Below are 115,564 nucleotides of genomic sequence, written 5' to 3' on the forward strand. Positions count from 1 at the left end.
CAGTCAGCTGTCAGTGATGTTATTAGAAAGTGGAAGAGTTTAGGAACAGCAGCAACTCAACCAAGAGGCAGAAGACCACAGAGAGGGGTCACTGACCGCTAAAGGCTCATTTATGCTCTATGGATACAGTCGGACCTTTCTGTCTAAACTCTGTTTGTGGGGCAGCGTGGAGCAATGCAGCCGACAGTTTAACCCAGAGTAGCAAAACAAAACAAAGAAGAAACGTTGGAAAAAAGAACTTAATCGAGTTTTTGGAGGAAATATAAACTAATGAGTGGTTAGAAAATATAAACATATCAATGATGTTAGCTCACCTGAGCACAAAGACAGAGAGCTACAAGAGCACACTGAAATATTTATTATATTGATACAAATGACGAAGATACTAGACACCCCGTACTCATTGATCTGGGGTGTCAAACTCAATCACAGCAGGGGCCGGATTCTAAATTTGGGTCAAACCTGAGGGCCTAAGAGGGTCAATATTTAACCACTGAGTGTCAACCTAAATGATTTTGAGATTAAAAGGTCAACATGATCAGTTAAAAACTCAAAATCTGAGCTAAAACTTGAAACTTTTAAGTTTTAAAGGTAAAAACATGGCATTTAAAGTCAAAATAATGTTTTTAAATGGCAAAATATGAGATAGAATGAGCTAAAAAAATGAGCTAAAAGTCAAAGTTAGGATTTGAAATGGTCTGCAAAAATGAGAAAAAAATCAAAATCATATTTAACAATCAAAATGTGAGATAAAAGATTTTTAAATCGTAAGTTTAAAATGTCAAAATAGGAAATTAAATTTTAAATTCATGAGTTTTAAAAGTCCAAATGTGAAATAAAGATAAAAATCACGAGTTTTAAAGGTAAAAAAAAAAACGAGATAAGAGTCAAAATTAGGAGTTGAAAAAAGTCAAAACATGAGATAAAAATCAAAATCATGACTTTAAAAGGTCAAACTAGGATTTAAAGCAGAATGATGAATCTAAGAGGTAAAAATCTAAGATTAAAAGTCAAAGTTATGAGATGTAAAAGTTAAAATATGAAATAAAAAGCCAAAACCATAATTTTTAGTCATAACTGTGAGATGCAAAATTGAAAATATAGAGAAAACACAAATTTCTTCCTTACTTTTTATCGACTTATTTTTACTGTTTCCTTTTTCTCATTTTTATGACTCAACAAAGATGTTATAAATCATCATGGTTAAGTTTACGTTTTTATACTGGAGGAAATCTGCAGACCTCATACTGGTGGACCAGTTATGATAAAAATATGAAATGATCTGGTGGGCCGGCTATGACTGTATCACGGGCCGGATTTGGCCCCCGGGCCTTGAGTTTGACACCCCTGCCATGGAGTGTTTGTGCAGGAGAGAACCTCCTTAAATAAATCTGAGTTTAATCTAAAGCCTCTTCCTCACATTGGCACATTAGACATGAACATCAGAGACAGAAAAGCTGAACTCTTGTTGATTTTTCCAGGAGATAAATCATTTTATTTCATACAAGTTAAATATAACGTTTCATGTTCACAATATGAAATAAAACAAGATCTCACTTTAGGAAACAGCAGCAGAGTGATGGTCGTTTCTAGTGCCTTTGGGGGAAATAAGAATTAAATTAAAAAAACAGCTATCAAAACTCCAAAGAAAGTCGACTGTTTCCCAGAAAGCACCATGACGTCTGTATAAATTAAAGAAGAAGCAGAATAAATCCTGATTAAACAGCGTGGATGTTTGCAGGGATTAATCGTCCGTCAGTAAAGGGAGTTTGAATTGGCGTCCATGACTTCTCTAAGGCACAGCATGAGGAAGCGTTCTTACTGAAGTGTTTGTACCCTGAAGCGTCCGCGTCGGCACTGTCGTGGTTGAAAGGTGGGGAGGTTTCAGTTTAGTATCATCAGGATGTTTGACTTTGCAGGGCGGGGAACCGTCGCCACCACGCGCTGTACAAAGTGCCGAAGAGATTAAATACAACAAAACAGGCTGGCATCAGCTGTACAACTGAAGACTCTTTCATTTAAATAAACCAGTGTGCTCGAGAAGAAGAGGCATGAAAGAGAAGAAAGTCTGGATCACAGAAACCAGCCCATGAAGTGGAGGTGTAGCGGTACGCTCAGAACAACCACAGAAATTACTTTAGAACCTTTCATTTAACTCTGTTTGGTGCATTCAGTCTTTTTATTCATGATGACCGAAGAGATGAAAAAGACAAAGGTTTGGTGCAAAATCAGGCAGTAGATGACAGGTGAAATTATACTTTTAGATCCCCAACAGCTTTAAAAGTGCTTTTATATTACAAGATAAGAGTGCAGGGGAAGAATAGGACAGTTAAAATTGCAGGACAACTTCTGCACATGTCCAAATTGCACAAAAACATTGCAATGAGATGCTGCCAGAGTTTTCTTCTATACTATAAAGGTTGGTAACCACTGACGTAGAGCTTACAGTTTTGGAGATTTTGTCGCATGTTTACATTAAAAAAAAAAAAAAAAAACACAGAAAACAGAGATACTAATTTAAGCTGTAAATTTTCAGTGATGTTTACAAACCGGTGTAACTGCAGTAGAGGAGAATAACATTGGAAACACGTTTGAGCAATTCAGATCCTGGAGGAGCAATTAGAAATGCTAATCCTTTGACAGCTCTACTAAAAAGTAAATCCATTCGAAGCATTTTTATGACAGAATGAGGGAGAAAAGCCGTTAAAAAGGCTGAGTACAAGACTCTTCTAGACCAGTGGTTCTCAACCATGGGGTCAGAACCCACATAGGGGTCACGAGACACTGAGAGGGGGTCTCCAGTTGCCCTAAAAAAATGGAAGAATATTTTTTTGTTGCCAATTTACAGCAACTTTGTCAAATTTGTACTTTTTTCATCATTTTTTACCATAAATTTTAACACATTTTTACCATTTGACACCTTTTTTGTCAGTTTTAAACTCTTTCCACAATTTTTTGATGCCTTTTTTTGTCACTTCTAAACCAATTCTTGCCACTCAGGCTTAATGTTGCCACTGTTGGCCCATTACTGCTACTATTAACCCTTTAAACCACTTTTTGCACCCAGTTTTTCCCATTTTAACTCCATTTCACCACATGATATGCCGATTTTTGCTAGTTTAACCAATATCTGCCTATTTTTTTCTTTCTCAGTTAACCTTTTGTGCCAGTTTTTATTAATTTCCACCCTTTTTAGCCAATTTAAAACCATTTTAGCCATATTTTAACTCCTTTTGACCACTGTTTATGGCCACTTTTGCCACTTCTTACCCATTACTGCTACTATTAAAATCCAATTTCACCACCTTTTCCACCATTTTTTGCTATTATGAACCCATTTTTAAACCATTTTAATCCATTTTTTAACAAAAGGGATTTACATTTTGAGGCTTTTTACAACACAAATTATTATAAAAAAGATTTTTTTCATTGAGAAGAGTGGTTTTTCAGGTTAAAAATGAAATATGAATATCCCAGCTTAACTTTACAATGGACCGTGGATTTGCTGACCTCCATGGGCCCCCAGTATGGCTGGGCCCCAGAAAGCTCTCCCATTTAACCCCCTTAATGGACAGCCTTGTCTCCACATGACTATTCTGAATTGTGCATGGCTGTGTTCAGCCACCTTCAGGTACAGTGGGGGTCTCCGGTCTCTGGCACCTTTATTTTGTGGGTCACGGGCTGAAAAGGTTGAAAACCACTGCTCTAGACGAAGTCTTTGTGATCTGGATCACCTCTTCTCCAGGTGAATCAGCTCATCTTTCTAAGACGTGTAGGAATCGTAGCCTCCATTCACACTGATCTCTAACCACTGTTCTTCACTTCCTGACCCCCATCGGACTTTCTGGCGTCACTGGGGTCACATGACTTCAAACAGCCTATTGAGAAGGAAGCAGCTTCTCAGTGCAGGAGCTACGGTTACGTTTGGTGATTGGAAACAGGAAATGAAACAATATTTGGAGTCTAAGGCTTGGATTTTTTATTGCTGTGGTATCCAACAGGTTTTTTTGGAATCGTTTAGTTTAACCTGACACAGACCTGGTTTTAAAAAACTTGAATTTGCCAGATTTTTATTTTACAACAAGCATTCCAGGACTTCTTCGGGGCTTTTTGTGATTTAAACAAGATCTTCCTGGACTAGTCAGTTAAATTTGGCTTACATTAAGACATTTAGAAAAGAAATCAGAGAGATGCACTTGTTAGGATTAAGTTTTTTGCAGCGTTCTGCACCGTTACACCTCCACATATATAAATCCATTCAAAAGAGTCGTGTTTAAAGTCGCACAACGAGCTGAACAGTGGTCAACACCTTCGAAACAAAGATTAAAAAAAGACTGGAAGAGAACCGAGAATTGCACACGCCTCTAGCCCGGATTCTTAGAGTACGTCCTAAACGTCGAGGAGCCGGGTCACAGCAGGAGGGTGTGCTCTGTTCCCCCAAAGCTACAGTCGGGGGTCTACGCCAAGGCCGGGGAGAGAGAGGAGGGCGGTCCAGGAGGCAGAGAGCTGCTGTGGAGATGTTCCACTGGAGCAGATCTCCCAGCAGCACAGTCTGTGAACTTGCCTCCCGTTCCCGGGGAGCGCCGTCCTCCAGTCCCAGACCAGAGTTCCTCCTCCCTCCTGAGGACCTCACAGGAAAAGTCTCTGCAGTCTGTAGAAGTCAGTGCCATCGTTTGTGAGATCCCCAAACCTGCCGCCCTCCTCTTCCTCTTATTTCCTCCAATCATCAGAGTCTTTAGGCCCATCAGCGTGGCGAGGAGGAGGAGGCTGGGTCATACCTCGTGGAAGCAGTCGGGAGGCGGACTCTTCTCCACACCTCTCCATCTCTCCAACATCTTTATGAGCTCAGAGACGACACACACGGACGAGGTGAGGGACACCAGGAACAGCAGGTCTGAAGGAGCAACAGACATAGGGTTAGCATCAGTCCTTTATTTTATACAACCACAGTTCCAAAAAAGTTGGGACACTGTTGTGTTAAAAAACCAGAGGAAAATGATTGTCAAACCTCATAAACTCATATTTATTCACAATAAAACATAAACAACATGTCAGACGTTAAACTGAGACATTTTAACATTTCAGGAAAATATTAGCTCATTTGATGGCAGCAACACACCTCAAAAAATCAGAGACAGGGCCATGTTTACCATTGTGTAGCATCCCCTCTTCTAACAACAGTCTGTAAACATCTGGGAAGTGAGAAGACCAGCTGATGGGAGTGGACTGTTGTCCCATTCTTTTCTGATGTGGGATTCTAGCTGCTCAACAGTCCTGGGTCTTCTTTGCTGGATTTTTCCTTTCCTGGTTCCTGACCTGATGAGGTCTGGACTGCAGGCGGACCAGTTCAGGACCCGGACTCTCCTCCCGTGAAGCCATGCTGTTGTGATGGATGTGGTATGTGGTTTAGCATGGTCTTGTTGAAATAGTCAAGGCCTTCCCTGACAGAGACGTTGTCTGGATGGGAGCATATGTTGCTCTAAAACAGTGACACTCAACCTGTGGCTCTTCTATGTTTTCATTTAAATATTATTCCCCCAGGAAACTTTAAAAAAGGGAAACTTTTTTGCCCCTTTTCACCACTTTTTGCCACTTTTCATCCATTTAAGCTTCCTTTTGCAATTAAGAACCACTTTTTCCCTATTTTTTTTATTTTGCCACTTTTTTTGTAACTTTTTAACCTTTTTTTTTTACCACTTTTATCTCATTTTTGCCCCTTTTTTTTTTTTTTAACAGTTTTTTTTCTCCCAATTTTCACCCACTTAATTTACCTTTTGTGATTACATACCACTTATTTCCTAGTTTTTGCCACTTCTTTTTGCCACTTTTATCCCATTTTTGCCCTTGTTCACCATTTTAGCTACCTTTTGCTAGTAATAACACTTATTTCCGATTTTTTTGCCCATTTGTGCCACTCCTGACTGCTTTTTGCCATTTTAGTCACATTTCACTCATTTTCTTGTCACTTCTCACCCATTTTTGCTACTTTCTGACCCTTTTCCTCCCCATTTTCACCCATTTTTGTTGCTTTTTGACCATTGTTGCCACCTTTAACTTATTTCTATTGCTACTTCAAGCTGTTTTTCCCACTTTTCACCTCTTAGATTGGGCTCTTGCAAAGGTATTTTTCAACAATTTGGCTCTTTGGTTGAGCAGAGTTGAGTAATGTTGCTCTAAAAGCTCTCTCTACTTTCCAGCATTGATAGTTCCTTTCCAGATGTTAGAGCTGCCCACGCCATAGGCACTAATGCAACCCCATACCATCAGAGATGCAGGCTTTAGACCTGAGCCAGGAGAACAAGCTGGATGCTCCCTCTCCTCTTTAGTCCACAGGACACGGCGTCTGTGCTTTCCTCTGACCACAGAACAGTTTTCCATGTTTCCTCAGTCCATGTTAAATGAGCTTTGGTCCAGAGAAGACGGCGGTGTTTCTGGATCCTGTTCACATATGGCTTCTTCTCTCCATGATCCAGTTTAACTGTCATTGGTGGATGGCACGGCCAACTGTGTGGACAGACAATGATTTCTGGAATGTCCCTGAGCCCATGCAGTGATTTCACTACAGAATCATGCCTGTTTTTAATGCAGTGGCCCCTGAGGGCCGCTTCAGCCTTGGCTCTAGCTCACAGAGATTTCTCCAGATTCTCTGAATCTGTTGATGATAATATGGACTGTAGATGAAGGGAGATTCAAAGCTTTCTTACAGACATAGTTTTTCTCAGATTGGTGAACCTCTGCCCATCTTTACTTCTGAGAGACTCTGCCTCTCTAAAATGCTCCTTTTATACCCAGTCATGTTACTGACCTGTTGACTATTAGCCTCATTAGTTTAAAAATGCCCCTTCAGCTGCTTTTCATTAGTACCACTCACTTTTCAAGCCTTTTGTTGCCCCGTCCCGACTATTTTAAGATATGTTGCTGCCATCAAATTCAAAATGAGTTAATATTTTACCCATATAGATAAAATGTCTCAGTTCCAACATCTGATATGTTATGTTCTATTGTGAATAAAATATGGGTTTATGAGATTTGACGATCATGACTTTTGTTTTTATTTACATTTATTTACAGTGTCCCAACTTTTTTGGAAGTGGTTGTAACATTTTAGGGTCTTCATGACTAAGTTTATGATTTTAAACCAAAGCCTTTATTTTCAACCTTGAGCCCTGATTCTCTATAACTAATGTGTGGAATGCAAACAAGCATTGGAGACAAAAATCCTCTCAATTATTTATAAGTGTTTGAGCAGAAACGAAGGATGCACTGTAATGCATCAAAGCCCCATTCCTCCACCCTTTCTGTTGTTCATGTAGTCTCCCTTTTTTGTTGTCCTTGTAAAAAAAAGGGGGACTGACACCTTGAGTGCCCTACAGGAAGATTTTCTGTCATTTTTCTCCCTCGTGGAGCTTTTTTAACAACATGCAGATAGCACTGCATTAATAATATCCATATCCTTAATGAAAGGTTATATAAGACAACACACTTCTGTTTCTCCACCTTCAAAACAAAAGCAGTAAATATCTGGAGGACGTGCAGCTTACAGTGCAGAAAATCAAACTTGTGATTGATGCAGTCAGGATGCTGCACATGTGAGGGATGTTAAGAGACGCTGAAGTTTAAGAGTTGTTTCTCTAGATTGCTTTAGCCAGCAGGAATACAACAAGACTGCACTGCTGCAAGACAAATCCTTGGGGTTGAATGCAGAGAAATCCCTGATCCCTGCACTAAAGGTTGTCCAAGGCGTCCCATGTTGTTGAAATAGAAGCTAAAGGTTATATTCATTTATTTGCTGTCAATTCACTGTCTTACCAAAGATGCTGAGGCTCTCCGTCTGGAAGATGCTCTGCAGCGGAGGGAAGTAGATGACGAGGAGCTGACCCATGATGGAGGCCAGGACGGCGAAACAGAAGGTCCTGTTACTGCACAGACCCATCTCGTGGACCATACGAGTCTGACAGAGACAAAAATAACCAGAGAGTCACAAAGGAGTGACCTTTCTCTGCTCCAGTACATTTATTAAACAGCTCTATAGCTCTACATATAAAGACTGTAACTACGGCTACCTGTGACCGCGAGCTCAGAGCGTTGAACATGTCGAAGAAGACAAAGCAAGTGAAGGTCATGGTCGTGTCTCGAGGAGTGATCACGTTGTCCTGCAACTGGAAACATATAGAAAACAGCTGTTAAATCACCCTAATCAAACTCAATTTACAAACTAAATATAGAAAGAAATCGAAGCAGCAGCTGACCACTAACTCCTGTCTTCAAGCTTTTATACAGTCTGGTGTTTCTGAAGAAAATAAAGCTTCTTCTCCTGCAGCAGTTCTGAACATTTCCATCCTTGTAGTCACTCAGATATCAAATATGTCACCCGGAAAAGGTGGTGAAGTCGTCACCATCAGGAGTAAAATAAAGACCCACCTCTCTCCAGAAGACGAACAGCGTCCCACAGACGATGATGAACGCCGACACCAGGACTTTGACAATCAGACTGCGAGTGATGATGCTGTCCCTCACGTTCCGAGGAGGTTTCCTGATCACGTCTCTGTCCACGGGCTCCACACCCAAACTAATGATAAACAGTTAACATCACACAGGAGGAACTTCCAACACAGCCAGATGTCATATGTCTCTGATTTCACGTCTCAGTCGGAGTTAAAATGATTAAACTACCCATTTAGAAATACAGTATTTGAAAACTACAATCAGAAGGTACGCCACAGTCCCATGATGCCCCTGTACCTCTGAGCCGGAGGCCCGTCCATGATGATGTTGATCCACAGGATCTGCATGGCGTTCAGTGGGTTGGGGAAGTTCATCAACGTCGCCAAGGAGATTAACGTTAGAGCTGCGATGCTCCTGCAGACCAGCAGGGGGAGAGAGAGTCAGGACGGTAAAACAACAAACAAAACAAATAAGAGTATCTAAGAGGTCAACACAACTTCAGGTCTGATACTCTTTTAATCGTCCATGCAGGGGGGCGACCCTGGTAGCTGCTGACTGAGTATGAGTCTGTGATAAATAATACTTATGATACTAGGAACTTAAATTATCAAAAGTTGCAGGTAAACTGGCTTTATTGGCAATGTTTGCTCATCCTAACATGCACTTTATCCCTTGCCTTCAGTGCTTAGGAATTACACGTCAAGTCTAAAAACAGGGAAAAGTAACATTAATTTTAATAAAAAATATGTATCAGCTCTTTTTAGACATTTAGCTACTAAATACAGTTCAGTTATGTATGTTTTAGTTGCAAAGAGTCCAGGATGCTAAATAAATAAGGAATATTTGGGCAATTTTCAACAGTAAACTCTTTCATGCACCGATTTTATTGTTGTTTTAATGGACCAATAAAATAACAGAAATATGACTAGTTTAATACACATGGTTTCATAAAGAATCAAAGTACTGAGCATTTTTACAACCTTGATACAAAGACAGGGTACAAAAAGCTGCAAAAATGGGTTAGAAGTGCCAAAAACAGGGGCAACACAGTGGCAATAAAGAGTGAAAAACAGCATATATGGGCAAAAAAAGTGGGCAATAAAAGGTTAAAAACAACATAAATGGGCAAAAAGTGGCATTAAAGGGTTAAAAACAACATAAATGGGCAAAAAGTGGCATTAAAGGGTTAAAAACAACATAAATGGGCAAAACAGTGTCAATAAAGGGTGAAAACCAGCATAATTGGGCAAAAAGTGGCAATATAGGGTTAAAAATAACATATATGGGCATATAAAGTAACAACAAAAGGTTAAAAACAACATTGTTGGGCAAAAATGGCAATAAAAGGTTAAAAACAACATAAATGGGGAAAAAATGGACAAAAATGGGTTATAAACAGCATAAATGGGCAAAAAAGTGGCAAAAATGGGTTAAAAACAACAAAAATGGGCAAAAAAAGTGTCAGTAAATGGTTATAAACAACATAAATGAGCAAAAAAGTGTCAATAAGAGGTTAAAAAAACAAATGGGCAAAAAAAGTGTCAGTAAAGGGTTGAAAACAACAAAAATGGGCAAAAAGTGGCAAAAATGGGTGTTAATTAGCAAAATTGTGACCAAAAACAGGGGCATTAAAGGGGTTAAAAACAACATAAATGTACAAAAAAGTGGAGATTAAGGGTGAAAAACAGTATAATTGGGCACAGTGTGGCAATATAGGGTTAAAAACATATTCGGGCAAAAATGGGTATAAATTGGCAATAAAGGGCTACAACATCACAAATGGGCAAAAGAAGTGTCAAAATAGGTGTAAACAACCTTGATGCAAAGACGGGGTACATAATTTTATAAAAACAAAAGGGTTTTTAGTGAAACAAAACCTTAAAATAATTTATGAATGCAACATTTATTTCTAAGCTCTACCTCAGTCTTTCATATTTATATTTAACTCAGCATGTAAAGCAGATAAACTGGCCAGATTCCATGTCTGTCATTAGGCAGATCTATCTTGCAAGGCTCCAGTCTGAACGATCGTTCCCAGTCTGAGAATGACTCGACTAATCAACGGCATATCAGGAGAACGAGGCGTTAGCTACGGGTGGCGTTTAGTTCTACTGAAGGCCGGTTGTGATTGCTGCTGCCAGTGTAGCGTTTAGCTCAGTCGTAGCTGTAGAAGAGCGGCAGTTTGATCAGAACTGGAACACATTTCTCTGTGAAAACGAGCAAAGAGCCACACTGAGAGCTCCTACTGGCAGAGAAGATGTTTTGTACTCTTCCTGACGGGCCTCAGCTTGAGTTTGATCCACCAACAAACTCCATGTTCATAACCTATAACAGCACCGGCCTTTCCAGCTCAGACTTCACCCTCAGCTGTGCATGTCTGCCTCATTCTGTCTTGTCGCTCTGATTGGCCCGTACTGAATGTGACTGACAGAACATTCATCCAATCACATGCCCAGTGGTTTCTGGAAAGTCCTGCCCTTCCCAAACACTGTGCATGGAAGGTTTCCAGTGGAATGTTAAACATATGTATGTAATGGATAAATGAAACAGTCTATCTGGCGTGTCAGGCTAGTAAATAAGTCCACCTCTGACTTACGTGCTCAGCTGGAAGCGAACAAAGTTTTTGATGTTGTTGTAGATTCCTTTTCCTTCCTCGATAGCCGACCTGAAAACACAGAAAACACCGTACAGACTGCAGAATGTAAAGAGTATATTTATTATCATATCGTTAGTTTCTGATGTTTCTGTTCCTACATGATGGTCTGGAAGTCGTCGTCCACCAGGATCATGTCGGCCGCCTCTTTGCAGACGTCAGTGCCAGTCTGGCCCATCGCCACACCGATGTCCGCCGCCTTCAGAGCCACAGCATCGTTCACTCCGTCACCTGTCATCGCCACCACGGCGCCGATGTTCTGGAGGGACTGCAGAAAGAATTCATGTTTACACACAAAAGGTTGTGAAAATTCCTCTACATTCTTGATAAAATGAATCTGAGATTTTTACATGATTAATAGAACAGTACCAATGCTTAAAAAAAAACCTAATTCTACTGAATATATTCTACTGCAGTTAAAGGCTGACAGCCTCAATGCTGTCCAGAAAACTCAAAATAATACGTTATTTTCATGGCGCTCACCTTGACGATCTTAAGTTTGTGTCGAGGACTGGCTCGATAAAAGACGGAGATCTGCAGAGACAGAAAAGACGTATAAGCAAAGAAAGCACGGCTTTAATACTAAAGATCAAACATATATGCACAGATGGAAGTGTCTGCAATTTAAGAAGTGGTGCTATGATACTAGAATTATAAACTTTGATATGACTGCTAAAAATCGAACGCTTTAATTCCACAGCAGCAATCTCAGAAGTCCAAGGCGCCAGAGCAGGGGAAAGGCTTTTAAAATCTTATTAAAGGTCATTTACAGACTTAATGCCACAGCAAAGACCTCCAGATTTCTGCACAGAAAAGCAGCACGATTAAAATTCCAAAGTTTACTCTGTTTGCAGTGGTGCCAACCAGACAAATACTGAACAATAACTAAACAATAAAGAAAGTAGTGTCTGACATCAGGATACCAGGAAATAAAGTACATAAAACTGAGACTACTTTAATGGAAAATAATTACATGACCGTGAAAAGAGGCAAAAAAATGTTCAAAAGTGGTAAAAATGGGTAAAACTGGCAAAATCATGTGGAAAACATGGATAAAATGTCTAAAAATGACTGAAAAGCTGCAAAAAAGGGTCAAAAGTGGCAAAAACAAGTCACAAAAAGGGCCATAAGGATGAAAAACAACATACATGGACAAAAGTGGCATAAAATGTGTGTAAGTTAGCAAAACAGTGACAAAAATGTAAAAAAAGAGATAATTGGGTGAAAAAGTGGCAAAAATCTGTGTAAATTGGTGATCCAGTGGCGAAAAAAGGTCAATAAAGGGAGAAAAAACTGCATAAGTGGGCAAAAAAGTGGAAAAAAATCAACGTAAAGTGGCAAAAAGTTTAAATACAAGGCAAAAAAACTAAATAATTAGGTGGATAAATGGCAAAAATCGTTGTAAATTGGCAAAACAGTGGCAAAAATGTGTCAATAATGGACCAAAATTTGCATAAATGGTTAAAAAAAAGTGGAAAAAATGGGTGAAAAGTGGCAAAACAGTGGGCATTCTCCTGGTGTTTCAGGGGCCCAGCCCATTCTGTGGGTGGCCCTGCTGTTAGGACATGTAATTTAAATATTTGGTACATTACCCGTCAACATGATCTCAGTATTTCTTTTAAACACAGCACTGACAGAGTGAGGAGGTCATTCAGAGATCATATCTGCTGTATGTGAGAGAATCAGAAACTAGAGACGGCTGCAGATTCTATTTTTAGCCTCAGATTTTTTCTTTCCATGCTTTTTGAAAACATGAAAGGATGTCTGAATAAATCTTTATTCCCTCTCAGTGAGATCTGATGAGTGTTTGTGTGTTCCTCACCCGTGGGACCATGAGTGAGAGCTGCTGCAGGTCCAGATGATCCACCTCATCTCCCGACAAACACTGACAGCCTTTAGAGTACAGACCCAGACGGCTGGCTGCAAACACAATATCACAACCAGGAATAAAAGGGTTAAAATCATCTTTTTAGCTGTGTTTATTATCATTTCTGATAAGTTTAGATCCTAATTTCCAAACATCATGACTCAGATCATCCTAATTATTCCCGCCTTCTTGATTCTGTTTAAGACTTTCCTCCTGACCTATAGACACGGCGGTCTCCTGAGAATCTCCAGTGATCATCTTGATGGCAACCCCGGAGTTGATGAGCGTTCCCACGGCCTCTTTGACCCCGGATCTAGGCGGGTCGATGATGCCGACCAGACCGAGGAAGGTCAGATTCCCCATCTCAGAACCCGACGCGAATGCAAGAACTATCGACGGAGACACAGAGACACAGGGAGGAAGAGAGAGGGGGGTCTTAAACCCTGGGGCAGAACTGAATCTGAAGTTTTCTGACTGAAACCGTGTTCACCTCTGAGGCCTGCACTGCCCATGTAGCTGATCTGCTGCTGGTAGAGCTCCCTCTGCTGGTTGTTCAGCGACAGAGCGCTTCCTCTGCTGCTGTAGGAGCTGCAGAAACGAATCACCTGCTCATATGCTCCCTTCATGAAGTAAACTCCGGGTTTATCCTACGAGGAGGAGGAGGAGGAGGAGGAGGAGGAGGAGGAGGAGGAAGGGAAAGTGTAAGATATTCAAATGAAAATAATCAAAGCAAACAGACAGAATAGAGGCCTAACCAGAAACCGTCAAACTAATTTTCACCAGTAAGAAAATATGGGAAGATTAAAAGCTTAACATTGATGGTAAATGATTCTGACATTTAAAAAAGTTAAAATTACAAGTCTTAAGGCTCTAAACCTGAGATAAAGGTCAAGTTCACCTGTTCAAAAGGCACAAACACAAAATTTAAAGTCAAATTAATGTTTTTAAAAGGCTAATATATGAGAAAAAAAGTCAAAATCATGAGTTTTAACCTTCTACAACCCTGCATGCACGTATGAGGAGTTACATTCTGGCTTTCCTATAGCACACTAATAATTTCTACTGTTAGAATTTCAGAGATAATTATCTGGTATGTCCTTTAAAGTTTTAGTAATTCCTCTGATATACTGGGAGAATATGCAATCATATTTTCATGAATGTTTTTGGGAATATATCTTGGAGTTTTTCGAATGTTTCCATGGAAATTTTGGGATAGGTTTGTATAGTTTAAAGACTTTTACTGGTCAGTTGTTTTGGGCAACTTGCTGTGAAATTTTTTAGTATTTGCATAAAAAAACTTGGAAATCTTTGGGATGTTTGGGAGGAAATTTTCAGGCATTTTCCTGAAAATTTGGGAAATGTATCTGACATTTTGAGAATTTTATTTGAATTTTTAAGAGAGAATTTGCTTCAAAATTTAAGGTATTCTCATGATAAATTGAGAAAAAAATAAGGTAATCTCATGGCAAATTGAGAAAAAAAATTAAGGTAATCTCATGGCAAATTGAGAAAAAAAATTAAGGTATTCTCATGTCAAATTGGGAAATTTGTTTTATTATTTAGGGATTCTGATGGGAATTGGAAGGCAGGGTGCCCTTTGGCATTTCTAGACTTTTAGGGAATTTGTAAGCATGTTTGGGAGAATATTCCCTCAGTGTCACGGAATCCTGGGGAATATATTTGCATGTTTTGGAGCGTTTGTGTTGAGATGCTGGGGAATTTTAAAAACATTTTTTCAGGAATTTAAATTGAATTTTAGGGGAATTTTTTAAAATCAAAGTTTAGACTTTATGATAAAGTTTCACTGAAACATATGAGGGAAATGTAAAAACTTTAAGGGAAACTTTAAAATATGTTTAAGAATTTTAAACAGAAATTACAGGTAGTTTCTTTTAGATTTAAGGGAATGTGTGTTGATACTGGACATCATTTTTGGTCTAAATTATTTCCTGTTCAAAGAAAAGGCTGAAATTTTAAACTTATCAGATACAAATTATCCCAAATAAGTGTGAGAAACTAAAAATGCATTCAAAAAAGGCTTGAAGGTTAAAGTTTTAAAATGTGAGATAAACTTTAAAATTGTAAATCTTAAAGGTCAAAATACGGCCTAAAGAGTCAAAGTTAGGGTTGAAAAGTCAAAACATGAGGTAAAATTTTAAATTATGAGCAAAAAAAAGATAAAAATATGACATAAAATTTAAAAATGTGAATCTAAAAAGGTAAAAAAATGGGACAGAAAGTCAAAATTAGTTGTTGAAAAGAACTAAATGTGAAATAAAATTTAAACTCACAAGTCTAAGTCGTAATTGTGAGATGCAAAATTGAAAATATGAAATAAAAAAAACAAATTAATTTTTGTTTTTAAACTGGAGGAAATCTGCACACCTCATACTGTTGGACCACTTATAATAAAAAAGATATGAGCATGTGACCCTGAGAACATGCAGACCTGTAGGCAGGAACCCTAAACCTGTCTGACCCTGAGAACATGCAGACCTGTAGGCAGGAACCCTAAACCTGTCTGACCCTGAGAACATGCAGACCTGTAGACAGGAAGCCTGATCTTGTCTAACCCTGAGAACATGCAGACCTGTGGGCTGGAACCCTGATCCTGTCTGACCCTGAGAACATGCAGACCTGTAGGCAGGAACCCTAAACCTGTCTGACCCTGAGAACATGCAGACCTGTAGGCAGGAACCCTAAACCTGTCTGACCCTGAGAACATGCAGACCTGTAGGCAGGAACCCTAAACCTGTCTGACCCTGAGAACATGCAGACCTGTAGACAGGAAGCCTGATCTTGTCTAACCCTGAGAACATGCAGACCTGTGGGCTGGAACCCTGATCCTGTCTGACCCTGAGAACATGCAGACCTGTGGGCTGGAACCCTGATCCTGTCTGACCCTGAGAACATGCAGACCTGTGGGCTGGAACCCTGATCCTGTCTGACCCTGAGAACATGCAGACCTGTAGGCAGGAACCCTGATCCTGTCTGACCCTGAGAACATGCAGACCTGTAGGCTGGAACCCTGATCCAGACCTGTAGCGTGCGGTGGACACAGCGAACAGCCATCCATTTCTGCTCTGAGGTGAACGGATGCTCCTCCACACGGACGTACTCCTGCTTCAGGCCCTCCAGACCCACCTGAGGAAAAAACACACATACACCTGAGCGTTATTTACCTGTAGACCCTGCCTCACTTCACTGAGACCCACTGAACTTCCACTTAAACCTCAGTTAACCAGTTTGGTTTAAGCACCGGAGGCACAGAGGAGACGTCTCGTCCCCTGGGCAGGTTGCTTTATCCACATCAATGGAATTATGAAATTAAAAATCAAACACCAGTGAGCTTTTATGTGTGCGCTGATAAGCTGAGTAACTCATCTCCCCAGTTACACCAGTAAAGAGTGGGCGGAGGACGAACGATCTGAAGAAGGAGGAATGTGTGCTCCAGCCGTCTGCACGTTCATCTTTTCATCAGTCTGAGATGATGCAACGCCGTGGACACGGATCGCGCCGACATCACAGAAACACACAAACGCTCCGAACGCACAGACTGAGAGGAGTTTCTACATGAAAGATCTCAGATATGTTTGATCTTTAATATAAAAGTAAATAATAATGGTGTGTTTACAGTGTTTCTGTGTCTCTGAGGAGACAAATAAAGGCTCACACTGAGCATGCAGGGCTGGTTTCTGATCATGAACAAGTTTACAAAAAAACAGCGAACACAAGGGGCATTTTCAAAAACATGGCAGCTCTAAAGCCTTTGGATGGAGACACATGCTGTTTTCTTCTACTAGACTCATGATGGCGGCCATTCTCTCTCTGTTTTGGATCCTCTGAGCATGTCTTAAAGCTCACATATTTGACCCCTTTAACCTGTTAAGCCTGAGCCTCTTTAATTAGGCTAACGTTTTTCCCTTGTTTTAGTCACAAACAGCAGCTCACAGGATAACAAACACCTTTCATCCTCCGTTCGAAAAGGAGAGTGCCAAATACACGGACAAGTGTGTGCCGGGGTTAATCACACAGCTGATTTAACCTCTCTGATTATAAAATTATAATGCCAAACTATCATCCACTGAATAACTTACCTCTGATTCTATTTCATGTCACCAAGAAGTCAAAGTGTGATCTTGATCGCTGACGTTTGAACGGAGCATCGTTTATTAATCCTGAGGCGTTTTCACCTCCAGCTCTCATCAGATGGTTAAAAGTGCTCTTGTCAGAGTAAAAAAAAAAACGTTTAACTGAACATTTAACCCTGCTCTGGACACATGAGAGCTTGTTTGGTGCATCAGGCATCCAGGATTATGCTGAGAAAAGGTACAGTTCGTGGTGCATAAAGGTAAACTCTCCGCTATGAACTGCTTTTTCTCTCTCTCCTCACTGGGCTCTGTGTAGTTAATGTAGCTGATTCCAGGCCAGGAAAAATAATTCTGGTGTCAGATCAGATATCGTATAAATCTGTTACTATTTTACAGCCTATAAAACAACACTTATGTATATTGGGTCATCAGCGGTGGATGCTTCGTGTGATGATGTCGGCGCGTGACGTATCCGTGCTCCGGCCTGGATGCGTTGAGCAGTGTGAGTGCGGGCCAAAGGGAGGGACAGGGGAGGGGGTCAAATGGGCTTCAGCACGGTTAGAATACGGCACGGTACAGATGGCCTAGTGTGAGCACACCCTAAGACCCCTCTGTTTCAGCCCTGCTCAGAACGAGCTGTTTCTGTGTCTGTGGCTTTAAATGTTAATGAGCAGTCTGACTCTGCCCCTGACCACGCCCCTCTCAGGAAATGGATGTGGCTCTCCTGATTCTCCTCTGGACTTTCGTCCAAGTGGGGAGGGCCAACTGAGCATGGGGGCGGGGCTAACTCCCCACATGACATCATGAGGGGAAAATCTGAGAACGGCTTGTGTAAGCACACATTTTCTGACAGGTGGAGAGGGGGGGGGGGGGGGGGGGTTTCTGGTACTTGGGGGGGATTGTGGACAGGCCAGGGGGACATATATTTGATATAAAAGCCTCAAAAAGTGATTTTTGCCTAATATTTGACCTTTAACGTGACTGTCAGAGGAGTGTGGAAACAGAAGGGATGTATAGAAAGCCTTCTAAGCCTTCTTCAAGGTTATATCAACCATCTCGCAGCTCTCCTAGAACTCATTTTTGAGTATCAAATCTTAATTTTCACTATGGCTAGGTCTTACTAGTAAAACAAAGAGTGTCACTAGTAGTACTAGTAAGGCTACTAGTAGTACTAGTAGACATAAAAATATACACTAGTACTTCTAGTGGACTCACCCTAATATTACTACTAATAAGGCTTAAAATAAATACCAATATGGAAAGCTATTTGAGCAGATATTTGATACCAGTGTTTAGCTCTACTAGCACTCCACTTCTGACCAAGAACAGAGGGATAAATGAGCAGAATTTAACAGAAGGTCAACACTGTATTATAAATTCTTCTTTTAAATTGATGTTTTGTAATAAACAATAATTTAAAATAAGTAACCTTTGCAAACTAGACCCTTCCACAATATATTCTGATATTTATAGATGTTGGATTTTAGATTTGTGCAAGCTGAGCATCAAGATTAAAACAAACAAACAAAAAACCTCCTGAACTATGTCACTTTGTCTCCTTTGTGTGAGATGAATCTAGAATGTGTACGTTTCACTTTTTTAGTTAAATGTAGTAAAAAAAAAACGAACCTTTTCATGATGTTCTTATTTACTGAGACGCGCCTGTATATAAGACTTCAGAGATGTGTTTTTACCTTCATGGCGAGGGCGATGAGCGCCCCCTCTGTCGGCCGCCCCAGCAGAGCGTGATTCCTGATGACCGAGTCGTTACACACACAGCCGACCTGAAGACACACACACATGGATTCAACAGGTGAAATCTCTTCTCTTGCATCACCAGGGAACTTTTCTCTGAGTGACAGACTTCCATTAGGTACCAGACAGCGGTTATAATTTTATTCTGACAGATTAAATATTTTCTTCTTCCCTAAACCCGTCATTCACAGTCTCACCTCCACAATCTTGCTGATTGACTGACAGGAGAATCCGTGGATGATTTCTCCGTCCAGTAGAACCTCTCCAGCGCCGTTATAGCCAACCCCCGTCACCTGCAAAACAGCATCATGTTTTACCAACTCCTGAACCCTTCACCATCCTCTGAGTAGGTTTAATGGTTAGCATTAAAGCGCCGACGGGGCCCGGTGTTACCAGGTCACATTAACGAGTCATTAAAGAGTCATCGCGTTAAAATCAGAACACGTCTCCTGCTCCTCCATCACCTGACCCATTTCTCCTGATGGCTGCTGGGAATTCACCATGAAGGAAGTGGGTCGGCGTGTTCTCTGTGGGCTGAAGCGTCCTCGACAGCCCGCCACGTTACATCAGGTTAATCAAATTCATCAGCTGGGAGTTTATTTTAACGGTTTTACAGTAATCTATGTTTTAAATTTTAAATAAATGCAAAAACTTTCATCAAAGATGATTCAAAAATGAATCCAAAGTTTTCAACCATTTGGTCTTTTCGTTTTTTCTTCCTCCATCTTTCTTTGATTATCTTCATTCTGTTTGCCCTTTTTCTGTTTTTTAAATCTATTATTATCATTTATCTTATTTTCATCGTTAATTCTTTGTTATTATTTTCATTTATTTATCTTTTCTCTTTTCTTTTAGCTATGCAGCTTCCCACTTCTTTCTTTTACTTTTGTGTTTGTTTTAACTCATCTATTTAGTGCGTTCTCTTATTTCATTATCCTTATTACTGTACTGTTATTATCATTATTATCATTATGAAATCCATTACCCCTTCTTTTTTTTAATCATTACTTCATCTTCAATACTATTTATTATTGCTACTATTGTTACCATTTTTGCTATCTTTGTTTTATATCTGAGTTGCCTATGAAAAAAACACAAATTTACTGTCACAATTGAATTGCCAAAATTCAAATAAAAAGAATGCTGAAAAAAAAAATTATAATTTCAAAAGTTAGCCCAAATTTAATGAAAACTTTCATAAATTCTGTAAAAACATTATCAAATAATTTCTTACATTTTTTTGTAAACTAACATATTTTTTCAAACATTTTATTGTAGGTTTTTTTCATTACAAAATCTTTAAAAGTCTTGATTCAGGACATCACTTTTTAAACTAACAGAAGATTTAAAAATATATATATTTTGCATTTGTTGAAAAACTTTTATAATGCCCCCCTTTTAAAAATTTCATAAATACATAAATTAAAAGCTCATCTTAAATAAAGTTTTGTCAAATTAGGTTATCCTGAAGGCAAATTCTTAAAATTGGATACAATTTCACCAAAAAACAACATTTTATAATACCAGGAGGACTACAGAAGTTCTAAGCATCAAACGTCGGAAATGTCTTGTTATTTAATACTTAAAATGTCTTGTTATTTAAGAATAAAAATGTCTTGTTATTCAAGACTAAAAAAAACTCTTGTTATTTAAGAATAAAAATTCTTGGCGCGCCGGTAGTCGAGTGGTTAAGGCGCACGCCATATACGCAGGCGACCCGGGTTTGAATCCGGCCCGTGGCACTATTTCCTGCATGTCTCTCCCGGCTCTCCTCCCTGTTTCCGACTCTATCCACTGTCCTATCTAATAAAGGCAAAAAAGGCCAAAAATAAATCTTTAAAAAAAAAAAAAAAAAAAAGAATAAAAATTCTTGTTATTCAAGACAAAAAAAAACTCTTGTTATTTAAGAATAAAAATTCTTGTTATTCAAGACTAAAAAAAACTCGTGTTATTTAAGACTAAAAATTTCTTGTCATTTAAGACTAAATTTTTTTTTTATTTAAGACAAAAAATGTTCTCGTTATATAAGACTAAAACTGTCTTGTTATTTAAGAATAAAAAAATTCTTGTTATTCAAGACTAAAAATTTTCTTGTTATTTAAGACTGAAAAAACCCTAACCCTAACCCCTGAAAAAATCCTGTTATTTAATACTAAAAATGTCTTGTTATTTAATACTAAAAATTTCTTGTCATTTAAGACTAAAATTTTTTTGTTATTTAAGACTAAAAATTATTGTTATTTAAGAACAAAAAAATATTGTTATTAAAGACAAAAATGTTCTTGTTATTTAAGACTAAAATCTCTTGTTTTTTAAGAATTTAAAAAAATATTATTATTTAAGACAAAAAAATGTCTTGTTATTAAAGACTAAAAAATTCTTGTTATTTAGGACTAAAAATTAATTGCTATCTAGGACTAAAATTACAGTTAAAGTTGCTGGCAAACTCTTGCACGCTGTTTAAATTGCACAAAAAAGTTTTGATTTCTCTAATATTCAGCCGTTGTGCAGAACTTCAGTTAGATGCACCTGTCACCTGTCCTTGGAAGAAGGTGTGGTTTTTTAAAGCTTCTGTGCTTATTCATACAGTTAACCATTATGATAACGGTGATTATTTTGTTTTTAAATATGGAAATGTAAAGTGGGAAGTAACAAACATTTCAAAACGATCGAATGGCACAAAATCTCAGTCTTGTCTGTCCCATTTTTCTGAAGTTCAAACTTAGACTGCTTCTCCAGTCTCAATGCGTGTCTCTCCTATAATGAGCAAGTGATGATGATGAAGAACAGGGTGGGGGGGGTGCAGACCTCAGCGTGGAGTCCGTCTGACGTGAACAGCTGAGTGACGGTCATCTCGTTCTTGGTCAGAGTTCCCGTCTTGTCTGAACAGATCACGTTACAGCAGCCTGACGGAGGAGACGACACAGACAAAACTGAGAACAGCTACAAAAACAAAAGTGATCAAAACACACTCGTCTGTTGGTTCAGGCTTAGGGATGTTTGGTTTGTCTGTTGGCTCACTCTGCAGTTTATCTAAGGAATATTTACTTCTACGTCCATCAGAGAAAGAAAAACAAGTACTAATAAAAAAAGGACAACCCTTTACAAGATGTTGCTTTTATGCACGCTTGCAGAGAAATGTTGTCTTTAAAAACAAGAAATAAAACCTTAGCTGCTGATTAAATAAGTTACAGAAAAGTGAAGTTACTTATAAGAATATTATTTCTATTAATCAGAATCTTGTTAGTAAACTGATTAAACTCTTGAGATCAGCACATTTGGATATTTCTGCTCATGTGAGAAGAGAAAGTAAAAAGACTGAACAGCTAACTGGAGCTCTAATGATCTCTATCAGTAACAAATAAAGCTTCAGTAGTAGTCAAATTAATATCACTTCATTACTTCTCATCCCTTTTAGGAGGTGCAAACTAATTGTTTGCATAATCCTGCTTGTCTATTTGTTTTTGGGTTTATTTCTCTTTTTAACAGTAAAAGAAATCAGAGTCTGATCAGTGTCATACCCAGAGTTTCTACGATGGGAAGCTTCTTGACGATGGCTCTTTTCTGGACCATCCTCATCACACCCAGCGCCAACGTTACCGTCACCACAATGGGTAAACCCTCAGGGATGGCGGCCACCGCCAAGCTGAAAGAAAGGGATCAATAATCAATACAACTGTCCACATATCAGGGTGAGACTGGGGAGGTCATGATACCTGAATTTAAACTTGTATACAGTAAATAATTGAAGCAAGATCACAGGGTATCAGTACTTGTTCCCCAGGTTTAAGCTAGCCATATCAGTACCTACAGAGGTCTATAGAATCTATAGATAAATCTACACATCTTTAGTTTTAACGCTGTTATAATAGTGATATTTATATTGATATTTATGCTGATGATCCTTACTATTGTGGCGTTATTCTGATTTTTTGGAACAAAGCAGGAGAAAATGGGTAGTGGAATGCCGCCCATGAAGGTGTGAGTGTTTTTTTTATTTTAAATTAATTTTAAAAACTTTAAACAAAGATGTATCAAAATTTAATACAAAGTTTTCAACCATTTGGTCTTTTTTTTGTTTGTTTTTTTTTTTTACTTTCTTTGACAATTTTAAAATATTTTCTCCACATTTTCCATGCATTCATCAAAATATTTGTAACATTTTCTTTTCTCCTCCTTTCTCTCCTTTTTTCTCTCTCTTTGCTCTTTTTTTTTGTAATTTATTATTATCAAAGCTATTATTAGGGCCCGAACACCGACCAAGGGTCAGCGAGGACCCTATTGGATTTCGTTTGTCAGAAGAATTCAGGCAATTCGAGGCCTGTTTTCAGGGCCTCAATATATGTAAAAAGTTTTTGTTTTTTTTTTTTCAAAAATTGTCCCCCGTGAGAAAAAAACCATCCGTTGGTGGAAGGGTATAAGTCCATCGCACAGTTTTTTCTAGGGGGCGCCAAAAGTGAGATAGGGCCGTGGATAATACCTACGTGCACGAAAATCACACACATATGTATCATGATGATACATAAATGACTTTTACCTCTACTTACTTTTTAAAAACTTCGTCTTAGCCTTCAAAATTCTCTAGCAAGACAACAGTGTCACAATGAACTCACCTACATACAAAAAAAATCATCATGGCGTATTTGAGAAGGTTTTCATTTTGAAATCTGACATCATATTGCCTTGTTACTGCACCAGATATATTGAGGGGTGTCCAACTATCACTCTTAGGTGGAATGAGTCTGTGGTAACAGGGGTTTTCGTAATTTTTTTCAATTGAAAGTTGAGCAGTTCTTTTCTTAATTATTTCATTTCAAAGTTGGGCAGTTGCACAATAAATATAAGGACATAAGAATTGACAGAAAAACCCAAACATTTTCACAAACTTAAGTGTGAATGAATGTTCTTTATTAAGAATAATATAAATACTCTGAAGTTCACATTCCCTAACCTAAGATAGGGGATAAACAACCCTATAACCTTTTATGAATAAAGCTAAAAAGTGTTATTTTTGCATGTCCAACTCTGTCTTAAACTTCCTGTTTAAGGTTTTAAAGTGTCTCTAGCAGCCCTGTATACCTGCCACATCTGAAGAAAATACAGTATGACTTCTGTGTGATGGGTCAAAGCGTGCTCATAGCCAAAGGTCAGCTCGCTCTGATCTGATAACAGAAATGACCTGCAGGCTAACAGAAAGATTCAATCATTTACCAACCTGACAAACACACAGAGGGAGGATGCAGCTCTGAGAGTCTAAATGAGGACAGAAGCTAAATATTTTACCTAACACCGATGGTGAACATGTCGAGGATCCTCTTCCCCTGCAGCCAGCCCACCAACATGATGACCCCTGAAACATTAAAAAACATGGAATCAGGCTGGAACAGCGGAGATAAAGTCGGATTTTATTACAGCGATGAGTGGAAAAGGAACTGACCGATGATGCCGAAGGAGTACAGAGAGAGCTGCTTCCCCAGCAGGTCCATGCTCTTCTGTAACGGCGTCTTAGGAGCCTGGACAACAAACAAACACACACACGGTTTTAAAATGATCTGACTATTTAATAAATGTGCTGAAATCTGGAGAAACTTTTCTCTGACTGACGGAGAAAAACAAAACAACACACAGAGATGAAATATTCATCAGTCACACAGAAACAAACTCTTCTGAATAAGTGACTCATGTGTGATGAAGACTAATCATCAGTCAATCACAGAGCTGACACACAGAGACAGACATTAGTCATGCTCACACTCACAGCTGCGGGCAATTTAGAGTCACAATTGGCCTAATGAGCATGATTTTGGACAGCGGGAGTGCCTGGAGAGCTTGCATGCATGAACATGCCAAATCCTGTCTGACCAGGAACCTTTTGATGTGAGGCGGCAGAGCTAACCACTGCACCACTGTGCAGCCCATAAAGTCAAACAGCGGGAAAATCTGTCTTTAAAGGGGACATAATATGCAAAAAATCCCTTTTTCAGGCTTTTTGAACAAAAATATGTGCCCCTGGCCTCTCCCCTTAACTACCAGAAAAATCTATTCCCTTCCCCCCTCTCTTTCTCCACCTTTCAGAAATTGTGTGCTGCAACAAGCCGTTCTCAGATTTTCCCCTCATGATGTCATGTGGGGAGTTAGCCTCGCCCCCAGCTTCAGTTGGCCCTCACCGCTTGGGATGGGAGATTGATGGTTCAAATCCCAGTCAAGTCCTTGACTTTAGATAAAAATTTGTAACATTGTAAAATCAGGGGTGCCACATCCATTTCCTGAGAGGGGCGGAGTCAGGGGCGGAGTCAGACAGATCAGTAACATTTAAAGCCACAGACACAGTTCATACTGAGCAGGGCTGAAACAGAGGGGTTTTCAGACATGCAAAAATCCAAATCCAATGCCAGCCTGTATTTATATACTAAAAAAAAAACAGATTTTTTCACCAAAGAAGATAAAAATTGCAAAGCAAAACTCCACTTTGAGAAGATTTCACACTGGAAGAATTCCTTATCCATGAATCTGAGACTACACGTGCTGGCCGAGGTATTTGACTTTAGTAATCTGAGGACTGTAAATCTTCATGAGCGCGCAGCGGGTCGGACTCCTTCAGCCTCCATTGGGGACAGTGGTTCACTTGTTTAATCTGCAGCAGCGATACTACCCTCTGCTTCCCATCTTTTGTTCCCGTTTGTGTTTAAAGAGGAGAAAGACCGCAGAGCACAACGGCTGACTGAGTCAAACATCAAGAAAGTCTTTTGTGTGTTGGTTCAACACCAGACAGACGGAGAATTATTTGAATAAAAGGATCAATCTCTGCCTGTAATCATCTCTGCTTTCATCCTCCCTCTGCTCTGACAGGCAGACTTTCTGTTTGAAGCCTTAAAACTGGTTAGAAACCATTTCTGTGTGAGAAATATGATCTCAAAGAAAATATGAAGTGTCAAAATATGGCAGAAGGAAAGCAAGGTGATCAGATAAGACTAATGTGAAAAAATACAGTAAAGAAAAAGAAGGAAATATTCTACTGGCTTCTAACTAAATGATTAGAGATTCTCTTTATTTACTGTTTACAGCAGTGTTACTCAACCCCGCTCAACCAAAGAGACAAATTGTTAAAAAATACCTTTGCAAGAGCCACAATCCAAGTGGTCAAAAAAGGCGAAAATGGGTTAAAGTGGCAATAAAATAAGTTAAAGTGGTGAAATGGTCAAAAAGCAGCAAAGTTGGCAAAAATGGGGAGAAAAAGTGGCAAAAACAAGAAAAAGTAGCTTTCGATGGCAAAAAGTAACCAAATGGGCAAGAAGCGGCAAAACATTGCAAAAAGGCAAAAACTGATGAAAATAACAAAAAGCAAAATAAACAAGGCAAAAACTGATAACAAAAATGGCAAAAATTGTGAAAAAATGAGTTACAGGTGGCAAAATTGGTCAAAAATGGTAAAAATGTGGCAAAAAATAAGTGAAAAGGGACTACAATGGTCAAAAACTGGCAAAGAAGTGGCAAAAATTGGTAAAAATGGGCAAAAATGTGGAAAAAAGTGGCAAAATTGACTGAAAAATGACATACAGGTGGCAAAAATGGTAAAAAAAAAAACAAAACAAAAAAAAAAAAACACTGTAAAAATGTGGCAAAAAATGAGTCCAAAGAGACTAAAATGGACAAAAGTGGCAAAAATTGAAAAAAAAAAAAAAGTAGTATTCAATGGAAAAGGCAGCTTAAATGGGTAAGAAGGGGAAAAACTTGGTAAAAAGTGGAAAAAATGGGTGAAAGTTGGCAAAAATGGGGAGAAAGAGTTGCAAAAATTGATTAAAAATAGGTCACGGGTGGAAAAATGGTCAGAAACAGTCAAATGTGGCAAAAAATGAGTAACTACAATGGGGAAAAGTGGCATTCAAAGGCAAAAGGCAGGTTAAATAAGTAAGACGGGGCAAAAAGTGGAAAAAAAATTGCAAATGGCAAAAAGCAGGGCAAAAAAGAAAAATGGTGAAAAGGGGCAAAAGAAGTGGCAAAGTTGGGCTTAAAAAGCTGTAAAAATACATCAAAGATGGTGAAAAGGGGGGAAAATTGCAAATAAGGGCAATGGAAATATAAAAACAAAAATAAAGGTTGACAATTTAAGCCAACTGTAAAAGAGTGGGAAACAAACTGATTAATGTGACCTGCAATGAATAAGTTCTGAGGTTAAAGTTGACCTTTTTTTAAGGTTTTCTGGGGAAAAATATTTCAAATAAAGACATAAAAGAGCCACAAATCATCACACAAGAGCCACTGGTTTAGAGGAAATTTACGATAACAAACCTCTTCTGCTTGCATCATCTTGAACACCTCCCCAAACTCAGAGTTCTCTCCAGTCCCGATGACAATGCCCTGAGGAATGCCACAAACACAAACAGATGCAAGGTATTGTTAGCTTTTAAGCCCTGGGGATGTTTTCACATGCTGTGCACCATAAACCGTCCTTCTGCTGTGGTCTCAGCTCTCACATTGTCTTAAAAAACAGTCAAGACTGGCTAGTGTGCAGCTAAGTTTAGTTTTCTACTGCCAAAAAAAGCATGTTTTAGCTTTTGAATCACTGAAAAATCCACTATCCGTCTGGTTGCTGCAGCATGTTTCACTGAGAAAAATGTTTTTCTGCAGAATATGTCTGATATACTTTATTAAAGCAAATAAAACCTGTTTAATAAGAGTCTTCAGAATAATCAAGTCTTCAACATTAACCTGTTTCTCTGTCTATAAACAGACATTATGGAGCATTATTGGATATTATAACAGGAGAAAATACAAAATGACATGACGACGGAGTGATCCTGACTGAACGACATTCTCAGAAATGTAGATGTGTAAAAGGAAACGTGGCGGTTATCAGGGTGGTACCTTGGCTTTACCGCAGCGCACAAGCGTCCCCATGAAGGCGATGTTGCTGCGGGAGGCGATGTCTCCATTGGTGGCTGCCGGCTGAGGGGAGGTGGACTTTGGGCAGGGGGCCGTCTCCCCCGTTAGACTGGACTCATCCACGGACAAGTCAGTCGCCTGAGAAGGAAGAGGACAGACAAGATGGTACTTTTACATGCACAGATATGTCAGAGTAAGTGGACACCTGTCCCAGGATAAAAACACCATGGGACGATCGTTTATTTTAGTTTACTAAAGAATGTCCAACTCTGACAGCAGATGTCACCTTTCAGTCAGTAACTATTAGACCTTCTTCAGGTTTATTGATTATATAAACTAACATCAGTCTCACACTTACTGGATGTTTCATGAAAAGGTATTTTGGTAGGGATAGCTGTGTTTTATTTGGTTTTGATGCTAATCTTTGACAGCGATGCATCATTTTTTTATGTTGGTTCTTGGGGGGCTCACCATTCTTTGACACAGAATGGGATGCTCCATGAAAAAAGGCACAGAACTGCTGCACTGGACTATTGGCCTTACTTCTACTCCTGCACCGATGCATCGGTGCTGGCCGTGTGAACCCTCATTGGCAAAAAAATCAGACATGTGTCAATAACAGATGCCAATGTTTTCCAAATGTGCAGAAGAGACAAATCTGAAGTGCATGCTGCTGTGACAGTAGACAGTGGTCTGACAAGTTTTTGCTGTGCAGGCCCTCTAGCTCTCTGTCCAGATCAGCTGAGTTTGCGGCACACGGCATCTCTGAAGCAGCTGAAAAAAGCCACAAAAAAAAAAAATTTAAATAAAAAAAATAAATAAAAAGAAGAAACAACACTAAATGTTCTCCGGTTGATCTCTGCTCCAGCAGGCTGTGCAGATGCAGCCAGGAATGAGGCTGCTGACGTGATCCTCTCGGTAAGAGCCCTGAAATGTCCTTTTATGCACAGAGGTTGACTGTGATCACAGGGTTAAAAACTACAGCTAAAGACTACTTCATTAGTCTGTTCACAAGATTTGAACAAAAAGAATCAGATCAACTTTTCTGTAGCAGGACCTACCGACCTGGTGGAATAGTATGTTTAAAACATGACGCATCAAAAACACACTCACATATGCCGTGGACTATGATCACCCCACAAATTAAATTGCAAAACAGTCAGTTTGTAAACTTTATCACATTTTTCTTTCCATTTGAACAGCTGACAAGAGAAATCAGTGTTTAAGATTCATGATGTGCTGACATGATCCTCTCTGTAAGAGCCCTGAAACGCACAGAGGTAGGCTCTTATCAGTGATACAACAACACTAAACTACAACTAAAGACAACTTTAATGGAGTCTGTTTGCAAAAGATGTGATCAAAAAGAGTCTGATCCACTTTCCTACACTGCTGCCTTATTAGATCCGCTACAAGGACCACTAGTTTGAGGAAGTTAAACAAAGTACAAGGGCAGCTGATAGGCATGCCAGCCACTGCTGCATTTTTAGGGGTTGATTTAATAGCTAAATGGATATAAGTGCAAAAGATCCCCTAAAAAAATGTGTTTTCTGAATTTAGTAGCCTTTTTGGGGTCTGGATGAGAAGCTTATGGCCCCCGGGCTGCCAGTTGATGATCACTGGACTATATCACCAATAACACAGGTCTTAGATGCCCATTATCAAATCACTTATTGATTTCAGTGATTAAAAAATTAAAGGCAAACTCTTGCAACCTGTCAACTGCATAAATATGTTGACAGCCTTTCTATTTATGCAGTTCAGACAGTCCTCAAGGGTTAAAAAAGTGACAGTGCTAGAGATTGTACTGTCTGAAAACATGAAACAAGTATCAAACAACCAAAGTAGAAGCACTCTCCACCACAGGATTTTGTGTTGATATTTTCATATTTCTGTGTACGTGCATACCTCGAAGAGGCGGAGGTCTGCCGGGACTCTTTCTCCCACCGTCAGACAGACGGTGTCTCCAGGAACCAGCTCTCTGGCCAGCAGGTGCTCCAGGTTCCCGTCTCTGATACTGAGACACAAAAATGTAAACAACTCTTAACTACACTGTTTTATGAACATTAAATGGTTAATCTGGCTACATACCACACCGTTTTAACACAGCTACAGTGTTAGGGTTAAGGAGTTGTTTTATTAACACCCTGAAAAAAAGAACAACTTCAGTGACTTCATATCCATCTGTTCCAGGGAGTCTAGAGTCTTCATGGTTTATTGATGTTTTAAAGTAAAACAGAAAGGTGAAAAAGAGGAGAATATAAGACAAAGAATACCAGCAGTAATCCTCTCCTGATAGTTCAAAATCAACATGAGACCTCCTCTGCTTTCAGACCTGCTGCTACAGGTGTGTATGTCTGATCTCTGCCAGGTGAAGGGCCAGCTGTTCCTCCTGCCTGCTGTTATTTGAAGTGTAAATTGAGGCCCTGAGCAGCTTGTTTGAAGGAACATTTTCATATTCAAACCAGCAGATGGGCGAGTCGTAAAAATAATGGAGTTCTCTTTGCAGTAGTCTTTTCTTTAAAGTAGATTTAATACTGATTTTTTGGTGTTTTATGCAGAATGCAGGGAGAGGCAGAAGATAAGAAGAAAAGCCAAAAAGGAATCATAGAATATAAAATGATGTTTTTCTCCTGTTGGTCTGATGTCTCTTCTTTTATCTATAGTTTGTAAATTGTTCCAAACACAGAGCAATGAAACAGACTTTTTTAAAAACATGGTAGGAGAAAAACCTTAAATATAAAAATAAGAATGGATGAGACTTTGTGATTTTTCCCTCTAAAATGACTAATTTTTGTGAAACGTTTTCACAAGGACCTTCTTTGGAGGTTTAAATCCTTTTCTCAGAAGAATTAAATGAAAATATTTTGGTGATTTCACATGTGTCCTTGTATCTCCTGCTGTTTATTGTTACTGGTCTTGTTTGCCTGAATGAATAGATGAAGCATGAATCATAAAATAAATGCAGCACGGATGGATTAAACCTGGATGGTGTACCTATGGATGGATGGATGGGGGTTGCACAGATAGAAAAAGGGATGAAGCATGGATAGATAATGCAAGGACTAAAAATGGATGATTCATGGATGGTTAGATAAATAAGCTATGGCTTGTTAGATGGATGATGCATGGATGGATATGGATATATGGATGATGCATGGATAGATATGGCTATATTGATGATGCATGGATGGATATGGATATATGGATGATGCATGGATGGATATATGGATGATGCATGGACGGATATATGTATGATGCATGGATAGATATGGCTATATTGATGATGCATGGATGGATATATGGATGATGCATGAATAGATATGGCTATATGGATGATGCATGGATGGAAATATATATGATGCATGGATGGATATATGGATGATGCATGGATGGATATATGAATGATGCATGGATGGATATATGGATGATGCATGGATAGATATGGATATATGGATGATGCATGGATGGATATGGATATATGGATGATGCATGGATTGATATAAGGATGATGCATGTATAGATATGGCTATATGGATGATGCATGGATGGATATATGGATGATGCATGGATTGATATATGGATGATGCATGTTTAGATATGGATATATGGATGATGCATGGATGGATATAAGGGTGATGCATGGATGGATATACTGATGATGCATGGATAGAAATATGGATGATGCATGGGTAGATATGGATATATGGATGGATTTATGAATTTGGATGGGTAATTCAACAAAGCATGGATGTATAGTTGGCATAGTAGGGATTGACAGATTGAATATGGATGTGTATGTAGCTGAATTTCATGGATGGTTAGATGGATGGATGTACTGGTTAAAGATGGATGATGGATTGACAAAAGAAGCACAAATAGGAGGTTTTCTCTCTCACCAGTGACATTCTGGAGGCACCAGCTTCCCGAGCTCTTCTAGAGACTTCTCCGAGCGGTACTCCTACACACGGAGGACAAACAACGGCTCAGAACATCTCTACAGAGTTATGAAAAATTCATGAATGTAAACATACAAGTGGAGTCAACCCACACGCCCACACACCCACCCACTCACATTCTCACACACAAACAGACAAACATTCAGAGACTCTAAGAATCACTCAGCAAACATTTGTTATCAGAGTGAAACACAAACAGGACTCACCTGAACAAAGGCAACTGTCACGACGATGATGATGGCCTGCAAACAGAGTCAGAGAGAAAGGGAGAGAGGGGGGCAGTAGGTGAAGCTTCAACTCATGCATTATTGGGCATTTAAATCATAAATGATAGGTTAACAGTTTGGTAGAGTAAACCCTGATCTAACTTAGATTTCCACAGCCTATCATACCTTTACTTGTTACAGGTGTTAGCTAGATGACAGCAGCCATGTCTGCAGAAGGGTGCCAAAAAGCAGGATGGTATGGATCAGTTATTTTGGTACCTTCCCAATTTTTGATGGTGGAAACATAACAGCGTACCATACCAAACCAGAGTTTGAAACACAGCATATGTTGCTCTAAAAGCTCTCTCTACTTTTCAGCATTGATGGTTCCTTTCCAGATGTTAGAGCTGCCCATGCCATAGGCACTAATGCAACCCCATACCATCAGAGATGCAGGCTTTAGACCTGAGCCAGGAGAACAAGCTAGATGCTCCCTCTCCTCTTTAGTCTGCGTCTGTGCTTTCCTCTGACCACAGAACAGTCTTCCATGTTTCCTCAGTCCATGTTAAATAAGCTTTGGTCCAGAGAGGACGGTGGTGTTTCTGGATCCTGTTTAGGGATGGCTTCTTCTCTCCATGATCCAGCTTTAACTGTCATTGGTGGATGGCACGGCCAACTGTGTTGATAGACGATGATTTCTATAATGTTCCTGAGCCCATGCAGTGATTTCGCTACAAGATCATGCCTGTTTTTAATGCAGAGGAAAATTTTAGAACTCAGTTTTCCACAGATTGGTGAACCTCTGCCCATCTTTACTTTTGCTAGACTCTGCCTCTCTAAAACGCACTTTTTATACCCAGTCATGTTACTGACCTGGTGCCAATTAACCTCATCCATTGCAAAATTCTCCTCCGGCTGTTTTCCATTAAAACCACTTACTTTTCCAGCCTTTTGTTGCCCCGTCCCAACTTTTGTGAGATGTGCTGCTACCATCAAATTCAAAATGAGCTAATATTTTTCATGAAATGTTAAAATTTCTCAGTCTCAACATCTGATATGTTGTTTATGTTCTGATGTGAATAAAATATGTGTTTATGAGATTTGACAACCACTGACTTCTGTTTTTATTTACATTTTACAAAGCGACCCAACTTTTTTGGAATTAGGGTTGTATATTCCAGTGCTTCTCAACCTTTTCAGCCCGCGACCCCAAAGATAAAGTTGCCTCAGACTGGGGACCCCCACTGTACCTGAAGGTGGATCAACACGGCCATGCACTTTCAAGATAGTCTTCTGCAGACAAGGTCACCCACAAGGGGGGTAAAATGGCAGAGCTTTCTGGCGCCCAGCCAAACTGGGGGCCCATGGAGGTCAGCAAAGTCATGGTCCATTATAAAGTTAAGTTGTGATAACCATAATTTATATCTAACCTGATAAAATAACCACTCTTATCAAAGAAATAAATATATTTTTAAACATCTGTGTAGTAAATAGCCTTCTTAAAAATGTGAATCCCTTTTCTTGGAAAAAAAAAAGAATTAAAATGGGTTAAAAATGGCTAAAATGGGTTAAAATGGCCAAGGGGGGGGGGGGGTTGGATTTTAAAAGGAGCAGAAATGGGTTAGAAGTGGCAACAATGACATAAAAAGGGCAAAAAAAAATGGCAAAAATGGGTTAAAATGGAAAAAATCGGCAAAGATAGTGATAAAGGGAGTTAAAAAGAGGCTGAAATGGCTTTAAATTGGCAAAAATGTGTAGAAATTTGGTAAAAAAAAATTGAATTGAATTGAAAAATTGATATAAACTGGCAAAAAGTGTTAACTGAGAAGTAGAAAATAGGCAGATATTTGCAGAAATTGGTTAAACTAGCAAAAATTGGCCTATCAGATTGTGAAATGTGGTTAAAATGGGGAAAAACTGGGTATAAATAAAGTAGTAAAAAGGGGTTAATAGTGGCAATAATCGGTCAACAGAGGCAACATTAATCTTAAGTGGCAAGAACTGGTTTAGAAATGGCAAAAACAGGCAGAAAAAAGTGGTGGAAAGAGTTAAAATGGACAAAAATAGGTGTTAAATGGCAAAAAATGTATTCAAATTGATGGGAAAATTGATGAAAATGGGTTAAAATTGGTGTAAAGTGGCAACAGTGTAATTTAAAATTATTCTTAGTTTTTTTAGGGAATCTGACGACCCCCTCTCAGTGTCTCACGACCCCAGGGTTGAGAACCATTGGTATAGTCAACATGGGTTTTTTGTTTTATTTTTCACTGTAGAGAAAAATTAATTAAAGTCAATCATATATATATATATATATATATATATATATATATATATATATATATATATATATATATATATATAAAATACTCAGATGAGGCCAAAATTTATCAAATATTTAGCTGTGTAAAACACTTCATAGCATCCCAGCTTTTTTGGAATTTGGGTTGTAAGTTCATATATTATTAGGTCAGCTTGAACTGAGTCTTATATATACCATACCTGTCTGTTCACATTTGCAAGTTCCGACATGAAGGGGAACGAGTTTTAAAGCAAACCTACCTTCCTTGTGAAACAAGCCTTCAGGACAAACTCCACATTTCTGCTGCTTCATTTCAAACCAGACTCTAAGAATAACTCAATTTCCAGTGTGTTTGTTCTGTCTCACACTTTCCCTGCAGGATTTTGGACTTTAATCTTGTGGTATCACGCACATTTTCTCTATTGTTCTCCTTTTGCTGGGTTGTTCTCTTATCCTGCACATTATCTTTGTAATTATTCACCGCTGCAGCAACATTTCCCCACAGGCACAGGCAGAAAAAAATATATAATCTCATTTGCTAAACTCACAGGCAGACACTAGGAGCACATTTCCTGCATGTGTCTACATCTTCTTAACTGCTGACGCTGAAACAAACCGCTGCTTCTAATAATACCGTCATAAGAAGTGCAGCTCTGAGGGCCGGTTTCTCGGGAAAGGGGCAGGAAGAGCGTTAGTGCGCGGGGCTGTGGAGGGAGGTGGAACGTACCACAGTGATGCTGATGGCGTCGTCAAACTGGTGCATGAGAACGCTGATGACAGCCGAGGCCAGCAGCAGCAGGATGAGAGGATCTTTGAACTGCAGAGGGAGAGAGACACACAGGTCATGACACCAGTGAACTGAGTTAGCTGCAGAATGATGCCACACTCCTCCCAGTGCTGCCTCTGTTACTGCTCCGTGTCTGCACAGACTTAGAAGAGGTTTCATTAAGCATTGAGTGCATTTTCGGAAAAACGTAGGAGGTGGTACAAAGGGATAACCTTCACTCAAAGTTAAAAAAGAGTTAGGATGAGCAGGAAAGTAGATTTCAGAGAGTAATGCTTGATTGTACATGGTGAGATCGATAAAAACAAAGTGAGGTTGATTGTACAACTGCAGGCCTCTTTTGTAAAGTAAGGACACTGGCCCAAAGTGATATTGATCGTTTAAAGTTTGAGGATGTTTGTGGAGTGTGAGGTTAACTGTAGAGAGTGTGGACAAAAGCAAACCATTGTGCAGAAAGTTTGGATGATTGGATAAAATCAGGCCATTTAAAGAGAGTCCAGAACAGCTGATTGTTAAAGTGAGGGTGATTTGAGAAATCAAGGTTGGTGGTTAAAGTAGTTTTTATTAAGAGGAGATGATGGCCAAGAGGGGAGGCAAGGAGAGGATGATGATGGTGAGCCTGGAGCCAAGTGCACTAGCTGTTCTGTCTGATTTAAAGCTGTTTTACTGGGTGTAACACTCTAGTGTTACACCCAGTGTAACAGTCTAGTCCCTCCCCCACTCTCTTTCCCCACCTTTCAGAATATCTATGCCGAAACAAGCTGTTCTCAGATTTCCCCTCATGATGTCCTGTGGGGAGTTAGCCCCGCCCCCAGGTTCGGATGGCCCTCCCCACTTGGAATAAAGTTCCATCCTCCTCTCCTGATCCTCAGGAGAGCAACATCCATTTTCTGAGAGGGTTGAAGCACAATGCTTCACTTGTGGATGGATGGATCATGCTGCCATGATTTCAACGCTCTCACCATCCACCGCCACAGATTCGATAGCAGCATCTAGGGCATCTCTGAATGCCTGGAGCTTTGAAGACGTGCACTCCCAATGCTTCAGCCTCCTAACTCTGCAAGTTAAAGCCCCCACAAGGACATCCACAGTGTCCAGGAGGATCATAGCATCCGAATGACTCAGACAATGAACCACAGAGAGACTATCTGAGACTCAACAGTTTCTAAAGGCAAATATTTGATGGGTGACACACCTTAGTGCAGAAATGCATGGTCACTTTGTTAAACCACGCCCACAGGTTCCGCCTGTTTCTCCTCAAATGGTCCTGATTGGTCCAGTCATTCTTTGACTAGCCCTTGTGCCCTCCTCAAATTTACTACCCTCGGGAAACCTTCGAGGCAAAAAATGTACAAGAACATTAAATCAGCATACATCAATATTTTTTTCTACCTTTTTTTCATAAATCTCTTTAACAACTTCAGACCTGCTCAAATCTACCAAACATTGAATCATTTTCAAGATTTTAACCCTTTAAATGCCAGTTTGATTTTTTACTAAAAAACAGATAAAGTGAATTATTTTCCGTATAATAAATAGCAGAAAGATGGGGCTTTGGGGGTGATAAGAGTCTTGGATGGGTCAAAGATTAGCAACAAAACTGATTTGATTGCATTCATATTTTTTACATCGTGTCAGAAATACCCTCTGAACACCTTCGAGGCAAAAATGCCCCCATGTCTTCCATTAAAACCAGGTTTTTTAATCTCACTGTCATTGCAGTATAAAATCATGCATTCTTTAGTGTCAGCATTCCAATGTGAAGAAGTCTAGGGAAATTTGCAGTTTTTACCGTATTCCACCAGATTCAACCATTTACTCATTGTAGGACCATGCACCACATTCTTGTATTTTTGCCCGTTATATTATGGAGAGTTTTGTGTGAGTTTGAAAGGGTTAAAATTCTGAGAATTATTGAATGTTTGGTAGTTTTGAGCAAGTCTGAAGTTGTTTAAGAGATTTATGAAAATAAAAGTAGAAAAAAAAATGATGTATGCTGATTTAATAGCAGTTTTCTTATACATGTACATTTTTGCCTCGAAGGTGTCCAGAGGGTACAAAATTTATTGAGTATGAACGACATTTAAAGGTAAAACATGTTTGATTTCAAAAATTTTACTAGAAAGAAAAGTTCCTGTAAAAATTCATGCCACAAGCTGTAAAATTGACAAAATGATCACAAATTTTAAAAAAAGTTGAGAAAAATGGCCAAAAATGCCTGAGGAGGGCACAAGGGCTAGGAGTGAATCAGTTTGAAGCTTCTGAAGGTTTTTTAGAATAAGGGAAGCTTTAACTGACAAAGTCAGGATGATTTTACAGAAACAGGAAGCTAAGGACAACTGCACTGAGCGTGGACCATCTTACAGTGTGTACACAGTTGTGTGTTTTGATAAAGAGCAACGATTTTGGGTATTAGCTACTGCATTATCCTTTTTTATGATTCTTTTCCTCTTCATCACGATGTTTATGATAACGCAAATTAAGCACTCTAACTAGTCTTATTTCTAAAACATGCATAAACTTATCTGGTTTATTTTTTATTTGTGCTTATACACCATTAGATCTCCCACACAAGCCTCTCTTCCACCCATTTCAGTGACATTTGCTGCTCTAATTAAGGACGACATATTTTTCACTGCCTAAGGAAGACTCTAGTTGTTATATTCCCTACGGATGAAAGCAGGGCTTTTAAAGGGTGAACATCTGCATTAACTACATGTTTAAGCATGTCCATATTGACAGAAGACCAAATGATAGTGTTTCCATGATGTACAGACGTGTTAATCACATGTCAGTCATCCGTACTGAAAAGTCGAAGCTCACTGAGTGAGGCGGGCCAACACTCCAGGCTCTATTTTCAGCTCCAGCATCCAAATGACCCGGTTTCCACATCAACGACTGAACACAGCCACAATGGAAACTTTAACCGCTCTCTGTTTAACCCACAAACCCGCTGGATCCGACTGTCTATGCTTTAATCGGCGGGGAACCGAGTTAAAACATGAAAACAGCAGAGGATAAACAAGTTTAACTGAAGGCTGGTTTCTATTAAATACTTAAGGTTACGTTTCCTTCTTTTTACTGTATGAGGTGGATTTAATCGTAGTTTTTCTTAAATGGCTCATATCAGGATGTGACGCTGTCTGATTAATTAATGAGTCAAAACTCGCCAGTTTCCCCACATTCACTCCATGAATCAGTGAATCCCTGCAGCTCTAACTGACCGCTGCTTTAATTTTAGCTGTAGTCTACAGACGATGGCTCTGCACAGCTGGAGCGCTGCCCTTTTCAGTCCGGCCGTGTGGGTTATACACAAGAATATCAGCAGCAGAAACACGGCGGTGCTCAGTTTACAGAGGCTCTTCTCACCTCGCAGGGCTGTCAGGTCAGGTGTGAAGCGTTTCGACAAGAAACCCTGACAGATCGGGCTCGATGGGGAGGAGAAACACGGGCTCACATGGAAATTTGGAGCATTTTTATGTGAGAAAGCAGCAAGGAGTGACTTCTCTTCCCGCTCATTCTGCTGCTCTTGAAATTTAACCTCTGTTGCTCGTCCTCTCATCTCCTCTCATCCCTCCTCATCCCTCTCCTCTTATCTCCTCTCCTCTCCTCTTCCTCAGCTCTGTCCTTGTCAGAGTTCATGTAGCCAAACCCGACCAGTTTAAACTCCCTCTGGCCTCCTTCCTTTTTTAACCACTAAAATCTGACCCACTCGTCCAGTCAGATGTCCAGCTTTCTTAGAATGATGTGTCCTCTTACTGTCTGCTTGGTTGCTTCACCAGTACGCAAGTAAAGAAACCATCTGCTTGCCTTCATGGAGCGCTTCTGTCCAGCAGCATGACAGCTGACATTTAAAATCTTTGAAAGTCAGAGGTTAAAATCATGTGAAACATCCACGTCATGCTCCTCTCCTCTCCTCTGGCTTGTCCTGTTTTTCTGCACAGATAAGTCCTCATACGAGATAACTGATGGAGTCCAAGAATAACACGGACTTTAAATATCTCAGGTGTGGCTTATTCTCTTTACAAAAGGAACAAAACAAGACAAAGCAAACAGGAGCTTGGAAATGCAGCAAGTTAAATGAATCACATAATGATGGGATTTAAATTAAACATTTTGAATCACAGCATTGGGAACCAATCTTACCCGTTCCTCAGCTGGAGACTGTTCAGCCTCTCTCCCTGTAAAGGGTAAATCCATCTCTTTTTACAGATCTGATCATTTGTCTCTCATGGTTCTTCATCTGGTACCAGTTTGGCTTTTTAAATGTGTAATTAGAGAGGCATAGATTGGTGCTAGTGCCCAAATAACAGCCAATAAAGAGGGGCAGAGTTAATCAGAGCTGAGAGAGGAGCAGGGAAGGAGACAGTCTGGTAGTGCTTTTATATCTGAGGCTTCATTCTAAATAGTCAGGGCTCACAGTGGGACGCTTTGAGTCATTTCTGCCAGTAAAAAATTATGGGGGAAAATTAGCACTGATGATACATGATTTTGAGATTTAAAAAGTCAAAATGATCAGCTTAAAGGCCCAAAATCTGAGATAAAAAGTCAAACTTGTTTGTTCAAAAGGTCAAAACACAAAATTAGATGTTAAAATAATGCTTTTAAAAGGCAAATATATAAAAAGAAAGTTACAATCATGTTTTAAGGCAAAAATATGACATCAAAATCAAACTTGTTAGTGCAAAAGGTCAAAACATGAAATCAGATGTTAAAATAATGCTTTAAAAAAGCAAAATACAAAAAAGAAATTCACAATCATATTTTTATGGCGAAAATACATCTTTAAATTAAACAAGGTGCACCTAAAAGGTCAAAATATGAGATAACATTCAGAATAATAAATTGAAAAGGTCAAAATATTCAATAAAAAGGGAAAATAATACATTGACAGTCAAAATATAAAATAAAAAGTCAAAATTATAAATTGAAAAGGTCAAAATATGAGAAAAAAGTGAAAACAATAAATTGACAAAGCCAAAAATATGAGGTAAAAAGTCAAAATTATAAATTGAAAAAGCCAAAATATTAGAGTCAAAATTATGTTGAAAAGGTCAAAATATGAGACAAAAAAGTCAACATGATAAATGTAAAAGGTCAAAATATGAAATAAAAGTCCAAATAATAGATTGAAGTCATAATTGTGCAATGAAAATTTTAAAATATGAAATAAAAAAACACAAATTGTTTTATTTTCCCATATTTCTTTTTATTTAATTATTTTTACTTTTTATTTATTTATTTATTTTTGTATTTTTATGACTTAAGGATATTTGATATCATCAAGGTTAAGTTCACATGTTTATACTGCAGGAAATCTGCTGACCTCATGTTTTAGGGCCACTTACGATAAGAACAGGCTATGATCTTTGGGGCCGAGTGTAACTGCACCACAGGCCGGATTTGACCCCCAGGCCTTGAGTTTGACACCTCTAATGTAGATATTTACAGATGTACTGCAGAAATTCACAGCTGATATTTTAGCTGTGAGTACTGGCAGAAATGTTCATATCTGCATGTACCGATATCATGCTGATAATATCGTGCATCCCTAACAGGAATAATAATGACAAAAATGGGACAAACTGGATGAAAAACACTTGAATAGCAACTATCAACTTATCCCCTGGGAGTAAAATACACCATGCAGGCAAAAGTATTTGGCCACACCTGATAATTATTGAGCTCAGGTGTTCCAATCAGACTACAGGTGAATAAAATCCTCACCTGTCCGTGCAGTCACAAACATCTGTGATCCTAACAGGTCGTTCTGGAGCTCACAGACTTCCAGCGTGGTTCTTTGATGATGACACCTCTGGTGACATTTCATCCCTGCTGGATATTCCACAGTCAGCTGTCAGTGATGTTATTAGAGAGTGGAAGAGTTTAGGAACAGCAGCAACTCAACCAAGAGGCAGAAGACCACAGAGCAGGGTCAACAACTGCTAAGGATCATGGGTAAAAGTCTCTACTGGTTCCATAGCTGGAGAGTCCTGAACTTCCGCTGGCATTAATGTAAACACCAAAACTGCAGCAGGAGCTTCATGAATGTGTTTCCATGGCAACAGCTGAATGCAAGCCTCACATCACTAAGTCCATTGCCAAGCGTTGAATAGAGTAGTCCACTTCTCTGTTAGGGAGTCAGATGAGTGAGGCTGGGTTTGGTGGATGCCAGGTGAACGTTACCTGTGAAGTTTGGTGGAGGAGGGATAATGGTATGGGGCTGGTTTTCAGGGTCTAGACTAGACCCCTTATCTCCAGTGAAGGCCAATCTTAATGCTTCAGCAGACCAAGACATTCTGGACAATGCTATGCTTCCAACAGTTTGGGGAAGGTCCTTTTCTATTGCAGCATGACTGTGGCCCAGAGACCAGAGAAGGACTAGAAAGACTAGAGTCCTGACCTCAACCCCATCCAGCACCTTTGGGATGAACTGGAACAGCGATTGTGGGCCAGGCCTTCTGGTCCAACATCAGAGCCTGACCTCATAAATGCTCTACAGAATGAATGGACACACATTCCTACAGAAACACGCTAAAATGTTGCTGAAAGCCTTCAGAGAAGAGTGGAGACTGTTAGAGCGGCAAAAGGAGGACCAACTCCACATAAAACAGGGCTGGGAAATTCATCAAAAATTAGATCACAACTCAATCAGACAATATTCATGTTCTGTTTCTGCCCAGTGTGGTTTGAACAGTTTTCCAAAAATAACATTAAGTGCAGACTTTCCTGCAGGGGTGATATAAATAATCATCTAGGAAGCCAAAACTGCTCCTGTGTTAAGATAATTAAATATTTATTATCACAGAGAAGTTAGAAATCTTTGTTAATAAATAAAGACTATTAAATTTTTTAATCCTGTATAATTTTGTCCTGTGTAACTGCATTGTAAACATTTCATAATCAGAAAGTTGCATATTCAAAAACATGTAAAAAATATCTGGAGCTTAACATCGTCATAGAGAGATTACCGGTAAGGCAGGATTTCTCCCCTTGCTCCTGCCGGTCTGTTTTCAAAGTAACTCTGTCCCGCGCCTGAGCACACTATTGTACGCACTCAGCCTAATACAGCAGGTGGCAGTAGGAAAATCATGTTTGCAAATCCTCCAAGAAGAAGAAAGAAGAGGCAGCCACCCAGGTCGCCATTTATCCACTCTGGAGGAAACTCTGGAATTATTAGTTATGTTTAAGATGCTAACAACCCTCTTCCTACTTCAGCGTTCACCGTGCAGCTCAGAGGATGAAGTGGGCCCATGCTGGGTAAAGACTCCATACTCTGGTATGATTGCATCTCCTGCATACCGTGTCCTGGACCACCTCTTCATGTAGACCAGTGTTACTCAACATGTGGCTCTTTTGTGACGATTTGTGTCTCTTTTATTTCTTAATTCAAAATATTATTCCCCCAAAAAAACCTTTAAAAAAGGGAAACTTTGACCTAAGAAGTTATCCATTTATCAGTTTGTTTCCAGAGCTTGTACAGTTGGCTGTAACTGTCAACCTTAATTTTTATCTAAATATTTCTATTGCCCTTATTTGCATTCTTTTGCCCCATTTTCATTTTTGTGCCACTTTAAATCCATTTTTATTGCTTTAAGCCTACTTTTGCCACTTCTTTTTGCCTATTTGTATCCTGTTTATACCCTCTTTCATCAATTTTTGCCTCTTTTATCCTGCTTTTTGCTTTTTTCCCCTTTTATTGCCACTTTTCCCCCCATTTTCCCCCACTCTTGCTGCTTTTTGCCCTTTTTTCTACCTTTTTGCCTGTTACAGTCACTTTCACTCTTTTCTTGCCACTTTTGGACCCTTTTGTTCCACCTGTAACTTATTTTTTTGTCACCTCTCCACCATTTTTGCCACCTCCTGCCCTTTTTTGCCACTTTTTCTTCACATTTTATTCACCCAATTATTGCAATTTTGAGCCTACTTTGTCTTTTCAACCATTTTTGCCCCTTTTTTCCATTTTTTGCCAACTTTTCCCCCATTGTTTGCCATTATTTCCCACTTTTCACACATTTAAGCTGCCTTTTGCCATTAAATGCCACTTTCCCCCTCATTCTTGCCCATTTTTCCAACCTTTTTGCTGCTTTTTGCCTGCCTTAGTTACTTTTCACCCATTTTTGCCACCTGCATCTTTTTTTTTGTCACTTCTAACCCAATTTTTTTTGCCATTTCCTACCTTTGTTGCCACTTTTCCCTCCCCATTTATGTCACTGTTCACCCATTTATTTATTTTTTTTGCCATTTTATGCCTACTTTGCCCCTTTTTGCCACTTTTCCCCAATTACATTGTGGCTCTTGTAAAGGTATTTTTCAATAATTTGGCTCTTTGCTTGAGCAGGGTTGAGTATCACTGATGTAGACACAGGCATGGCACACTTGTGTTCACATTGATTATATAAACTTGGGGGTAAAAAGTACTCTGATCCAGTCCTGAGTCCCCATTGTTGGAGGTCTAAGAAGTACTTTCAGTGTACTTGGTAGAGAAACATGTGCAAAGCGTGGTAATGCCGCCATGATCATCTCATTCTTTGAACATAATGCCAGCTCGATTCTGTGATATTACTACATTCTGTAATTATATTAGGGAGGGGCTGACTCTGCAGGGTGTCACAGAAATACCTCCCAAAAATAACAATGTAAGAGCTATGAACAGGACAAAGAGAGCTGAAGAGACACAGTACTGGGTGGTGTTTGAGTTGATACTGTGTTCTCATGACAGAACAATGACAGCTAGGAACATGACCAGCCTCCAGACTCTTTCTTAGGCACCAGATAAAAATAGTTTGGTGGATTGGTCCTGGAGCTGCTGCTGGACGTGTGAAGGACTTCCGGAGACTCATGGTTTCAAACATCAGCAGCACAAAAACATGGACAGAGAGATCAGCACAGAGGACATAAAGTGGATACACACAAAGATAATCAGGCTATTTTTGTCCCGATTGTCCCCCTTCCCGACCAAGGATGGCAAGCGCCCGATTATCTTATGTCTTATAAGATTATCCTATAAGATTATCCTGTGGTCTGAGGTGTGTTAAGAGTGAATTTGTCCCAATGTTCGGCTCCGAAAATGGTTGGATGAAGACGAATGAAGTCTTTAAACAGTGATAGGGTTTAGGCCTGATAATCTCTGAAAATATAGGGGATTTCACATAAGTGGTTTAGCATATGGACCCACCTCTACCTCACAAATGACAATCACAACTCAAACTTCTTAATTTTTTTCAATCATGACAAAATATTTTTAACCATGTTTGGACAGTGACTGTTAAGGTTCATGGGTAATAGTCTCCGAGTCTCTGCTGATTCCACAGCTGCAGAGTCCTGAACTTCCGCTGGCATTAATGTAAACACTGAAACTGCAGCAGGAGCTTCATGAATGTGTTTCCATGGCAACAGCTGCATGCAAGCCTCACATCACCAAGTCCAACACCAAGCGTCAGATGGAGGGGAGTAAAGGACTAGACTGATTAGCAGTGGAATCATATTCTGTGAAGTTTGGTGGAGGAGGGATAATGGTATGGGGCTGGTTTTCAGGGTCTAGACTAGATCCCTTATCTCCAGTGAAGGCCAATCTTAATGCTTCAGCAGACCAAGACATTCTGGACAATGCTATGCTTCCAACAGTTTGGGGAATGCCCTTTTCTATTCCAGCATGACTGTGGCCCAGAAAGACTAGAAAGACATGGTTTGATGAGTTCAGAGTCCTGACCTCAACCCCCATCCAGCCCCTTTGGGATGAACTGGAACAGAGATTATGAGCCAGGCCTTCTGGTCCAACATCAGAGCCTGACCTCATAAATGTTCTACAGAATGAATGAACACACATTCACACAGAAACACTCCAAATAGCGGAACATTTTTCCTAGAAGAGTGGAGGCTGTTAGAGCTGCAAACAGGAGGCCAACTCCATATCAACATACAATGTGTAGTGTGTCCACGTGATGTATAGGAAAGGCAAAGTAGTACTACATGAAGAGCTGTTTAGAAGCAAATCATCTGGATCTCTAAAAAGATCCTCTACTCCTGTAGAGGCTGGACGGACATGAATAAAGCCCTTCTTTTTGTTTACTAGCAGATCATGCCAGCTGAAGGAGCGGTCTTTAATTTGTACCAGTACATGTCACATGTACACGACAATCCAGACTGGATGAAGGCGTCCTGGACCACTTCTGTGTGCAGTCTGAGCTATCAGATATCAACCTGTTCCAGTATGGATTGAAGTGTATCTAAAAAAGGATTACTACTCAATATCTGAAAGCCGAAATCAGATATAAATCCCTGGTGATGTGTGTAAACGGGGTCATACATGATGGATTATTACCTGTGAGATGTATTTCTTCCATAGTGGCTCATCTTCACTGATGTCAAACTCGTTCCAGCCGTGATAGGCTCTCCTCCTGCACACCTCCTCCTGGGTCAGACCCAACTGCAGGTCGGCCTGTCGGCACAAACACAAACTCATTACTCTTGAATGTTTGTGTTATTTTGTATTAGATTTTGTATTGATGTAGAGATGGAGCTACGGCGTACCTGCAGGATACACGCTGCTTCGTTGACGGGGAGTTCGCTGGCTTTTCTGGACGTTAGTACTGGGACCATGGTCTCATCTTCACAGGAGGGTTGTCTCTCGGAAAGCTGCAGCACAAACAAACAAACAAAGAGAGAAAACCTTTATTGAACCTGACTGGACGCACAGAAACAGTCTTTTCAGCGAGCTGGAGGACATTTATCTGTGTAGGAGGTCAGACAGGAACATACGGCCCCAAGAAAATGAGCAGGACTCTTCCAGCTGACCAGCGTTGACCTCAGCATATTCACGGCAGAGAACAGATGTACAGGCTCAGCCTGATGCTACAGACAGTAAACAGCCTTCCTGCTGCAGCCTGGAGCCCAACAACACTTTAACAACTTTTTTAACGATTTCTTACCCAAAAACATTTAACATGCCCTAAATAATTCAGAGGAAGAAAGCTGTGCACTGTTAAAGGATTACATTCTGGTTAATCCATCCATTATCTCTGCCAGCACAGTGAAAAACACACTCTTTAGAAATGCCACGGTGCTTTGGTTCATCAATACAGAAACTCTCCAAGGTGGCGAGTCTGCAGCATCTCTGTAAGGCTCTGAAACAGAAAAGAACCGCACCCAGGCACCTTTGACCCTCTAAATCCAGTTGGCCTGACTAGCACCGGCCCTGATGGGGTTAAAAGAGATTGGCTTTGGCAAAGTACCGTCACAGCATGGACATGGTGTGTGATAAATGCTAAAAAATGCCCCGCTTTGGAAATCCTGCAGTGTTATAGGGCTGTATCTAACCAGAATGACTCATTAAGTCTGAATTCTTTAGAGAATTTATAACTTTCTTCAAAGTCAGAATTTACATAAACTAAGATTACACTGCCTTGAAACAGTTTGGGAAAGCCCAGATGTCATGGCTTTGGAAGCTTCTGATAGGTTAATTGACAGCATTAGAGTTAATTGGAGGCACGCCTCAAACACACTGCTTCCTCGTGTGGCATCATGGGAAAATCCAAAGGAATCAGCCTGAGATATCAGGAAGAGAATTATGGACCCTCACAAGTCTGGTTCATCCTTGGGTACAATCTCCAGACACCAGAAGGGTAGAAAAAAATCATTCAGCCCTTCATATGCACGTTTTTTTGGATAATTTGGTGAAAAAATGTCTAATAACAGGTGCAAACAGTTTTGAATTTGCTCCAGCATATTGCTTTAATCAACATAAGGCTAATACAGTTGAAATATATGCTCCAAAAATTATTAATTAGTGGGAATGCTGAGTATCCACACAACTGATTTCGTGTCAGCCATTGTGTTTATCATTATTCTTCTGCACCAGCTAGCTCCTCCTTCATGCTTTGTCGTATCGACACCATTTAAACTTGAAAAAATTCAGTTTCTTTGTCATTCAACTGCTATGATTTTTCTCATTTCTAACTTTTATCATTTTAAAATAAAACTATTGTCATGCTATTTTTAGCTATTTCTATGCTTTTTCAGCCATTGAATGCCATTTTCAGTTACTTTCAGACTATTGTCAGCTATTTTTATGCTATTTTCAGATATTTTAAGCCTATTTTCAGCTATTCTTACGCTATTTTAAGCCTATTTTCAGCAAATCTTAAGCTATTTTCAGCTTTTTTTAGGCTATTTTCAGCTATTTTTATCTTTTTTAACTACTGAATGCCATTTTCAACTACTTTAATGCCATTTTATGCTATTTTCAGCTATTTTTATGCTGTTTTTTGCTCTTAGCTATTTTCAGCAGATCTTCCACAATTCGGCTCTCAGCATCCCCACACAATTTCAGCTGAAATTGCAATTTTGATCTAGTTTTAACGTGATCTTGTGTAATTCAGTTGTTCCCAAATGGTGTAGCATGGTGAATTTGAGCAACCATGCCTTATTACTACAACTACAATAACTAAAGATACTGCAAGAAAATTAAAGAGGGCATTTTGCAGATGATGGTGGTTGGCAATTAGTAAAAAATTACATTAAATCACAATATGGCCTGCTGTATTTTTCAAATTGCAGAATATTCCTTAACCTGAAATTTGAGTCAGAATACCAGTTTAAAACTTTTTTTTTTCCCTGCAGCAGCAGCAGAGATATCATACATTACATATGAAATCATTCAAGACCCTTTTTTTTTTTTTAGAAAAGTCTACAAAAATCCTCCTTTCTTCATTTTTGTACATTTTTCTGATTAAATATGGGGATGACATAAAAATGATAATTCTTTTTAATAAAATCATTCATATCCAGTTTGCAAAATCATCACAATTAGATATTTTTCAACATTGTTCAGTCCTAGTTTTATGTAATATTGTGTTAGTTATAATATAGAATTATTGCATGTGTTTGCTGGAAAATACATAAGGTGATTAACTTGATGTATAATTGCATATCAAAACTGCAGCATCGGGGGAAAAAAAAACCACTGACTTGAAGCAAACGTACTAAAGCATCAAAGATGTTTATTAGACCTGGGCAATTAATTGCAATATGGCCTGCTGCGATTTTCAAATCTGGACAGTGCAATATTTCTTTAACCTAAAATTTGTAAAACAAAAACAAAAACAACAAAACAAAAACAAACAAAAAAAAAAAACAGTTCAATGCAATTTTGTTTAGCAGCAGTGGCAGATTTTATGTTTTACACATCATACAAACATTTAAGGGTCTTTTTTAGAGTTTTTACAGAAGTCCTCTTCTTGTTTATGCATATTTCTTTCTTAATCAAAATGAGAATAACGAGAATAATGTAAAAATCCCCTTCAAAACGGCAACTGAAAACAAATTTGCAATTAGAGCAAAAATCGCAATACTTTTTTTTTTTTTCAAAATTGTTTATCCCCATTTTTAATTTAAAATAGTGCAGTATAGAATGAATTATTGCTTGTGTTAAATGAGCACATAAGATGAGGAACCTAAAAATAACTGCATATTAAATCACAATCGCAATGTTTTTATAGATTATATTAGATTACTTTTGCAAAATGTTCAGCCCTAATGTTTAGACATGACAGAACTTTTCAGCAGTACATTCTTCAGCGGTAAAAGATCCTTTTCAAAATAAAACAGTGTGCTAAATTATATTTTGTTTTTTTAAGATTTATTTTTGGGCCTTTCTGGCCTTTATTAGATAGAAGAGGACAGTGGATGGACTTAGACACAGGGAAGAGAGTGGGGAGAGACATGCGGTAAAGGGCCACAGGCCGGATTCGGACCTGGGCCGTCCACATACATGGTGCGTGCCTTAAACCACTTGACCATCTGCGTGCCCTAAATTTGACTTTATATTGATTTTTCACCCTTTCTGCATACAACTTTATTAAAAATCCAATTGAACAGTCGATTTTATTCACAAAACTGGTGTCATTTAGGGCTGAATTTAATATTTTACAGCTACTGAGAGGACATTTCAGAATATTGAAATATATATTGGGCATCAGGATGTAGCAAAAATATTTCGCGATACAAATTTTAGGCCACATCGCCCAGCCCTATTAATAATAACTGATCCTGCTATCTCTCCAATGTTTGACCAGAGTGTTCATGAGAAGCACTGACCAAACAACAGACTGAGACTGGCATCCTTAAACTCATCCGGCTAGTGTGGCTCAACATCCTGCTCACTGCCACAGCCATGAGACACAGAGAGAACACCCAACAGATCTGAGCTATTTAGTCAGCATGTCTGCAGTTTTCTTTTAAAGATTTGTTCCTCCTCTTCTTATCTGTGATATCATAAAGAGGTAGTTTTTCTAAGGTAGGGCACTTTACAATACTTTCAGTCACGGATGCATGGGCAGTTTAGACTCTGAACTTCAGTTGTAAAAGTAGACTTTAACAGGGAAGAAGACCTTAGCTGATGTACCAACAGCTGTAAATATGTGCAGAAATGTTCAGATCTACGCCCTCCTCTGAGTCCCTGCATCCCTGCCACCCATCATTAAAGTAAAACAGCTGTAAAATAGAGTGAACATACCCGCGGTGCCAAGTAGTCAGGCTCTTCCTTCTCATCAGGCTTAAACCCTGACCAGAACTTTAAAACATACTCCATGTTCCTGAAAGTGTGTAGTCCTCAGGTAAAAACACCTGTGATATGTTTCCTGTATTCCCCTGGCTCTCTGTGGCCGTGTGTGTGTCTGTGTGTGTGTTTATAAGTGTGGAGGAAGTTCCCTAACCCCGCCTACGGTGACACTAAGAGGAAATGTGAGGACAGAAGCAGCATGACCAGAATTCATGATAACAAAACATCTCTCAGTATCCTCAGGCTCAACGCCAGAGTCTTTTTATAGTAGGGAGAGGTGTTGTTCATTCTGGGGTCATGCTGACGGACACTTAAAGAAACCTGCATGTCAACATTCACGGCCATTTATCAACATGTGGCCAAGGTTGAACAGCCAAACTCCACTAAACTGTAAATGTAACTCTGAGACAAAGCAGGGTGTTGGTCCAGGGCGGACCTTTACTGGTTTGATTGTGTTTAATTATGTTGAGCTGGAAACCTCTTCAAACAAATCAACACTTCAGTTGTTTTTGTCAATGGAGCTGGTGGCTTCTTCAATCATCTGGCTACATTTTTACTTCTCTATTTTCATCCCATGGTTTCAAATGATATTTATATAGAATATACAGAGCATAGTCAGAAAGTTCTGGAGAAAGTCCAGCTAAATGGTGCAAAGATTTCTTTCTTTCACAGCCGGTGTTACACACGATAGAATTTAACTCATCATAGACAATAATGCTGACAATAAATAACTAACGGATTAAAAAAACAGACGCCCTGATCTTTCAGCTTCATAGGACAGGTGGATAAGAGAGGGCTGAATCTATCAGAACTCTTATTAAACTCCTGCATAGGTTCTAATGGGTGTTCCAGACTGGGTGCATGGTGGCCACGTAAAGGCTGTGTCACAGCGTGATGTTTATTTCAGCGTGCATGTTTACAACTCTGGGCTTTCAGACTGTGTGAAGCAGTTTACCCCACATCAAGACTTCACTTTGGTGCGCAGATCAGTCTGCTTTGCCAGATTATTTTGTGCCTGCATGCAAATCAAGTCAAAACACACTGTCTCCAAAATAAGTCATCATTTATGAGGCCGTGTCTACAGTTAAACAGTCTACAGTAAAATGTGCTCATTGCTTTAAAGTCTGTGCAAAGTTTGAAGCATGCTGACCTGCTACACCACAGCAGCAGCTATATTTACTCATATACATGTAAAAAACAGATCTGTATTCCTTTAACAACTCGATCAAAATTGCAATTTCAGCTGAAATTTTGTGGGGATGCTGAGAGCTGAATTGTGGAAGAACTGCTGAAAATAACTAAGAGCACAAAAATAGCATAAAATAGTACAAAAGTAGCTGAAAATGGCATTCAATGGCTAAAAAAAAGCATAGGAATCGCTTAAAAAAGCATGAAAATAGCTGATTTTGGCCTAAAAGTAGCTGAAAGTTGCATTCAATAGCTAAAAAAGGACAGATATAGCTGAAAGTAGCCTACAAAAGCTTAAAATAGCCTAAAAATAGCTGAAAATAGCTTAAGAATAGCTGAAAATAACCTCAATAAGCTGAAAATAGCCTAAAGATAGCTGAAAATAGCTAAAGAATAGCTGAAAGTAGCCTTAAAATAGCTGAAAATAGCATAAAAATTAGTGATGCACGTTAAGTATATTTTTGAATCGATAACCGATAAATTCCTACTCCTAATGGCCGATAACCGATAATAACCGATATAATTTTTTTCAATTGTTGATTTAACAAAAGAAGTTTACTTGATGTGTTTATGCACATCTGGGGGTAAGAAGGGGTTAACATGTAGTGAGCAAAGATATTTATAACTAATTTTAACTAATATCACTTGTGTTTTTCAAAAAACAAATAACTATTCTGACTTTATAGCTGTTATGATGGTTAACTTTTTTTAGTTAAACATTTGTGTACCAAGTACAACATACACAAACAACTGACAGATGGTTTTCCCTAAGAACAATAATAAACAAAAAATGGCTGATGTGAATATCAATGGTGTGGTTGCTCAGCATCCCCACTAATAATCACACCATATCTGCAGACCTGATTCTGCATGTAGTGACCCTCTGACCCTCTGTGTGAACTTTAGTGATTATGTCTGGGAAGTGAATGCTGTTAACAATGAGATCAAATCTTAAAACAACATAATCCACCTCTCTGCTGCATTATCTCTGCAAAATAAAACACAGCAATCTCCACAAAGCGGCCTTTATAGCAGCAGCCACTAAGCCGAGCTGACAATCGCTAGGATTACAGGAATCTAATTACTTCACACTGATGGCTCATGGGAAAGAAGAGGAAATATTTCAGGTATTTCATATGACAGTGGAGAACTTCAGGGCTGTAGAGGAGAACGGTTTCTCTGCTAAAAAAGGACAATCAAGGCTTTATTCAAAGATCCACATTTCAATCCAGAACCTTGTGACTGATGAAGAATGGAGCTGCATTATCAGGATTAAGTTCATGGTCTGCATTTAGAGATTAAGGGGACGTACCTCATTAATCAACCTGAACAAGGACTGTAAAACCACAGATTCAAACTTCTGATGAAAAAAATACCTGCAGCCTTTTATGCTGGTATGCTCGCCTGCCCTCATTAACACCAAGTGTTGAAACCAAAGCAACAAAATTAGAAGCCTCAGGCCACCAATCCTGGGTAGTTTCTAATTTAGAATTACTAAAAGATGCAGATAAACTCCTGCACATTGTCTTCATTACTCAAATAATGTTTTGGTTCTGATTTTTCTTTCCTTGCAGCAGCTTTTAGTTGACCCTTTTACTCCTAGCGCGTCATCGACGACACGCTGTTGAAGCACACTTTACATGACCATAATTGCATGACCGTTTGTGCTATGAGAAAAATTCAAACAGTTTCCGTAAGCTAAGAAACTGTGCTTTACAGCCAGCATGCGGTTATTTCTGTAATTTCCCCTTTTCCCTCTAAGATTCTAGCATGAAGTTCCCCTGTTTTTTGGTGTTTCTTCATTTTAAACTGTTAAAACACTTAACATGCAGTAATATGTAAATAACTGCCATATATTAAAAGTTCTAAGTATTGTGGAAAAATGGGCAAAAGCACATACTCACAGGACATTTTCTGGGCCTTTTATGGTTAAAATAAGAAAAGAGCCCAGAAACTCGGTTTTAATTTAAAAAGTAAAAAAAAAAAAAACACTATTTAAACATGCAGTACACTGTACACAACTGCCAGATATTAAAGTACTCTGGAATAATGGGCAAAAGCACGTACAAGACACTTTCTGTGCCATTTAAAGTTAAAAAAAGAACGTGTCTAGAGACTCAGGAGTTAAGGGGTTAAAATCTGACTGGATATCTGTCAATTTTTTAAAGCTTTTTTTTTCTCTTTAATGCTATTTAAAGGCAGCCTTAATTAGAACTAGGGCTGAAGCATTTGCTTTATGGTATAAAAGAGGAGGCTGGGGTGGAGGAGGTGAAGCTTTAGTCTATAAAGGAGGAGGCTGGGGTGGAGGAGGTGAAGCTTTAGTCTATAAAAGAGGAGGCTGGGGTGGAGGAGGTGAAGCTTTAGTCAATAAAGGAGGAGGCTGGGGTAGAGGAGGTGAAGCTTTAGTCTATAAAGGAGGAGGCTGGGGTGGAGGAGGTGAAGCTTTAGTCTATAAAGGAGGAGGCTGGGTGGAGGAGGTGAAACTTTAGTCTATAAAGGAGGAGGCTGGGGTGGAGGAGGTGAAGCTTTAGTCAATAAAGGAGGAGGCTGGGGTGGAGGAGGTGAAGCTTTAGTCTATAAAGGAGGAGGCTGGGGTGGAGGAGGTGAAGCATTAATCTATAAAGGAGGAGGCTGGGTGGAGGAGGTGAAACTTTAGTCTATAAAGGAGGAGGCTTGGGTGGAGGAGGTGAAGCTTTAGTCAATAAAGGAGGAGGCTGGGGTGGAGGAGGTGAAGCTTTATTCTATAAAGGAGGAGGCTGGGGTGGAGGAGGTGAAGCTTTAGTCTATAAAGGAGAGGCTGGGGTGGAGGAGGTGAAAGTTTAGTCTATAAAGGAGGAGGCTGGGGTGGAGGAGGTGAAGCTTTGCCAGCAGCAGTGTTCTGCGTCAGCATTAATGCAAACAAGGATTAGTATGTCATATTTAGTACATCATGCATACTGTGTTGGCCATCAGCTTATTGTGGCCGAGAAAAATCCACGTAAAAAGGGGGACTTTTGTAAACCATTCTAAAAAAAATGACACTTGAAAATATCTGCTGCAAAAAACACATATAGTAAACTACTATTTTGACACATTTCAAGTTAAAGAAATATTGCAATGTCTGTGATTTTTAAAATTCAGCAGGCCATATTGCGATTTAATCTAGTTTGGGATGAATTGCCCAGCCCTAATTAGAAGGCTGAATTACTCTGCTGCTCTCTTTAATGTTTGTAAAATTTAATAGTGATCAAAAATCTGCCATTGCTCCTTCCTTTCCAAAGTGTTTGAATAACTGAAGATGGAGATGCTTTCTCACTCTGCACTGATTCGATTAAAATGATAAATGATGGGATAAGCCGTCCTTAATTAATGCTAATTCCTTCAGCAGGCTGACAGACGTCCAAATAAAGCTTGGCTGCTTTTTGTGGGTTTGTGTGCTTTCTGCGAGCCATCTCTACATTCTGCCAGACAGAGTTATACACATAGATAGTTGCATCTCAATCTCAGAACTGATGGAATATTTAAGATATGTCTAAAATAGTGTTACTCAACCAAAGAGCCAAATTTTTGAAAAATACATGGCAAGAGCCACACTCTAAGTGGTGAAAAGTGGCAATTAAAATAATTTAAAGGTGGCAAAAATGGGCTGAAAGTGGCAAAAAATGGGTGAAAAGTAGCAAAAAATGAGTAAAACGTGACAAAAATGGTCCAAAAGTGGCAAAAATGTGGAGAAAAATTTGTGAAAAGTCACTAAAATGGGCAAAAATCAGAAAAAGGTGGCGGAAATGGGCAAAAAGTGTTATGTAATTGCAAAAGGCAGGAGAAAAGTGGCAAAAAGGGGAGAAAAGTGGCAAAAATGGGTGAAAAGTGACCAAATTATGAGGTAAAAGTGGCAAAAACATTGCAAAAAATGAGTGAAAAATAACTATAATGGGAAAAAAATAAGAAAAAGGGTGGAGAAAATGGGCAAAAAGTGGCATTTAATTGCAAAAAGCAGGATAAAAGTGGCAAAAAGGGGAGAAAAGTGACAAAAAGAAGTGGCAAAAATGGGCTTAAAGCGGCAAACACTGGGAGAAAAGTAGCAAAAAATGAGTTAAAGGGGGCAAAAATGGTCCAAAAGTGGCAAAAAAGACAAGAAAAATTGGTGAAAAGTGACTTAAGTGGGCAAAAACTCAGAAAAAAGGTGAGAAAAATGGGCAAAAAAGCAACAGAGAGTGGCAAAATGGGGAATTAGTGGCATTTAATTGCAAAAGACAGCTTAAATGGGCGAAAAATGGCAAAAAAGGCAAAAAGAAAGGGGCAAAACATTGTAAACAGCTGGATAAAAGTGTCAAAAATGGGATAAAAGCAGTAGAAATGGAATTAAAGGAGCCAAAAATTGCAAATAAGGCCAGTGAAAATATGCAGACAAAAACAGAGGTTGACAACTAAAGCCTACTGTGTAGATGTGGGAAACAAACTGATTAATGTGACTTGCAATGAATAATTTGGGTCAAAATGTCCCTTTTTTAAGGTTTAATGGGGGAATAATATGTCAAATTAAGACACCAAAGAGCCACATGTGGCTCCAGAGCCTCACGTTGAGTATCACTGGTCTAAACAGTAGGAAAGCTTTGAAAGTAACAGGCAGGGATCAGAACCTTCAGTATTTGGATTAGGAAGTTTGTCTACAGTACAAACAGCCTGTTTAAGGTGAGGATGTCTTTATTCCTTCTTTGTAAATAAAGAGAGGGCTCGGCTACATGCTGCTCTCTCTCTCAGTTAGTGGTAAAGAGAGTAGAAGAGCTGTTCTGGTCTCTGTAGGCTGAAGTGCTGAGATGTGCGATGGGAAAGAGGTGATTGATATTAATGGGTGTGATCTGACAGCACTCAGCGGATAACTTACAGAAGAAGAGGGAGAGGGTGAAGAAGGAGGAAGAGGAGAGGCAGCAGAGCAGGAAAACAAAGACATAAAGAGGAAAAGGAGGGCATGAAGATAAGGAGAAAGAAGAGGAAGAAGCTGGCATTTAAGATAAAGAGTCAAAAGTCTCTTAACTTTAAAAATAACAAGGTATGAATACTCTCCAATCAACTGCCATACAAAAATGTCAAACAGGAAGTGGACTTTTCTGGACTTAAAACTCAAAATGATTTTTACAGGACAGATCACAGTTATCCTTTCACACGCTGGCTGCCATGTAAAGCAGGAATCAGAATGAAATAACCCCATCTACTCACACTGACACAGAAGCAATGTTTGGTTTGGTGTCTTTCCCAACGACATGGAGAGGTGTGGCTCCAGGAGCGGGAAATCAAACTCTTTCTGCGTTTTACAGCAGGAAAGGTGAGTTTATATCTGTATCAGCTTAAATAAGACTGGCAATACTGGACTAGTAATATACTAACCTGGCACGCCAGATGGACTTGTTTCACACATCCATCTGGTAAACCTTCCATAGACGGTGTTTGGGAAAGGGCAGAGCCTTTGAAAAAAAAACTCGGAGGGTGATTGGATGAACGTTCTGTCTGTCACATCTCTACGGGCCAGTCAGAGCAACAAAATGTGATGCAGCCGCTATTGAGGTGCGTGTGTGCAGCTACCGAGGAATAACGTGAACCATGGCGACTGTAGACATGTCAGTACTCAACTTTTGTGGTTTTTGAAAAGAAAAAAAACTCACTGCTGTTCTTTGTTCTTCTTTTAACCAAAAAATGTCGTCAACTTCTGATAAAACTGGCACTTTAGCAGCATCAACGCTGTCTTCCACTATAACTGCACCGGCCTCTTGTTGCTGCTTGCTTATGTCATGACTCTGCCGCGCCTGACCGCCCCTCGACGCTGATTGGACCTGTCACTTTCTAACCAGGCCCAGATGGTTCAGACGGGAGCTTAACCAGATGGATTTGCCAGTGAGAAACACGGAAACGGCTGTATCCATCTGCTTCGCAAGGTTAGAAACACGGTGCATCTCTATAATTTAGATTTAAAAACTTCAGAGAGGACACACAAGTAAATCATAATTTCAAAGAGGTGCAGAAAATGCACACACTGGTTCCATAAAACAGTCAGAATGGAGGGAAATAAAAGTTTGGTGCTTCAAATATTCTGGAGACCTGGCTGTGCAAAAACCCTGTGCATGAACCAATAGGATTGTTGCAGAAGATAAAAAGATAAACAGACCTCACTTTAAACACAGCAGCTGTGCAATAATGAAATAAAGGAGATAAGTTAGAAATTTGTCAGAATTAAAAAAAAGGCGTGTTAAAATTAAAACTGTAACCCACCTGTAAAAACTCCTAATATGCCTGAAAGCCTGGCTGGACCAGAGGGTGTCAACCTGAGAAAATACCTGAATAACTCTGATGGTAACAGCCTTAACTGTGCTGTTGGAGAGCTCTGAACACTGCCAACACTCCACAGTAACATGCTTATTGTCATGCACAACAACGAAGATGATGATGATTACTTCCTCCCAGCAGCTGAGGAAGGAGGCGGCAGAGGAAGCTGACAGCATCCTGGCAGCGTTTAAAGACAGCAGGAAACAAACAGGACCAGAGCTGGGTGAAAATCAAACCCCATGGGGTTCCAAACCAGAACAAAGCCTCTCTTCACCTTCACTGAGGATGAGAAGAGGAAAAGTGTCACCACTCTGTCGGCTCGTTTTTCACGCCACTATGAAGAGCTATTTAAAACACTTCACTGTCAAAGATAAACATCTACTTCTGCTTCTGGTGAAACTGGAGGAAGAGTTTCTGCTCTGTCATGACGGCCAGTCGAGGCTGTTCGTATCAGAGGAATCTGAAGTGTCAAAATGTTGACTCATTTCTAATACTGCCGGTTTAAACGACACACACTCAGTTATCTTAATGCCCAGAGAACAAAAAGTGCAGAATCTAAATTAAGAGTACATCTCTTTCAAAAGACAGGATTTAATACATCAAAACCATGGCAGGCTTTCATAAATTCACTAAAATATTGGCCATTTTACCAGAACTTTTAGGGATGCATGATGTGATCAGTATCAGTAGATAATAGTTTATTATCAGTTCATTATCAGTTTCAGCAGATTTCAACATTTCTGCTGATATTTAAACTAAATTTTGCCACTTTCCACCTGTTGTTGCCTCTATTGACTCATTATTACCACAAATAACCCCTTTTTACATCATTTTAGACCAATTTCTGCCCATTTTAACCACATTTTACAATTGTTGATGCTCATTTTTGTTAGTTTAACCCCTTTCTGCCTATTTTCTGCCTCAGTTAACTCATTTCTGCCAGTTTAAACCAGTTTTTAATCCTACTTCAGGGCTCCAGACTAACTTTTTTCACTAGGAGCACAGTGGCCTCTAACTTAAAATTTTAGGGGCGCAAGCAGAAAATTTAGGGGCGCCGACTGTAAATCAACTTGCAAATATTCACATTTGATGCAAATGGGAGTGGAGTTGCACTTTCATTACATAGGTCATGGCACATTTTATAAGGGCTCTATGAAATCTGTTTTTTTTTTTCCAAATTCCATTTTATTTTTTGGGATTTCCGTTTTTTAACGTTTCCACTAATTTTACCATAAAAAGAGTGTCTTGTTTATGTAAATGAATCAAATGTTCACTAATTAAATAGAAATAACCTTAATTTTATTGAAAAAGGGCCACAGTTGGCCAAGGAGCCGTTGTTTGAATAACCCTGATATAAAATAATTATAACCAGTGTAACAGAAATTTCCAACATTAGAAGACACATTCATGAGTAAAATCACATCCTAACTGATGTTTATAATGTAAATGAAGAATTCCTTCTGTTCTCTCAAACACAGTGATAGTAACTTAATAAGAAGGTCACATTAAAGTTAAATGGTTAAAAGTAAACCTGTTACCTAAACTTGTATTTACTCTCTCAGTCTGTTACAGTGCACGCAGTTAAATGCTGCATTGTTCTAGTCCTGACTGTAACGGTTCTCTCCTCGTCTCTCTCCATCCTCGCTGTCTGTCCGTCTGCCTCGTATCAGAGCGCTACAGTAATACAGACACATGTTGGCTCGTTAAGCAACCAAAGGGAACTACAGTATCTACGGGATGAATTATTAAGCTAACTGATACTCAAATTTAACATCATTTAGACTACGCATGTTGTGGGTACTGACAGCAGAATTTGCAGTTCATTTAATTCGTCTCCCTGAAATACCTCAGCCAGGTTAACTTGCGCAGCCACTCATCCCGAAAACAGAATTTCCTGCCTTTTTTCGCCATGACCGTTTCCTCACAAAACGAGTCGGACTCACTATCAGGATTTGTCTCTTCTGGCACTCTAATTTTAGTGGGGAGAAAGTAAGCACCGATAGTCCTCTTCGCCATTGTTCATTGTTTACAAGAGTTATGTGAAAGCTGTAGATTTGCGTGATAACCCCAGGACTCGCCGCCCCCCCACACACACATACATTGGCCTGCCTTCTTCTTCTTTGGTGTTTGTCTCCTTTCTTCTTCTTTTGGAGTTAATGACAGTTGGCAAACCAGCTCATTTGTGCATTATCACCAACAACTGGGCTGAAGTTTGTCAGCAACAAAAAAAAATTAATAAAAATTTTAAAAATCGGCAAATTTACCGGTCGCACATGCACAAGTAGATGAAAAATTTACTCGCACTGTCTCAAATTTTAGGGGCAAAATGTGACAATTAAGGGGCAGTCTGGAGCCCTACACTTCACCAAATTTCCACCCATTTTTGTCACTTCAAACCTATTACTGCTACTTATTAACCCCCCTTATCACTTTTTTTTGCCTGTTTTTGCCACTTTATCAAATGTTTGCCATTTCTAACCCATTTCTGCTACTTCTAAAACCCCATTTTACCACCTTTTCCACCACTTTTGTTTTTTTACATTAACCAATTTTAATTCTGTTTTGTAGAAAAGGGGGTCCCTGGTCTCTAGCACCTTTATTTTGGGGGTCATGGGCTGAAAAGGTTGAGAACCGCTGATCTAGGGCCCCACACACTGCAGCAGGCCCGCTGTGAGCTCTGAACATTTGAATGAAGTCATAAAACCACTACCAGACTATCGACTCCCCGCTCCTCTTAACGCCAGTGTTTTTGAAAAGTGAGGAGAGGTAGGCATAAAGATTAAAACTAAGTAGAACAATCTGGTCCTACATTTTCTAAAACCTGACTAGCAACAATGTTTGAGCTCATCGATAATGCCATCATGTCTGGGTGGGTCCTGAAGTGATGTAGATTCCACGTCACATCTTTTAAATCTAATCACTGAAGCACAAACACGTATAGTAAAGTTTCTGAATTCAACTGAACTGCCATCTATTAAGTGTTGAAGTCCACGCATACCAATACGGCCAAGCACGCTTTGTCCTGAAAGCGTGGTGTGTGAGCCCTCTGTACCATGCCTCTGCACAGTCAATTGCTCTTGCATGCCTACAAAGCAAGGGCACATGGCATAGATGTAACTCGTAATCAATAAGACCATTCGTCTTGACAATCACCTTAATGTCTGGAGTGTAAGAGAGCCATATCTGACCAGAACAACTCAAAATGAGCCACACAGGGAGGAAAGAAACCGCCCTGTGTCTGTTTCTCTCTGCTGACTGTTGGGTAGGGCTGAACAATTTCAGAAAATAATCAAATTGCAAGGTTTTTCCCCAACATTGCAATCGTGATTTAATATGCGATTGTTTTTAGGTTCCCTATTGTTCAATAAATACAAGAAATCCATCATTCTATATAATAACCAGCACAATATTAGATAAATTACACTAGGGATGACATATTTGAAAAAATATCTAACTGCTTATAATGCCAATTTAATATCTTGCGATACTGAAAGGGATACTTTTATGGTATTCTCATTCTGATTAAGAAAATCATACATAAATAAAAAATGTAAGATCTTTGTAAACTTTAAAAAAAAAAAAGGCCTTTTAATAGGTTAAGGAAATATTACAATATCTGCGATTTGTAAACTGCAGTTTAATTTGCATTTAACTGCCCAGCCCTACTGCTGGGGCTTTTCTACTGACTTTTGGCTGCGCTGATCCAAACCAGGCTGTTCTGATTTGCTTTTCCTTCACCACCCTGGTCGTGCTTAGCCACACCAAAATGGCCTCTGTTTCCGCCCCGCCTCCAAGCTCACCGTGGAGACGTCCAAGAGGTTTGAAGGGTGTGATTTGCTTACTAATACATATGATGAGGAACCAAAAAATAATTGCATATTAAGTCACAATATCTGGGGAAAAAATTGCAAGTAGATTATTCCCTAAATTGTTCAGCACTAATCTCTACTCAGAGGATGATTCAAGATTTATAGAAAATACAACAAATGCAGAATCATTGATCATTCATTATTTGCCCACTTTCCAGTAAATCACTATTATTTAAAAATGCATGTGTGTGGGGGCGCAGGTAGCCTAGCGGTTTTAAGGCACGCCCCATGTACGCAGATGGCCCAGGTTCGAATCCAGCCCAAGGCCATTTACCACATGTTAGTTAGAAGTGGCAAAATTTAGTTTAGAAGTGGCAAAATTTAGTTTAGAAAATGTCAAAATTTAGTTAGAAGTGGCAAAATTTGGTTCAGAAAATGTCAAAATTTAGTTAGAAGTGGCAAAATTTGGTTTAGAAAATGGCAAAATTTAGTTAGAAATGGCAAAATTTAGTTAGAAGTGGCAAAATTTAGTTTAGAAGTGGCAAAACTTAGTTTAGAAAATGTCAAAATTTAGTTAGAAGTGGCAAAATTTAGCTAAGAAAATGGCAAAATTTAGTTTAGAAGTGGCAAAATTTAGTTAAGAAAATGTCAAAATTTAGTTTAGAAGTGGCAAAATTTGGTTTAGAAAATGGCAAAATTTAGTTAGAAATGGCAAAATTTAGTTAGAAGTGGCAAAATTTAGTTTAGAAGTGGCAAAATTTAGTTTAGAAAATGGCAAAATTTAGTTAGAAGTGGCAAAATTTAGTTTAGAAAATGGCAAAATTTAGTTTAGAAAATTGCAAAATTTAGTTAGAAGTGGAAAAATTTAGTTAGAAGTGGCAAAATTTGGTTTAGAAAATGGCAAAATTTAGTTAGAAGTGGCAAAATTTGGTTTGAAGTGGCAAAATTTAGTTTAGAAAATGGCAAAATTTAGTTTAAAAAATGGCAAAATTTAGTTAGAAGTGGCAAAATGTAGTTTTGAAAATGGCAACATTTAGTTTAGAAGTGGCAAAATTGAGTAAAAATTGACTAAACTTGGGCGCACAGATGGTCGAGTGGTTAAAGGTGTGGATCATGTACGCAGACGGCCCAGGTTCGAATCCGTCCTGAGGCCCTTTGCTGATTGTCTCTACCCCACTCTCGCCACTGTTTCTGACTCTATCCACTATCCTCTATCAAATAAAGGCCCCAAAATGCCCAAAAATAAACCTTTAAAAAATGCATGTGTGGTTCAACACTTGCTGCCCCTCTCCATGTTATAAAATAAATTACAAATCAGCAACAGAGTGTAAGGAGCTCAGGTCGGATCAAACCACAAACTCCACTTTAACAAACTTTTAACAGTCTCTGTGGGGATTTTGGTTTTCCTCTCAGCTGTAAAAATAACATTCAAGTAAATATAAAACCACGAAAACTCTGACAAATTAGAAAAATGCTATATTTGTAGCATTCTGTTTGTATGTATGGAGTCTTGCTGAAACTACACTATATGGACAGAAGTATTCGGCCATCTGACCATTACACCAGCAGGGACTGTAACAACATTGTATCAAAATATTTCAATATAGAGTTGGTCCACTTTTGCAGCTTAACAGCCTCCACTCTTCATGTAAGGCTTTCCATAGGATTTTGGAGGGTTAAATGGTCAAATTACATGAAAATCCAAAATTGAAATCAGATTTATGCTGAAATCATCCAGCAGTTTTTCACATGGAGGGTCAGGGCTGCATTTCCTGCAGGAAGGGTTAGTGTTGAGCTGTGGCTCCTTGGCCCAATCACCTCTCATTATTATTCAAAAATGGAGAAATGTATAATAAAATGAGGCTTTTAGATTTGTAGGCTTCCAATATTAAGATCAGCAGCTTCATCCCTGGACTGGAGGAATTGATCGAGGTGGGAAAAGTTCAAAAAAGCAACTTTTATCTTTCCGTCGCTACCCTCCATGCAGAAATAACCCTCGCCCTAAAACTCTCCCTGCTGTTCACTGTCAGAATAAACATGCGCTCCTCTCCTGTGGATACAGCCTAGAATAAATTTCAGGTATTTCTCATCTACTTTCAATGTTTTTCCAGAAGAGAAACTCCAGCCAAACGTCCCACAGCCTGAAACGTACAGGCCTCCAGATGGAGGTCTGAGGGTGACGGTAATTTATCAGCCACAGATAAACGTGCTAATAAACTAGCATTTAAACCAGGAAGTCTGACAGGGAAATCTTACAAGCTTTCTCTCTCCCAAACCCATCCTTGCTGAATGATGGTTAAAACAGTTGTCCAATAATGAACCCAAACTAAGCTCTAAACATATCTGGGTTAAATTACCTTTGATTGTGTGAAGATTAGGAGCAAGAACCCTTCCCTCCTGTTTGACCTGTCATCTTCCTCCTCCACTCAGCTCCGTTAAGCTCCACACAGACAATAAGCCGGTCATTGACTCGGTCAGCATTAGCTCAGGCAGCTACCTGTTAGCATTAGCCTACATACAGCAGGCAGAACTTCAGTATCTACTATGGACTCCAGGCAGACGTCTATAATCTCTTAATCCTTTCTTAATCCAATATAAACAAGACCAGCATCTCCGCTGCGGTTTCTCTGAATAAATCAGAGTCCTCAAAGTTTTCCTCCTGAAGCGATACGAGCGGGAGAGCGGGAGAGTGGAGGTGAGAGGCTGAGAGGATTGTTCCTGATTGAGACGGACGTGAGCTTACACCTCCACCTGAACTGTCAGACTGATGCTCTGACCCCTTCAGGATGGGAGGGGAACTGCAGGTTTAAAATGAAAGGAGCAAAAACAGACAGGAGCTAAAGACAACCAAGGTTATCAGGACATTGAATATTTTTCAATATAAAAGTTTGTATCCTTTTAGGGCCGACCATATATCACATCAAATTATTGATTTTAAAAATGTGGGGGACCACTGACCTGCCGACAACCTCACAGTGGAAGATCCCCACACGCGGGATGTCACAGAATCTCACGTGATCAAACGCTCTTGCTTCGCTTGCTTCAATGTCCTCAACAAAACAGCCGTTCTTGTACTGGGATCTAATGAGGTGGGGACACAGAAACGTGGATCAGACTTGTTTGAATCTTTTGCTAGCAGCCTCTGATGAAGTAGTCTCTGTAGTTTAACTCCATGATCAGTGGCTGCTTCTGTGCATGAACAGTGTTTCAGGGCTCTTACTGAGGGGATCAGGTCAGCAGCCAGTAAACGTGAAGTGCTGACTTCTCTTTTCAGCTGTTCAAACACAGAAAGAAGTGTGAGAATGCTTTCAAACTAACAGCTCTGCAGTTGGAACTGGGAAGAGTTGGAGGTTTATGTGTTTTGTTTTGTTTTGAGAGGCTTTGCAGCGTGTTAAAATTAGTATTCTGCCGGGTCAACACGTCCTGCTGCTAAGGCCGTATGATACTGGAAAAAGCAGACACTGCAATAGTTTTTCTCTTGGAAATAAATTGCAATTTTTTTATTAAAAAATACCCATAAAAACCTGAAAAATGAAGTGCCTTTTATACACATTTCTTAAATTTAAATTAAAAAAATATACATTTCTCTCTTACTGAGTCTTTATGTCATTTTCTGATTTGGAATATCACACCAGAGATAGCTCTTCTCCTCATTAAAAAGGCAAGTATCGATATCAGCAAATATCAAAACTTCTGTTGATGTTTACATCTGATATATTGCCTTTGTATTTCAGCATATTGACTGTAAATGTTGTCCATATATACTACTAAATTAGTGGAGTTTTAGGCTGAACAAAAAGACTTGTCAGTTGGGTCCTTTTCTTTATTTATCCTCAAAATGTTTTTAAGGACTAAAGTTTGTTTTCTTGGTCATCCTCAAACCTTAAAGTGTGTCCAAAGGACTGACATTTCTTGTCAGAAAAGTAGGGCTGAAACGATTCCTTGAATTATCCGGGTAATTCGATTCAAAAAATTCCTTGAGGCAAATTATCTGCCTTGAGGTTTCGCTTAAATCAGTCATGTATCCATACACGGCCATGCTGTAGCCTGGACATCGCGCCGTGTGTTGCGCGGCGTGCTGTGTTTTGCACGGATGGCTATTTGTGTGGCACAATGCTCTTGTTTTTGCTGTTACTACAACGTAACATGCATGATATGAGGTGTGAAAATCACGAGGGAAGAGAAGTTGATGCAGTGATATTTCCTGCATTTTTACGAATCCACTGGCCGCGGCTTCATGGCAGATACGGCACTACGCCTGCACCTGTAAACCTACGCAGATCTCTGAGTTTACACGCAGCCTGCACGACTCGCAGCGCTCAGTTTGTGTCTGCAGACCTCAGAGAATTTCATAAACTTCTCTGATTGACCCAACAGTTTTACAGAACACCATCAGGCTCCGCAATTCAAGTCCTGTTTTGGTGCTTCCCACTCTCTCTTTTCCGCGTGCGCACGTTATACGTTGAATTATGAAATATCTAAAATTCAGCGCACTGACGTCTTGATTCCAGCCTATTTTTCAAAATCTTTAGCATCCCGAATGATTTGATAAGACTTATATTGATAATGAATTGACACCAATTAAATAGAAACACCTTATTGCCACAGACAGTAAGAGGGACTAAGCAGGTCAAAGTTCATCATCATACAGTCAGGATTTAACAACAGAAGCAGCTTTATCCCTTAAAATGTGTTCTCCATTTCAGTGGATGGTCTTAAAAGGTCAGATTTTTATTTTATGGTGGATGAACTCACAAACAAAAATGTGCAAAAATTAAAAGTGAACACCCTTTTGTAAAATAGACCATATTCCTGTAATCTAAAGGTTCACCTTTCAGACATCATCAGACCGCTGTGTGAATGATGGAACTGTATTCTTGCTAGAATGTGAAATATTACATTCATGCATAAAATAGAGGATTTAAAAATGATTAAGTGTCCCTTTACTTTAATGACAGCTTGGAGAATAGAAATAAACTACAATGAAAGAAATAAAGTGTTGGCACCAAACACTTCCTGGTGAAGGATCCCTAAAACCCCAAATACGGCATAATCCAATGTCATTATTTAATTTTCTTTCCTTGTAACTTTAATAAATGTGAACTGTCATCAGAACTTCATTGCACTTTTTAAAATACATTTTCTTTAGAGAACCTGTTAATACCAATCTTTCATATAGAGGTAGTTCATTTAAGGGGCCCAGCTTCCTTTCTCATTTGTCTAGCACTACTTCTCTTGAAAAAGCAAAAGTGACTGATTAAAAAAAAAAAAGTAGTATTTCTTATTAGAGTACTCGATTAATCATCAAAAGAATCGATAGAGTACTCGACTACAAAAAGAATCTATTGCTGCAGCTCTACTGAAAAGCATGTTTAAATATCAGTGTCAATATTGGCAAAAATGAATCTACACACTGAAGGGCATCCACACAACACAGTAAGGATTACCACTTGGTATCTGAATGCATGCTGTTACTTTCTAGAAGCTTCTTTAAATGTTCATTCAAACTAAACAGCTCTAACTGCACGGCATATTTCTCCTGGAGCTGGGCATGTGTCATATTTATTCAGCTTTAGACTTTTTCCAGTGTTCTTCATTCATGTTTAACCAGACCTCCAGTCTGCTGAGATTTTCTGCTACGTGCAGTGTGCAAACATCTCCTCTCCACCCAGGAAGCACCAACTGAGAGGTGGAATGATTGACTATTCCTGACACCATCTCAGATTTTCATACATATCATTTCATTAGATTGATTTCTAACTAAGTGGAGCTGATGACTTAAATGTAGTGGTGGTGATAAACACACTCAGCAGGTTTTTAGGGCTGGCTGATGGTTCTTTTCCTGCCTGTCTCTTTGTATTCAGCTTCATTTGACTGCTCGTTCTCCAACATGCAAAACAGAAACAAACAAAAAAGCAAATCATGTCAGTGGACAGACATCAGCGAGGCCGCCTTCGTCTCGTCCTCATTACATCAACCTGCAACCTTTATCGGAGCTTCCCAGCAGCTCCGGTTCGATCCGGGTCAAACTCTATTAACGGGCCTGGAGTCAGAGTGGGCCGAGAGCCAGATCCCTGCAGGGACGCTCATTTTTCTCGAGAGCTGCACTCAGACACTCGACTCAACACCAATCTCATAAACCAGGGAGTGAGAGGAGAGCTGCACCAGAGAGGGAGCTGAACTTTAAACCAGGATCTGAACACACCCGCCATCATTTTATGGCTTTTTTATGGACTTGAAGCTCTCTGAAGAGGTGGAGTGTTTGTGCAAGAGGTGGATGAAGTTTGACCAGTTTAACTTCATGTACTCCATATTCATCAGTTAATAATGTGATATTCATTCAAACCTTCATTCTCACAGCAGAGATTAATCAGGATTCAGGGAAAGGCTGCCACTAACAATCTGATCATTTCCTCCATTAATCAATTTCCTTTTGGTACACTAACATCTACAAATAATGAAAGTTTCCAGCCAAACCTTGGCCTGCAACCACATCTACAAATACTCACGTCACAGGATCTTAAACCAGGTCACACTTCCTGATTATCCAGGAAACAACATCACTATTTTTGTGTTTACTTTAAACTTTCCAGTGTGATCACACATTTCAGTTTGCAGAATGAGCGTGCTTCGAGAAACTTAATTTAGAGATCTAAACATCAACGCTGTGATTCACTGAGAGCTCCTGACCTGCAGCAGCCAAAATACATGTGCACAATTTGCATCAAGTTCTACTTTAAAATGCAAAGTCTGTCACAGATAAAAAACAAAACTGTGCCATTAAAAGTCCTTATTATCTATGCCAATATCAGTCTTACTACAAACCTGCTCTGATGGAGGAAAAACAACTCCTTCTGAGATACAGGCATGGACAAAAGTATTAGCACCCCTGGAATTGGTCCAGAAAATACACCATTTCTCCTAGAAATTGTTGCCATTACAAATGTTTTTGGCATAAACATGTTTGTGGCATTCATGTGCATTGGAACAACACAAAAAATCTGAAGAAAAAAGCCAATTGACATAATTTTACACAAAACTCAAAAAATGGGCCGGACACCCCTTAACTGTTTAATAGTTAACATGAAAGTATTTCAGGGTTTTATCAAGCATTACCTTATACATCTTCTGGAACTGCAAACTAAGAGCTGCAAATTGGGGCCGAACGATTTGGGAAAATAATCTAGTTGTGATTTTTCCCCAGTATAGCAGTTGCACTTTGATATGTAATTATTTCTTAAGTTCTCTATAATATGTTTTTTTAACCAGCAAACACAAGCGATACATCATTCTATATTATAACCATCACAACATTAGATAAAACCTGAGCTGAACAACTTTGAAAAATACCTGATTGTGATGATTTTTACTTGCATTCCAAATTGGATAGGAATTGATAGATTGAAGGGAGTTATAATTATTATGTAATTCTCATGTTAATAAGAAAAAAGTACAAAAAAGTGTGATTGTTGTGGACTATTCTAAAAAAATGCCTGTGGATGATTGCATGATCCATAATGTATGACATCTCTGCTGCAAAAAAAGTTTGAAACTGGTATTTTGACACAATTTTCAGGTGAAAGAAATATTGCATCTTCTGCAATTTGGATATTGCAGCAGGCCATATTGTGATTTTATCAAATTTTCGATTAACTGCCCAGCCCAACTGCAAAGCCATCAGTAAGAAAAAGAGCTTAACAGGTATTTTTAGGGACGTAACATTCGTTGGCTCCCTGTCACAGTCCAACTTTTACCACCAGAGTCTATTTTTTACCTCCAGTGTCTAATTTTCACAAAGCCGACTTCCTGCAGGTCTGCTCAGCAGTGATCTGTAGTGCTGTGCACTCAGGGTGTGGAGCAGATGGACGCTTTGAGCTGCAGGAGTGTTTCAGGTGTGTGTTTCAGGTGAAACAAACAACTTTCTCTGCACTAGTTTCTCTCCACCTAATGTCCATGTAAGATCTGCGTATGGATTTGCATGCTCCGGCTGTAAGAAAAGCAGTACACTGGAGTCACCTCAGAGTTAACAATGCGGTTGCACTTCAAGTCTAAGACGTCTGCATTTTGGATTGGAGTGGATAAGGAGAACCGACTGCTTGGCGTTCCCCAGAGCAGAGCCTGGGAAAGGGGCCACAGGTCAGACTTGAACCTGGGCATCGCGTTAGAGGACTAACTCCTGTTTATCTGGAGAGACCTAACCGCCAGGCCTTCAGCACCCTCTATCCTAGCTTGTTAATCCTGACAACGGGAACTAGAGTGAAGCGGAGCGGTAAGACCGGCTCTGCAGGGCGCACCTAGACCACATTCTTCAACATTAAACCATCAACATCAGACAACAGATGAAGTCAGCAGCATCAATCACAGAATCACCATTACAATGATCGTTTCCTAGTAACATATTTATGATGGTAAATGTAACACTGATAACTGATGAGTCTTTAATGACACTAGAATGCTGAATAATTCATGGATTTCTCTCCCTCTTAACTCTGATATGAATACTGAAAATGTTTGCTGTTCTAGGCTGTGAGCCAAACAATAAAATGGATCTTTTTAACCTTCTTAAGCAGTGATATTCATCATTTCTGAAGACTTTACAACAGAAGGACCAAGAACTAGCAGTTAATCGACTTTTCTCCATTGTTACAAACCATTTCCCTCTTCAGAAACCATCACTGAAGTCACTGTGGCATAAAATCTGAGAGACATAACACAAAGTTCACCGTCAGGACACCGGACAGTCCCTCCCAAACTACCAGTCACTCAGCAGCCAGTTGTTAAGAAATCTGAGACTCTCAGCCTACAGGAGGAACCAGGAGAACATGAACGGTGAGCCCAGAGGTTACACTGCCCTCTCATCAAATGAGCAGCCGTCAGAGCTGCAGGGCGGCGTGCCAGGTTGGTTAGAGGAACTCAGTGTCATTACACAGCGAAGAAAGGCAACACACGTTCACGAAGAAAAAAAGGGCAGTACTCAGATTTAAAGTTTGATTAGCATCAATTTTCGAGTTATTCAAATCCTCAAGTCATATTAGGAATAAGCACGTCCAATTATCTTTGCAACATGACAACAAGGACAAAACTTGGCTCTACTGAACGTGTGCAACCTTAAACCTTCACACATTTTCCCCACGGTGTACAAGATTACTGACCTGTGTTTAAAAATCACATTATAAAGCTGATGCATCTATCACCAACATAAACAGTCCTGTCTCACCCTAAAGCTGATGTATCTATCACCAACATAAACAGTCCTGTCTCACCCTAAAGCTGATGTATCTATCACCAACATAAACAGTCCTGTCTCACCCTAAAGCTGATGTATCTATCACCAACATAAACAGTCCTGTCTCACCCTAAAGCTGATGTATCTATCATCGACATAAACAGTCCTGTCTCACCCTAAAGCTGATGTATCTATCACCGACATAAACAGTCCTGTCTCACCCTAAAGCTGATGTATCTATCATCGACATAAACAGTCCTGTCTCACCCTAAAGCTGATGTATCTATCATCGACATAAACAGTCCTGTCTCACCCTAAAGCTGATGTATCTATCATCGACATAAACAGTCCTGTCTCACCCTAAAGCTGATGTATCTATCATCGACATAAACAGTCCTGTCTCACCCTAAAGCTGATGTATCTATCATCGACATAAACAGTCCTGTCTCACCCTAAAGCTGATGTATCTATCATCGACATAAACAGTCTTGTCTCACCCTAAAGCTGATGTATCTATCACCGACATAAACAGTCCTGTCTCACCCTAAAGCTGATGTATCTATCATCGACATAAACAGTCCTGTCTCACCCTAAAGCTGATGTATCTATCATCGACATAAACAGTCCTGTCTCACCCTAAAGCTGATCCATCTTAAGAACTGGACGTATTGCCAGGCCCCACACCGACGTAGAGAAGAGTCTCCTGGGAACATCTCTGTCACGGAGCTGGTGCAGCCCAGCGCTGATTGAAAAGCTGCTAGGACATGAACACTCGATTTAAAATGGTCATGAGGTGGATTATGTAATCCTGTTCTCTAATAGGATGATGGCCACAGAGAAAAAAAACTAGACCAAGGAAAAGTAGGACAGAGTAGCACACCACAACATCAATTTTATTTCCTTTCTAATCACAGGAAACAGACGACTGTGCAGAAAAGGCAGATGTAACATCTCCAAACATCCCAATAATCTTTTTATTTCAATCTCAGACCATTACCAAGACTTTCCTGAGCAGCAAAACAAAAATCCCCAAATAAAACATAACATCAGCCAAAACTTCCTGGAGACAGATGTGAGGATCTGATAAATAACTGCAGAGTTGTAGAGCTTATGGAGTTTATTCATGAATGAAGCTACTGATAAGCACTATTTTCAGATAAATTTACCAACAGTATTAACAGATAAAACCGTCCCCAGGATGGAAATGTTTTCCATGTGTTAGGGGAAACTCCCAGACACTAAAATGACGGGTTCAGGAACAGTAGCAGCAGTTGTAGTTGACTATAAATAGCAGTGGCACTACAAACTAAACACTCTCAGGCTAGCAGGGTTTGCTGTTTGTTGAGGAAGCCCACAGCTCACTACAAACAAGCTCTCAGGGTTCATTCTATCATTGTGGGTTTTAGGAGCATCTGCACAAACAATAGAAATGTTTAGTCTCTCTTGACTGGCTTCTGAATGGACCCTGGAGCCCTCATAAGACAGGACACACTAGCATCGGTTAGAAGGAATAAATATGTATTTCTCCCCCTGAGCGTGTTACTAATGCACTAATGAGCAGAGCAAACATAGACACAAGGATGGAAGCATACAAAATAAGATGTTTCTATGAGAATGATATGAAAGTGGAGGGTGTGCAGATCTGAGTCCTTGATCACTGCTCCACCTGCTTTCTTTACATGTGCAAGATTTCCTCAATACAATTAAAATCACTCGGAGTGGGGATTCCAAACTCTTTACATGGATGCAATAAAAACATCTGAACAGTAGACATGCACAGCTGCTCAACAGGCAGCCATGTCTTGTTTCTCAGAGCCGAGGCAGGACCCAGGGCCGGTTGTTTCTAAAGGATACTGTTGGGGGACTGTTCCGATGTTGAGGATCCTCACCATTTCTCCAAAGACTGAGTCCTTCAAATAGAATTTTTAAGAATGCACACATGTACCCTCCACTCGCAGGAATTACCCACAATTTAATGTACATTGTTTTCCTTCACTTTAAAGGAATACATAAATAGCGCAGTATCGGGAAGAAGTCGGGTCCTCAAGCACTCAATACACCTTAAAATGTCCCGTTTCCACCATAAATATGTAATCACCATTATTTTATGACATCATAGCAAAGCTGGACGGGTGAAAGTAGGGCCACAGAACAGGATTATATCCATCCAGCCATCCATTTTCTATACCACTTATCCCCTTGCAGTTTTTATCTTTTTATTGCTACAGAGATGTTATGTATGACATATCATGCAATCATTCAGCTGCCATTTTTTTTTTGAATAGTCTACAAAAAATCTTACCTTCTTCACATTTTTGTACCTTTTTCCTTATTAAATACAAGAATGACAAAAACCCTTCAATGCAATGATTAATATCCAATCTGCAATACAAGTCAAAATCATCAGAATTAGACACTTTCAAAGAATTTTTCAGCCCTTGTTAAGGAATAAAAGAGGCTTAAGGAATAATCGCATATCAAACCGCAATATTGGAGACAACGATCGCAATTCAATTATTTTCCAAAATCGTTCAGACCTAATACACGACAGACAACCAGGCATGCTCACATTCACACCTACGGCCAATTTAGAGTCACCAATTAACCTAACGAGCATGTCTTCAGTGGTGGGAGGAAACCGGAGCATGTGAGAACCCACATGCACAGGGAGAACATGCAAACTCTGCACAGAGAAGCCCTGGCTGAGGGGTGAACCAGAAGTGAGGCAACAGCGCTGACCCTTTTTTATCGATTCATTCACATTCATGCGTTGAGGACGAGTCAAAAAAATTAAAGTCTAGATTTTCTGATATTCCTATATGAGGCTCTTCTTTCTCTCCCCTTGGGCACCAGTAGTTCACACCTTCCACCTCCATTCCCACAGAGACACACACACAACAACAGCACAAATCCAGACTTTGTTCCTAAGAAAGGTTTAGTTTGGTTTGGAACTACTTCAGGTTTGCAGCTTCTGACCATGAATAAACCACAGCCTGCAGCAATATTTGTTTAAAAGCTGTGGTGACGAAAGGAAGCAGCACGACAGACTTGTTCAACATCTCAGACAAAGACAGGCAGCTGAGAGGGGAGACTGAGTCTCACTGTGGAGTTCACACACACAGCGCTACATCCAACACACACACTAAACAACAGCCGACAGCAGCAGAATCATCTGATGCTTTCAGGAGCATCGAAGTACAATGTTTTAAAGTAAATGCACTTTAACCCCAGGGAAATTCAGCTTAGATTTATTAAAATTGATAAAACAAAATAAAAACCTGCTTTGATTAATTTCCTTGTCAATTGTGTGTTTTTATTAAGGATAAGAAAAATCATTTAAATTCGTAGATTCAGTTTTTTTTAAAGAAAATCAGAGATTAGATTTTAGGCTGTATCACCCAGCCCTAAGTGCGTAGGATTTGACTTTTTATTTCATATTTTGACCTTTTAAATTCATAATTTTGACCTTTTCTGTTATATTGTGACCTTTAAGGTTCACTTTTTTCACTTTAAATCAAATCTTGACCTTTTAAACTTTGACTTTTAATCCCATACTTCACTTCTTAAACTCCTGATTGAGGATTTTATCTCATATTTTGACCTTTTAGAGTCACTATTCAGAATCTTATCTTCTAATTAGACTTTTTAAACTCTTGATACCTCCGCCAAGGAGGTTGGCCTTTGTGATTGGCAGAGTTAGTTAGTTAGTTTGTTAGTTAGTTAGATTTTTAGCAACATAACTCAAAAAGTTTTGGATGGATTTTCATGAAATTTTCAGGAAATGTCAGAAATGGCATAAGGAAGAACTGAATATATTTTGGGACTGATCAGGATCACCGTCTGGATCCAGGAATGTTTTTAAAGGATTCTGTACTATTGGGAGATAGGGCTAATGGCGGAGGTCTGCACCGTTACCACTTTACACTAGGAGATGGCGGACATGAGTAACTTCAATCCCAGCGGCATTTTTGGGTGTGTTTCTATTCAAAGTTTTGGAGTTTATAGAGTTTGAAAGACGCACGCCCAGTAGAGGAGACGAGTTGGAGCGTAACAGAGAGAAAGACAGCGAATTATAGCAAGAATACTCCCAATGCTGGGAGGAAGAGAGGAATATTCACCCTCTGACATGACTTCCAGTCATCCAGTGAGACCATGGGTGAGACTGTCAGTGCATCTGTTGGCACCGGCAGGCAATGCTTCCACCATGACAGTCCACACGTAGCGAAGCCAATGCTTGGCCTCACCCCTCACTATTGGGAGATAGGGCTAAAGGTCTGCGCTCTCCAAGTGCTTTTCTAGTTTAGCATTTTATCTAATATATTGATCTTTAATCTCATGATTTTAAGTCTCTATCTCATATACTTGCCTTTGAAAAAAAACTTACTACCCACGCCGATGAAATCGGCAGGGGGTTATGTTAAGGGTTCCGTATCTTTGTTTGTTCGTTTCTTTGTTTGTATGTGTACAAGATAACTCGAGAACGGAAAGTCAGATCTTCACCAAACTTTCAGGGAATATTGGGATAGTGGCAGGGAATCGATTCGATTTTGGTGATGATCCGCTCAGTTTTCGTCGGACTTCGAAATTTTGAACACCATAGTAATCAATGGGAGCATGAGTTCCTCAGGGGCGCTGCTCAGGCGTGGGTCTGCCGCCTCGACGGCCATTCTAGTTTTGACTTTTAATTTGCATTTTGACCTTTAGGACTTATAAAGTTGACTTTTTAGCTCAGATTTTTATCCTTTAAACTCATTTATTTATTTATTTATTTGACATGGACACACAGTAGCATTGATGCTTTGATATTTAATCATTTTGAATTTTTATTTTAGAATTCTTAAAATCATTTATCATCAGCGTTTAATTTCCCCCAAAATTCATTGCCTGTGAAAACACGGTTGGCAGCTTTTGGTTAAGTCTTGACCCTGTTAGGCCCTCAGGTTACACCTGAATTCAGATTTCAGCCCCTGCTGTGGTTGAGTTTGACACCCCTGCCTAAGAGGAAGCTTCCTGGATTTGAGAATCAGCTGGTCAAACCCAGCGTTCTGCAGCCATTTTTGTAAACTTTTCCTGTGCTACTTCACAAAAACATAATTGCATCCTTTTATGAGATTATGTAATTGCACAGCCTGACATGTGGTTGTGAGAAGATGAACTGTGCAGCACTGATATCAAACATTTGATATTTAAAGTTTGAGGCTCCAGCTTAATCAGGAGCAGTAAAATAATCATACCGACACCCCACAATTAAAGATTATTTGGACAAAATTTGGTTTCAAAAAGTCAAATTGGGCTTCTCCCTCCCTGATCAGGGCGAGGGGCGGATCAGGCCCAAATGGGGTCCCACTTAAATTTAGCGTAGCCGACAGACACAAAAGCCTCAGACAAATTTGTCTGCAGTTTCTGGTGACTAAAAATCAAATCACCCTCTACTGGGTGCTTGTATCTTTGGTGGCAAAGGTGTGAAAACCATTGCTGCTGGTTTGATTTTTTCCTGAAATGGTACTACAGTCTAAAATTCTGGTTTCACGATTGCACTATGCTACAAAAGTGGAATATCAAAGACAGACGTTCATGGGTCTACAGCCTTCCAGTTCCTTCTCCATCACAGACTGGACAGCATCTTCAGAAATGCTTGAACCAGAGAGGCTTCTGTTGTTGATTATAAAACACTCATCATTAAAAGGTTGATAAATATTCCAACCATAAATCACTGCGAGCAGACGTGAACTTCCTCTAGTGTGAACTGTAGCAGCAGGTTTGGTAGAAGAGTCTAGAAGGACTGCAGGGAGGCAGAGAGCGGATGCTGGCAGACTCAGGCCTAAAAGGCTGCTGTGGAGAACATCCATCAGCCTGACCCGACATGCAGCGAGGAGCAGGGAGGCAGCTGAGTGTGACAGAGAAGCTGAGTGGATGCTGCTCGCCACAAATAGGTTATCGTCTGTTAAACTCCGATGCCCTCGCCCGGCCTCATCCTCATCCTCATCCTCATCCTCATCTTTGGCAGGTACACAAAGAGAGGAGACCACACTCGGCCCGATGCTCACTTTCAGGATTAAGGAGAATTCACATCCTGAACAGAACTGAGATCCTGGATCTGGTCCTATTATTCAGGGTAAGCTGCTTAAAGGTGCCTTTGTATCCCACGCTGCTTTGGGAATAAACATCATGTTAGCACAGAAACAATGGAAATAAGACCTACAATTATCTGCTCTACTCTGCAGACTCTTGCAGGGCTGACTCACTGAACAAATATCATCATCATCATCATCATCATCATCATCATCATCTGGAGTCTTCTCAGCACCATGAGCCCATTCTACTTCACTATCAGACTCCTGTTAATGGCTTTGACCTCTGCAGCCATGAGGAGAGATGTTTGCTTCAAGGGTCATTAAGCTGATTTATGCATAAATTATTCAGCAAGTTAAATATCAAAATAATGAAATGAAGATCCATCAAAAGACATAAAAACAATCTCAGTGATGAATCAAAGCTTGGCTTAACAGAAATAAAGAAACAAAGAGTCTTGGATACATATTTCAGGCGAGTCTTGGTGTGAGATTATTCTTCTTTTAAGTGGGTTTTTCCTTTTCTTTATTAGTTAAAGGGGTTGTAGGATCAGGAAGAATCTACTCTTATCATTAAAACGTCCCAATTTCCCCCTGGTATGCAGTGTAACTGTTTAAAACCCAAACTATAGCAAACAAAGAGTCAAACCAAACACATGCTGGAGTGCATGTGCATGAGCACACACCTTTACAAATGCCTCGACTGAGGGACGAGGTTTAAAAATGAAACATCAACTTAGCACACAAGTAAGGTAAAGAAAAGTATTAGAGCCACTGAAAAAAAAAATTAGAATTTTTTCTACTTGTGAAAAAAAGACAGAATTCTGAGATTAAAGTCAGAATTCTGAGATTAAAGTCAGAATTCTGAAAAAAAAATTGAGACAATTTTTTTCACTTGTGAGAAAAAAGAGTATTCTGAGATTAAGAATTCTGAGATTAAATTCAGAATTCTGAGATTAAGAATTCTGAGACTAACTTCAGAATTTTGAGATCAAAGTCAGAATTCTGAGATTGAATTCAGAATTCTTAGATCAAAGTCAGAATTCTGAGATTAACTTCAGAATTTTGAGATCAAAGTCAGAATTCTGAGATTAATTTAAGAATTTTGAGATCAAAGTCAGAATTCTGAGATTGAATTCAGAATTCTTAGATCAAAGTCAGAATCCTGAGATTAACTTCAGAATTTCAAGATCAAAGTCAGAATTCTGAGATTAAAGTCAGAATTCTGACGTTTTTTCTCTCAAGTGAAAAAAAAAATTGTCTCAAATTCTTTTTTTCAGTGGCCCTAATACTCTTCGGTGGTAAGGAAGTTAGTGTTTGGAACATTATTTCTTTGTTGTAACAATGCTTCTTGTCAATAAATCTTGTACTTTTAGAAAGCCTAATCATGTCCCTTTTTAACTGAGCCACATTTATAAAGAAGAAGCATTTGTGGGATGAGCAGCAGAGCTGAGTGGTTGGTCCATGAAAAATGTTCCAAATCTCCTTCTCCTCATGCCGCTCACCAGCCTGGCTCCTCCCCTTCATGCTGGTCACCAGTCTGGCTTCTCCCCCTCATGCTGGTCACCAACCTGGTCACACTCTGCTGTGGGATGGCATCCCATTCTTCAACCAGCATTAGTCACCAGTCAGCCAGTGTGGTTGTGTTGGTCACTCTGGCACCAACAGCTGATCCCACAAGTGTTCAGTGGGGTTGAGGTCAGGACTGCTAGACCATTCCATCCTTTCCACCCCCAGATTCTGGAGGTATTCTCTGATACATCCCACTCTGTGGGGGCCAGCGTTGTCATCTTGGAAGAGTTCAGTCCCAGACTGTAGGGATAGAGGATGGCCACTGGCTGCAGGACCTCATCTTCATATCTCTCTGCACTGACAGATGCCGCCCCACACCATCACCACACCACCTAAAGATGTTCCTCTATCAGTGCAGCAATCAGCACAGAGTTTTCCATGTCTGCTCCACACTTTGACCCTACGATCCAGCTCCTGTGGGCAGAATCTGGACTCATCACTGAACCGGCAGGTGACAATCTGACTGTCAGCACCTGAGGCTACCAGAAGCTTTGAGTCAGGAGCAATCGCAGGACAAGCGGTTTGGCACTGGGTACCCAAACCCACACACTCAGCTCTGCTGCTCATCCCACAAATGCATGTTCCTCACAAATGTGGCACCATTTAAAAGGGTAATAAACATGCTTTCCAACAGTGTAAGATTTACTGCCAAAAGGTTTTGTTCCAACAAAGAAATAAACTACCAAACACTAATTTACTTACCGTTTGTGCCAATTTTATACTGTAATAATATTACAGCCTGTTCATTAAGATATGGTAGGGACAATAATACAAGATCTATTTCTTGTTGACTGATTCATTGTTTCAGTTGCAGCAATTTGATTCCAATAATTTTAATCAGCATTGCTGGTATAACAGTTTGTAATTAAAATCAAGAAATGACCCAATACTGGGTGCCAAAGACTGTGATATGAAACCTGGACACGATATTGTTTTATTTTCACTAGAATGAAACCTACGTTTAAAACTCTGACGTTGTGAACCTCGGTAATGGATGCAGCTTGGTTTTTGTTATCTTAGCAGTGAGCTTGAATCCTGATTTATTTTTTTTTACAGACAATCTGACACTAAATGAGCAGGATCAGAGGACTCCTGTTACGTCTGTGTGAATGTGGCCTTGTACTGAGAGAGTACTAGATGAGGTTTTATAACAACATGACTACAAAGCCTAAGACAGTCCCAGAATCTCCTCCTGAAGTTCTAACAGAGCGTTATTGTAGAGAGGAACTGAGGCGTCCCACGTGCTCCTGGGTAAATATCACATCTGGGTGGTCAGCTGGTGTGAGACCTGACGGGAATCTGTTCTTCCAACATGAAATCTGCTTCATAAAACAAGAAGGCGGTCGTCTTTTTAGGAGAAGCAGCTCCTTCTTTCCAGCCTTATTAAAAGGTTAAAGATGAATCACGTTAAGCTCAAGATATTTTAAATCTGAAGGCTTCAGTTCTTCCTCTCTGATGAGAAAAGACAGTGCTCTCAGTCTAAATGCAGATTTATCTCTTCAGAGATCATCTTACAGTTCACATGAGGGCTCTGCTGATTTTTACATCAGAGACAGCTGACTGGACCCTTGTTAGGTACCATACGGTTATCTGCCAATCACTGAGCTGCTTTTACCTTTCATTACCAACATCTCTCAAACACAAGCATATAACCAAAGACCAATTTTACACTGAAGGTTTCATCATGATTTTAGGTAGTTTCTGTAGTTTTAGGTAGTTCCGTATGGGTTTCATCATGATTTTAGGTTGTTTTGTATGGGTTTCATCATGATTTTAGGTTGTTTTGTATGGGTTACATCATGATTTTAGGTTGTTTTGTATGGGTTACATCATGATTTTAGGTTGTTTTGTATGGGTTACATCATGATTTTCGGTTGTTTTGTATGGGTTACATCATGATTTTAGGTAGTTAAGTTAGTTTTGTATGGGTTTCATCATGATTTTAGGTTGTTTTGTATGGGTTACATCATGATTTTAGGTTGTTTTTTATGGGTTACATCATGATTTTAGGTTGTTTTGTATGGGTTTCATCATGATTTTAGGTAGTTTAAGTAGTTTTGTATGGGTTTCATCATGATTTTAGGTTGTTTTGTATGGGTTACATCATGATTTTAGGTTGTTTTGTATGGGTTACATCATGATTTTAGGTTGTTTTTTATGGGTTACATCATGATTTTAGGTTGTTTTGTATGGGTTTCATCATGATTTTAGGTAGTTTAAGTAGTTTTGTATGGGTTTCATCATGATTTTAGGTTGTTTTGTATGGGTTTCATCATGATTTTAGGTTGTTTTGTATGGGTTACATCATGATTTTAGGTTGTTTTGTATGGGTTTCATCATGATTTTAGGTAGTTTAAGTAGTTTTGTATGGGTTTCATCATGATTTTAGGTTGTTTTGTATGGGTTACATCATGATTTTAGGTTGTTTTGTATGGGTTACATCATGATTTTAGGTAGTTAAGTTAGTTTTGTATGGGTTTCATCATGATTTTAGGTTGTTTTGTATGGGTTACATCATGATTTTAGGTAGTTTAAGTAGTTTTGAATGGGTTTCATCATGATTTTAGGTTGTTTTGTATGGGTTACATCATGATTTTAGGTAGTTTAAGTAGTTTTGAATGGGTTACATCATGATTTTAGGTAGTTTAAGTAGTTTTGTATGGGTTTCATCATGATTTTAGGTTGTTTTGTATGGGTTACATCATGATTTTAGGTAGTTTTAGTAGTTTTGTATGGATTCCATCATGATTTTAGGTTGTTTTGTGTGGGTTTCATCATGATTTTAGGTAGTTAAGTTAGTTTCGTATGGGTTTTATCATGATTTTAGGTAGTTAAGTTAGTTTCATATGGGTTTTATCATGATTTTAGGTAGTTAAGTTAGTTTCATATGGGTTTTATCATGATTTTAGGTAGTTAAGTTAGTTTCGTATGGGTTTCATCATGATTTTAGTTTGAGTGAACCTAATTTTAAATACCTCAGAGCAGACGCCTTAGGACAGCCCTTTCAGTCTGTATTCTGCATTGGGGATTGAACGTTCCCATTGCGATCTGGCGGACTCTACCTACCGATCCACAGCCCCCCCCTGCATATTATCACTCAGCACTTTGGTTATATGTGAGTCAAACCTGTAAAACTCTGTCCCCATACTCAGTATCAAAATAAAGCCATTGGTTCACTGCTCGTCAGACGTGACACGTTGTTGACAGGGGGCGCCAAAACACAAAACATGAGGTCCACATGAAAAAGTTTGAAAAGCTGCAGGATGCAGCAGAACACAGAGCTACAGTCTGTGTGTGTCTACTCTGCAGGGAATTCAAAGAACATTCTGGATGTGTTTCAGGCCTGTATGGATGTTTCATTTGTTAACAAACTGCTGCAGCTTGTACTGAAATCTGGGACAGCTTTTCTGTGCTTATATGATCTTTCTTCACCGTCTGCTCTCTCATTAAGTTTCTAATCTGTATGTCTGCGCAGCTCTTCCACCTTAAATGTCAATATTTGATCGACCTGCTGGCCGTCCCGTTGTGTTCCAGCGCCTGAAGTGTTACAGCTTCTTGTAAAAGCAGCTCAGTCTCTGCAGAGTTAGCTCGATGTGTTTACATTCACCTCCAGCCTCGTTCATTAGAATACAAGGATATGCTGAACTCAAAGGTAAACACTTCTCTTGTTTCTGGTTTAAAAGCAGCAAACAGACTGTCAAAAATCCCAGTACGAGACAGTTTCCACCCTCACTCTGAATGAACTAATGATGGAGTAGAGCTGGAGATAATTGATGTTTATTGGCTTCAGTTAATGAGTAACTGGAACTGAATTAAAGGTTTGCTTGTTAATGTGCTCTCTGCATGCTGATGTCTGTGCTCAGGAGAAAACGGCAGGCATGGAAAACGGCGCCAAGGACCATAACAGAAGGATCACAACAGGTCGAGAGTCCAGAGATTTCTGGGAATCCTTCCAAGAGTTAAAGTCAGTGGGTCACTCCTGTTTCACAAGTCTGATTAATATTCTGATCAATATTTTACTTCCTCTGCTGCTTGTTTCCAGCCGGTTAACATTTTTAGACTCCAGAGATCTGTAGGGTTTCAGCCGCTAAAGCTAACAAAGTATGCCTGACATCTGAACTATTTTAAGTACCTGGACTGTTGTGAGATTGACAGTGAAGTATGCAGCCCTTGGTTGGTAAAAGAATGTCACTGATAGCAGATATGATGCTGAATGATGGTAATTATCAAAATCAGAGCTTAGGCATCCTAATCTAATATGCTCTGTTATCAATTCATTGCAATTAATCACATTTATTGATGAACTGAGAAGGATTGGATTACAGGGAAATGTATAAACAATCAGAACAAAAGTGCTTCTGAGCTTTAGCTTATGAAACATCAGTGCAGATTTACATGAAAAACAAAAGATTCCACGCCTGTTCATGTGACCACCAGTGCCTGGCGCTGTCATTGACCACTACGTGGAGCTTCAGCAATGGGGATTTTATTCTCTATGTCTTCAAAAGAACCCATAAAGATCGCATGACAACCACTTAAAAACAGAGATATTAATCTCAACCGTACATTTCTGTCCTGTTGGACCCTCCTAAGAAAATTTTGAAATAAATGACAGGGCAGGTTTATGTCGGTAAGAGGCTCCAAATGTCAGTTTTTGATTATGTTTCGATTAACTGCTCAGCTCTACTTTGGCCCAAATCACATTAGAACTGAGAAAGCCTTTTTTGTTTGTTTTTTAAAGGTTTATTTTTGGGCATTTTTGTGCCTTTATTTGACAGAGGAGGACAGTGGATAGAGTCGGAAACAGGGATGAGAGCGGGGAAGAGACATGCGGTAAAGGGCCTCAGGCTGGATTCAAACCCAGGCCGTCCGCGTACATGGGGCGCGCCTTAACCACTCAACCACCTGCAAACTGAGAAAGCCTTTTGAAAGCGAGTCCAAATGTCTTCACGCATCTCAGTTTAGTCCAGTTTTCCTTCTGAGGAAGATTTGATAACATGACCTGGATAAATGAGAACCTACACAGTGATCGTACTTGATGTAGACATAGATTTTCTGATGATAAGTGTGATGTACAGGTCCATTAAGAGATTTAAAGTACGAACTTTCCTCTGTTTCCATTCATTCCTAATGGCTGCCCTCCCCGACCCCCAACAGACATTCAGGATCACGTGGTTGCAAACACCCTCCAGAATACTGCTCTAAAACATGTGATATTGAAAAGAATCAAAATACTGAACATCTAATGGCCTTAGACTGGAAGGTTTAATAAAAGATTGGATGGTAATAATGTTATTATATGGAGTCTAAGACGAACAAAAACATTGACCATGTTCTCATGTAAAAAAAAGAGTCCTGGGTGTCCATTATTAGTATTATCTTGGTTCTTAGTTGCCAGAAATTGCAGGCATACTGTCTGAACTGCACAATAAACATTGGGTACATTTTTATTGCCAGTGTTTGTGTGTAATTTAGACAGTATGCAGGATTTTTCTAGCATTTTTTTGTAAATAAAATAAAGAAATAACCCAATACATAGTGGACGGATTAATTTCACTGCCATTTTCAAAGCTTTTGTGCTCATTAGAAACGATCGTCTGAAAATAACCCGTGGTAATGAAAAGTACCGAAGTGCTGAACATTGTGGTAACCTAACATTGCCGTTGGTGTGCTGCAGATGAAATATAAATGAGACAAAGTAGATGAGCACATCAGCCCCTGTCAGCCATCAGCTCCTCAAACCACCTGCAGCATCACATTCAAACACTCACAAACATACAGGAAGGCTACGTTCAGCTTAGCCAGTTAGCATGTAAGCTAGCCTCCGCCGCCGCCGGTGTTTCGGTTTCACTAGTGACCGAGTTATGTGGTGACTATAAACTCAATGAATCCGTAGATACCGTCGTCATAGTAGCTGTTAAAAACGACAACACCCCTCATGAATTTATCACTATTTAGCTGTTATTGTAATATCAAAATATGGTAATGTGATATGTATCTAATAACGAGGCATTAGCGAGGACATCTACAAACATTCTGCCCAAAGTCACCGGGTAACACGGTCACTCATTCATCCGGTACACCGGCTAGCTAACAGATTCGATAAAAGAGAACAAGGACGAGCAGTTAGGAGAGAAAGAGCCCAAACATTTAACCCCATTCATTATCAGCACACTCCTGCTGTCCACACCTCGTCTGCCACCATGTCAGCACCCAGCAGTGTCACCCACGGACACGCAGGCTAACGTTAGCGTCCCCACGGTGACAGCAGCAGGCTAACAGCCGATCACAGAGCTCCTCTCTAGGAGGTAAACTAACCAAACAAACCCGCTGCCTGCATCACATCGCGGTGGTCTGTTTAACTCCAGAATGTTCGCTGATAAAAATGTCTTTCTTTCGTAGACAGTGGGGGTTATTTAGCCTCTAAATGAGCCGCCATTCATCAGGAAAAGTGAGTAATTGTTAAACTTACCAGCAGCTCCCGTTTCTTCAGCATCTTCCGTGAAATCCCACCGCGGAGCGTTTTTCTCTGACAGCACACAGTCCACCATGTCACAAGCACTGAGGGCAGGGCGATCAGCACTTCCGGTTAGGGCTCCAAAATAAAACGAAATTACGTACGGGAGGTGTCCCGGAAATGATCCGTATGTCCGTTTCCTCTACAAAATATAAATAAACAGAAATCATCAAAATGATTGAGACTGAATCGATTTGTTTGTATTAAATGTATTTGTTGACGAACTGTTGTTAATGTATATTTTATTTTTAATGAATCTATTTTTTCTTTTTCTTTAAATTTCCTTTTTAGCTACCAGTGTTAATTTTGTCGAACTGTTGTTAATGTATATTTTATTTTTAATGAATCTATTTTTTCTTTTTCTTTAAATTTCCTTTATAGCTACCAGTGTTAATTTTGTCGATTTAAACTAACCCTAAATGAGGGGTCGACCTTTAATGTGGACTAACAAAAATTAGATCTTTGGTGAGAAAAACTGAGACTGAAAGTAATTTCAGTTTTTTTCAAGAATATCAAAACAAGACTAGAATATTAGTGCTTGACTACTGATATTTAGAAAAATCATAATAATTCTCTACATTACTTATAAGGTATGCCAGTGTTTTCATTATTTGAAATCAAAATAAGTATTGAAAATGCATTAAAATTGGTGTTTTACATCATACCAGTGTTAGATAGATAGATAGATAGATAGATAGATAGATAGATAGATAGATAGATAGATAGTCTAATGGCAAGGACTAAGACCACATTTTCAAAAGCTATCAAATTTAACACAGAATTTTACTATTCTTTCACATCTATATATTGTTTCAAGGTATGAATTTGTATATTTCAAATTAACAAATGGCATTTTGTAATGTAAATTTATAATATGATAGACATTTTTTTTCTTTTTTATTTCCTCTATCTTTTTATGATTTATTCTCTTTTCATTTTAATTAATTCATTTATTAATTAAAAAACTACTTCTTATGATACCAGCAGTTTCTGTATCTGTCTAGCCACTATTATAATCTTTATAGTGAACTCGTTGGTGAGTTTTGGATTGAGACAAGTCGAAACTTCTAATCCTTCAAAGTTACAAAAAGAAGGGGAAAAAAACAAATCAGCCGTGTAAATTAATATTTCCATGATTTAATTTAATGTTATACCGTTCATCTTCCCGGGAAGTTACCGCTAACTTAACGAACCGTAGCCAACCACACAGCGGCTCTCGCCTGCTGCCTGTGCCAGAAAGTTCCTTTTGGATACAACGAAGATCGTATATAATGCAAGAGGACGACTTGATGAGGAAAAGGGGTTACGTCCGATTTTGTCAGCACGTCAGGTAAGAAGTGGTCAGAAGCTGTAGCATGCTGTCCACATGACGGCACCAAAGAGGACAATTTATCAAATTCTGTCCACTAAAAGCCTTTATGTGATGTCCTTTAAGCTAAGTGACATTAGACAGGGGTTTTGTGCCAAATTAGTCAACATATAGGGCGCCACAAGGGGGAAATGTGTCAACAAATAGGGCACCAAAGAAGGCAGTATATCTAATCCGTCAACACAGGGGGCACCATAGAAGGCGACATGTCACAATTGTTCATGTAGGGGTTACCAAGAGTGGGAAATATGCCAAATGTGTCCACGTAGACGACAAGGAGGGCAAAATTCTATTTTTTTCCCACTTTGAGGACATACAAACGCTAAATTATATCCACATAAAGGACATCGCATAGGGCATTGATATAGCTTATACAAATATGCTCTATGAAATAAGAAGAGACTTAAACGTAAAATGAGAATGTAAAACTTCAAGAAAATGGTGTACACAGTAAACAAATTAAAGACAAATGTTGAGAAGTAGTAAAATAGGCCTGTCCTCTGTGATGGACGTACCATTTTTAATGGACGTATCTCGCTATTATTTGCTGTACTGTGTGAAAAGACTTGGTAAATAAACACGTAAAAGATTTGTTTGCTTGTTTTTCCACACAGGTTTTTCAAGTATAGAGTGGTCCATCTTGACTATAGATGATCTTAGCTGCAGCAGAAATTCACCAGCAGAGGGCGCCTGTCAGCCTTCCGTGTCCGCTTTGACCCGGATTCATAACAACAGCTGTAAACGGTAGACTTGGCGAGCTGCGTGATTCAGGCTGTCTCTTGTTGTTTTGTTCACGGGTCGGTGTGTTTACCACTGCGGGGAGTCTCTCTGGCCGCAGAACGGCGCCTAAACTTTGAGGCTGTCGTAGTAAAGACACCGGGGGACGTCATGAAGACGGCGTATCTGCGCTGAGGCTGAAGTTTGTGGCCGTTAGCAGCCGTTAGCATCGTCACCGCTAACTGTCAACATCAACAACAACAACAGTCCTGAGGCCTCACCTACCGCTGGTATCGACTCATGCAAAACATAGTTTAATATTCTGTATTGTGACGTTAGTAGTTTGGCTGTAGATGGCGTTAACTTTATAATGAAAGCAGAGCGTAGTTGTCAGTTAGCATGCTAATGTAGCGCTGTCAAAGTGAAGCTGAATCATGTGATGATCCTGCAGCAGCTCAATGGAGGGTTTGTTCACATGGAAGTATAAAAAGAGCATGAAATCAGTGCAGTTTGGACTATATCTGATTTATCTGAGTGCAGATGAAGACTTGCAAGCGTTAGCACAAAAATGAACAGGATGAACGTAAAACAGATGGTCGGATTTATTTACTTTGAGTAACCGTAGTGAGGCTGGACTGATGATAAGGTGTCAGAGATGCAGCATTGTTTTTATGTGCTGTAGTTTAATACAGTGGTTCTCAGCCCTGGGGTCGCGAGACACTGAGAGTGGGTCTCCAGATGCCAGAAAAAACTAAGAGTGCTTTTAAAATAATAGTATGTATGTGTATATATGTGTGTGTGTATATATATATATATATATATGTATATACACACATATATATATAAATATATATATATATATATATATATATAGGCCACTTTACACCAATTTTGTAAAAAATTTTGTCAACTTTTAACCAGTTTTTATCATTTCCCCACCAATTTTAACACATTTTTGCCATTTAACAGCTATTTTTTCAGTTTTAAACTCTTTCCACCACTTTTTTCTGCCTCTTTTTGCCACTTAAGCCTAATGTTGCCTCTGTTTAACTAATTTCCGCAAATATCTGCCTATTTTTCTCTTCTCAGGTAACCTTTTTTGACAGATTTTAACTATTATTCATCCAATTTCACCAAATTTTCACCCACTTTTGCCAATTTAAAACCATTTCAGCCACTTTTTAACTCCCTTTTACCACTATTTATGCCCATTTTGCCATCTTGTTTTACTATTTTTGTCTAATTTTTGCCACTTCTAATCCATTTTAGCTACCTTTAAAATCCAATTTCACCACCTTTATCCACCTTTTTTTGGTTGCCATTTTTAACTCATTTTTAAACCTTTTTAATCCCTTTTTAACAAAAGGGATTTACATTTTTAAGGCTTTTTACTACACAAATGATTATTAAAAAGAGATTTTTTTTCTTTGAGAAGAGTGTTTTTTCAGGTTAAAAATGAAATAAGGATATCACAGCTTAACTTTACAATGGACCATGGTTTTGTTGACCTTGATGGTCCCCCAGTTTGGCTGGGCACCAGAAGGCTCTCCCATTCATCCCCCTCATGGGCGGCCTTGTCTCCACATGGCTATTCTAGAATGTTCATGGCTGTTCAACCATCTCCAGGTACAGTGGGGGTCCCTGGTCTCTGGCACCTTTATTTTGGGGGTCACGGGCTGAAAAGCCTCAGCTTCTTGAGTCTGTTTTTCCTGTTTGATGCTTCCACGTTTGTCATAATATCAGAAATTTAAGCCTTTATTTTAGAAAATAAATGTTAAATGTTAGTGAGCTGTCTGACTCCGCCCCTGACCCCGCCTCTCTCAGGAAATGGATGTGGAACACCATGAGTTTGGTTTAATCAGCATTTAAAACCAGATCAAGTTTCTGAGACTGAACGCTAAAAGCGGTGTATGCAAGTTTTCAGAGAAGTTGATGGAGGCGAAGGAGTTAGAGCTGAGGCTGGGGCCCATTTATGTTAACGTTTTACCGAATACTGCAAATAAAAATCAGCTTTGCAGTGAAGATTTTACCTACCATCTGCATTTTCTTTATCATGTAGCCACATTTTTATCTTACAATCTGCACAAACATGCACATTACTGTGTCACCAACATAACCAGGTCTTAAATATAACGAAAAGGTCTTAAAAAGGTCTTTAAGAGTATGTAATGTGATGTCAGGTTTTCTATAATTACCCTGAAAACAGCCAAGGTTTCTCAAAGTGCTTCACAGAGTAAGGACAGTAAATTAAGATGGAGCCTCAAGGGTTTTTTTCCTGTTTAACTCTGTCGTTTATTCTTGGTGTAATTGTGCAGCTGCACTGGTCAGGTTGGTGCTTTTGTTAAAGGAATTTTGTGTCTCGATGGGAATGGTTTAAATGGTTGCATGGGTTAAAAATGTCTGTCTTTAAGTCTGGGTAGTTAAAAGGTCAAACACTGATATTCATGTAAATGGAAGCAGCCTTCTAAATATCGTCTTGTATGATCTTTTCCACAGGCGTGTGCTGAGGCGTGATGGGGAACCAGCTGGCGGGGATCGCCCCCTCCCAGATCCTCTCTGTGGACAGCTACTTCTCAGACATCCACGACCATGAGTACGACAAGAGTCTGGGCAGCACGCGCTTCTTTAAGGTGGCCCGAGCCAAACACAGAGAGGGCCTGGTGGTGGTCAAAGTGTTCGCCATCCAGGACCCGTCTCTGCCTCTGACCAGCTACAAACAGGAGCTGGAGGAGCTGAAGATCAGACTGCACTCCTGTCAGAACTGTCTGCCCTTCCAGAAAACCTCCCTGAACGAAAAGGCCGCCATCTTGTTCCGCCAGTATGTCCGGGACAACCTCTACGACCGCATCAGCACCCGGCCTTTCCTCAACAACGTGGAGAAACGCTGGCTGGCCTTCCAGATTCTCAACGCCGTCGACCAGGCGCACAAAGCCGGCGTCCGCCACGGCGACATCAAGACGGAAAACGTGATGGTGACCAGCTGGAACTGGGTTTTGCTCACGGACTTTGCCAGCTTCAAGCCCACATACCTGCCCGAGGACAACCCAGCAGACTTTAACTACTTCTTTGACACGTCTCGGAGGAGGACGTGCTACATCGCTCCAGAGAGGTTCGTGGACGGGAGCATGTTCACCACGGAGAGCGACCAGAACACGCCGCTGGTGGATCTGACCAACAACAACCAGAGGAGCAGAGGAGAGCTGAAACAGGCCATGGACATCTTCTCTGCAGGTAAAACTAGTCTGAGGGACAGTAGCTAAAATACGGGGGTCAAAGCTGGACGTCAAAGCAGGGGTTCAAAGCTGGTACCCAAAGCTGGAGGCCAACTGATTTTTTTTTTCCTGGCTTTTGAAGTCTTCTGGAAGTCAATATAATTCTGTCAAACAAAATCTACTTAATGTGGCTAAGCTAATTGAATTTCAGAATAATATTTTATATAATTGGGCTGCAACTACTGACAGATTGTAAAAAAAATCAGATGGCCGGCATCGCACTGATTCAGATGTTGTTTTTCATGAGATCTTTTAGCGTTTTACTCCAACAACGTTAACGTTTCTCTCATGTTTGACCCTAAAAACAGATCAGAACTGATGCATCTGTGCAGCTTTAATTTTTTATCAGGAATCTGCAGAGTCACCTCATTTCTAATATTCATCTCTTTAAATGTTTGCCGCGGCCTCACAAACCCTTTCCTTGAAATGTAACTCAAAAATTCATACCATCAGCAAACCGTGTCTTAGAATGTTACTGGAATGTCACCAGTTAATCCAGCACCAGTTAAACCATGACATCGGCTCTGTTCATCAGACAAACTTAATGATGAAAAGGTGACATGTTGAATCTTCTGTTTTTTAGATTTTACTTCAGAATTTAAAATACAAACATGTAATCAAATGTTTTATGATTATTTAAAGCATAATTTTAAATTTCAGCAATTATCTTTATGGTTTTTGTTTAATGAAAACAACCCTTAAAGCGTAGACCAGGGCCCACCTGAAGTACCTCCAGGTTCCAGCAGGAGGTGCAAGTTCAAAGAAATTTGACTTCAGGATGTGAAAAATTCAGAGGATTCTTCTAAGATATGGAAGTGTGTGAGAAGAAATGAACTTTAGACTTGGAGAATTAGAGCTTCTGAGTCCCACATGAAATCTGAAAATAAGTGGTAAGACATGGTGCAGAAATTTTTTAATTTTCTGTGCTTGGGTTTTATAAAAGTCTTAAATTTGATTTGAGAATTGTAACACAACCCTGTGACGACTTTTAATTGAATACAGAGCTTTTTAAAATCCTTAACAACACCTTTCTCATTGAAGTTCCAAAGCACTTTAAAAGATACATAAAGCCTGTCAGGGAAGAAATGAAACATGAAAAGATTCACAGGTTTGTTTGTTTGTACCTAAAACGGTAAATCTGTTGTGCAGACTGGAGTTTCAATGTTTCAGAGATAAAAATGACAAATAACAGCAACACTTATTCACAATTCAAGACACAGTCAGACAAAATACATTAAAAAGTTAACCTGAAGATGTTGAAACAAACATCATTGATTAATTTAAGACATTATAAAGAGCTTTTGCTCTGAAATCCTGCGTACTCTACCAAAGTCAAAGTTCATCATTTTGTGGGATTTCTGATGAAAATGAAAATGAAATAATCTAGCTGGAGATAAAAAAAAAAAAACGTGTTGCTGAAGATTAAGGCTGTGCAACTCAATCTTTGAATCAGTTTTTTTATTTGATCAGAACAGTTTGAAACATGTTGTCAGTTTCTTTTGCTTTAGTACTTTTTTGTTTTAACTTTATTTTTTATTATTTAATTTTGTTTTTAATACAATATATTTATTTTTTATTTGTTTTAACATAGAAATTAATAAACTTCTTAATATATTTTCATTTTCAATTTTTATTTATTTCATTTTATTTCAATTATGTTTTGTTTTCTTTTTCTTTTTTCTATTTCTTTTATTTAGTTTTTTGATTTGATCAAAACAATTTGAAACTTGTTTTCAATTTCTTTTGATTTATTATTTTTTTGTTTTAATTTTTTTAAATACTTTATTTTATTTTTAATCAAATATATTTAGTTTTTTAAATTTGTTTTAAAATAGATATTAATTGATTAACTTCTTAATATATTTCATTTTTTAATTTGTATTTATTTCATTTTATTTTATTTTTTATCATTCTTCTTTATTCTGTCTGTTTATTTGATCAAAACAGTTTGAAACCTGTTTTCAATTTCTTTTGATTTATTATTTTTTTTAATGTTTTTATTTTTTAAATGGATTTATATTATATTTGTTTTTGATATATTTTTTGTTTTTATTTAAGATATCAATTAACTTCTTAATTTATTTCATTTTATTCACTGGTTTCATTTTGCATTTTTTTTATTTTACTTAATTATTTTTTTTATTCTTTTTTTTTCTATTTCTTTGATTTTATTTTTTGATGTTGTTACAACTTTTATTTTTTATATTTAGTAGATTTTATTAGCTGCCAGTGTTTCTGGAAAACTTGTTTGTATTTATCACTAAACACAAAAAAAAAAGTATGTGTATGCAAGATTAAAAATAACTATCAGGTTTAAGGCATTCATAAAACAGTCTGAAATGGATTTAGTTCTTTGTTTCTCATTAAATTAAATTTTCTATTTGCACTTGAGTTCAGAGTCACAAATGTTGGCTTTATAAATCAACACATTCTTCCTTTTCTTGAATTATTAGTAATAACGGGTTTAAACGGAGAATATCCAACAGTCTGTAATGTTTTAGCCTTTTGGCGTTGTCGGTAAAATGAATGCAGCTCTCTGGGTAATGAAAGTCGCTGTCCCTGCTGTGGGTTTTACAGTGGATTAGATTGCTGAAGTGAAAAACTTTTATACATTTCTAAAAGCTTTAGTATTCACAGTTTGTTGATTTCCATCGTGCTCTGACATAAAAGTTAAGTGTGATTAAGCTGTCGTGTGGGATAAATAAGACAATAAATGTCAGAAGGCTTTTTCTGGAAACTCTTAACATCACAGCTCCTATCTCTGAGCGTTCGCCGTCTGCCTCCTTGTTTTCCAGGCTGTGTGATAGCCGAGCTGTTCACCGAAGGCGTCCCGCTCTTCGACCTCTCTCAGCTGCTGGCGTATCGTAAAGGACACTTTCAGACGGAGCAGGTCCTGCTGAAGATCGAGGACCGCAGCATACGGGAGCTGGTAAGGATCTCCAGGCTGAAACTCGCCTCTCTTCCTGACAGCAGCAGCATACTCTGACTGTGATTCTGTCTCTCAGGTGGCTCAGATGGTTCAGCGTGAGCCGGAGAAGCGTCTGACAGCTGAGGAGTACCTGAAGCAGCAGAGAGGGAAAGCTTTCCCCGACATCTTCTACACCTTCCTGCAGCCGTACATGGCTCAGTTCGCCAAAGAGACGTTCCAGTCCGCCGACGAACGAGTCCTTGTCATCCGTAAAGACCTAGACAACATCCTGCACAACCTGCGAGGAGGTGAGAGAGAAGACAGCGGGCACGTTGTCATGGTTACGCGATGAGGAGTCTTTTATTCACTGTGTTATCTCTGTCCTTCAGGCTCCTCCTCCTCTCAGGAGAGCAGTGATGGCGTCCTGAGCTCTCGGGAGGAGCAGGGCCTCATCGTGCTGGTGTCCGTCATCACCTCCTGCCTGCAGACTCTTCACTCCTGCGACTCAAAGCTCGCTGCTCTGGAGCTCATCCTGCACCTCGCGCCGCGGCTCGGCGTCGACATACTGCTCGACCGCATCACGCCATACCTGCTGCACTTCTGTAATGACCCCGTTCCTCGCGTACGCGCTCAGGCTGTGCGCACGCTGGCCAAAGTGCTGGCGCTGGTGAAGGAGGTGCCGAGGAATGACGTCAACATTTACCCAGAATACATCCTGCCAGGGATCGCACACCTCGCCCAGGATGATGCCACCATCGTCAGGTTGGCGTACGCAGGTCAGTTAGGGACCAGGTCCTTCACTTTTAAGATGTAAAGCTGAAGCAGAGCCGACAGATATATATTCAGATATTTATGCCGAACTCTTTCAAACCGTGACGTCTCCATGAATGTCTTCATGAATGTCTCAGAGCATGGTCTTACATTGAAGTTGTATTAAAGTGTCTGTCCTGTTGATCTTCAGAGAACATAGCTCACCTGGCAGAGAGTGCGTTGCGTTTCCTGGAGCTCGTTCAGGAGAACAACGTAAACACGGAGCAGGACTTGAGCGGAGAGGACACAGAGGAAGCTCTCCACCCCAACGAGAACTACGACTCTGGTACATAAAAACACCCACAAACACATTTAAATAACATGAGACAGTAAAACTGCTGACCTTTCTGCGTGTTCTAACATCCAGAGCTGCAGGCTCTTCATGAGATGGTGCAGCAGAAGGTGGTGACTCTGCTCAGTGACTCGGAGAACATCGTCAAACAGTCACTGATGGAGAACGGCATCACGCGTCTCTGCGTCTTCTTTGGCCGTCAGAAAGCCAACGACGTGCTGCTTTCTCACATGATCACCTTCCTCAACGACAAGAACGACTGGCATCTGAGAGGAGCCTTCTTCGACAGCATCGTGGGTAAGGAGCATTTCAGGAGATGGATATTTATATTTGGGAGTTTCTCACAGAGCTGTGTTGGTAAAACATGTCTAAAAATAACCCCTGTCTCACACTTTCCTCCTTTAGTTTCTCTCTATGCTGATGATGATGTTGTTTTTGCTGTTGTGTTGAAGGCGTGGCGGCGTATGTGGGCTGGCAGAGCTCGTCCATCCTGAAGCCGCTCCTCCAGCAGGGTCTGAGTGACACAGAGGAGTTCGTCATCTATAAAGCTCTGAACTCTCTCACCTGCATGTGTCAGCTGGGTCTGCTGCAGAAACCTCATATCTACGAGTTTGTCAGCGACATTGGTGAGAACGAACGCCTCAGAATACAGAAATATGGGTTTAACTGTTGGTTAAATGACACAATGTAGTTAAAAGAACACATAAATAAATGATAAATGATCTAAATCAACAAGAGATGTTAGTAGTGTGTTTGTTGTTGGCTGACGCGCTGATGACCACTAAACCGCCAGTGTTAGAAAATAGAACTTTTATTTAACAACCACCTTAGCTCTGTTAGATATCCTGCACTGTCTCGTTCCCATAATTTCCACATAGAACGTCTGCACCGCGCTCTGTAGCACCACTGTCTTGCTCTGACTGAAGGTGAGCAACCTTGGCCACTAGAGGCGTGTCTAGAGCGCTGCGCCATGGCATGCAGCCCTGATCAGAGGGCAGAGGTCACGAGAGAACTGCGAGTTCACACAGGAATCAAATGTCAACAGCGGACTGTTTTACCTTTTTGGGGTTCATTTATCATCCTTTCTGGCATAAGTCCGATATTATTGCTTCCACCATGGGTGAGTACATTAAGGAAGTTAAAAGGTGTGCTTAAAGCAGTGGTTCCCAACAGGCCTACATAGACTTGTTTTTGACTAAAGATCTATGTGTAAACTGTCCTTTATAACAACAGTGTTTTAGGTCCACTCAAGGAAAAACAGGGGCTAATTGAAAAAAAAAAACTAAACTAAAAATTTCAATTTTGAGAAGTTTATTTATGAGGGAAAACAAAAGTATGCGGTAGATGTGCCTGAACCCTGGATAGGAATTTTTGAAAATTTAAAGCCCAAAAATCAAAATCTGACCACTACTTTCAGTTTGGTTTCTTTTAAATTTTTGACTTTACATTGTTGTGCAATAATGATTTTAAAAACTTGAAATTTCCGAGTTTCTAATATCAAAGCTTAAGACTTTAAAACTCTGAATTTTTTTTTTGTTTTCTTGTAAATTCCTGACTTTTTAATCTCTGAAATCTTGTAAATATAAGACTTTATAATACCATAAATTTGAATTTTGTTTCCCACCCAGTTTTTGACTTTTTTTGATCAGAAATCAACACATTCTCCTTAAATTTTAATATTTTAGCCTGGCCCCTTATACACCATTTTACATGTTTCTGATGTTTCTGATTATGATGTTTTTTTTTTTTAAATATGAACATCTAATTTTGACAATGTCAGAGCAGATAGGGTCTCGCACCCCTCCTTAAGGGTCCCTCGGAACCACTAGCTTAAAGGATCTGTGGTTTTATGTAAAGTTCTTTGGCTAAATGTCCTCAAAAGTTAAATTTTCCTCATCAATGGCACCGTTGTAGCTCTGTGACCCACTGACCTCTCATTGACCCTTTGCTCTCACTGCAGGATGAGATGTAAAGTTGATATAATGATGATTTATGATCGAGAGTGTGCATTGTGTTTTATTTCAAAAGAACCGGATATTCGTCACTTTGGACTTCCTGTTGGGAGCTTTCTGATCAACGCCAATTGATGCAGTTTGGCAGCGGCCGGCGCAGAAAATAGACCTGCAGCGTATCTCAATTCAGGGACACGCCGCTGTCGGACTGGAGCGTGGGCAGTGGAACTGCTCTGATTGACTAGAGAGGGAGCGATTTGCTCTGCAGTACGATTCGCCGGCGGTTAGCGGTGCAGGCGCTGTGTGTGGAAATTGCAGGTTGATCTTCTGTTCCTTGTGTAAATCTGCCCACATCCTTTCATGTTTTATACTCTGATCATGTCTAGTCAGCATTTTTGCACCCTTTGCACATCTTGCAACCATACTATCAATGCTCACAGACTTCTATGTTCTAGAAATAATACCTAACAAAAGCTTTTACCTATTTAGAGCTATTTTTTAATGTTTAATTCCTGAAGTCTGAGAGCAAAGTTTACCAGAGTCAAAGTCCTTGTTGCATAAGAATACTTGTCCAATAAAGCTGATTCTGACTCTGATTGTTCACGCTAAAATCTGTAGAGCTACTCCACTGATTGTCATGAAGTTTTCTACAGATAAAGATCTTCTTAAGAACACTGAAGAAAAATCAGAGGAAGTCATAACTGAGTGAATTAGGGTGGTTGTTTCTGAAACCAAAGCTTCAGCTGTTCTGGGTTCTGTTTTCATACATCTCTGAGCTGTTTTTGTTCTTTAGAAATTCTCTTAAACTGAAAGATCAGTCTTTCCTCTAAGACCCGCCTCAAAACTGTATGCTTACGCTAAACTTGGATCAGTAGTTTGTCCTTTTTGTCTTGCCGTAGCTCCTTTCCTATGCCACCCCAACCTGTGGATCCGTTACGGAGCGGTGGGCTTCATCACCGTCATCGCACAGCACCTCAACGTGGCTGACGTCTACTGCAAACTGATGCCCCACCTCAACCCCTTCATCACCCAGCCCATCATCCAGGTGGGTCCTTGTCTTCACCGTCCTCACTATCATCATCATCGTCGTCATTATATGTCTTTAAAAACCCTCCTCCCCCTCCCCGCAGATCGATAAGGAGCTGGTCCTTCTCAGCGTGCTGAAGGAGCCCGTCAGTCGCTCCATCTTTGACTACGCCCTGCGCTCCAAAGATATCGCCAGCCTCTTCCGCCACCTGCTGCTCCGGCAGAAGAAACGTGCCGGATCAATCCCAGAATGCCCCACTCCTGACGACCCAGCCATCGCTCAGCTGCTGAAGAAGCTGCTCTCACAGGTCAGGGTTTTAACTTCAGTTGTAAAGATTAGACAATATTAGGACACGTTTAACAACACAGCAACAAAAACAGAATATCTAAGCACCTTATATTGGTTAGATTTTGTTTTATTTACCAAAAATATGCAGAAACTCCTTCACGCTATAGTGCAGAAAAACATTGGCAGCATTTGGCACTTTTCAGTGTTTTTGTATGATTTAGACAGCAGTCCAGTCAAACAAGGGAGCAGATCTTTGAGTGAAACCACCTTCATAAAGTCTGCTCTCATGGATCTGACTTAACTCTCCTTTCCTATCTTCTTTGTCTGCCTTCCCCTGAGCAGCTTTAGAGGCTTTGGGAGGATTTTAAAGGGATATTGATATTGACATTGTTAATTCAAATTGTGCACTATTTCTGAACACTTTGAAGCCTTTTATTTTTACCCAGAAAGCCTCTGTGTTTTCACTATTTTGTGAAGCAACAGTCGACTACGTGTTCTTCTGCCTCAGCCTATCATCTTCTGATCGTGTTCCCTCTCTCTATCCTCAGCTCTTCTGTCTAAATAAAGGCAAAAATACCAAATATAATCATTAAAAAATAAACACCGCAATAGCCCTTTAACATGATGGATGAGGAACGACTTCCGGTTTGATTAACGACAAAGTGCACATCATTTTAGAGACTGACCCTTAGGGTTTTCAGTTATGTAATGATATAATAACCTTTTTTTTATAAAGCACTTTTCAAAACAGACATTACAAAATTCTTTAGAGAAGACATGCACAGCAGATCAAATTAAAATCAGCAAGTTCCACAGGGACAGTTTTGTTTATGCATCAGGTAGGTGCAGGAACCCAATTAGATACAAACTGAAACTTTAAAAACATTTTATATTTAATCCCTACATAAAGTCAGGAAAAGCCCTCCAGGAAAAAATATGTTTTTAAAGTGATTTAAAGGAAAGCACAGAGTTAGCCAACCTGATTTCCTCAGATAGATGGTTCCAGAGCTTTGGTGCCCTGACTGAAAAAGCTCTGTCCCCCTTAGTTTTCAGCCGAGCTTCTGGCACAAATAAAAGACCTTTGCCCCAGGATCTCAGAGCGCGTGCAGGGGAATAAGGAGTTAAAAGGTTAGCGATATAGAGACCGTTGAGTGCTTTAAAAGTGATTAATAAAATCTTAAACTCGATCCTAAAACGTACTGGCAGCCAATGTAAAGATGCTAAAACAGGAGTAATGTGCTCATCCTTCTTACCCCAAATTTCCATATACAGCATGCGTGCCGTGGAACGCCAGCGAATCGAACTGCGGAGCACTTCGCTCCCTCTCTAGTCTGTCAGAGCATTTCCATAGCCAGCGCTCCGGCAGCAGCGTGTGCCTGGAGCGGCACTTCGCTCCGCTTCGTTTCGGATACGCTACAGGTCTATTTCAGCGCCGGCTGCTGCTAAACCTCGTAAATTCACTGTCGTTCAGAAAGCACCAACCATGGATGTCACAAGCTTAGAACATCCGGTTCTTTCAGAATAAAACACAATGCACAGACTCCTGAAGGGTCATTGAGAGTTCAGTGGGTCACAGAGCTACAATGGTGCCATTGACGAGGAAAAGTTAACTTTTGGGGATATTTAGCCAAAGAATTTTGCATAAAACCACAGATCTTTTAAGCAAACATGAACCTTTTAACTTTCTAATGTACTCACTCAATGGAGGAAGCAATAATATCATGGACTTATACCGGAAAAGATGATAAATTATCCTCAAAAGGTAAAATTGTCCACTGTTGACATACTATTCCTGCGTGAACTCAGTGCAGCGCTCTAGACGCGCTTCCAGTGGGCGAGGTTGCTCACCTTTTGGAGCAAACCCACGGTGCGCACGCTATATATGGAAATTCGGGGTAAGCTCTGGTTAAAATCCTGGCAGCAGTTATGACCTGTTCTCCCTGTTTTGCTCGTATCAGCTTCTCTTTAAACATCTGACTAAAATCTGCATTTCTTAATGATTTGGTTCATTTTAATGTTATCACTTATTTAAAAAACAGAGATTTAAAACACACAGTATCAAAAGTTTTGACAAAGTGGCCCATAAGTCAGAACAGCACTGCTCTCACACTGCTTATAATAATAATAATAATAATTATTATTATTATTTTTAACCATTCTAGGGTTTTATTATATGAGGAAGCTAGGTATCTTAAAGAAAGAGGAAATTTAACAAAAGGAATAAGACAGATATTGTTATAACCCTGAACCATTCTCAGAGATAATTTTGGTCATTTTTAGGTCACTATAGAGCAAGGTTGTTATAGTTTACTAAAACTAACTAAAATGTAAAAATCCTTTTAGTTAACTGAAATTGAATAAAAATGCTAAGATTAACCAAAAAATATAAAAACTAACAAAAACTAAAACTGTATAGTGCACTTACAAAACTTACTAAAATAGAATAAAATTAGAGACAAAATATCCTTAATATTAGTCTTTGACACAGACGTACCGACTGGCACCTACACCAGAGTCTGGGGAGTAAAATGGTCTGATCTGCTTGGTTAAAACAAACTAACTAACAGTCCCATGTTTTCTTCTAGATCTAACCCTTGTGTTTCTGTTTTCATGAGTGAGAAACTGATCTTCATTGGGTTAGAATGATCACCAAACAAGAATCCAGTGTTAAAGATCAGAGAGAGTCTGAGGAAATGTGGCAGCGTTTAAAACGGCGCTCTGCTGATGATGGATCGTTCCTCTCTAAGAAAAACAGACGCACTTCCTCTATTAACCTCAGATCAAGTTTTATTTGGACCAAAGTCAGCATCTTATGGAGCCACAGGGGAAGAAAACAAACTTTAGTCACCAAAATCAGCGTCTGAAATGTTTTTCTATGGGACTGTTTGGTGGTTTTTACCTCTGTTAGTACTGACTTTTAACAGTGAAGGTGTCACGTCACAGAGATGAATCCTTTCTTTAAACAACACTATGAACTGAGCTCTTTATTTTTAGGGGAAAAACCTGTCATAGTGGCTGCTGGCTCTCCAAAAACATCACATTTTCATCGTATTTGTTGAATTTGCCTCCACATAGAGACAGCGATCAGTAAAGCCGAAACTTGGACAGAAGAGAAATGAAAGTCGTCTATCCATCACACCACTGATCTTAATGATCTGTTCTGACTCAGAGTTTGGTGTGAACGCTCTCTGAATACAAACCTAACCCCGTGTGCGTCTGCTATCCGTCGTCCGTTCAGGGGATGACCGAGGCCGAGGAGGACAAGCTGCTGGCGCTCAAAGACTTCATGCTGAAATCAAACAAAGCCAAAGCCAACATGGGCGAGCAGAGTCACCTGGGGGAGGCCGCCCAGACCGGAGTCATCGACCTAGCCACGCTCGGCATCATGGGACGCCAGGTGGACCTGGTTAAACCTAAAGCTGAGGCAGAGGATAAAAGAGGTAATGGATTTATTCTGCTGTATGAACAAACACTTAACCACAACCTGTTGATGATTTAGATCAGTGTTACTCAACCCTGCTCAACCATAGAGCCAAATTGTTGAGAAATACCTTTGCAAGAGCCACAGTCTAAGTGGTTTAAGGTGGCAAAAATGGGTAATGGGTAGTGTGACCAAAAAAAAAAAAAAAAAAAGTTACAGCTTTCAAAAATGGTCAAAAATCAGTAAAAAAAAAAAAGGCAAAAAAAACCAAGTGAAAAGTGACTGAAACAGACAAAAAGCAGCAAAAAGGTGGGAAAAATGGGCAACAAGTAGCAAAGAGTGGCAAAAATGAGAGGAAAATTGGCATTTAATGGCAAAAGGCATCTTAAATGGGTGATAAGTGGCAAAAAATGGGCAAAAGTGGCAAAAAGAAGTGGCAAAATTTGGCTTGAAGCAGTAAAAATTGATTAAAGGTGGCAAAAGATGGGGTAAAAAGGGGCAAAACATTTCAAATAAGGACAATGTAAATATACAGACAAAAAAAATGGTTGCAATTCAAATCGGAAACAAACTAAATAAGGTGACTTGCAATGGATGATTTCTGAGATTTTCTTGGGGAATAATAATTCAAATTAAGACATAAAAGAGCCAAAAAACATCACAAAAGAGCCACACGTTGAGTATCACTGATTTAGATGTTTAGTTCTAGGTTTGTTTAGCTGCTAATGTTGTACCGCTTCATAAGTCTAGCAGAGTCTGTGTGTAAACTATTAAAACTATTTTAGTTTAGTTCATTTTACAAGCACAGAGTTAACTTTTAGTTGGTTTTCTTTCTTTTTATTTTATTTTTATTTATTGTTAGCTAAAATGATTTTAGTGTTTTAGTTTTAGTTAGTTTTAGCTAGCTATAATAACCTTGACTTTAATCATCCCTGAGAATAATCTTGGTCCCTCCCAAGTAGTAGATGGCTCCAATCATGACAGAGATACAGCAGCTTCCTGCTGCAGCTCACGCTTCTTTATGCAGCAGTCTGTGATGTAAAATCTGATGTTTAATGTTGATGAAGGAGCTGTTTCTATGGCGGATATGATATGCGGGGTTAGAACGGTAAAAACTGACTTCTCTGGCTCTGATAAATGCTTAAATACTCGAGGTAGTGTCAGAAATATACGCAAGAAATTTCAAAATTCTACGTATTGCACCTTTTAAACTGAAGTTACCTGATTATTATACTACATTTCATCTTCTCACCAGCGTCAGTGCTGATCACTAATGTTTGAATTAAACTTTAAAATCTTCTGGTAATTCCCCTGAACTTTACGTCCACACGTTAAACTTTCAGCTGTTAAGATTTGATCTTTATTCATCAGAGACGATAATCCTGATCTCAGAGCCTTTAGAGCTCATGAGGCCTTTAGAGTCGAACATTCCCTCAAAAATCAAAGTCTCATTGTTTGACCGCCAACATCAGAGCCAGAGTAATAATCTGTAATCTGTGTTTGATTCATCCTCGTGCTGTGGATTATTGCTCCAGTTCAGTGTGATTGACTTTAAAGTTCCTGAGTATCACCAAACTCTCGAACATCTATAAGGCATCCCTCTCTTTGTTGTTTTGTTTCTTGTCTTTCACCACCAGATCATCTCACTCAGCTCCAGATGTTTTCTCGTTAATCTCAGAGTAAATTACCTCCATCTGCAAACATTAAACATCAGAAAGACAGGAAATCCCCCCTACCTTCATTTATCATGTTCTCTTTGTTCTCTCTGTATTCCACAGTCTCCAGAGTCTTTATCTAATGGGCCTGGAGACGTTTATTTATATCAGCAGTCTGTGCGGTAACTTGTCAAAAGCCTTGTATCATTTTAATGCAGATGACACCATCATTTACTGCTGTTTTTATCAGCTACTCCTTTGAGTTTTTACAGTCCACTTTTAATGTTCAGTCTCAGAAACTTGAGCTGGTTTTAATGCTGAATAAACCAAACTTCTCTAATTGGAGTGGGTTACCAGGGAATATCACATAAGTCTTAAAGGGGACATATGCAAAAATCACTTTTTCAGGCTTCTCTAATAAAAATATATACCCCTGGCCTGTCCACAATCCCCCTCAAGAATTAGAAAAATCCACCCACCCTCTCTTTTTCCACCCTTCAGAAAATGTGTGCTAAAACAAGCTGTTCTCAGATTTTCACCTTCATGATGTCATGTGGAGAGTTAGCCCCGCCCCCAGGTTTGGTTGGCCCTCCCTGCTTGGAAAAAAGTTCCGCCCTCCTCTCCTGACCTTCAGCTGAGAGGAGGATTAGGAGAGTCAGGGTCCATTCGAAAAGTCCAAAAAATTACCTCCTAAGTTCTTTCCTATTCACTTTTCCTTAAGAGGATAGGAAAGGAGAACTGTGGTGATTAAGGAATCCGACTGCACTTTCCCTCTGCGGATGTTACGGACGTGTTAGGCTATGTTTTTTGTGTAAAAACTACATTTTAACATTGATAGACTACAAAATTCGCATCCACCACTCGGAGCGCTCTCTGTGTTATGTGCTGTGAATGAAACACTAAAACGTCAGAGATATGAGCTCATTAAGATTTTTATATCCTAAAGTCTCTTCAGGAAGGGGAACTGTGACTGTGAACATCCAGAACAGCAGAAACTTTTCTCTTAATCTGAGCTTTCTGCTATGTCAATACGACTAGATGAGTTTAAGTCCTTTTGCCTCACAAGGATATTAAATAGCTCTGCTTTATTCCCTACCTATCCGTTTTTTCTTTATTTCTCTCATCTCTGTTAATGTCAGTCTACTCTGGTCCTGTCTTTCTTTCAGCTCGTTCTGTGAAAAGCTCTATAAACCGCATCTTCCCTGCATAATTATGATGATATAATATTCACAATATAGCAACACGCCGACTTTATCGTTTTAATTGGTTGTGATTTACAAACTTTAATCACATTTACTTTAATATTTCAAAATAGCAAAACAAATACAGTTTAAAATACTGACTTATCGGTTTACTGTTTGAATAAAATGGAAATGAGAAGAAATGAAATCATTATCATAAGTCGGATGATATAGTTTTCATGTCTGTAATATTTCTCTGTTCATCCCTACTGCCTTCCATTTATCACATGTATTTGAAGTTTGTCAATGGATTTTAGGGTTTATATCGGTTCTAGTAAAGTTACAGTCAAGTTTATCGCTTGTTCTGATTAGTGGTCAACAGGTGCGTCATTTTAAATAAAGTATATGCAAAGCATTGTGGGTCGTCTGTTCATCTCTCCTTTGGTAAAAGATGGTCCAGTGTTTCCTAGGCTAAAGGAGAGAATATAGGAAATAATGAAGCTCCTTTCCTTTTCAGTTGGAGAATTCGAATGGCCTTTATCATGGCCGACACTAAATTGCTTCTGTGTCATTTTGCTTTATTTTGAGCATTTTTTGCAGTGTAATGATGTCCAGCTGTGGAAACCCCTCCGTCTGTGCTGCGTGTGTTGTTTGTGTGCGTCTAAGGAACAAACGTTTACAGAGCTGTTACGTTAATTTTAGTGTGAGGCGAGCTAACATCCTGTTTTTATTTACCTGTGGTGTTTATTCTCCTGCAGCGAGGAAGCACACCAAGCAGGACTCAACCATGAACGAGGAGTGGAAGAGCATGTTTGGATCTCAGGAGCCGCCGTCCACTCAGCCCGCCACGGTAAAAACACGTCACTGACTGTGGAGGTGGGGCTGAGATTTATCAAAGACCTGAGGCTCATCCACACAGACGGTTTAGTCACTCTAACACAGAAATAGGTCTGTTTATAGGTGGTCTATCAGAGCTGTTTAGGCTGGGACTCTAGCTACTTACTCATTCTGGTAAATCCTCCCGCCTTTAGCAACAACCAGACGCTTTTATTCATGAGTTTAAATGAAATCCAGAATGTTTATCTTCTAAACATCAGAGATGCCTTTCCTCTAGGGACAATATTTGCATTGAAATGTCTAAATTTATGATAAAATGACTAAAACTTTAGTAGGTACATGCGCTGATATTAGCTGGCCTCAGCATAGATAGTGTTATGATATTACATGACTCATACAGTAACATTACATCATTTCATTCATAAGAACACGCTGTGTCGGCTCATTTTCATCCTGGGTTGGTGTTTAGAGGAGCAGCGGATCAGTGCTGTGCTTCATGCATTTACAGGCTGTCGACGGGCCGGCTAGTCAGATCAGGAAGAGCGCAGTGGCCCCGACACTACCTGTGCTGCAGTCCGTGGCAAGCGGCCCCACCTACCAGCGCCGCATCAACACGTGTAAGGCGGAGCTTCAGCAGCTGGTGCAGCAGAAGAGGGAGCAGTGCAGCGCCGAGCGTATGGCCAAACAGATGATGGAGAGCGCTGAGTGGGAGAGCCGACCACCTCCACCAGGTCACACAAAACAGGCCCTTTAACACGTTTAGTATTTCAGATTCAGGTTTATTTGTCATTTTCTCTTTGTCTAGATCAGGGGTTTGTGGCTTCCCGGTTTGTGCGGCTCTCAAACCCTTCCAGGATCGCTCGCTGTGTTGAACACTTAGGCCACTTTTTAACAGCTTTTCTCCCACGTTATGTAAAGTTCATCCATATAACAAAACATGCTGGTTTACTGCTCTGTAAATTCACCCTATGAAGAGCAGGTTTATTTAAAAGACTTCCTACTTCAACACAATAACTAAGCAGTGGAGGCGGGCCAAAGTCAGCAGCAGTTTGGAAATCAAGGGTTTGAATGAGTGGAGGAGTCACAGGCTGCAGGGTCGGCCTGTGAGGCAAAATGGGCAGAGAATAAGCCTGGTCATACTGACATAATGAACCTTTAACAAGCAGGTTAGTTGAATTAAATTACTATGCATTTATAGTCCAAAACATAGAGAGCAAATCTGTTATATCTGCCCCGCTGTTATCAAACTCTGCAGAGCTGCAGGCCGAACTCCTGTCCATCTAACTCCCACTGATCTGATCATCCTTCTTCAAATGGAGAGTTCTTCTCTAACACCGTATTTTATCGAGTCAGTACCTCTCTTAAAGGAGACAATGTTGATTAGATGTAAGAGTGGATTTCTGTCCTCATCCCACAGGAAAAATTAGATAAAAGTTAAATAAACATTCACTGCCCACAGGTAAACAGACAATATAAAGTGAAGCTGTTGTAAAAAAAATACTTTTTTTGATGTTTTACATTTATTTGTCTGTGTAAAGCAGCACAGTTGACCTTCTTAGACAAATAAAGCTTATATATTTATTTGTAAAACATGAAATAATAAAAGAACTGAGCGTTTAGATTAGTCTGAGGAATGAGCAGACAGACTGACTCCTGACTGACTCTGTTCCAGGATGGCATCCTAAAGGTCTGCTGGTCGCTCACCTCCACGAACACAAAGCTGCTGTGAACAGAATCAGAGTCCCAGATGAACACTCCATCTTTGCTACGGCATCCAACGACGGCACGGTCAAAGTGTGGGACAGTCAGAAGATGGAGGGAAAGACCACGACCACCAGGTGGGTCTAAATCACCAGAAAACCCGGTTTCAGTTTTCCTCACACTGACTAAACGTGCCCTCTCTTTCCTCCTGCAGGTCTGTGCTGACGTACTCTCGAATCGGCGGTCACGTGAAGACGCTGACCTTCTGCCAGGGCTCTCATTATTTGGCGGTGGCCTCAGATAACGGATCCATCCAGCTGCTCGCAGTCGAAGCAAACAAACCCCCAAAATCCCCCAAAGTGCAGCCTTTCCAGACCAGGTAACAGAACAACACTCAGAGGTGTAAACATTTACTGAAGGAGGACGTCTCTTCACGCCATTCTCGTGTTTCAGGTCTCTGGACCTGCAGGAGGACGGCTGTGCGGTCGACATCCACCATTTTAACTCGGGCGCTCAGTCCGTGTTGGCGTACGCTACCGTGAACGGCTCCCTGGTTGGCTGGGACCTTCGCTCCAACACAAACGCCTGGACACTTCGCCACGACCTCCGCCTGGGACTCATCACCTCGTTCACCGTGGACATGCACCAGTGCTGGCTCTGCCTCGGTGGGTGGGGTTTGGGTGTTGATGTGGAGACGATGATGGCACAGCTCAGCAGTTCATACTGTAACATTATTATTGGAGGGAGGAGCTTAGATGTGTCCCGTCTTCTCACTTCACTCTCCTTCCTCTGCAGGTACGAGCAGCGGCACCATGGCATGCTGGGATATGCGGTTCCAGCTTCCTATCTCTAACCACTCCCATCCTGCACGAGCACGAATCAGACGGCTGCTGATGCATCCGCTCTACCAATCATCAGTGATCGCAGGTCAGAGGAGTGAGAGTGGATCATGTCTCTCTGAATGTTTGATTTAATGAGGTAAATGTTAAATTTCGTCTCTCTGCAGCCGTCCAGGGAAACAACGAGGTGTCGATGTGGGACATGGAGACAGGCGATCGTAAATTCACCCTGTGGGCGAGCTCTGCTCCTCCTCTCTCTGAGATGCAGGTATGTCTCTGTGTCTCATTTATTTATGCACGTTATTTTAGAACGGGTGGAATCAGAATGGCAGTGAAGGTCAGATAGAAAACAGTAAGGGAACAGGTGGCCTAGTGATTAAAGGCGCTCCCATGTACGCGGGCAGCCCGGGTTCGAATCCGGCCTGAGGCGCCTTACCGCATGTCTCTCCCCCACTCTTGACCCTGTTTCCGACTCTATCCACTGTCCTCCTCTATCTAATAAAGGCACAAAAATGCCCAAAAATAAATCTTAAAAAAAAAAGAAAAAAGAAAGAAAGAAAACAGTGACAGCAGGCTTAAAAGGAGGTGACACATTCACTTCTCTACAACCGTAACAGAATACTTTTAAAGTGCAGTAAACTTTTAAAGACTTCTGGGTGTAAATAAAGTCGTTCTTATCTCCTATGTCTGATGAAGCTAACACTGACCTCTAAGCTCACCTACACACTGAGAGCACAGAGTAGCATAGAACTTTTGTAGCTAAAGCTGGTCTTATCATGCACATTCATGAAAACACTCCTGTCATGTTTTCTACCTGTGGAAAAGAATTAAAGAAATAATTAAAGCATGCTGTTTTGCAGCCGTCTCCTCACAGCGTTCACGGGATCTACTGTAGTCCAGCTGACGGGAATCCTCTGCTGCTGACTGCGGGATCTGACATGAGGATCAGGTCTGAACCAAACGTACACAACAGCATCTACACAACTGCTAAAACAGGGGTTCTCAACATTGGGGTCGCGAGACACTAAGAGGGGGTCCTCATATGCCTTAAAAATACTCAGAGCTTTTTTGAATGACACTGTTGCCACCAATTTTGCCTAACCTATATTTATCACTTTTTTCCCTCTAATTTTAACACATTTTTTAACTTAAAACCCATTTTTTGTCCATTTTAAACCCTTTCCACCATTTTTTCCTATCTGTTTTTGCCACTTCTAAGCCAAATCTTGCCACTCTGCCTATTGTTGACACATTATTGCCACTATTAAACCCTTTTACCATTTGGTTAAAAATAAAATACCACAGCTTCAATGGACCGTGATTTCCTGGCCCCCAGTTTGGCTGGGCCCCAGAAAGCTCTCCTCTTTCTCACCCCTCATGGACGGCCTTGTCTCCACATGACTATTCAAGAATGTTCATGAGTGTGTGAACATTCAGTGGGGGTCCCCGGTCTCTGGCACTTTTATTTTTGGGGTCGCAGGCTGAAAAGGTTGAGAACCCCTGATCTAAACAACCTCTAGCTCTTGACGGAGTATCTGAACCCTTTCCTGATTGCTGAAAGTAGAGCTTACTGATGAGGACCAAAAGATAAAATCTCATCTGCTTTCTGCTCCAGTGCTCTTATTTACTTTTATTCACTCTTTTTATTTTTATCACAGTGTTTTTGATTGCATTTGTTTGTTATAAGAACCAAATTCTAATGTGTGAGGTTTAATTATAATCACTCTTCAGGTTTTCTTCTCACCTGTTCAATCCCTGAGCGTTTACTCTTTCCCTATGAAAGTTGTACCAAAGAAAAATGTGCATCATATGCGCAAACAAACAAACAGACAAACAAATCAGAAGCATTCAACAGAAGTAAACTGATTTTCTCTTTTGGGGTGGAAGCATGAGCTCCAAAGTTGTCTTTAAAAGAGTTCTGTGTAGTTTAAAGTGTTGAGAATAGCATAATTTATTTATTGTGTTATCTTTCAGTATAAAGTTGTTTATTTTAAACCCTTCCCCCATACAACCATCAGCCAACAAATGAGGTAGAATGTTAGACATCGTCTTTATCACCATGGTTTATAGTAGGAGGGATGAAGTATTTGGTAGTTTTGCATAGATGTGTTGGTCTAACATCAGTGTTGGCTGATGATGTGGCATGAACAGATGTCTTTCTGTAGGGCTGTATCTGTTAAATTATGATATCTAGTTCACCTAACAGCAGATCCAGAAAAGGGTTATTCAGGCTTTTCAGGTTTTTTACCTGCAGCCTGTTGAACCATCTCTGTGTAAGTTGTGTCTGAAGTTAAGGTGTAAAGTCCACTAAACTCTACTTTTAACTAGTTCAGTTCTAACTTACAGTGCTTAACAAATTTCTTAGACCACCCTAACCCTAACCAAAGTCAGGTTTATGCCACAGCTGCCCTAAATTAACAGCATTGGTAATTACCAAAATCATTTTTTTTGTTTCTGCAACGGTTAATACACCAATATGTAGAAGCTCTTTAACCCAAATGATATTTTTAATGCTAAAATATAATTATTATTATTATCCATGAATTTTCAAATTGACTGATTTACAAAAAAACTGAAAAAACAGTAAAGCACATTAATATTTCTGATTAATATGTCAAATTATAGTTATTTACTGTCATTCCTGAACAGAAAAATGAGTTTTAGTGGTTGAATGTTATGCTTGATTAATTTCTGACTTCTCAGAGAAGCCCAGTGAGCCAGCTCAAATTTGGGTGAATTCAGTTTGAAATTCCTCATTCCTGTTCAAAATGGTCAAACGTGGAGAGCTGACTGAAAATGACAGAGTCCGCATTAAAGCACTTCATGATGCTGGATGGTCTCTGAGACAGATATGACAGGTGGTCTTATGAATTTGTTAAGCACTGTTTGTAGGTCATTGTTTGGTTTCACCACAGAGACGTAAGATTGATCTGAACTAGCAGAGCTTTACGTCCACACTAACCTAAATATTGTTGCAGATATGACATCTTCACTCTATCTGACCAATCAATGAAAAACTTTATTAACACAGCGTTTGTTACAATACTGCCTAGGATTGGTTGTTTTTCATTTTTTAATACCATGAAACGCTCCTCAGATTTTACCAGGGTATAACGTTTTACTGCCAGGTGTTTAAAAACCTCATCTACAAGCACTTCCCAGCTAGCAGGTGCTTCATTCATACCTTTTACAAAAAGCTTAGAGCAGGAGTGTCAAACTCAAGGCCCAGGGGCCAAATCGGGCCTGTGGAACAGTTAAATCTGGCCAACAAGATCATATGATATTTCTGTTATAACTGGCCCATCAGTGTGCAGATTTCCTCAAGTATAAAAATGTGAACTTATCCTGATGATTTAAGATTTCCTTGTTAAGTCATAAAATCTGAAAAAGTAAGGAGTAAAAATACTTAGATAAGAAGTCAGAAATGTGGGGAAATAAATTGCTTTGTGTTTTAATTTCATATTTTCATTTTTGCATCTCACAACTAGGACTCAAACTTAGGATTTTTACTTTTTATTTCATACTTTGAGCATTTCAGCTTATAATTTTGACTTCTTATTCAATATTTTGAGCTTTTAGGTTCATAACTTAAAATTTTAAGTCATGTTTTCACCTTTTTAACTAATTATTTTGCCTTTTTTTCTCATATTTATAACTCCTTGCTTTGACCTTATAATCCCATAGTTCGACTTTTTGACTCACAATTTAAAATTTTGAATCAAATTTTTTTAACTTCCTGATTACAAATTTTATTTCATATTTTGACTTTTTAAGCTCATAATTTTGACTTTCTTTCTTATATATTTGCCATTAAAAACATAATTTTTCAATTTCAATTTGTTTTACTTTTTTAACCTCAAAATAATTTATCATCGATGCAAAGTAGTTTTTTTTTTGTCATATTTTATAACTGGTGAAATACGGTTTCTGTTTGAAAAGGAGACCCTATTAGGCCCTCAGGTTAGACCTGAATCCAGAGTCTGGCCCCTGCTATGATTGAGTTTGACACCCTGGCTTTGAGTCTACACCTCTTCCACACTATTATGTAAATAAGATTTTAGTGTTGTGTCTCAGGGCTCTTTGGGTCACTGAAATCAATCTCAGACATCTGTGATCATTAGTTAACCAGGTGAACCCAGGTCTGCTCAGGTCTGGCCAGAAGATATAATCTAATCACAGATGGATTTTCAAGTTTGACGGATCAGTGGCTGAACTTAAAGGTTATTAAACAGAATGTGAGGTATTGTTAGTGTGCTCACTTCTCTAAAATCCATCAAACCAACTTCAGTCATTATTTCCTAGGCTGAATCAAACTTCTGATTCTTTCAGCTTCAGTCAAAAGTCACGTCAAGTTTCAACTGAGTTTGTCCTTTGTGTGCAGCAGGCATCAATAAAACCTGCATGTTTGAGTCTCAAGTTCAGAGCTTTTATTTTTAGATTTTTAAAATGAAACTCTGAAGCTCTGCAGACTCCCTGGAACCCGTGTCTCAGACTTCCTGCTTTTGATCCAAACAGACTCTTAATAACGAGGCAGTAAAGTTGTTTTAGTTTTTCAAATCCATCTGTGATCCATGTGTGACAGATACTCTGCTCCTTCATCACATTCACAATCATCAAAATGATTAAAACAGAAACTAAAGAGGAGAGGAAGTTTGGCTCTTTGAACAGCTGACAGCTCTAGACTCTCCCAGGATCACTGGCAGAAATTCTGACCACAGAACCATCTGGAATCTAACTCTAAAGCCTTTCTAGTGAAATTCTGGAGAATTCCTCCCCTCAGATACAAACATGGTGAAAACAGAACCCTGAAAAAGCAGCAGAAACCTTTCATAACCCTCACAGTGATGAGAACAGCTGAGTGTGTTTTTTGGTAGTGATGTTGAGGTTTGTTGTGGTTCCAGGTTCTGGGATTTGGCCTATCCCGAGCGCTCGTACATCGTGGCCGGCGGAGCCAACGACTCACTGCACTGTCCGTCTGTCATGTACAGCAGGAAGATCATCGAGGGGACTGAAGTCGTACAGGTGAGTACACCAACGTCTCCCATCATGCCTCTCTGTGGCTCACTGAGATTTAAACTGAGTGAGTCCACTTCCACAGAGTCCTCTTCCTGGTTAGATTTAAGCAGGAACAGTCAGATTGGGTTTTTATCTGCATGAAAGTCAGGCCATTCTTATGAATGTAAGATCTCAAGAATGCTTTGAGGGTTTTCTGCATAAATGTCCACCACAAAAATTACCTTTCCTTATACGAACTCTGTCAGGAAGATCATGTTTGTTCCGTTAATTTACCAATGGTGATCTGACGTCATGATGACAAGTTGGTTGCAGGTATGTGGCCACTTCCTCTTTAAGATGGCGGTCCTGATGAAGGTCAAATACCAAGATGTTGCATGTTAAATACAGCATTTCTGCACGTTGGACAGTGTTTAGACATTTTATTTGAAGTGTTTGCTGTGCACCTGTCCTAAGATATAGATGTGCAAAGCAACTCTTCTATCTTTTTAGAACTGGCTAGAAAATAAAATTGGAATGTCTAAGAAAAATGGACACATACTTTTTGATGATTTTTATTGCTGTGAGAGAAAAGAAATAGCCAGAGGAACTCTTCCTCCATGAGAATTTGATTTAACAGCATTTACAGCTCCATATAAGAGCATTTGTCCTCTGATATGGCTGATTTCTTATTTCTTTGCATACTTGTCATTTTAATTTTTACTGATTATTAAAACAATAATCATAGACAAAGATAACCTGAGAAAGTACAAAAGTCAGTGTTTAAATGATGATTTCATCCAAACCTTCCTGATCCTGTGTGAAAAAATGGCCCCCTTAACCTCATAACTGGTTGTTCCATCCTTGGTGTTTGTGATAACTGTCAGTGAGTCTTTCTCATCACTGTGGAGGAATGTAGTCCCACTCTTCACTGCAGAATAGTTTTTTTATTCAGCCACACTGGAGGGTTTCCAGCATGAATGGGCTGTTTAAGGCCACAGCATCTCAGTCAGATCTAAGTTCAGACTTGGACTAGACCACTCCAGAACCTTCATTTAGTTCTTAGTCCATCCAGAGGTGGACTTGCTGGTGTGTTTGGATCATGGTCCTGCTCCATAACCCAAGGGGCCAGACATTCTCCTTCAGGATTTTCTGGTAGGGAGCAGAATTCATGGGCAATAACTTTTTCACACAGGGCCGGGTAGGTTTGGGTGTATTTTACCCTGAATGAATGAAATCATCATTTAAAAACAGACTTCTGTATTTATCCAGCTTATCTATGTCTGATATTTACATTAGTTTGATGATCTGAGGCGTTTAAGCGTTGTTGTTTTGTTGTTTCTCTTGTCCCTCTGTACATCGTATCATCATGTGTTCTAAATTCATATTAACTATCACAAATATCTCTGCAGGAGATCCACAGCAAACAGAAGAGCGGCGTGGTGGAGGACTCGCCCCGCCGTGGCCCAGAATCCCTCCCTGTGGGTCACCATGACATCATCACTGACATTGCCACTTTCCAGACCACGCAGGGCTTCATCGTCACGTCGTCCAGAGACGGCATCGTCAAAGTGTGGAAGTGAAGATGGGGAGCGAGGGCGTCAGACGACTCTTAGACAGTATGAACAGTTTCTCACTAACACAATCATAAACATGAGGAGTGGATTCAGAGCGGTGCTTTTTAACAAAAACGTTACATCCAGGAAGAGGCCGCCTCCATCTTAGTTACATTTCAGTCACACTTCAGAGATTTCTTCGCGTCTGCAGCTTTTTCATTTCTATCTGCTGGCTGCTTCATATTCTTCATCAGCCTGATACATGTTCTCTTCAGCTCCTGCCTCTCTTTACTCATTTGTGCATTTAAAGAGCATTTCTGTGTTTTTAAACCTGGGCTGTGTTTTTGTAGATTAAAAGGCTGTCCGGGACAGACGGTTTCTGAATGTCTCCAGTGGATGAGTTCATCCTGCAGCCCTGAAACATGCTGTAATGTCTGCACCATAATCCCCCATGAGTTAAAGTGTCCAAGTCAGATTTATTTATATTGTGCATTTTATTTTACGACTTAAGACTCAATGTGCTTTAGAAAAAAGGTAGAAAACATGCACAAGAAAAATCTGTATGATAAAAACACGTTTAAAAACATTAAAGAAATGATGGATAGATGGATGGATGCATGGATGGATGGCTAGATGTATGGATGGATGCATGGATGGATGGATGGTTGGTTAATGGATGGATGATGGATGGTTAAATGTATGGATGGATGGATGCATGGATATATGGATAGATGCATGGATCGATGGATTGATGGATGGAAGGACAGCTGCATGGATGGATGCATGGATGGATGGATGGCTAGATGGATGGATGGTTGGATGCATGGATGAATGGATGGATGGATGGCTAGATGTATGGATGGATGCATGGATGGATGGATGGTTGGTTAATGGATGGATGATGGATGCATGGATGGATGGATGGATGGCTAGATGTATGGATGGATGGATGCATGGATGGATGCATGGATGGATGGATGGCTAGATGGATGGATGGTTGGATGCATGGATGAATGGATGGATGGATGGCTAGATGTATGGATGGATGCATGGATGGATGGATGGTTGGTTAATGGATGGATGATGGATGCATGGATGTATGGATGGATGCATGGATGGATGGATGGTTGGTTAATGGATGGATGATGGATGCATGGATGGATGGATGGATGGCTAGATGTATGGATGGATGGATGCATGGATGGATGCATGGATATATAGATAGATGCATGGATCAATGGATTGATGGATGGAAGGACAGCTGCATGGATGGATGCATTGATGGATGGATTCATGGATGGATGGATGGATGGAGGGATAGGCTAGTTGATCATGCTAACTCTTTGTCTAGCAGTAAAGCTCTTATATATTGAGTAGTAAAAGTGGACAAACTATGAAGTTCTGCACTTTTACTACAAACTCCATAGCTGACCTTTGGCACAGAGGTAATGCTCACCATCATCCTGGGTCACTGGTTCCTAAACTTTTCTTTTGAAAAAAACAAAACAATCACGTAAACATTGTGTGCGAGACACAAACAGACTAAAGTGAACTCTTTATGACTCAGTGGATAATAAAATGCACATGAAAAAGTCTGAGGGGAGTGATGGCTGGGTTTGAAATCTGAAGATCAGATTTCTCTCTTTCAGGTGTTTTAGACGGTTCTTGTCTTTGGCGATTCTCTACCAACTCTGACAGAAGGAATGAAGTGATAACTTGGAAATTTCACTTAAATCAATCAGATTGATCAACAAAAAAAATCAGTATGTTCGAAATCATCGTAGTCAGAGCTTTAACTGGAGTTTCACAAGATGTTAAAGTCTTAAAAACATGCATGTCTGCTTCATTTGGAGTTTTCTGACACTCAAAAATAAACTTTTAACTTTTCATTGCACTCATGTTTTTCAATCAGAGCGACCTGAACTCCTTCATTCTGGGCTGATATCACGGTAGGACGGTCCCATCTGTGAATGTCCGACGCCCTCTCCCTTTATCTATGTACATTGTTTATTTTAAATCGGATTAATATAAAGCTTGATTTGTCACATGTAAAATACATAATGGTCAGTTTTGTTCCTGCAGAAGAACCGTGTGATTCAATGTTCAAATAAAACCTGCTGCAGAAATTCATCCCTCTCTGTTATTGATCACACACAGAAATAAACACTTCCATTTCAGTCGTAATCCCAGGAAGCCACAGTGATGGCCTTTAACAGGATGAAAGAGAGACCGAATGCACGGTCGTATCTCCCTTTAGGCTCCATACGTCAACTTTTAACATGTTTTTCGGCACAGAAACAGACCAGCTTTAGGGTCCATACCCAACAGGTCAGAGCCGCCTTCTCTGATAAAAGCTGAAGATGCTGAGTCCCAGCTTTCTCATCCTCTTCACTTTAGGTTTTACATGAAGCACCAGCACTCAGTTTATTAAAGTAAGTGTTGGTTTTTTAGACGAACGCTGAAACCTCCTCGTTGACACCACATAGCCATGTTTGTGACCTTATAAGGGTCAAGCAGATGGTGGCGTCGTCCTGATGTGTGTTTGTGGGATTAAGTTCCTCTTTC

General features: G+C 39.7%; 2 protein-coding genes across 4 annotated transcripts; one reads left to right on the top strand and one right to left on the bottom strand.

The window, feature by feature from the left end:
* Positions 1-3,614: 3,614 nt before the first annotated feature.
* Positions 3,615-84,231, bottom strand: atp2c1 (ATPase secretory pathway Ca2+ transporting 1). Of its 3 annotated transcripts, XM_041793623.1 has the most exons (28): positions 84,138-84,231; positions 63,755-63,877; positions 45,476-45,580; positions 45,267-45,383; positions 34,886-34,975; positions 31,860-31,895; positions 31,594-31,655; positions 29,603-29,711; positions 27,677-27,832; positions 27,101-27,169; positions 24,249-24,324; positions 24,095-24,161; positions 22,333-22,457; positions 21,620-21,717; positions 19,009-19,104; positions 18,751-18,840; positions 16,005-16,109; positions 13,456-13,612; positions 13,184-13,354; positions 12,921-13,018; positions 11,582-11,632; positions 11,200-11,366; positions 11,042-11,110; positions 8,743-8,859; positions 8,422-8,569; positions 8,064-8,159; positions 7,810-7,951; positions 3,615-4,894 (listed from the first exon to the last, which is right to left on the bottom strand). In XM_041793623.1, the coding sequence occupies exons 3-28, from the start codon at positions 45,542-45,544 to the stop codon at positions 4,773-4,775; spliced, it is 2,703 nt and encodes a 900-aa protein (XP_041649557.1). In that variant the 5' UTR covers positions 45,545-45,580; positions 63,755-63,877; positions 84,138-84,231; the 3' UTR covers positions 3,615-4,772. The 3 variants fall into 3 exon arrangements, with proteins under 3 accessions (XP_041649557.1, XP_041649556.1, XP_041649555.1); XM_041793622.1 differs by lacking the exon at positions 63,755-63,877 and having other exon boundaries at positions 84,138-84,208; XM_041793621.1 differs by lacking the exons at positions 63,755-63,877; positions 84,138-84,231 and adding an exon at positions 49,458-49,592.
* A 2,036-nt stretch (positions 84,232-86,267) lies between these two features.
* On the top strand, positions 86,268-113,699 carry pik3r4 (phosphoinositide-3-kinase, regulatory subunit 4). The gene is made up of 21 exons (XM_041793620.1): positions 86,268-86,558; positions 88,765-89,499; positions 92,336-92,469; positions 92,546-92,756; positions 92,838-93,224; positions 93,410-93,544; positions 93,626-93,847; positions 94,003-94,176; positions 96,402-96,547; positions 96,633-96,836; positions 100,056-100,257; positions 103,833-103,924; positions 104,420-104,642; positions 105,584-105,749; positions 105,827-105,991; positions 106,066-106,277; positions 106,408-106,539; positions 106,619-106,719; positions 107,312-107,400; positions 111,353-111,473; positions 112,856-113,699. The coding sequence occupies exons 2-21, from the start codon at positions 88,782-88,784 to the stop codon at positions 113,024-113,026; spliced, it is 4,005 nt and encodes a 1,334-aa protein (XP_041649554.1). The 5' UTR covers positions 86,268-86,558; positions 88,765-88,781; the 3' UTR covers positions 113,027-113,699.
* Positions 113,700-115,564: the final 1,865 nt, after the last annotated feature.

Source organism: Cheilinus undulatus, linkage group 8 (assembly GCF_018320785.1).
Source record: "Cheilinus undulatus linkage group 8, ASM1832078v1, whole genome shotgun sequence".
Taxonomy (NCBI): domain Eukaryota; kingdom Metazoa; phylum Chordata; class Actinopteri; order Labriformes; family Labridae; genus Cheilinus; species Cheilinus undulatus.

Bases quoted from the DNA above. Each gene is read 5' to 3' on its own strand.
- atp2c1 (XM_041793621.1), bottom strand. From the start codon at position 49,532: ATGGAGTATGTTTTAAAGTTCTGGTCAGGGTTTAAGCCTGATGAGAAG. The intron at 29,712-31,593 runs GTGAGAGAGAAA...TTTGTGTCTCAG, and splicing joins GTGCCTCCAGAATGTCACTG to TATCAGAGACGGGAACCTGG. The intron at 22,458-24,094 runs GTAAAATATTTA...CCTTTCTTTCAG, and splicing joins ATGTTCACCATCGGTGTTAG to CTTGGCGGTGGCCGCCATCC.
- pik3r4 (XM_041793620.1), top strand. From the start codon at position 88,782: ATGGGGAACCAGCTGGCGGGGATCGCCCCCTCCCAGATCCTCTCTGTG. The intron at 92,470-92,545 runs GTAAGGATCTCC...TCTGTCTCTCAG, and splicing joins ACCGCAGCATACGGGAGCTG to GTGGCTCAGATGGTTCAGCG. The intron at 93,225-93,409 runs GTCAGTTAGGGA...GTTGATCTTCAG, and splicing joins CGTCAGGTTGGCGTACGCAG to AGAACATAGCTCACCTGGCA.